This window comes from Carassius auratus, chromosome 40 (genome assembly GCF_003368295.1).
Source record: "Carassius auratus strain Wakin chromosome 40, ASM336829v1, whole genome shotgun sequence".
In the NCBI taxonomy this organism is placed as follows: Eukaryota; Metazoa; Chordata; class Actinopteri; order Cypriniformes; family Cyprinidae; genus Carassius; species Carassius auratus.
Genome location: NC_039282.1, coordinates 5,910,794 through 6,029,034, shown reverse-complemented (window position 1 = coordinate 6,029,034; position 118,241 = coordinate 5,910,794). Strand labels below are relative to the sequence as shown.

General features: G+C 37.4%; 6 protein-coding genes and 1 long non-coding RNA gene across 19 annotated transcripts; 4 read left to right on the top strand and 3 right to left on the bottom strand.

Moving 5' to 3' along the window:
- Positions 1-2,939: 2,939 nt before the first annotated feature.
- On the top strand, positions 2,940-22,120 carry LOC113058382 (phosphatidylinositol-binding clathrin assembly protein-like). 8 transcript variants are annotated; one of them, XM_026226224.1, is made up of 24 exons: positions 2,940-3,505; positions 6,586-6,728; positions 6,840-6,915; positions 7,213-7,315; positions 8,093-8,186; positions 8,324-8,435; positions 9,588-9,694; positions 9,780-9,821; positions 11,212-11,223; positions 11,364-11,449; positions 11,627-11,750; positions 13,057-13,190; positions 13,329-13,420; positions 13,543-13,692; positions 14,911-14,994; positions 15,235-15,324; positions 15,900-16,010; positions 16,905-17,012; positions 17,180-17,210; positions 17,310-17,409; positions 18,110-18,169; positions 18,443-18,547; positions 18,768-18,879; positions 20,780-22,120. In XM_026226224.1, exons 1-23 carry the CDS (start codon positions 3,376-3,378, stop codon positions 18,858-18,860), a joined length of 2,187 nt encoding a protein of 728 aa, XP_026082009.1. In that variant the 5' UTR covers positions 2,940-3,375; the 3' UTR covers positions 18,861-18,879; positions 20,780-22,120. The 8 variants fall into 8 exon arrangements, with proteins under 8 accessions (XP_026082009.1, XP_026082013.1, XP_026082011.1 ...); XM_026226228.1 differs by lacking the exon at positions 15,235-15,324; XM_026226226.1 differs by lacking the exon at positions 18,768-18,879.
- Positions 22,121-25,747: 3,627 nt separating this feature from the next.
- LOC113058381 (uncharacterized) lies at positions 25,748-39,944 on the top strand. 2 transcript variants are annotated; one of them, XM_026226223.1, is made up of 19 exons: positions 25,754-26,002; positions 27,751-27,967; positions 29,467-29,618; positions 29,724-29,844; positions 30,282-30,348; positions 31,039-31,135; positions 31,236-32,027; positions 32,684-35,233; positions 35,847-35,939; positions 36,183-36,230; positions 36,365-36,459; positions 36,543-36,641; positions 36,862-37,031; positions 37,118-37,220; positions 37,584-37,745; positions 38,369-38,462; positions 38,803-38,902; positions 39,005-39,210; positions 39,322-39,944. In XM_026226223.1, the coding sequence occupies exons 2-19, from the start codon at positions 27,867-27,869 to the stop codon at positions 39,468-39,470; spliced, it is 5,199 nt and encodes a 1,732-aa protein (XP_026082008.1). In that variant the 5' UTR covers positions 25,754-26,002; positions 27,751-27,866; the 3' UTR covers positions 39,471-39,944. The 2 variants fall into 2 exon arrangements, 1 of the variants encoding a protein (XP_026082008.1); XR_003277964.1 differs by lacking the exons at positions 39,005-39,210; positions 39,322-39,944 and having other exon boundaries at positions 25,748-26,002; positions 37,584-37,671; positions 38,803-38,894.
- A 2,211-nt stretch (positions 39,945-42,155) lies between these two features.
- On the bottom strand, positions 42,156-50,158 carry LOC113058380 (zona pellucida-like domain-containing protein 1). 2 transcript variants are annotated; one of them, XM_026226222.1, is made up of 12 exons: positions 49,453-50,158; positions 45,208-45,428; positions 44,951-45,063; positions 44,238-44,464; positions 43,962-44,146; positions 43,810-43,882; positions 43,622-43,719; positions 43,257-43,337; positions 42,999-43,170; positions 42,756-42,855; positions 42,649-42,669; positions 42,156-42,542 (listed from the first exon to the last, which is right to left on the bottom strand). In XM_026226222.1, the coding sequence occupies exons 3-12, from the start codon at positions 45,051-45,053 to the stop codon at positions 42,436-42,438; spliced, it is 1,167 nt and encodes a 388-aa protein (XP_026082007.1). In that variant the 5' UTR covers positions 45,054-45,063; positions 45,208-45,428; positions 49,453-50,158; the 3' UTR covers positions 42,156-42,435. The 2 variants fall into 2 exon arrangements, with proteins under 2 accessions (XP_026082007.1, XP_026082006.1); XM_026226221.1 differs by lacking the exon at positions 49,453-50,158 and having other exon boundaries at positions 45,208-45,601.
- On the top strand, positions 48,970-54,329 carry hspa8b (heat shock protein family A (Hsp70) member 8b). Its single transcript, XM_026226219.1, has 9 exons — positions 48,970-49,074; positions 50,186-50,398; positions 50,633-50,838; positions 52,121-52,273; positions 52,353-52,908; positions 52,986-53,188; positions 53,263-53,461; positions 53,540-53,772; positions 53,858-54,329. Exons 2-9 carry the CDS (start codon positions 50,194-50,196, stop codon positions 54,041-54,043), a joined length of 1,941 nt encoding a protein of 646 aa, XP_026082004.1. The 5' UTR covers positions 48,970-49,074; positions 50,186-50,193; the 3' UTR covers positions 54,044-54,329.
- A 327-nt stretch (positions 54,330-54,656) lies between these two features.
- Positions 54,657-57,956, bottom strand: lim2.3 (lens intrinsic membrane protein 2.3). Of its 2 annotated transcripts, XM_026226217.1 has the most exons (6): positions 57,613-57,956; positions 56,478-56,588; positions 55,777-55,914; positions 55,533-55,682; positions 55,282-55,416; positions 54,657-54,933 (listed from the first exon to the last, which is right to left on the bottom strand). In XM_026226217.1, exons 1-6 carry the CDS (start codon positions 57,689-57,691, stop codon positions 54,875-54,877), a joined length of 672 nt encoding a protein of 223 aa, XP_026082002.1. In that variant the 5' UTR covers positions 57,692-57,956; the 3' UTR covers positions 54,657-54,874. The 2 variants fall into 2 exon arrangements, with proteins under 2 accessions (XP_026082002.1, XP_026082003.1); XM_026226218.1 differs by lacking the exon at positions 57,613-57,956 and having other exon boundaries at positions 54,658-54,933; positions 55,777-55,969; positions 56,478-56,566.
- Positions 57,476-68,118, top strand: LOC113058378 (uncharacterized). Its single transcript, XR_003277963.1, has 3 exons — positions 57,476-57,573; positions 62,462-62,541; positions 67,990-68,118. It is a non-coding gene; the product is annotated as an uncharacterized LOC113058378 (long non-coding RNA).
- LOC113058375 (roundabout homolog 2-like) lies at positions 61,929-117,617 on the bottom strand. Of its 3 annotated transcripts, none has more exons than XM_026226214.1 (27): positions 117,212-117,617; positions 108,643-108,969; positions 95,073-95,230; positions 93,949-94,069; positions 93,723-93,861; positions 92,483-92,610; positions 86,011-86,135; positions 81,624-81,795; positions 78,569-78,774; positions 76,906-76,987; positions 76,572-76,740; positions 72,099-72,265; positions 71,891-72,009; positions 71,283-71,499; positions 71,039-71,157; positions 70,777-70,948; positions 67,925-68,140; positions 67,778-67,820; positions 67,080-67,219; positions 66,719-66,988; positions 66,454-66,547; positions 64,684-64,890; positions 64,091-64,227; positions 63,871-63,984; positions 63,624-63,773; positions 62,434-62,573; positions 61,929-62,045 (listed from the first exon to the last, which is right to left on the bottom strand). In XM_026226214.1, exons 1-27 carry the CDS (start codon positions 117,270-117,272, stop codon positions 62,034-62,036), a joined length of 4,005 nt encoding a protein of 1,334 aa, XP_026081999.1. In that variant the 5' UTR covers positions 117,273-117,617; the 3' UTR covers positions 61,929-62,033. The 3 variants fall into 3 exon arrangements, with proteins under 3 accessions (XP_026081999.1, XP_026082000.1, XP_026082001.1); XM_026226215.1 differs by having other exon boundaries at positions 63,871-63,981; XM_026226216.1 differs by lacking the exon at positions 63,871-63,984.
- Positions 117,618-118,241: the final 624 nt, after the last annotated feature.

The window sequence follows — 118,241 nt, the reverse complement described above, 5'->3', positions numbered from 1 at the left end:
GTTGGGATGCTAATCAAATGGTTTATTAGGGGAGACACTATAGCTGCTTTTGAAGAATCTTTCACTTATTAGGCTGTTGAAATCAAATAGGTTGAACTTTTGACAGGGCTGCTATTCAGACTGCAGTTAATGGGATCAAATGGCCTCCTTCTCCTGAAATGAATACACAATAAATCCTGAAACAACAACCATCTACTGTACTTTACAACACCCACCCATGAAATGACCCAGATGTACTGTCCTGAAGGATTACATGACATTCATTTGTTTTTAGTGATCACTGTGCTGAGATCAGAGCTGTGAGGACAGTACATTCTCACACAAATCCTTCTTGGTTTATCTCGAGGAACAGTTTATCATACAATCACCATTTTCAGGGTTAAACCCTTAATTCTAGAGTTAAATTTAGACAGCTGTAAAATATAAGCATACACCATACTCCCATATAGTTTGCATTTCCTCAAATGTGTTTATATTAGAGTCCAATCAACATGAAAGTCAATACTTATTATAACGTCATTAATTTTCCACACAGAGGCCTTAATAAGAGTGACAGACTTAAAAATCTAGATGTTATGACCTATATGTTAAAACATATGTAAGCACCTTTTTCATAGTCTTGCACATATTATTTTAATTTAATTTGTTTACTTTCCCAGTAGAGCTTACAGTACTCTTTAAACTACTGTACTTTATAGAAATTTCACTTTAATGCAAAAATACAGCAACTGCTAGATTAAGTTACTGTTAATTTGACAATAAACATTTTACAGTTTACGCCACTAGCAAATCAAGAAAATACTCCAATTACGACTGATTCGTTTATTTTGTTTTAATATAACTTGTTTTATTGCTGACAAATATGTAGTGAATATCCCACATGGTACAGGGCAGGCTATATCTATTTTTAAGTAAGTTATGTACTCTTACTTTGCCCACCCAACCAGTGTGAAAACTATCCGAAACAACTGATAGTAAGGGACTTTCAGAATACATGCTTTGTTTGTTTGAATAATAAAACCTTGGAAATGTGACTACAGTTTCAAAGGAGGACAAGAGATGTCAGCTAACATTTCAGGGTGCACCATCCAAATACAAGCACCCCCCACCCTCCCCCCCCGTTATTAGTTTTTATTTTCTAAAGCAAAAGATCATTTTATTTTGTTGCGCTCCATATTAAAATAAATCACATCATATTTCTCAGTAAGAGGGGAAAATCGTGTGGGTGTGAATTTAAGCTGTTTTCATAATTTTTTTTATTTTTTTTTTTTGAGAAATCAGAAAGTGATTTTGTTTAAATGAAATGTAAATGTATTGAATTACTTTAATTATTAGATGCTCTCACCAGCTGATGCTCAGATGGAGAGAAAACAAGAACTGTTTTGTTGCTCCTCGGGCTAGCCTATATGATTAAATCGCATTAGTTTAGTCATTTAAATAAAATAAACGTTCATTAGATCTGGATGTTTTAAACTGATTATTAATTAAACATAAGTATGTTTTATCTCCCACATGAAAGGGAGAGAAAACGATGTTTATCTGCAGCATCATAGGCGCATCTCGGTGCCATCGGCATAATAACTCGACCGCGCCCTCTAGTGTTCATATCAGGTGGAGCACAGTCTTGTGTCACTGCCATTAACTTCAAAAGTCATAGAGCTGCTTATACATGCAAGTCATCATAACATTTCTTTACAAATGATTTCTAAACTAATGTTCAGAAGTCACTCCTCTTTAAACATGTAGTCTTTAAAAATGATCATTGTTCATTTTTCAACATTCTTTGTATTTCCATAATTCTTTCAATTTAATTTTATCTATAGCCTCAATATTATCTCTTTTTTTTTTGATTTTTGAAAAAGAATCTTATGATCACCAAGGATGCATGTAGGCCAGTTGCTTAAATACTCAGTAAAAACAGTAATATTGTGTATATATACATATAGATACATGCTTTTTTCAGGTTTCGTTGATGAACAAAGTTCAGAAGAAAAACATTTATTGGAAACAGACATTTGTGTATCATTATAAATGTCTTTAACTGTAATTCCATTTTTTTTTAATCAGTTTAATGCATCCTTGCTGAGCTGAATGAAACTAATATTCTTTTTAGAATAATAACCCTTAAAATAAGGACCCTTCTTCAAAATAACTTTTCCACAGAAGAAAAGGTAATATTGTGAAAATAGATAGTGTTTTTACTGTATTTTAAACAAATAAATGCTTTGATAAGCAAAATAAATTTTGTTCCCAACGTTTGACCCATAGTGTAATGAGTGACAATGGACATTAGTTCGTACTATATATGAAATATAAAAACAAGACAGACACACACACACACAAACACACACACACACACACACACACACACACACACACACACACACACACACACACTCATATTGGTTCAAATATAATAATAAATAAATAAATAAATACCATTTAGTACGTTTAAAAAGCCATTTGGTTTAGGAGGACACAGGAAGCTTCCTCATAAACCATGTTCATGTTGTAATACCAATGTCATACACACTTGTGTCCTCTTAAACCATATAAACCTGTAAGAAGTTCGAACTACATTATATATATATATATGCCAATAGAACATCCTAAAAACACCTCTTTAAAAAAATTGACAACGTGCTGATAAATAATTGTATAGAAGACCTGTATTATCACTTGAAATCCGAAACGTGTAAACTGTTGCATTTAATTGCTATTTATTCTGAGATTTCTAATAATAATAATAATAATAATAATAAAAAATAAAAACAAACAAACAAACAAAAAAATCATTCTTCATGATATATGATATTAAGATAATACAATATCAATCTATCTAATCAAAAATTCAACCATGTCAAAATATATCTGAACCTATTCTTGATTATCCCTTTATTCCAGGCGCATTTGTAATGAAGGCGTGTGGCTGATCCAGGATCAGCGGCCAGTGTCCCATATTCCTCCAGCTCTCATGGAACAGCACAGGCCCGCCATTACACTGAATGCCTTCGCTGCTCTTCAATCCTGCGGGCTCACAGAAATAAGACAGACGGCGGCTGAACGGCGGGATTAGTGTCGGGACACGAGAGATGAGTCACGAGCCTTTACAGCGCGCGAGTAAAACCTGTAACAATGTAACAATTCGGCACGGAATATTCTCTAACATCATTTGTGGATTCATCATCGTCTCTCGCAGCGGATAACTGCAAGGCTTCCCATCTGCCTCCTCTTGTCCGACCAATCTTTGTCTCCCCGTTTTCTTGTATCGTACGACAGGAGGTCGTCAGGGAACTGTGAACTCTATTTAGTAGCAGCCTGAATTTCAACATTCAAACGTATTATTTGATTGTCGGTCGCTGGAAAGCTTTGAAGATGTCTGGGCAGAGCATTACAGACAGGATAACCGCTGCTCAGCACAGCGTTACTGGATCAGCCGTGTCCAAAACAGTGTGCAAGGCAACAACGCACGAAATAATGGGCCCTAAAAAGAAGCATTTGGACTGTAAGTATTATCAGCTGCGTGTTTAATATGAATTTGCGAAGATGAACGTGTGTAGAGCTGGTGCTTTGATTGTTATGGCTACGGTTTCAGGCTGTTGTACAATGGGCAGGCCCTGGTTGTGCTAAGCTAATGTGCTTAGACAGGCTCCTATGTAATAATATTAGTTCGATTTTTTTTAACTATATTTATGACAAAATGACATGCATCGCTTTCAACTATATTGAAGCAGGACGGTGCATGTGCAAAACTGCTATTTTTTTATAAGCAAGAATGAGTGGATTGTCATTAAGTTTGATCCCATAATGCTTTTTAATATAGTTTATGACCTCATATAAACCTCCATACTAGAAAATTCTGGTTAAATGTTAATTCCTTATAATGCTCATTGGGCAGAAGTAGATTAACGCTATTATTTTTCTTAGGCTGTTGTGCATGGGTTATTGTTGGGAAGGTGTTTCGGGTGTGTTTGTATAGTTTTGATTTGATTCTCATGTTCGTCAGGCGGGTGATGTCAGTGTCACCTTGTGCTGGTCTAGTGCCAGTCTAGTAAGTCTGTACTTGAGAATAAATCTCTATTTACATCTGATCCAGCCAGGCCTGACTACTCTTTCATTAAGTTCTTACAGCGTTATAAGACAAGTTATGGCATGCTTGAAGGACTATTGTAAGGATTTTTGAAAAGGAAAATAGAATGAAAAAATTGTTTTCTGGATCCCTAGAATTATATGCACCTTACATGCCCCTAGCTTCGTCCTCTTAGTTCAGGGAGCAACTTGTGTATTTATTTATTTTTTATTTTTTTTGTCAGTATGTCTTCATCTGAAACTTTGTGAACATTTGGTAATTTTAATCAGCCGTTTATTTGAATGTAAGTAAACTTTACAATTTTAAGTCTTAAAGGGATAGTTTAGTAAAAAAAAAAAAAAACTAAATACCATTCTGCTATCATTTACGCACCCTCATGCCATTTCAATTCTCTCTGACTGTCTTTCCTCTGTGGAACATGAAATTATATATTCTGAAGAAAGGTTAACAGAAACTGAGACCATGAAGACAAACTTGATATACTTAACTAAAACTGAAATAAAAATAAATACATAGGCTATAGACATATAAAAAAATAAAATAAAGTGACAAACACACAAACACAACAAAAATTTAAAATTAAAATGAAAACAGAAAATTCAAAAAATTCAAAACAAATTCAAAATATTAATACAACTATAATAGCATTTAAAAAAAATGACATTTCATTTAATCTTCTTTTATGTTCTGCATAAAAAAGTCATACAGCTCTTACAGTTTTTGGGTTGAACCAACCCTTCAAGTTATAGTAAATCACATAAATTGTGGATACTTGTGGTTCTTTTTGGCACCATCCAAATGTTTAACTTTAAAAAAAGTTTTATATATGATATATCTGTAGCTGTAGAACAAACAAGATCTGATTATGAACATTTCCATTGACATCTTTTGTGGTGAGGGCTTTGTTTCTCAGGAGTAGGAGTGACATAACTGGATGAATCAAAGTTGGCAGTGTTCTGGAGGCAGTTGCCTTACACCAAACCAACCAACCACACGACCGAAGTCAACCTCAATCATTCAGAAAGTAGCAGCTCATCAGAAACTGCACTACACCACTGTCTATATGAAGACTACACCACAACTGTTTCACTATCATAAAGCATATTTGCAGAAGTGCAGTGAACATTTTATCTAGAATTTCCGCTAGAAGAGTTAAGGCTGGAATACACTACATGATTTTTGCCTGTTTTCTGCCGATTTACAGTCTAGATAAATCAATGCTATTTGCCGAAAGTCAGAGCCAGTCTGCAGATTTGAGTTGACAGATTTAGTAGAAAATCACATAGTGTATGATTCTCACAGACTCAGACGATTTCAGAACACACATTGTTTTTGTTTGTCACGTGTCTCCTAGCAACAAGGTCCACGTGTCTACGTGAGTTTGTTGTAATCAGAATAATTATGTCTGGTAGTGTTGATACTCAGTAGGGCTGCACGATAAACCGCATGCGATTGTCATGTGCATCTCATCAGTAAAGCCGGTTCTGTGATTAGTAGTAAATCTCCATCACATGCTTTCAGACAGAGCAGCATTTAGTTCACTGACACAGAGCCGTAGTTCACTGACAAGCAATATCGGATTCATAGCCGAAGGTGATTCAACTGCGATTATGAATGCAATATTGTGTAGCTTTACTGATAAGATGTGCGTGATAGTGGCAGGGGTTTTCAACCTGAGAGGTAAGGTAAGGTAAATCCGCGAGCGAGTGGAGAGATTTGTGCTCGCGCATTGTATTAATGTGCTTTCGCACTACAGTAATGTGCTCTCAACATTTGTCAGTGAAATAGCACCATAATTTCTATCCACACCGCGCCCGCACACATGTGAGGCGCACAAACAGATAGCCTTAGCCTTCCCAGACAGCAGGTGAATACCAGTGGTTGTCTTGACAAGTATCCTTGTAAGCACAGTCGGTTATTTTAGCTGAATGTAAACAGTAAAGAAAATATGAAATTTGCATGTAACGGTTCCGTGCATTTCTTATGTAAATAATGTTAATGAAAAAGAGAAAAAAAAAAAAAAACAATAAATTTTTTAGCTGCTTTAATAGCTTTAATGGATATTTGCATTTATGCTAATTTTAATAATGTAATTAGGTGTGAATAAGGGGAGGGGTTGTTTGGTGTTTGGCGCATGTCTTAAAAGGTTGAAAATCACTGGTTTAGGGTATGATGTGTTTCCTGTGTTACTATTACAAAGACGGTAAGTGTATGATGCCCAGTGTTTTAAAATCTGTTCAGATTTTCGTGTAGTATATTCCAGCCTTTAGTAGTGGGCTGTTACATAATCCAGAATAAAGTGCATTTTATATGAAGCAAAGCTTAGCTTATAAGTGTGCAAGTATTATTTTTCTGTGTTATGCTATAAATGCATGATAATCCTTTAATTTATTACATTTTAAGCTCTATACCAGCGCAGTCTCTAGACTTAGTTCTTGCCTGTTCATCCAGTTATTAATGTCAGTAGTTAAATGAAATTTCTGTTTCTGTTGTAGACCTGATACACTGTACCAATGAGATGAATGTGAACATTCCTCAGCTGGCTGACTCTCTGTTCGAGAGGACCACCAACACCAGCTGGGTGGTGATCTTTAAGTCTCTAATCACAACACATCACCTCATGGTATACGGGAACGAGGTGCGTGACTGTGGGAGACCTGTCCACTTTTTAATCATTTTTTTTTTCCATGCATGTGCTAATGAATATCTGCAAATAAGTCTATGCATTAAACTATGATTTTGGTTACAGCGATTTATTCAGTACTTGGCCTCCAGGAACACATTATTCAACCTCAGTAATTTCCTGGACAAAAGTGGCCTACAAGGTACAGTACTGAACTCCACACAATTATCTCAGGCTCTACTGCGGATTATTTATTTTTTTCTGTTCTCATCTTTGGATGTAGTATTTAAATAGTTGTAAAAACATAGTAATAGATATATAATATGTTAAAATAACATTCTTTTCTTTTTCAATTCATGTAATTTGTTTTGTAATATTTACAACATTTACTTTTAAAGATTTAATTTAACATTTCAAATTTCTATTTTCTGATTGTAGCAACTACTCCTTAATCTTTTTATGAATAAAATCTTTTATTTCTTAACTGTGATTTCCCTAGGTTACGATATGTCAACATTCATTCGGAGGTATAGTCGATATCTGAATGAGAAAGCGGTTTCATATCGACAGGTGGCATTTGACTTCACAAAAGTAAAGCGTGGGTAGGATATTTTTTATACATTTAAAAAAATAAAGTTTTTTTCTCCTATTTACTTTGGTGTGCTGAATTTTATATTAGGTACATTATGTAACTCAAACAGTGATTCATTTGACCAGCAAAGATTTTTACCTGTAGTTTTTGTTCTAAATCATTTGAGGGGGGTTTGAGGTGAAGTGCTTGCATTAAGTGCTTGAAGTCATTGCTTAGGGCTGTCACTTTTAGTTCGAAAATCGATTGCACAATCGATCGGACCAACCAAAAAAAGTTTCGAAAATTATAATAGGGAATTGATTTTAACCAAATATGTACACTATTAATTGTAACAAAACTCACAAACAAGCAGAAAAAGACAATAAAGAATTCCGAAAGTGCAGTATGCCTTGCGCAAGCTAGACAGAAAATACCAGCAATTTTACGCAACTATAAGACCCAGTGACGTCGAAAGCGACCTCTTATGTTATGCTGCATTCACACCAAACGCGAATAGAGCGTCTGAAACATTATGAAACTTTATGCCAATAAATAAGAAATATTGCTGACTTGTGCGTTTCCAGTGCTCTCTTAACGTTCGTCCGTTTGACGTTGAAAAAGGAAACTTCTTAAAAAAAGCTAGCTGCTTTTTTACAATCGATTCAATGAATACTTATGTCTTAAAAATCGAAAATGATTTTGTTCACAAAAGTGACAGCCCTATCATTGCGCTCGATCATCCACTAAACCTCCATGCACCGATGCCCCTATTGTCATTTGACCTGTATTTTAAAATCTTTTCCTTAAGGGTGGATGGAGTGATGAGAACCATGAACACAGAGAAGCTGCTTAAGACCATCCCCATTATACAGAACCAAATGGATGCTCTTCTAGACTTCAATGTAAGTTAGGAAGCTGATGGTTGATCTATATTCATGCGTGTTCACTGCTAAAAGATGACTTATGAATATAGGCAATGAATAAAAGCATATGTGTTGCATATATTTCAAAATATGTGTTTTGTTTTGTGTTTGTCCAGGTCAATGCCAATGAACTCACCAATGGGGTTATCAATGCAGCCTTCATGCTTCTCTTCAAAGACTCCATCCGTCTTTTTGCTGCTTACAATGAAGGGATAATAAACTTACTGGGTAGGTCTTTCAGGGTCTCAGTTCTAAATAAATAAACAACATATTGTAGAAATACACTCTCTTCACTCTTATATGAAAGATGCACTTTAGAGATAAGAGGTAAATATTAGTTTAAAGGGGGGGTGAAATGCTCGTTTTCACTCAATATCCTGTTAAAGGGATACTCCACCGTGTTTTCATATTAAACTATGTTTTTCCCTTACCTAAGACGAGTTGATACTTACCTCTCTCGTCTCAGTGCGTGCACTCAATCGCTTTGGCGCGCAGTGACACTTTGAAAGCACTTAGCTTAGCCCATTCATTCAATATGGGCCAACCAGAGAAGCTACCAAACACCTCCACGTTTTCCCTATTTAAATACAGTTACTTGCGTAGTGTAACTCGACCTAGGACGGTAACACAAAACAAAACGTTGCGCTTTTCTAAGCGTGTAAAATGGATAACTATATTGGGTGGCGGAATACCATGGCAAGTACTTGTAAGCACTTCGTCTTGGCGCAGTAATATCTTCACTAGAGGGAGCGGAGGCCGGTGAGAGGATTTTTCACGAGTGAAGATATTACTGCGCTAAGACGATGCGCGCACTCTTCCGGCAGAAGTGCCCTTAGGACCCATATAAGGAAATTCCGCTCCATCTAACGTCACACAGACCCATACTCGAAAAAAACTTTCCGAAACTTGTGACAAACCGGAAGAGGTATTTTTGGAACAAAAATACTCCTTCAAACGTACAACTTAATTTTTGAAACTTGGTCCATGTTTAGCATGGGAATCCAACTCTTTAACAGTGTAAAAAACTCAGTATAAAATTTAAAATCTTTAAAATCTGAACAAATTTTGCAACAGTGGTGCACATGCTCGCAACAAGTTGTACTCACAGTTATGCAGGTTCGAATCCTTTATGCATTATGTCCTAATTGCATTTCTTCTCTTTTCCCATACTTTCCCCAGTCTAAAAATTTCAGAAAAAATATATATATTATTTGAAAATGTCAAATTCAGTAGCTATTAGTTGCAGATTAAATTTTCATGAAAAAAGGGATCATTTAATCTATTTAATGAACTCCTAAAGTTCATAACAGTATTTTGAAATGCATGAAGATAACATTATAGTGCTGATTAGTAATTGGTACTTATTCATACCTCTTACAGAAAAGTATTTTGATATGAAAAAAGTCCAGTGCAAAGAGGGTTTGGACATTTACAAGAAATTCCTTACTCGAATGACCCGGATCTCGGAGTTCCTCAAAGTGGCAGAGGTGAGATTCTCATGAGTTTTTCTGGGTAGCAAGGGACTTCATTAAAAGAGCGCAATGTAACATATTTGTTTTACTTGCCTCACAGCAGGTGGGAATAGACCGCGGGGATATACCTGACCTGTCTCAGGTATGACTTTTTATTCTTACTATAACACTTGTACTGGTTCTGCATTATTAACTATCCCGAGTATTTTCTGAAACTGCTATGCTTTCTCTCTTAATTTACTTTGCACAAAAGCATTTCTAACTGAAAGATGCATGCAGGTTATTAGGATGCGCATGTCACTAAAGATTTCTCAGCTTTTCTGTCTTAACCTTTCCCTGTCTACAGCAAATAAAGGTGTAAGGGGCTCAGTGGACATTTCTGAATAATACTTATAATAATAGAGATAATAGAATCATGACTTCCACAGCTATGGCAAGTATATTTATTCAGACTACGCAATAGATTCTCACTCAAGAACAGCAGTTTGAGCCATTTTGTGCCATGTGTAAATTCTAAAGAAAACTATATGCCAATATACACTACTGTTTGGGGTCATTTGGGTTCAAATTTGGGGTGAGTAAACTTTTTTTATGTTTTAAAATAAATCTCTTGTTAACAAGGCTGCACTTACTTGACCAAAAATACAGCAAAACAATAGTATTGGGAATTGTTTTTCCAATTTAAAATATCTGTTTTCTATTTAATCAAATGTAATTTATTCCTGTGATGGCAAAGCTGAATCTTCAGCATCATTACTCCAGTGTCACATGATCCTTCAGAAATCATTCTAATGTACTGATTTTTTCCCAGAAACGATTATTATTATTAGCATACATTTTTGCTGCTCAGTATTTTTGTTGAACGCGTGATGCATTTTTTCAGGATTCTTTAATCTATAGAAAGTTCAAAAGAACAGCATGAATTTGAAGTAGAAACCTTTTGTAACATCATAAATGCCTTCACTGTAATTTTTGCTAAATTGAATGCATCGTTGCTAAATAAAAGTATTATTAAAAAAATTTAAACCTTGTGATTTTATAGTGAATGTATATTTTCTTCTTATGCTCAGCTCTAAAATATTTCAGAGGTTAGAAATTTCTCTAAATGTAATCTCCATTAAATCATTTTTATTGGTATTCTTATTGGTAAAGTCAGTGTAAATTATTGATTTAAAGGAACAATAAACCTGAATATAAAGTACAATTACAGTATTAATTAATTATAGTATTAATTACAATTGAGTATATTCTTGAGAGTTTAGTTTCATGATTATAGTCATAATGTTAATGCACCATTGACATCTATAGTGACATGCAGAGCTCTAAACCAAGCAGCAGTATTTTACATCTTGGGAGTGAGAATGGTTTAGTGTATATGGTAACATGAAAGTCTTGACAGATTATTATCCAAATCAAATGCCATCATAGCCATATATAAGAGCAGATTTGAAACTCATGCATTATATGTCTGACCAAGACCACCTTTATATTCTGTATTTCCCTTTATCTTTCCACCTTTTGTCCACCTTCAGTTTACAGTGTGTGTAAGTACTTTTCTGACTCTTTTCTGCACTCCTTTGCACTGTTTAATCCTTATTGCCAATAAGATATTTACTTTCTTTTCACTGTTGACTTGATGCAGTCAGTGTTGTATTGCTGACTAAATGTTTGTGCATTCCCTCAGGCCCCCAGCAGTCTTTTGGAAGCCCTGGAGCAACACTTGGCTTCATTAGAAGGGAAGAAGGTGAAGGACTCCACCGCCGCCAGCAGGTGGGCCATTCATGTCACATTCAAAGCTGAACACAAATTAATAAGTTCGAACAGATGCATTATGTTGACAGGACTTCATGGATTCTTTCTTATATGAGTTTGTAATGCAGGAGTTCTATATACTCTAAGGTATCAATTTCTCTGTCATACTCACGGAAGCCCAATATATTTTTGTAGGGCAAGCACACTCTCCAATGCTGTCTCATCGCTGGCCAACACCGGCATGTCTTTCACCAAAGTGGATGAAAGGGAAAAGCAGGCAGCTCTGGAGGAGGAGCAGGCGCGATTGAAAGCTCTAAAGGTACATAACATAATTTAGCCCGGCAGAGGAAAATTATTTCCAGTATTTTCTGTACAATATTGCTCATTTTCTTTGGTTTATTCCTGTTTTCTAGGTAAATGTGTACATATTTAGACTAGAGCCTGACCGATATATCGGTTTGCCGATATTATCGAATAGTTAAATAGATCTTGATTCTCATATGATGTCTGATACAAAACCAACCCTGAAGTTTTTTTTTTATACCCCCTAATATCGGTATCAGTAATATATATATATATATATATATATATATATATATATATATATATATATATATATATATATATATATATATATATATATATATATATATTGGGATGTAATTTGAACAGTACTGTAAACACTTTAGCATTTTACATGCTTACATTGATTTTAACAGCAAAGCTAAATATAGCATTTTTATTGCAAGGCAGTTTAAATTTTGAAATATGAATAATTTGGTTAAAAAATATATGTAGAATTTAGAATAACGGTCCTGGTAGTTTTTTACGTATAGTGTCGTCCGAAGCAACCACATTCTACAACCAAATTGACTTCACCATTCAGGTAGTGACAACCTTGTTTACAGATATTCTACACAATGTGTGTGGAAACAAACCAAACAACTAGCTGCTAATGGCGTATTTAAGCGTGTATCAGAGATGTGTATGCGCGATGCAAGAAATCCCAGTGATCTAGGTGTGAATTGACTCATTAGCGTTAACAGATCTTGCTATGAAAAAAAAACAGTAATTAAGAAGTGTGTGATGTGTGGCCAAGTATGGTGTTCCATACTCAGAATTTATGCTCTTATCTGATTGGCTGGCTTTGTCTGAACAGATTAAAAAACCGGTAGCACTTTATTTTACAGTCCTGTTCCTCATGTACATACTATGTACTTATTATAGTAATTACAATAACTATGTAATAACTAGGTACTAACCCTGAACCTACCCCTAAACCTAACCCTACCCCATTGTAGTTACCTTGTGTTACCAAAACTTTCTTAGATAAATACACTGTAAGCACACTATAAGTACATGTTAGTACACGTACTGTAAAATAAAGTGCAACCAAAAAACCTGTCCCGAGTGCACAGGTTTTTTAATCAAAAAGCTTTGTGTACAAATTACCGTGCTGCTACAATTCAATTTGTAAAACAGTTATCTTAATGATCTTGGTATCACATTTCAAATGTATCCTTTAAACATCACACTAATGAATGAAAAGTGGTTGGAAGGTTATTCTCCATGCCAATCAGATGGCTCCTTCCTGCCTAAAAGGTTTCTTGGCTTCTTGTGAACAGGAACAGAGGCTGAAGGAGCTCTCCAAGAGGCCTTCGTTTGGCACAACTGACACTTCTCCAGTCTCCACCACAGCGGCATGCATCAGCACAGCTCCTGCCATCGACCTGTTCTCCACTCCCAGCTGCTCCAATGGGTCAGCCAATCAAATCACTTCACAGTGTGACGTCTATGGACATGCAAAACCCTGCATCTTATATTACATCCACATGAAACTCTGTTGGTTAAATCAGTTGGGGATTAGGACATTTTTGTTTCGTTTTCTAATCTTCAGTGCCCTGAAGATGGAGAGCGACCTCTTCGACTTGCCGACTAACTTTCAGTCAAGCATGCAGCCCGGAGCCTCTGTGGCCACGGCTTGGGGAGGTGAGACCCTTTGCATGTGATCGTCTCAGATTCCGCATGCTGTAGCCTTCTCTGTGTTAACTTGAGTCTCGTTCTAATGTCCTCCTGTTCGACTCTTTCTCTTTCTCCTTATGCCTGCTCAGATCCTTTCTCTTCTTCTGAAGCTGTAGATGACTCCATTTCAAACCTAAACCCTTTCCTAACCAAACTTGTTGATGGTGCTCATCTACCCGTTATGTCATCAGATGGTGTTAGTTTCTCCTCTAGGACGTCAGGTCAAGAGATTTTTGGTGGTAAACACGCTTTAGTTTCTTTCTTCCAACCCACCCATCCACTCATCCAAAGTTTTTATTAGTTTCAGCTTTTCAGGTCGCTGAAAGTCCCTTGTTGTTTCAGAAATCCTCTGATTAAGTTCAGTAACATCGTTCTTACAGTTCAGCTCGCCGTCTGAGTAAGAATGCAGTCTGTAATTGGAGAATAAATGTAGGGTAGGTGGCAGTACTAAAGATAAGCCTCAAATAATGTTTGTACACATAGAGCTTTGTTTTGGCTTAGTTACAGTGACGCTGTTTCATTAATTACAGTTTTTATCTCGATTCAAAGCTGAAATTAAAGCTGTTGTAGGTAGTGTGAGACAAAAACAACTGAAAAAATGCTTGTATAGAAAGACAAATAAACAAGAGGATGTGACTTCATTCTGCTTAGCCCAACTTCCAACATATATATGGTAAATAAATAATATACGCCATCATATAAAAGTTTGGGTTTTGGTAAGAATATTTCATTTTGAAAGTCTCATCAAGGCTGCATTTATGAAGAATACAGTAATATTGTGAAATATTATTGCTACAATTTAAGATAAGCATTTTGAGATGTTTTAAAATGTTAATAATCTCTGAGATGCGAAACTAAATTTTCATCCACCATTAATCCAGTCTTCAGTGTCACATGATCCTTCAAAAATCATTCTAATACACCAATTTGATGATTAGGAAATATTTCTATTTGAATTACAAAAAAAAATGCATTTTTTTTTAAATAGATTTTTTTTGCATTTTTAATATATTTGCGGACACATTTGATCAATTAAATTTATCCTAGCCGAATAAAAATATTAATGTATTTCGGAAAAATACAAATTACAGAACCCAGACTTTTTAAGGGTAATATACTGTACATAAATTTATGGATTTCAAATGTAGGGGGTCAACACACACGCGATTACAGAAATATTTAAAATGAAAAATATCTAATGCTCTCTTTTTGTATTTTGTGAAATATGAGCCATGATTTGAATTTTTCATACAAGTACAATAAAAAATTAATATTTTAATCATTTGAAAGCAACTAATCATAATATATTTAATATTTTCTGAAACATTCTGAGAACGTTTGTCAGAAATCACGCATTTCATTCCAGTTTTCACCTCAGTCCTTCTTTGCTTTGTAAAGGTTTAGTAGTTAAACTGTAAAGTTATAAGTGAATGATTGTTTTTCCTTCTCCACTGTAGATCAGTACAATCCCTTTATTGATTCAAGTTCATCTGTATCAAGCAATTACAAACGCACTGTGCGGATAGAGCACTTAATCTCAGGTACCATGATGCAAACCATCCCGCCTATGTTTCCCCTCTGTCTGGAAACATAGGAGCACTGAAGCAGTGTACAGGGACTAACCTGTGATGATCCCTGCTGGATGCTGTTTGCCTTCTGCACATGGCTGTCTTAATATTGCTGTTTAAATACGCTCTTTACTAATCCATTCTGAATCTTTAATGTTTTTATGTCTGTAATGCTTGGCGTGTTGTTTCTCCTTCTCCCCGCCTGCCTGTCAGACTCGTTTGGTCAACCGTCTGTGGTCCAGCATCTCCCAAACCCCTCTCCCTTCCAGTCTGAGCCCTCCACTGTAGCAGGCCTATTCAGAGGTAGGGAGCCTGTTGTTGGAGGTTGCCTTGTGTGGTGCTGTGCCCCTTTGTGATATATGTTTCCCTTTGTCTCTAATGTTGTCTGATCTAACATTGTTAAACACCATTCAAAATCAGATCCTTAAAAGGACAGAACCCCCAAAAATGACAATTCTGTTATCATTTATTCACATTTAGTTTTTATGGTGCATTTTGGAGCTTAACAGCCTTAATACTCATTAGTTTTCTTTAAAAAAAATCACGTTTTATGTATATAAGATATGTAGATATTAAGATATTTAGAATGACAAGAGGGTGAGTAAATGATGAGTTTTTCATTTTTGGTGGACTATCACTTTAATGAAGGTCTTGTAAACATGATGGTTCTCTTGCCGTTTTTCAGGATGTCTTGTGCCTGACTGTAGTTTACCCTCCACTAACTTTGACGTGACTAAACTAGTCCACTTATTGACAGCACTTGAACTTAGTATGTTTGATACTGGCTTTGTTTTAACTTGTTTATTCTTCAGACAGTGCCCTAGTCTATATTGTGAGTGTTGTGATAGGGTTTAAATGGCTTTTTGTGCCTTTTGAAGGATACGGAGCTCCACAAATCCCTCCTGCACAGAGCTCAGGGGAGCTGTGTGTTGACTTTGAGTCTGTTTTCGGTACTAAAGCTGCCTCATCCAACAACCAAGATACTGATGGTAAGGCATTTTAATCTAAATCAAATAGGGATGCACAATTAATCTAAATTAAATCGCAAAGGTAATGAATTGTGAATAGGCAGAAGCTGTGATTGTCATGCGTATCTTTCAGTGAAGCATGGTTCTGTGATCAGCAGTAAATCTCTATCCGAAGGCCAGAGGGCATGTCTATCGCTGCAGCTGACTACAGCAGTATATGTTTTATCTAATTTCTTATTATAATTGACATCATTAAGTATATCTATAATCAAATGCTAATCGACATAGCCTTGGTCACTGCTCAGAAAACAATGAAATATTTTGTGCCTTAATTATTCGGTTTAAGAAGCCAAATAATCTCACAGAAGGATTTATTTTAAACACTTGACTGATGTTATGAAGTGAATTTGGTGTTAAAACATGTTATTAAATGTGGTAGTGCTCTCAGATGGAGCAACATTTACTACACAGAGCAGTAGTTCACTGAGAAGATACGCAAACCGTTGTCATTATTGCGAACGATTTTGTCAATGTCTGCGATTATGAATGCGATTTTGCATAGCTTGTCAGAGAACTATGGCTCTGTGTAGTAAATGTGGCTCCACCTGAAAGCAGGTGATGGAGATTTACTTCTAATCACAGAACCGGCTTTACTGACTAATTGCGCATGACAATTGCGATTAATCGCGTTCGATTAATCGTGCAGCCCTAAAATCAAATGAAAACGTGTAAAAGTAGATCAACATGTAATCAGAAGTTTCTTAACTGACAGTATTAAATGATTTTAAACTTGGCTTTTATGTCTGTTTGTTTTTTATTTGCTTTATTATGCTAAATGAAAGTACTCTGAATCACCACTTTGTGTTAGTTATGCTATATAGATATTCTCACCTGTCTTATTTGTGAATGTAACAGCAGGGATTTTGAAACCTACTGTGGCCGGTTCAAATCAGTCCTCCAATCAGCTCCCAGAAAAACTGGTGTCAGACGACCTGGATTCTTCCTTGGCCAACCTTGTTGGAAGTAAGTGTATGCATGTGTTTGTCAGAACATCTTTAGGGGCCATTTCACACAAAATGCCTTTTTGCATATAAAAATGTAACGTGCATGCCAGTTCAGTGAAGAAATCGTAATGCAATCGTAATGTGGAATGCAACAATGTGTTCTCTTTTATATTTTCTCTCTTACAGATCTGGGCATTGGAAACGGTACTGCAAAAAAGTAAGAATGTTGCCTTTTATGATGCTCAGTAGTATATCCTTGATGCTCAGTAAATACATATTCTGGTTTGGTGTTAATATTAGCCAACTGTTTTCACAGTGATATCCACTGGAGCCAACCAGGAGAGAAAAAATTAACTGGTGGAATGAACTGGCAACCCAAAACTGCTCCATCTACTACATGGAATCCTGTCTCTATGGTACAACTGTACTTTAATATTGATAAAATGGCTCCAAATGTCCAATGAGCTGCCTAGATAGACAGCTACCTTCTAAAGAAGCATCCTAACCCCTTAAGGCTGGAAAACACTACAGGACCACATGAATCTGAACAGATTTTAAAATACTAGGCATCACACTCTTGCCAAGAAAACTGGGCATTATTCACAAAATGAGCACCTCATTGCTAGGAATCTAGGGACAAATGCAAATGTCGCTCTGAACCAATAAAATCTTATAATTCTGTGCCCAATATACACTATGTGATTTTCTACGAAATTGTCAACTTTGAACAAAATCTGCAGACTGGTTCTTACTTTTGGTAATCATCATTAACTCTGGGCAAAATCATGGACAAAATCATGTAGTTTATTTTAGTCTTTAAGTAATCTAAATAAGCATGTTACAAAGCTATCAGCTCGATACTTAAAAAATCATAAATATGCAACACACAAACATTGGTTAAAATAATTCATTTGTATTATATTAAACTGTTTTAATCAGTCCTTCTCAGTATTGGAAATAAATGTTTTTTCCTTGCCCGCCATTTAGTAAGAGAACTCACAGAAATGCATTCTGGGATACTGCTAAGACAAGGTGTCTCAAGTTTTTTTTTTAAAGGTTTCAATGAAAGTAATCCCATATGAATTTGTGTCTCATTAGTCTTTCTTTGTTTTATAGCCACCATCTATCATGACATTCCCTGCTACAACACCTACAGGAATGATGGGATATGGCATGGTTAGTACTTCTGGGAAACTGTTTTATTAAAGTATCCCTGAGATACCATTCCAGGTTTTTTAGTTTTTTAATTTGTTTTTAGGTTTGTAAGTTCCTTTTTAGTTATTAATGTATTTTTATATTTTATTTTAGTTAACATTTATTTCAAGTAAAAAGGTTTTTTTTTTTTTATGGTGTTAGTTTACTTTGATAACCCTGTTGTGAAATCAGCTCCTAGTATTGAGGTTATTGAAATTGTGACGAGAATGATTCTTCATGGCTGTGTTTTTGTAGGCTCCACAGATGCCCTCTGTGAGCATGATGACACAGCCCACAATGATGTACACACAGCCGGTCATGAGGCCATCCAATCCGTTCGGATCAGTGTCCAGCGCACAGGTACAGTCCCTAAAACTTTAATGTACATTATGTTGTTCTTGTGATTAATGTAGCTTTCTATTAACACTCTTCGTAATCATGGTCCATTGAGTTCTGATGGGCCATGAGACGGAGAACTCTCTCCCAAACTGCAGCTCATTCGTCTCCTCCTCCACATGTGCTTCTCCCTGTCACTCCAAGCTCTTTCCTTTCTCTCTCTGTGTTGTTCTCTCTGCATTAGCCCTCCGCTGCCTCTAGCCCTTCCAGTCAGAGTCCTCTCAGAGCCCCAGGACAAGACCCCTTTGCACAGCTCTCTCTCAAGGATTTCTTGTAGAGCTTCGTCTTTTGTCTAGGTACCACATGTGTTTGTGCTCACCGATGGTCTTGCATGCACTCATGTTCAGTTTCATCTCGTTTTATTAACATAAAATGAATACATTTTTACATATTCCTTATTTTACATTATTTTAAACATATTTCATGTTACTATTAATTAAATTAATAATAATAACAACTGTGGGGAAAATTAGCAATTTTTTCCCATTGTTAAACAGATATTTCATCACTTTTTATCAAGTATTTTAAATGTTAAAATATTTTATAAAAATAAAACTGATACTATTCTTTCTGAATATGTTTAATTTTAAGTATATATTAAACATTTAACATTTATTTTTCAACAATTGTGATTTAATTATATGTACAATAACAGTAGGAATAAAAGACTGAATTCACCTTTAAAACTGATATTCAAGATTGATAATATATTTCTATATGGATTATATCTTTATTTTTTCTAGTTATTAGGGCTGGGACAACGCGTCGAGGTCATCGATGACATCGACGCAAAAAATACGTAGACGCAAAATATTCACATCGATTCGTCGACCTGTTTTTATTTCTCTAAACAACGTTTTCAAAACGTTTACCTTATGTGCGCTGAATATACGCGATGACCGGATCAACATTCTGTCCAAGGTTATATAACCAATCCAGGGGTTTTTCTGCATTGATCTTTTTTTTTGGCGGCTGTCAAAGACTTATTTGATCGGTGAGTGATTTAGAATAGAATGACTGCTACGAGAGAGAGCCCCGGCTGTGCTCGCGCACTCACAGTCATCAAACAACACGAGCACTTCTTGCTCTCTCTCTTCCTTGTGCATATTAATCAAAATCATTAAACACGATAGAAAAAGGGCGAAACACCAAAGTTTCACTCACAGTCTTCAAACTACACGAGCGCTGTCTTGCTCTCTCTCTCCCTCCCTCCCTCGTGCATATTAACCAAAATTATTAGACACAATAGAAAAAGGGTGGAACGCCAAAGTTTCACATGGAGCATTTATTTATTTATTTTTTTGGGAAAAGCACTCTCTGTATTAGCTTAAAGCCCTCAAGTTTACATTGGTTACTGTTTTCTTTAAATTGCTCTAAACAAGTATTTTGGGTGACCTTTTTTATTGAATGCTAGACATCAAGTTGTTGTTATTTTCATCTGAAAGAAGAACTTTTTTTTCAGTAAGCTAGGCCCTATGTGTTCAGTAAGCTTGTTTCAGTAAGCTATGTGTTTTCAAGGCTTCAAGGTTTTATTGAATGCTATCTCTATACAAGTGCAAAGTAATGCATTCTAAGTCAGTCTTTTATTTTGTCATTTTAAGAGCAATAAACATATATTGCAATGTTAAGGAATTCATGTTTTTTTCATTCAGATATGTAAATCAACATGTATAAATTGTTAGCAGTCAATTAATGGGGAGATAATCGAAATCGAATCGGTCTGGAAAAATTAATCGTTAGATTAATCGATGCATCAAAAAATAATCACTAGATTAATCGTTTAAAAAAATAATCGCTAGATTAATCGTTTAAAAAAATAATCGTTTATCCCAGCCCTACTAGTTATGCACAGGTATTTCAAAATATTTAATCACTTTTTCATTTTTTGTGAGTACAGTCTGTATAAAATGATTTTTAAATACCTATCCAGTAACCTCAAACTGGAAAAGTCATGAAGTAGAAACCCTGCAACTTTCTGTAACACCTCCAGAATGTCTTTCCTTTTTGGTTAACATCGAACCTCCTCTCTTCCTACCTGTCATAAAGAGACTATTCACAATCCAGTCAGTTCCCAGTCCCCGTCTACACTGGTTTCATTCATACTGTAACATGGGTCGCGAACGCTTTCTTGTACACTTAACACACTGTTGTTTAAAGTACCTTTTTAATTGTACATTTATTTGTTGCTTTCTCCAGATGCAGTTTATGTAACACAAAATGAAGTTGCTCCCTGATGTCAAACCATTAAGCTCCGTCCTCTGTGCCGGGATGCTCTTCAGAGGATCGATCCCACAACATACTCGACGTCAAAACGACGTGTTGAAAGACTGGGAGCATACTGCAATCATTTCGTAATTTGTTTAAGATGTCAAGTGATGCTGCTGTTCAACCCATAAAGGGATTCCTCATACATTTAATAATCTGTTAAGGTAGGAAAGGGCATTGAGAGACTTGGATATCTTGTGTTCTGAGAAGCTATAGTACTTTCCTTCCACCGGGAGCTTCTGACGAGAGGTTTTGTGGCGGACGTCGAGCTAAATCGCAGTATGACTCAGCATCTGATATAGTATGTGGTATGAAATAGTAACAGTAACTTTGTTTTACATTTTATCTTTTAGTTTGGACTTTAATTGTATTCACCAGTAGACCTTTCTTGCGTGTCGTTTGTATTTATTTATGATTTATGCCTAAAAATAAAACAGGAGAGTTTACGAAGTACATCTGGGGCGCGGGGGGAGGGGATATAAATAATAATTCAACATTATTCATGGAAGTTGGATTGTATAATGAAGGTTTAGACTTTTAAAATAGATATTATGTGAAAAATACACCTGTAAGTTAAATGATAGAGCACTAACTATTCTCTAAGTCTTATGTCTAGAACAACTTCCCGTAGATGAAATGTTTGCAGCCGAAGGCTATTGGGAGGGTGATCATTAGTGAATGGTTTGTTATACTGTTTAGGGGTTTTGCAATGAGATATTTGTTGGAGCAGAAAAGCACTTCCTCCGTGACTGTGAAGTGTTGCACTTGGGAAGGGAGGTGTTCTGCATTGTGCATGGCATGCCATCATTTTCACACGGACCGTTAGATCTGGCTGCCCCTGATCTGAATGTTAAGAGCTGCCCTCATGTTTCAGACTTCTTGTCTAGTTAAGCACCCTGCTCTCTAAAAGTTCAGGAATACTGAACGGGAGCTGGACGCTCCTCTAGCTATTGGTCACAGACGGGTTTATTGACATCACTGTAAATTTGTAATGTAAAATATAAGAAATGCTGACTGGGGAGACGGATCTAGCACTGTTGATCGGTGCTTTTGTGTATATATACATATACCATGTCAGCAGTTTGTCCAGGGGTTGGCTAAGGATTGTTTGAAATATGAAAGCAATTCAATCAAATCGGACTTGACCTGAGTTTTACTGAATAATTTCTGCTGTCCTCACAGATCATTTTTTTGTTTATGTATTTAAAAGACGTAAGAACAATTAGTGAACTCTTTCTTTTTCAAATAAAGTGCAGCTTCCACAAATCTTGAGCATGTTTGTTTTATTGTCAGTATTAGTTTTTCAGCACAGCATTGTGGTTAATCATGTACTAGTCTTTATAAACCCAATTCCAAATAAGTTGGGACACCGTTCAAATTGGGAGCAAAAAAGGAATGGAATAATTTATAAATCCCATAAACTTATATTTTGTTCACAATAGAATATAGATAACATATCGAATGTTGAAAGTGAGACATTTTGAAATGTCATGCCAAATATTGGCTCATTTTGGATTTCATGAGAGCTACACATTCCATCCAAAGATTCAGAGAATCAAGAAAAATCTCTGTGCATAGGGGTCAAGGCCGGAAAACCATCCTGGATGCCGTGATCTTTGGGTCCTTAGACATCACTGCATCACATACAGGAATGCTTTTGTAATGGAAATCACAACATGGGCTCAGGAATACTTCCAGAAAAAATTGTCGATGAACACAATCCACCGTGCCATTCGCCTTTGCCAGATAAAACTCTTTTTAGAAAACTGGGATGCCATGTCATCCGGACTAAAGAGGACAAGGACAACCCAAGTTGTTATCAGCGCTCAGTTCAGAAGCCTACATCTCTGATGGTATGGGGTTGCATGAGTGCATGTGGCATGGGCAGCTTACACATCTGGAAAGGCACCATCAATGCTGAAAGGTATATCCAAGTTCTAGAACAACATATTCTCCCTTCCAGACGCCGTCTCTTTCAGGGAAGACCTTGCATTTTCCAACACGATAATGACAGACCAGTACTGCATCAATTACAACATCATGGCTGCGTAGAAGATCTTTCACCCATAGAAAACATTTGGCGCGTCATAAAGAGGAAGATGTGACAAAGAAGACCTAAGACAGTTGAGCAACTAGAAGTCTGTGTTAGACAAGAATGGGAGAACATTCCTTTTCCTAAACTTGAGCAACTTGTCTCCTCAGTTCCCAGACGTTTGCAGACTGTTATAAAAAGAAGAGGGGATGCCACACAGTGGTAAACATGGCCTTGTCCCAACTTTTTTGAGATGTGTTGATGGCATCAAGTTTAAAATCAACTTATTTTTCCCTTAATATAATAAATTTTCTCAGTTGAAAAAATGTATATGTCATCTATGTTGTATTCTGAATAAAATATTTACATTTGAATCTTCCACATCATTGCCTTCTGTTTTTATTCCCAATTTGTAGTGTCCCAACTTTTTTTGAATCGGGTTTGTAAATACATTCAAGATATAGCTTATCTACCAATAGGAACCTGCAAATTATCATTTTTATTAAATTAATCTAAATAGTACAGTTCACTCAAAACTCATAGCTTCAAAACTTTGAAGCTTAACGGATGTATAAAAATGTTTTATAGACTGGAGAGTTTGTACTCACTTGCCTCTTTACAGTGTGTGAAATCTACCCATTTCGAAACTGTACTCCTACTTGTTAAACATAATCCTGGTTAAACTTGTTCTAATATTAACTTGTTAAAGGAATATACAAGACTAAATGTGTATATTTACTTTACTTGAAATTACCAGGAAATAAAGTAATGTATATACCCACGGACATGTTGTGTTCCTGAATCCTGAATCTGTTTTGAACAAACTGATTTGGTAAATGATTCAATGATTCACTCATAAATACACTAATTTGTCGCTGTCTATTTGTGTACTGAATGTTACCTGCAAGAAACACTGAAAGTCCCAACCATTAATTCACAGACTGTCTGGAACAAAACAGACACGCCAAGAGATAGCATCAAAAGTCCCAGTGCTGTTGTACATCAGCATTCACTGAACAAATAGGGACTGAAACGAACCATTGTATAACAGCAGTACACGTGCTGGTCATATAATTAGAATATCATCAAAAAGTTGATTTATTTCAATAATTCAATTCAAAAAGTGAAACTTGTATATTATATTCATTCATTACACACAGACTGATATATTTATAATATTTATATTTATATAAATGTTTATTTCTTTTAATTTTGATGATTATAACTGACAACTAAGGAAAATCCCAAATTTAGTATCTCAGAAAATTAGAATATTGTGAAAACGTTCAATATTGAAGACACCTTGTGCCACACTCTGATCAGCTAATTAACACCTGAAAAGCCTTTAAATGGTCTCTCAGTCTAGTTCTGTAGGCTACACAATCATGGGGAAGACTGCTGACTTGACAGTTGTCCAAAAGACGACCATTGACACCTTGCACAAGGAGGGTAAGACACAAAAGGTCATTGCAAAAGAGACTGGCTATTCACAAAGCTCTGTGTCCTAGCACATTAATAGAGAGGCGAAGGGAAGGAAAAGATTTGGTAGAAAAAAAGAGTACAAGCAATAGGGATAACTGCACCCTGGAGAGTATTGTGAAACAAAACTCGTTCAAAAATGTGGGGGAGATTCACGAAGAGTGGACTGCAGCTGGAGTCAGTGCTTCAAGAACCACTACACACAGACGTATGTATGCAAGACATGAGTTTCAGCTGTCGCATTCCTTGTGTCAAGCCACTCTTGAACAACAGACAGCATCAGAGGCGTCTAAAGACAAAAAGGACTGGACTGCTGCTGAGTTGTCCACAGATATGTTCTCTGATGAAAGTAAACTTAGCATTTCCTTTGTAAATCAGGGTCCCAGAGCCTGGAGGAAGAGAGAAGAGGCACACAATCCACGTTGCTTGAGGTCCAGTGTAGTTTCCACAGTCAGTGATGGTTTGGGGTGCCATGTGATCTGCTGGTGTTGGTCCACTGTGTTTTCTGACATCCAAGGTCAACACAGCCATATATCAGGAAGTTTTAGAGCACTTCATGCTTCCTGCTGCTGACCAACTTCATGGAGATGCAGATTTCATTTTCCAACAAGACTTGGCACCTGCACACAGTGCCAAAGCTACCAGTACCTGGTTTAAGGACCATGGTATCCATGTTCTTAATTGGCCAGCAAACTCGCCTGACCTTAATCCCATAGAAAATCTATGGGGTATTGGGAAGAGGAAGATGCGATATGCCAAACCCAATAAGGCAGAAGAGCTGAAGGCCACTATCAGAGCAACCTGGGCTCTCATAACACCTGAGCAGTGCCACAGACTGATCGACTCCAAGCCACGCCGCATTGCTGCAGTAATTCAGGCAAAAGGAGCCCCAACTAAGTATTGACTGCTGTACATGCTCATACTTTCCATTTTCATACTTTTTAGTTGGCCAAGATTTCTAAAAATACTTTATTTGTATTGGTCTTAAGTAATATTCTAATTTTCTGAGATACTGAATTTGGTATTTTCGTTAGTTGACTTTTTGAATGGAATTAGTGAAATAAATCAACTTTTTGATGATATTCTAATTATATGACCAGCACCTGTATGTTACCGGAAGACTTGTGAGTTAATGGAAATAATATTGTTTGCACAGACACTGACTGCCTCTGAATTACTAACCACACACAAATTAAATAACGTATTAATATTATTATGCAGATACGTTTTAAATAAGATGGCCACATATGTATCTATAATTTAATATGTTTGTAAATAAATGATGTAGCTAAAAACAAACATAACTAAAAATAAACAAATAAATGTATGTAAAAAGACAGAAAATTGATAAGTGGAATATAAACTATTTAAATGTTTTCGTGTAGTGCCAACATTATACCGTACATATTATTTTGGAAACGCGTTTAATGCGTTAACGTCACGCGTGAAATACGCCTGCCGTATACTTCTGATTGGAGTGTTCTGTCTTGGCGCGTCGCGTCGACCGCTCAAACTCAGTCTTTGATTGGTCCAATGGAAGCCGACGTCAAGACTCCGTCCACGCGTCGCTCATTCAGTGAGGATGGGTTCTGTACCCACTGCGCGTCAGTGAGGCGCTTCAGAAGTTCTGCTACGGAAACAAGGTGAGCTGAAAAGAAATACATATCGACAAATACCTGGCATTTTGTAGGCCTATGTGAAGATTGTTTTTGAACTGTGGAATATATTATATACTTGAATATATTGTCACTGTTTTCGGTCTCGAGTAAACTTCATGAAAAGTAAAGTGTTGATCGATGGACTGACATAAATCATATATAGCTGTATTAACACTGTATTCATATTACAGGGTTACTAATATCCGGTTAATTTTGATTATTTATCGAAATGATTCTGATATGAAGATAGTGACAGGTTCTTATCTGCTCTCGAGTTCACCACTGTATAAATGTTGCACTGATGAATGAATGCAATGCATTTATGACGATTAAATATAAATGCAATACAGAGGATTAATGCATTTATTAGAAAACAGCCTAATAGAAAAGAGCACATGAATCCCGAGACAGCTGTGATTGTATCACTGAAGACAAGAATAGATCACATTATCCTGTTTTTAAAATTCAATTACATGTCTATACGTTCAACTAATAAACTCCTAAATCTCCAAAGTGCTTCTTTAGGTTAAACTATTTTACATATCCAGAAAAAATACAAGTATATATTTATACTAAAAATAAATTAAAGATAAGTGGTTGAAATCAATTTATTTTGAATAAACAAAATTAGTTGACTAACTTTCATCAAAATTTGTTTATTTAAATATATCTAAAATACATTTATTGCAACCACTCAGCTTACAGACATATGTATGTTCACTGAATCGTTTTTTTTTTTCAGTGTATCTTGTTTATTAAAAGTGCAATTTATCTTACATTTCATAAAATGCTGTATGTTTACTAAGAACTTGTCCAATCCAACCTAATGCAATTTGCAATGAAGAGCCTCATTTGATGAGTCAGAAACCCTTTGGACAGAAACAGGATTCAGGATGCGATATTACAGCATCAAATCCTGTAGATCAACCAGCATGTTAAATCCATTACTCATATGCTCTTGATGGTTTGTTTAATAAAACAATAAATACATTCATAATTTCAGACTTGAGTCAGACTCTCATTAGAGAATATATATTTTTGTTAAACTTCGTTATTAAGCTCCTCACCCATGTAAAGTATTTACATTTTCATGTTAGCTGGTTGTTTGTATAATGTTATGTATTAGGCTGCCTATGTCATTTCTTTGATGCTTGTTTTGTTTCAGGTATAACCCAGAGTAAATAGTGTTTCAGTGAGCTGGTGTCAAATATTTGCACTGTTAACTCGACATGCTGGTGTCTTATGCATTAAATATGGTCATATGTCCATGTAAGCAAACATTTTTCTTAACAAATGGATTCAGGTGTGTTTTTATTTTTTTGTGCATAGAAATAAACCAATAATACTAATAGAACATACCGAAGCCATTTTCTGACATTTTAAAATGTGATCAACATTACGCAATTTATGTTCAATGGAAAAGGTCATCATTTGCTTTAAATGTGCTCGATCTAAAGGTCTGCCCCTGCTCATGGTCAACTGACAGAGCCATCACATGTTTTGTTCAATCTCAGCGTTCTCTAAACAGACTCTCACTCAACTTCATTGTGCATTTATTTAGAATCAAATTTAATTCCAAAATTATATCAAATTCAGCATACAAACTGGGTTACATCTGTCCTTTCCATTAAATAAATGGCTAAATAATAATCAGATTATATTTTCATAGAAAAGCCACTTTATGAGAAAGAGACTAATTGAGAAACTAAGATGTCTTTGCATTCTCATTGCAGGTGTCGTGATAGAGCATAATGAAATGAAGGTGATTCAGAAAGAACAAGAGAAAGCAGTGTGGACTCTGTGAGTCTCAGTACTAGAGTCCCCAACTGTGAGAAGAACAGTGGTCATCATGATAGACCTGAGCCACCTGACCGAGGAGGAACAGGAGATGATCGTGACGGTTTTAAAGAGGGACGCTGAGTTGAAGAAAGCAGAGGAGGAACGAATCAAGTAAGACCTTTATATGTAGGCTAAATGACCTAGCCTGGTAATACCAAACTCTGCTACTTCGCTTTGCTTTGTAGATAGAAGCGAACTGAAATTGAGCGGAAATACGAAGTCTGACATAGTCAGGCTATAAATGAAAGTTTTTGTAATGATGGAGTAATGATGCTGAAATTTCCGCTTTGGCATCACATGATTAAATTACATTTTAAAATATATTACAGTAGAAAAGTTTGCAATAATATTTCACAGTATTACGATATTAGTTTATTTTTGACCAAATAAATGCAGCCTATGTGAGCATAAGAGACTAGAACTTTTGCACATCTGGTAATTTTTACACATATCTAATGAAATACATCAAAATACAATGTGACAAACAGGACATTAATCCACAGACTAACAGTAAGAGGTTCGCCCACATGAACGCCATTGCACTAGTAAATTATTTGTTCTCAAGTTTAATGCTTTGAATGGAGACTGGAAGTACATGAAAGGAAGAATCCAGAATCTGGTCATGTCTGGGTGATTTCCCTGTGGTTAGCCTCAACTGTACTGAACCTTATATAAAAAGATTAAGTCCACCCTTGTGGAATAATTGTCTTGGCCTTTTCACATGACCAACATACTTTGCCCTCCTTCAAAAGTGAAGATGTGTTCCAAACACATGATTTTAATCAAACCATTTTGAATTACTGCAAACAGTCACAATGTCTTTATTAAGCTTGTTTTTAAATTGTAGCTCTTTGTAGCATTTCAAATGTCAAACAAGTCATAGAATTAGGGGTGCTCCGATCAAGATCGGCCGATCGTTATGCGCATCTCGTCAGTAAAGCCGGTTCTCTAATCAGCGGTTAATTCCATCAGGTGCGTGATTTCACATAGAGCAGCTGTTACTACACAGAGCCGTTGTTAACTGAGAAGATGCGGCAAAAAACACTGAAAAATTAACGTGATTTGCGCATCTTTTCCGATCGTGATCGGAGCACCCCTACATAGAATAATTATTATTTTCGACCTTTTGAGCTGTTATTCTTAAGGAATCATTTGATAAATCTCTTAATCATTAGTGTCTGAATTATAGCTACTAGGAATATGGATAGTACCTAAGCAACCATTATGAGAGATTTTGTATTTGTAAAGCAAACAGTCAGTTCTTGAAGACAGTCTAGTGTATGAAGAATGTAATTGATTTAGGAGGGTGAGCTGTGTAACGTAAAAAAGAAATAAAGTGCAATGAGGTAACAACATTTGGAAAGCTCGGGCTGGAGCGTCCTTTTTTTAAAAAAATGCATTTAAAACAAACAGAAAATTTTATTAGCAAACAACCGAAGATGTGATAAGTGCAGTGCATTCTGTCCTTGATTGCTGATGTCGTAAACGAATTTGCGGCCTATAGAATGCATGCTGACGTAAGACTATATTAGGTTAGATGCATGTTACTGGGAACTGTTGATGACTTTGATTTTTCTCACCCAAAGTTGAACCTCTCATTTGATTACCAGACAGCTGCAGAGAGCCGTCCCAGAGGAAGACAAACGCAAATTTATGTCAGGGGAATGGTTCGACAAAATGAAGTCACAGAGACACCAGGACAGAATTCATGGCTCTGAAATCATCATGGCATCGATGAGGCAAAGGAAACCCTCAGTTGTCGGTGAGATCAAAAAGCCATTAGGCAACTCTTATCGAAATCTCGATTAAATGCTTTGTTAGCAAACATATCAAACAGCAGTAAATATCTCACTATCCTCATATGCAGAGTATTTTACCAAGTCTTGGGGTGGTAGATCTGGAAGCATCAGCCGAAAGGACAGTGATGGCATCATGACGTCACCTAAAGTAACACAAACTACTGAGTCTTCAGAGGAGCTAAAGAAGAGGTAATGCTAGATGTTTATGAACAAAAGCACAGATACATCATCAATGGTTCAAGCGCGGTGGGCATAATCCTACACTGTATATTTAGACACAGTCATCTCATTGAGTAGCTCTGTATTCATCAACTTATCCAGAACAACCGGAGTAATAACTGTTAACGTTTGCTTTTGGTTTGCACTGTGTATGCAACCTCCACCCCTCCCTGGGGCATTGTGTGCTTTGCAGGTGTGGATATCTTATGATTTCAAGATCTGTATGACTCGACAAGGATCAACAGAGGAGTGTGCACGCTGTCCTTTTAAAGTGCTCTAAGGTTGAATTGATCCTGGTCACTGCAGGATGTCTTGTAGAATTCAGTCCAAATCAGTGGGATTTGTTTTCTTTTGTTTCTTATGAATGCAAGCATAAAAATGCAATTGCTATTTGTTTTTTAATTTAGGGAAAATGGAGAGATGTTAGAGGTCCAGCAAGAAAAACGAAACATAGGCATGAGATCGCCCTCAGAGGTATGTAAGTGGTCATACAACTTGCCTTATCAGTGTCAACTGCCTTCACCATTAGTGTATATCCTTGCGAAAAACACTTAAAGGGGTCGCATCATAAGGAAACAAAATTTCTGAAAATCCTGTGTGAAAAGGGTTCCTACTGAACTCAAAATAAATTAATAAATACATTAACATATGGCTGCCCACATTTAAACACTGATAACACCTTAGGGAGGATACTTCCAAAATATAACACAGGCTTTGCAAAGAGGCTGTTACTGAATGACGGGGCAGAGCAAACAGTTAAGTACATTGGACTCATCAGCAGACCTGCAGCTTGTGTGTAAACAGATCTGTTTCTCATGTCACATGATACCAGGATGTTATGTGTAGAGGGATAACAATTTGGTAATTTCTATGTATCCGAAAGAGGGTGGAAAATGGTCATGAATTTAATGTAAAATTTTATCATTAAACTTCAGTAACACTACAGGATAAGGAAATAAATAAAATTGCTTTATAAAAATGTATGATATGATCCCTTTTAAGTTCAGGTCTCTAGTGCATGAAACTGAAGTGAAAGTCAATATTAGATGACAAATAAATGAATATGGCCTCAATAATCAGTGTATTTCTGCATAGCTGACCTGTTAGCATTCCACTGTGCTGCTCGCAGCAAGTAGTTATCTTTGTCTCTTTACCTGGTTCCAGCCAAGGCACAACCCATTCAACGGTGATCCAACAGAGCTTGATTTTACATCAGGACATGAACGCAGGAATTCATTAGACGGAGGCTCTGGATCACAAGGTTTATGTAGCAACTTCTTGTATAATGTTCATTTGTGCTCATAACTTGAAGAAATTTGTAGTTCTGTGTTCTCCCATGCTTACAAGTCTCACATTTGCAGTTAAACTTCAGGAAACAAGTCATGGTGAAGTTAAAAGTGAGGTCCCACACAACCAACCTCCTGGTCAAAAGCCTGTGCCAAAGAAAAGGACCAAAATCAACAAACCACAGAGCTCTGTCTCAGACAGCACCAGCTCTGTGTCCATCCAGAGTGTGTCCACCACAGAAGGCTCAGGTATCAGGTCTCCGCCACCAAGAAGTATCCTCAAACAAAGCTCCGATGAGCCCACTCTCAAGAGTCAACTGCGACAACCAGTAGTATCCCTAAGTTATGTTCGCCAAAACAGAAGTCAAGAGAAGGATCTAGAAGAAGCTAAACTTTCTCTGGGTGGTACAGAAGAATCAAGTAGCAAAACTGAAAACATAGAGCAATTTAGCTCTCCTTCACCACTGAAGTTGCAAAAGTCACGTTTACCAGTTAGAGCTTCATCGCAGCTGATAAACCCTTCACAAGTCTTACAAGAAAAACCAAAGATAAAACCACGTCTAAGTCTGAACTCTATCACAAGAGCAGATGATGGCAAAAAAGTGGAAGAACTTCTAAAACGAAGAGGAGACACAAATAGTTGCCTTCCTCAGACATCAAGTATGGAATTAGAGGGCCAAAACATTCATGATGAAATTGACCTTCCTCGTGAGAATGCAAAGTTCTCATTGGCAGACAACTCTGAAAAGCCACTGGATGAGATCACTGCCCCGCAACCTACATCTGGGAATGTGGACAATTATATGAGTCCATATCAAAAATTGGAAAAGAAAAGAACTGAAGAAAATATGAAGAAAACTGCTGTTGGTATGAACCACATTTTTTAGGAATGTTTAAGATTTGTTACATTTAAATTCACCCCAAAATTTGAATAATGTTATTTACCCATCCTTGTGTCATTTCAAACCTTTACGACTGACTGACTTCTGCCGAACACAAAGTAGATCATTTAACAAGCATCTGGTTATGCTTTGGGTGAACGGAAAAATAATGGCAGTACACTGGGTCTCACTTTAGTGCTTAAAGCACCCAAGTGTGTCAGCAAAACACACATTTAGCTTGCGGTTCATTTCCCAAATGCACCAATCAGTTTTGGTGAAAAACATCCTGATATTCAAGCAACTATTCACTCATCCAGCTCTTCACGCTGCAGTCCAGCAGGTGATGGAAATGTTCACCCTTCTTCTGCTTCAACAAACCAAATGACATGGTACTGCCACCTTTATTGAAAATTCACACAATTGGATATTAATTTTCTCCTTTGTGCATCCACTGCTGTGTTCTGCAGAAGAAAGAAAGTCATATGGGTTTGGAATGACATCAAGGTAAGTAAATGATGACATGATTTTCATATTTTGGTTAAATAATCTTAAATTTAAATTTTGTATAATAAAATTATTGCTTACAATAGTGTTGTCTAGATTCCGCTCTGGCCATTAAGTGCTACACTGTTTGTCTTACAGATCAACAATTTCCCAAATCCCTCAACATAACCGATACATTCAACAAGACAGATGCCTCTACTGACTTTGAGACTGACCATATCCTCCATGTCTTCAATGTAAACCAAGAGACTAATAACTCAAAACAAGAAGATGCCAAACTGGAAGTCATGACAGATGAACATATTCCCACACCTACTGACGGACAAGGAGATTCCGTTGCCAAAGTTCTTGAGTGGTTTAGCAGAAGCTCAGACAGCAGTGATTGGCTTGATATAGAGAGTGATGTCCAGGACATGGAGGACGAAACCAAGATTGATGACATAGACTTTGAAGATGATGTTGATCAGAGAGCAAAACCAAGAGATAATGTGTACTTGATCATACCACGCCAAAGTGAAGAGGTTCCATCAGAAGTCAATACAATATTTCTACAACAGACAGATTGGGGAAAGGAACAGAGTGTTGATGAGCCTCCCCAGAATTCTCCAAAAGAACGGAGAAGATCTGAATCTGCTTCTTATAAAGAGCCTCTCATCAAGAAGCCCTCTATTGACGCTGCTCTTACTGCAAACAATGTGGCTCCAAAGATCCCAGAGGTGAACATTTCTGTAGGTGGGAAAGTTAGTCAAAATGAGAACAGAACAGAGGCTTTTCTCAAAAGAGAGTTAGAGACCAAAGTCGAACTGGAAAACACTGACATCAAGCAGACCCAATATCAGCCACAAGAAAGACCAGTTTCTGAAGAGAACCAGCAGCCTAAGATTTCAAATTTAAGATCATTCTGGGAGAACGAAAAGACTGGTCCAAAGATTTTGATTGGCAAATCTAGTGCACCTGCTAAAAATGAACACTTCATCCCTAGTGATATTAGCAGAAAGCCAACTGAAGGTGTAGAGGACCAACAGAGAAGTGAACAAAGCTTGAATGTAACGTATCCAGGACATCACAAAAGAGATCAAGATGGGGAAGATTTAGACCTTGATCATGTTGGAAATGCCAACACCACTTATAAACCTCAAGTATCCATTTTTACAGATGGCTCGAAACCATTGATATATGCTAATCAGAAGACTGACCAAATTTGTGCAAGCTCTCCCTTGGAGAAAGATGTTACTCTTTCACATATAAAATTATCTTCACCATGCCTTGACCGTGGATCCTTGCTAGCGGGTCAAAATGGTGATAGCAAGGGAGGCACCATTAGCATCAACTGTGCAGATCACACCACTCCAAAGGAATTAGAGGCAAAATCAAAAACCGCACCAAGGACAAATCAAGTCCCTTTTGTTAAGCAGAATTCCCAGCAAGAGAATATGGCAGAGAGGATCAAGCAACTCAGGTCCTTCTGGGAGAAAGAATCTAAAACATCAGCAGCAGCAGCAGCTCAAAACAGATCGACTACTACTGCTCGACTGAACCAAAGATTTACTAAATCTGAGTTTGATCTGAGAAAAATAGGTACGGAGTATGATGATTATCATGAAGATGTTGAGGACAGTACTTCAGCCAGAGGTAGACTGTCTCCCAATTTCTCTGTGAGTCCGCTATGGAAGGATAAAGCAGTTGTGACAGATGTGACAGATGGTATGAGAACTTTACAGTTTAAGAACCTGCGTGACTTCTGGGGAGGATCACCTACAAAATCTGGGCAAGGGTCACCGGTTCTTGAAAGTGGAAATCAGAGATCATTAAGTCCACAAAGTCAAAATGAGAGAGCCAATGTCAAAGACTTTGTAAATGAAAGCCAGAATAACAAAACTTCCTCACCAGCCAAAACTAGAGTATTCCACTCTCCCTCGAAGAAGAGGATTATGTCAAGACAAGAATCTGGATCAAAAACCGGGCCATCACATGTGGTCTCAGGCGAAGCCATCTCCAATGGACTTTCTCATTCTCTTCAGCAACAGAAAGGCTCTCAGACCTCTTCAGAAGCCACAATGGTACCTAAACCTCAGGTTGGTCAAGAGTTACAACCAAAACACAGTAGAAGAAACAGCAAAGGCAGTCTAAATGGAAGACCACATGCCATGCAACGAGCCACCAGCATGTTTTCTGTGAACACTGAGGTTGAGGAGCAAAGCCAGGACTTAAATCTTCAGTCCAGGAAGTCCCAGGGCACCAATCTGCAACAGGTTAAAAAGGCACCAGAAGCCATCATCACACAGTCCAGGGAAACACAGGAAGCTTGTTATACCCTGCCAAAAACTTCCCCAGAAATCTCTTGGAGAGAGAGAGACAAAAACACTCAGAGAAGACCGTCACGTACTTCAGAGGATTTTGAGTCTCAACCTCTTGCTAGATCCTTTATTTCACGGGACTATCAGCATTACCTCGGCATCACAGAGGACAGAAGTATGTACACTCCACCTCCAGATACAGAGCAGGTTGAAGATTTTATCTGCACTTCATTTACATCATCTCCAGAGACCCACTACAGCTGTAAGTGTTCCCCTGTGAAAACCAGTACTCCAGTACAGGGCTCCCCCGACCTACAAGCCAGGAGAGGGAGCCTGGGACGCCACTCAACCACACAAACTGATAGAAATGCCACTAAGGGGAATGTAAACCGTGAGTTCAGAGCTTTTTCTTTTACTATACTCTACAGGTTTCACAAACTTTTTTTAACCAAGGACCCCCTTCATGTTTACTTGGAATCCAATATTAGATGAAAGTATCTGTCGAATGCATACATATAAATCTATAAGATATTTTTCAAGCATTTTAGAGGAATGCTGTAGCTTAAACAGTTTTATCAACTGCCACGTGTGAATCGTAAATCTGTTTACTTAGAATAGTAATAATACACCTCTCCTCATCAGATCACTCAGTCTGAGGGACAAACTACATGCCAGAGTTAAATAATTAGGTTTAGTGATTTAGAAAAAGTTTTAACCATAAGTATGAGCATGAAATGTGTGTGCAGTCATTAGAGAATTATTAACCGGATTTAAAAGGACTAAATGACCCCAATCTTAATCTATTGGCAAATAAGGGATATATAATTAAATCAGCGTTGTATTACAATTTCTCACGGCTTCCCTTTCAAGTGTCAAATAGTAAGTGCTCACATTACACACTAGCACAAGAAAAGGGAACAAAAGACCAGTAAACATTCTTCTCGCTTCTTGAATTCATTTTTTATACCTCTATAGGATCAAACTTACATTGTCAAATCTTACAGGTGAAAATGAGAGTCCCATTCAGAAAGCCTTGAAACGAGCTTCATCTAGACCTGTGAACCATAAAAGCATGGAAGACATCAGCACTCTTCCTAGTAAGCATCAATCCTCTCTGTCATGTCAAACACTTGTGTCAGACTATCATTTATGTTTATCATTAGTTTTTCAGCTAAAAGTACTACATCCATATTTAGCTCAGAGTATCCTTTCAGAGTTTACTTATCACACACAGTAGCAGCACAATGCTTCCTCCAGAGTACACCTTATTGTTTGGCTCTAAATGGAGACTATCTGTTCTACTTTTTCCTGTGTTTTGTCATTGTGATCTCTTCCCTAAGGACAAGACCAGCAGCAAACACATGACTACATGCAGGGCAACCATGATGGCAAGTTTTAAGCTTATCTTCTTGATATGTTTTATATGCACTCATTTTGTTGACATCGTATTTACACATTCATTTGCTTTCTATGATATTGGCAATTGCTCTGAATCTCACTCACTCCTGACGTCTTGTTGAAGACTCCAGCACACTTGTCCAGACTTCCTTTGCCACATCAGACCCTGTGCACCTGAAGCAACTCAGCAAATCAGTGCCCTCGTTCCTGCATAAAGAAGTTGGTTCATTGGTCTTTTTAACAGTCCAAGTAACAAAAAATGTGTGGTGCTCAAAATGTCTGCTACTGTCCTGTCTTTTAAGAGTGATGGAGGCGAGAGTGACTCTGAGAGCAACAGTGTACTACAGTGGAATAACAGACAATTCACTGACCTCAGCTCTGGATCCACCCTCCTGTCATCCGTATGTTCATATTCTATATATATTATATACAATACTATTTACCAAGTTCATGCATAATATATACTCCATACTCAGAACATGTTTTGCTTATGTATGCTAATTAATTGTTCACAATAAGAGCCAAAAATTAGCTTAGAATGAAAATAGGGTCCAATTTAATTTTAAGTTAAGCACGCTGGTGAACTGGGATTTTTCAGTACTGTATTTCCATCATCCTCAGGTTAGCGGCAGTGTTGTGAGCGTGTACAATAGTGTCTACAGCAGTGTTGACATTCAAGGAAGCATCCAGTTTTCACTAAACTATGTGCACAAATTGCGGGAGTTCCACATCTTTGTTGTTCAGTGCCAAAATCTGGCAGCAGTGGACATGAAGAGGAATCGATCTGACCCGTAAGACTGCGATCTCAGTACCACCCACCCTTTCTCCTCTAAATAGAGCTCCCCCCTCCCCCATGGATAACTTGTTCTTTTTCTAGGTATGTTAAAAGTTGCCTCATACCTGATCCTGCCAATCTGGGAAAAAGAAAAACTGCTGTGAAGAAGAAAACACTGAATCCTACATACAATGAGATTCTTAGGGTAAGAGCATCACTGATAGAATAAATCAGGGCTAGTTATCGCATTTTTCATGCATTTAAATGTTATGCATTTTTTTAATATGATTTAATATATTTGCACATCACATTTCATTTTGTTGCATGAATTGCTTAATGTTTCATAATTATTTTACTGTTCATACCGAGCTGAAATGTCTTCAATAGGCTGTTTAATGGCAGATTCCATTGTGATAACATGCCCCGCTATTAGGTGTGTTCAGTTTAGTGTAAAGTAATTTACTTCCAGGCTATAATGGCTGAAATGCAGGCCACAGTGCCCCCTAAATGCATTAAATCAAATGCCTAATAATCTTAAACTGTTCATTTTATTATTTGATGCCTACAGTACAGAGTACGAATGGAGTGCCTGATGTCCCAGGTGCTCAACCTTTCAGCATGGCACAATGACACATTTGGTCGTAACAGCTTTCTGGGTGAGATAGAGCTTGACCTCTCCTCTTGGGATTTTAATGACAAAGAGTGGAAGCTTTTACCTCTTAAACCAAGGGTATGAATGTGTTGATCATTTCTCTTATTGTGGCACTTGTGATATACAGCATTTCAAATACTTCAAATACTTCATACACCAACACATGATCTCTTACTCTAATGTTACCTGGACTTTATTATTATTTTTGGTTTACTAGTGTAGACTTTCATATTGTTCCGAACACAGAAAACAAAAAACAGATCATCCTGAAGCAAAAAAAAAAAAAAACCTGTGCCAATCAGGCACTATGTGATTTATTTATTTATTTTGGAGAAATCTGACAGTACTAACTGAACAAAAATCTGCAGATGGGTTCTTACTTTCAGCATCTAGAAATAACTTCAAATTGGGACAAAAATACAAGAGTATGCCATTTCTGTGCTACTAGTGTCATCTAGTGGAACTAAAAAAGTAAAGCATGTTTTCAAATAACCTTTGCAGACAACCTTCTCAATCCCCAAATTCGGACCATTGAAAATCTTTTCACACCCTGAATAATAACTGAATAATTAAAATGGTCTGAGTACATAAATCTGTGTAGAGAAAGAGATTTTCAACAAGTAGAACAAGAAAAGTGTTTGAAATTTTTTTAAATTTTTAATTGAATAATGCCAGTATTTTTATTTTTGGTTCAATTCCAGAATCTCTTCTCTCAGACCACGAACAGCCTCCAGCCGTCTGACTTCAGAGGACGGATGACACTGGCCATTCGTTTCCTGCCACAGACGTCCCACTGTAAGGCTCCACCCATTACAATCATTTACTATTCACAATAATTCACATTAACACACTGTAAAGATTATTTTTCAAAGTTGTAAATAAATATCACTGGAGTACGTTTTACAAGAAATAAAAGTTTTCCTTCTTTAATTTCACCTTTAATTCAATGATTTACTTGTTATTTCTACTTTTACTAGCGATTTCTGAGTGGAAAATGTTTCCTAGACTTGTCAGCTGAACTGATATACTGAAAGACAGCACATTATGTCTCAGAAAAGTCAAAAGTCACATGTCAAATGGTCGTTGCTAATGTTTCTTTCTTAAAAAAAAAAAAAATAAATAAAAAAAACCCTAGCAAAGAACATTCCTGACTCTGGTGAAGTGCATATCTGGGTCAAAGACTGCAAGAATCTCCCTCCCATCAGAAGTCCAACTATTGACCCATATGTAAAATGGTAATAATAATAATAAAATCATCATTGGTCATATTACAATTGCATGGCATTATAGTTAATTTTCTTGAAAACATCTGAATACTTGTTTAATTGTTTGCACAGCTTTGTACTCCCTGACACCAGCAAAAAGAGCCGCCAGAAGACTCGGGTGATGAAGAGAACCGCCAACCCTATATTTAACCACACTATGGTATATGATGGCTTCGGGGCAGAGGACCTGAAAGAGGCTTGTGTGGAGCTTACTGTTTGGGACCGTGACCGACTAGCCAATCACCTTCTCGGAGGCCTGAGGCTCGGCATGGGCACAGGTGCGGTCCAGTTTCTGATGTTTACGCGATCTACAGCATAAACATGGACACATATAAAAGACATATTAACACAAATAATTATGTGCATTTAAAAGTCCGTTTTGTGTACAGGCAAGAGTTACGGAGTACAGGTGAACTGGATGGACTCTACAGCAGAGGAAGAGGCTTTATGGAGGAGAATGATGGAGTCTCCCAGTGAATGGGTGGAGGCCATGTTACCACTGAGGAGGATAACAGCAGCCAAAAACACATGGAAATGAGATTTCATCTCTCTACATCTTTCAAATAATATATGTCCACATAAAATACCTTGCATCTGTTACGACATATAGTATAATAGATTATAGTTTCTGCCGCCATGTTAACATGAGTTTCGTTACCATAGAGTATATAGATATACTCTATCTGGATGTATTTATTACCTTCACTTCTATGCTTTTTGCAGTATGACAGAACAGAGATCAGATCGAACCTTCCCACGCAAAATGGAAAATGCCATTTCGAAAATGATTTCAAAATGTTTTCAAAATGTGTCTAAAGGTGAATGCTGATGTGATTTTTTACCTAATCTATTTTACTATCTATTTTTAAAAGGTTGCAGATTTATGTAGCTAAGAAACATCCCAAATCACATATCTTTTGAGTAAAAAGACCTTACTGTATGTATTGTTGTACTGTATATGTTCAAGGCTTCAAAATAAAGTTTTGTAGAAGGTTGTTAAATCAGTGCATTTGTACGGTGGCAAAGTTTACCACACTTTCTCACTTTTGCATGCACAGAATACCCAAATTAACAAACCCAAGAAAGCAGCACAGGACTTCCCAGAAGAATGCAATTTAAGAACCTGCTACCTTGTTAGTGAAAAAATTCTGGATACAACTGTTTTTAAGCCAATCGCCTAAAGATATAAATGACTGTGATTAACCACACTGAATCAACAGTCATAACAGAGGAAACATTTTTTAGTCAGAATAAATGGTTGTTTTATAGTGGCTACCCTGTCCCATTGAGATGAGCACCTTTGTCTGGAACTGTATGAAACTCCTGGTCATTAGCACCACTTAGAGGAAAGAGTGCTGTTTACCATCTGCTTCTACAGTTCAGAAACACAACATAATCTTCATCCATTTAAATAAAAGGTTAAATTAAGACATTTTGAAACAAATAAACTCATTGAAGCAGTGCTGTGTTGGACTTTGTATTGCATGACAATGCAATTCTGACAATGCATTTAAATACAATGCACCACTATTGAAATCTGGTGAATGGAGGAAGTGAGACCAGGTCACGCTCACAGAACAAAAGCTCTGGTGAGACCGAAGAGAGAAGCAGAGCTGTCTGAACATGTGTACATTGTGGCACATAGGGCTACCCTCTCCTATCTCAAAGGATTAGATGAATAGCTTCTAGTTCCTCACACTCTTTTAGAAAAAACAAAGAAAATGTGCTCCTTTGGGAGAAAAAAGATTTTGTACTGAGATTGACAGATTGCATAAATGAATACACAAAAGTGTGACATTAAATGTTTGCCCTCTTGACCCATATTCTGCATCAAGACATATAAAGTCAAAATTAATTATTCAAATTATAAACAAAGTAATTTGGAAACAGACATTTGAAATATAGAAATGTAAGCTCATAAACAAGTTTGATGTAATATTTGGATGCCCTTGATAAACATCGACTGTCTGAGATCATAACAGAAGTGTCAATGAGTGAGTGGGGTCAGGGGGCACATAGTGGGCGGGTCATGCTTGTCATGTGACACTGCAGCCACGATAGCACTGTATAACTGATAGACTTATGTTTTATTTATTTATTTTTCCTTTTTTATTCAAAACAATTCCAGACGTGCTAACTATATCTAGATTCTCAAATACATGTGTAAGTAAACGTGTTTTGCACTTTTATAGATTGTTATTTGATCATCAATAAATATGGTCGGGCAAAGCAGACTAAAAGTGTAATCGATTAACTAGGCTACACATAAAAACACGTCTTTTTACTTACCAGATATGGGTGTCATGCCACAAAATATTTTTGATATGACTGACTTTGTATTTAATGTGAATTATAAAACAATATTGTAAGTTATAATTAGAAGACTTTCATTTTACAGAGAGCAAAGAACATGATCAAATGTATGTACATTATCAGTCAGTATAGTCAGAGAGAGTTCAGACACTCTCAAAAACTCTCATTAAAATAACTTAACATTGTGAAATGAACATCTTTGTGATTGTCAAATATAAAAATAGATTATTCGGCTATTTTTGAGCTTTGGAAGCTGCAATTAAAATCCATGTGGCTCAGAAATCTGAAGGGGTGTAACGATGCTACCCCGGGCCGGTTGAAAATCGACAAAAATAGCACATGTGACGATTTAAATCGGTTAGTATGTTAAGCACAGGAAAAGCCTTATTTTGTTTATATGAAGAGGTTTCTTTTATTTGTAATATTTATTCATTTTATTTATGATTTGTTTTAAAAATGTAATTTAGATTTGTTATTTGACATATTTCAATTTCACAAAGAAATGTGCAGCGTTTTGTCTGGGGGGGACAGAAAAACAATGCATACATTTTTTTGTGCTTCCGTAGACGGTGACGTGTTTCGGGAACATTCTATTTTCTCCATTGTAGATTATTGATTTAGTAAATCCAATATATAGTTTGTACATACTTTCATTGTGTTATTTAATGAATTCATACATTACAAAAATACAAAAAGTGGAAAACAAACGTATAGAGTACACTGTCAGTCAAATGCATGTTTATATTATGATAAATACTAAAATACTTAATACTTATTTGAGTACTGTTGTGCAAAATTTTTAAGCTGCTAACCTAAATCCTAACATTCAGTGATGACCTGGTTGAGTGAAAAACCCAGAGGACAAAGACAGTTTTTCTAATATTTTTATTCAACTTTAAACGTTAAATTGTTACATTCATAGGCCCCAAAGCAGTTTTACATGCATTATAGACTTTTTCAAAAAAATATGTAAACTACATAGTGAATATGTTTCTTTTTTTTTCTTGTTCTCATGGAAAATCTTAGAACAAAAAGAAAATAAAAATTACAAGACAACAGTCTATTTGCCTCATTAAATTGGAAAATAGAAGTGCTAATAACTGACACATGATAAATGTTCTCACATTTATGTAACAGGTGAGATATCTTCTAAGAAACGTTGTGTTCAGTCAAGTGAATCCTGATGTAGATCACTGTGCAGGTCCTGATGTAGACAACCAGTTAAATAGAAAGAAGCTCAGCAAGCCAGTGGTTATCCCAACATACGTCAGCTGAGGGATGGATGCTGATGAGGTTACTAGATAAAACAAATCAATATTAAAATCGCATCATAATAGAAGAACATCAATAGAACTATTTAGATAAGGTTCTACACGAGTTCATTAAAATGAGTGCATTCTTACGTCTACTGCTGACAGGGACACCTGAGGGAGACGCGATGAGAATTTGAAATCAGTACAAATCAGTAACTTCAGTTATTTTTATACAACTACTATATGATTCTTCATACCACTGTCAACTTGGGTTCTGATCGGTCCTGAGGAGACAGTGGCAACCACAGATGTAGAGTTGAACTCTGGAGATGGTGCTTCTCTTTTCCTAACGCATTTCTACAAAAACAGACACAGAAAAGGTCTGATGAAATCGGCAGATAACCAAAACCACGTGAGTTGAGCCGAACTAAAAAACATCTCAAATGAAGTAAACATATTGATTATTTAAATTCTGTCATCAGATGAGCACGATTAGTTACCGGAAGCAAGGAGGAGCAAGTGGAGTTCTCACAGAGTCGGGTAGCACAATGCAGGTAGAAAGTGGAGATGGACAGGTTTTTGTGTTCCAGAAAGCGGAAGGCCTCGAAGGAGAACTGAGCTACCTGAGACATCCCATTCCAATCAATCTTTGTCTGGGCGTCACGCATACACCTATAAACAACAAAAAGATGGGATTCTCACAAGAGAATTTAAGTGTCTTCTCAACTACTCTCTTTTAGTTCGCTTTAATGACTCACCCAACAAAAAGATCGTAAGAGGTGCTGGGGGCCGGATATGGGCTTGTCGTGGCATAACAACGGTCCAGCAACACATTGAACCTTGCAATACACAAAAAGACAGACAATTAGATTTGATGATTTGTGTAATCGTTATATTGAAATAAACCTTGCTCGAAATAATCCTGAATGAAAAATCGAATATAAATATTGGATGAAACCTTTACGTTTGACTAAATGGCTAACTAAAGCTTATATAAAAATAAATCGAGTTCAATTGAAGTTCTATAAAACAAAAACGGACACAAGCACATAACTGAACTTAAATTGCAAACTGAAAAACTGTAAATAAACAATACTAAAATAACACTAGAGAGAATTCTTACTTGTTTGTCAGATTTGTTGCCTTGACCTGCACATATATGCGAGTCTTTAGCTGCAGCCCAGTAACTGGGATCTGGAGTTTGGTAGAATAGTCGGGCGTCTAAAAAACGTTCAAAATAAAGACAGGATGTCATGAAAGTTGTATTCACTGATTTATTGAGCAAGTGTGATTTCATGAAAAGATCCTTACACTGAAAAGACCCATGCTTAGAGTACTGACGAATGTGCCATTGTTGTCTTTTATCGCTAGGCTCACTCCTGACCTTTTGGCACAAAGAGACACTTTATCACAAAAGTACAGAAAGCTCAACCGAGAAACTGATTCTTGGGATTTCTACTCACACGCTGAGCTCAGTGTTGTTGACTAAATACTGCAGTGGATACAGACATGAAAACTGGTACATAAGCTGTTGCCTGTACGTGATGGTGCTGGTGCTGGGATCCCAGGAATTGATTAATCCGGACACATTTACGGACTGGATTTGGGAGAAGTCTGAGAAGACTCCTGATCCCACTTGACTTGTAATCTAACCAACAAACATGCCAAACAAACCCATTATTGAGATCTGTAGGATTAAATGTTTCAAAGTTGATTGCTTTAAAGTGAAAAGCTCTTACGTTCATATTGTTGCCACAGAGGGTGAGCGCCTCCTGAGAGATTGAGAAGTTAAACAGCAAGACGGGAGGATTGACAGTCCAGTCCGCTACTCCATAGCAGGATGGGACGTTAAACTTAGCATTGAGTGCCATTAGTGATTCGTTGTATCCCCCGAAATACATTGGACAGATGAGAACTTTTAAAAACATGGAATTGGTTCCACACACCACTGTTATATCAGCGTTATCTGAAAGATATATAAATATTCGTTTACTCAAGGTGCTCCTGATATTTTTGTATTTGTTTTCGGCAAAAACATTTGAATCTTTTTCTAGTAAAAATGTCAAAATATCATTTAATCAAGATGCATGTATTTGAGAAGCTAAATTTTCAATGATAATTTTGTAAGAAAATTTAGGAAAATTTAAGAACAATGAGAATTTGTCCCAATCTAACTTTATTTTTTATTTACTTCACTAGCTGACTTTTTTTTATTTCTTTTCTCTCTCTCTCTCTCTCTCTCTCTCTCTCTCTCTCTCTCCCTCTCTCTCTTTGCCATGTAAACATAACTACAAGTTACAAATAACAAAATATATGCTCTGAAACACTTGCTTCTCAAGTAAATGTATCATTTTCTCACAACGTTTAGATCAATTTTACTGGGAAATAAGACAAATGTGATTAAGAGACTGATCTTCGCAGTGAATCGTGAATGTAGCGTGTGAGCACTAACCTGCCGGTCTGTACGTGGGGTGAGTGAGGCATGTTTGGAGACCCTGACCTTCACACTGTAGAAGAAGGCCAGCAAGACACAACAGCTGGACTAGTCTGATCATCCTGAAACAACTAAAGAAGACAAACCAACAGAATAGATTAATATCTTATTAATTTACTTATTAATATGAGTACACTTAAATCAAAAAAGTATTATAAAGAAGCAATCATTTGTAATGTCATCTAAATCATTTTAGAGAACAAAAGAAGCATTACCTTTTGAATCAGCAAACTCTTGATGAGTAACTTCTCCTTCCTTTCTTGCAGATTCAGTATTTATACAGATGAGATGGGTGTGAGAGAAAACATGACAAAAGACAGGGCAACACGAGCCTCTCCAGCGATCTGTCCACTGATATCTATTCAGGGTAATTAAGTTTACAAAACTGTTCTGTCATCAATATTGTTGATTGAACAGATAGGTCACAGAACCACACCTGAAACCGGCACATGGAAATAAAAGTGTGTCAGGACTATGTCCTGATTAAGGGCTTAAGATTTCAATTCATCCTATTCAGTCAGGTCAAACAAATCAACGGTTCAATAATACAAGTTTACAATACCATTGTACGATTTTATATTTAGACAATGATCTCCTTAAACATGTAGAATGTATCCTTTTTACAAATGTATTTGTGTTTTGAGGTTCTAAATTAGAATACTTATTCATAATAAAATAATTAATCATAATTTAGTTTCATTTGAATAGACATTTATTTACAGAATTATTTTTTCTATTATTACAAATTGGTTTTATTACCAACATTATATAAATATATCTTTTGTGCTCCCACAGAATAAATAAAGTCATACAGGTTTGGAATGACAGGAAGAGTAATTAATGAAATTTTCATTTTTGGGCGAACGATTCCTTAAAAAAATGTGATAAGGGTATAAGATAGATTTGATATAAGAAGAGATTTTGATACAAAAGAAACATAACAGATTTGATATAAAAGATTTTCAGATGTATAGTATAACAAATATATATCTATATTCATGCAGAGCTGGGTAAATTACATTAAAATGGTATTCCAATACTGATTCCAGATTACATGACAGAAATTGTAGTTAGTAACGTAATCCATGACATTACATTTTAGGTATTATGATCAACACTACTTTTTAATTACTTTTAGATTAAAAGAACGATTGATTTAAAATGAATAATCGTGTACCATATTGAATCGTGTACCATATAAAAAATATAGATTTATATAGATTTATTGTTATTAACAACATTAAGTGCATTAAACATTACGTTAGGCCAAGGTATCCCAAACTGGGGTTCATGAGGAAACTGTAAAAAAAAAAAATGTATGATTAAAATATAAAAAAAATTAAAAAAATTAAAAAAATACATTTAGCATGCAAATGTGTACTTAATAATTACAATATTTATTTTAAAATATCTGGGGTACTTATTAGGTGAAAGAGGTTCGGTTGACACACACACACACAAATAACATTTTGGGAATCCCTGTGTTATATAGTTACATCATTTAGCAGGGTTTGTGCATTTTAATGTTTCAAAAGACAAAGCTTTCCAAAGACATAGTAATAGACGTTTAAATAACCTACTGAGAGATAATTGAGTGTTCATCAGTAGCTGATGCAATGTTGACATGTTGAGAAAACACTTCTTAAAACTGAAATGATTTTTGTAAACCCAGTGGCCAAATGCTGTGGCCTTTCCATTTTCTGTTCACCTGACTAGTGACTGACCTTTGTGTGAATGTCTCAAAAAATTGAAGATTTTCTGAATGTATATAATTAGGCTATATTAGAAAGGAAAACTTAAAAGACTGAAAATAAGAATTAGGGAGAATCAATAAGTTATGAATAATTTATTTCTGTGAATAAAATGCAATTATGTAATCCATAAAAAAGTAACAGTGGTCAAATTAAGAGTATTTTAAAATGTAATTTAATCTAATTACAAGTACTTATTTTTTGGAATTTCATTACATAATCAGATCAATACATATAATCAGTTACTTACTATACCAAACTTTTGGTTTTGGTCACTTAATAAGGGATTTTAGAGATAGAATATCTTTTTATGAATATTAGCACTAACTCTACTACTTAATTCAGAGTTAAACACTTATTTCGACACAAAGGTACCCACTGTTGCCTTGTGAGAACTGCAACCACAGGGCATTCCCTCGATGAAACCAAGCACCATTCCAATACAGGTCAAATCAAATACACTGTACATACACAAAAGGCTTGGTGTGCTGGAAGGGGATCCCTCTTGTAAGACAGAGCCATCATGATTCTCAAAGAGTTTCTTTAAAATTGTCACATGTATGCCGCTTTTGGTATTCAACAATTAGCATTACATTTCTTTATAAATTCTTATTTTTAGTTCATATTTCTTAATAAACATTAGCCTAAATATTGAGTTTTTCAGCTATAGTGGAAAACGAATTATTAATTAACCTGTGAGAATTCGGTGAATGTAGTTTATGGTCATTTCAAACTTTACTTTGTTATTATGACAGGTTCATGATTATATGCCTGCCCTTTAGCTTTATCCAGGTCAGGTACAAAAAGCTATTGTGAATGAAAATCTACAATTACATTCCTCTGTTTTCTGAATGATCTCACTTTTGTTGAAAATATCACATAACAGAGGATTTGAAATTATCAACCACTTTGCTTTGTCTGGTGCTCAAGGGTGTGATCAGCTTCTGCTGTGCTTTCTGTTAAGGCTCAACACATCACACCCTCCATACAATACCTGTCAACTTTTACACATTTAGTTTCTACTGTCGCTGTACTGTTGTACTGGGCTGATTGTCTTACTGAAATCTTGTACACTATTGACAATTGTGACAGTTCTCTGATGAATGGGTTTTTTCATGACTATGCCACCTTGCGGCTATTTGTTGATGTGGCAGATTTATAGTGCAGCAATAATGCAGTGTAATGCAGAGATAGATAGACAGACAGGCAGACAGACAGACACACAGACAGACAGAGATAGATAGATAGATAGATAGATAGATAGACAGACAGACAGACAGACAGACAGACAGGCAGGCATACAAACAGACAGACAGACAGACAGAGATAGACAGACAGACAGGCAGGCAGGCAGGCAGAGATAGATGGATGGATGGATGGATAGATGGATAGAGATAAAGACAGAGGCAGACAGAGATATATAGATAGACAGACAGACATAGATAGATAGATAGATAGATAGATAGATAGATAGATAGATAGATAGATAGATAGATAGATAGATAGATAGATAGATAGATAGACAGACGGACGGACGGACGGACGGACGGACGGACGGACGGACGGACAGACAGATAGAGATAGAGATAGAGACCGACAGACAGACAGAGAGAGATGGATGGATGGATGGATGGATGGGCGATAGATAGATAGAGGCAGACAAACAGAGGCAGACAGAGATAGATAGATAGATAGATAGATAGATAGATAGATAGATAGATAGATAGGTTTAAGGTTGGGTAGGTGTAGACTTAAAAAACAATCTAATACGTAGAATTATTTTTGTTGTTGTTGTTGGTTTCCTGTAGCTGTATCCCTTCTAGCTACAATCGCGAATCACACATAATTAACTTACTGTATTACTGTAAAAGAGGGTTGTGGTTGGTTTGGACGTTAATAAACCATAACTATAACGTTATAAATCGCGTTTTTCGTTGTCGAATTGTAGGTTAACGTTACTAGGCTTCTACCACTGTGTTACTGGAGGTAGCAAAATCTGACAGGGTTGCCCAAATCGACAGGACACCGGGAAAAAAGATGATCTATGGTCACCCTAACGGTGTAAATTACCAGGGAGTGTTCAAGAACTGTATAGATCGATATTTTTCTCCTTTTAGGAACATTCTGCTGTGTAACAGACTGAATCCTGCAGGCGCTCTCCATCTGTGGGCGCTTTAGCGGCCGCGCGATGTGATTGGCTGCTGCGCCATTTCTTGTTCTGGACTGTTCTCAGGAAGAGTCTTAAAGCACTACAGCACGGTTCTGCTGCAGACATCGCGCGCGTCTCGAGCTGCGACACCACAGGTGACTGACAGACTTACAGCGTTTCTGGTGAGAGTTATGATGACTTTTGTTATTATGCATCGAAAGTTCAAGAGTTTAGGTTTTTTTTCTATAGTTATAAAAAGACTGATTGCACAGTTGGTAATATTGCAATACTGAGACATATACCACTATGCGTTGAGTGTGATGCTGTTCAGGCTTGCTTGATAGTTTAGCAACTTAACGTTGCAGTTTACTCAGAATTCTGTCATCATTTATTCAGCCTCACGTTGTTCCAAAATTATGGGCTTTCGTTATTCCGTAGATCATAAAGAGATGGCTATGGTGACTGAAGCTGCGTACCGCTAACAACCAACGCGAGCGAGGAAATAACCATAACAACAAAAATGTCATTTTACTAGCAATGGCTAAATATTATTTGAATACCTTTTTCTGCATTCGAGCTGCATTCTAAACCAGAAATGATATGGAATTCTCTAGAACGTTCACGCCACGTTTCTCGGAGTGTTGTGCGCGCGTTTGATTAAGGTTTATAGAACGTTCTAGCGGCAGATGATTCCAGAATAAGACACTCCTATTCTTTCCAATTCAGGAATGCTTACGGAAATGACAAATGTTGCATAATAGTTTGGAGCAAACGATGGGAAACCGAACCTAACTTTCCCATCAGAGACAGTCAATTATCTTAAAGGGATAGTTCACCCAAAATGTATAATATGTCGTTTTACGTTACTCAAAAGGAAATTAAAGTGACAGTTGAGTCTGTCTATCTTTGGTTTTTCCACAGTAGAAAATTAGTCATATAGGATTGAAATTGCATGAGTAAATGATGACTTTTTTTTTAAGAATGGTTAAATAGTGATTTATAAACATATTATCCCTAATGAAAGTGAAGTAATGATACAAGCTGCTTTCCTAAGCTCTGTTTGAAGTAGCATCTTTTAACACAGTGGCAGCTGATCCGCCCTGTGGTCCATGTAGACCACAGGATCATCTGATGTCTAGTCTGCCAAAAAAGCTTTTGAGTAAATAAAGAATTGAGCTCTGGAGAGGATATACAACAAATATATAATTCCTTATTTTGAAGGCCTGGGTTGAATGTAAAAATATGTTCCATCATGAATCTTAACCATCTTAAATGATGTATTTTTGTTGCCAGCAGAAACCATGTCCAAGGGACCAGCAGTTGGCATTGATCTGGGGACCACCTACTCCTGTGTGGGGGTCTTTCAGCATGGCAAAGTTGAAATCATTGCCAATGACCAGGGTAACAGGACCACTCCAAGTTATGTAGCATTCACAGACACCGAGAGGCTGATTGGAGATGCTGCCAAAAATCAAGTAGCAATGAACCCCACTAATACAGTCTTTGGTAAGCATCTTTATGCATTTTTTTAATGTCAAGATTGTTAAAAAAATTATAAAACAGTACAAATTTGGGACATTTACAAACAGTTGTCAGTTTATTTATTGGAAAATAATTATCGGCTTTTTGGTATTATCAAGAATTATATCTGCGTCCCAGTGCTAACATTACTGTTTTTACAAGTGTTGTTAAACTTAAGTTGCACGTGTTCTGAATTTGTTGCAATATTTGTTTCTCTAGACGCAAAAAGGCTCATCGGACGGAGGTTTGACGACTCTGTTGTGCAGTCAGACATGAAGCATTGGCCGTTCACTGTTATAAATGATAGCTCACGCCCCAAAGTTCAAGTAGAATACAAAGGGGAGACTAAGACATTTTACCCAGAGGAGATTTCTTCCATGGTGCTTACAAAGATGAAGGAAATTGCTGAGGCATACCTTGGAAAAGTAGGTTTCTGTCAAAAACAATGCCTGTATTTGTTTTAATGATGTTGAAAACCTACCCATTGTTGCTGTAGGTCTGAAGATGTTGACACATTCAACCTGTCAACACTGACAGTGACAGATAAGAGCATGAAAAAGGCCTGTTTGAATAACACATCTTAAAAGGGGACACAATGTGTGTGTTTCAGTAGCTATATTGCATCCTTCATATCTCCGAAGAATCTTTACTTTTATCAGATTTGTAAAAGAAAGATACAGCTTTATGATTCTCTCCAAAAACAGCCAAGCTCCAGGAGGCATGCCTTGGGTGGAGCTGAAGACTTGTGACCATGTTTGTGATGTTTACAATATATACACTTGCGCCGATTGCCAACGAAACACAACAAAAATGTAATGCGGTTCACCAATATCAGTGTTGTAGTTGTATACTTGTAAGTGTACTATTTCAATACTTCTTGGGACTAATTTGGCCCACATTCTACTAAACAGAAGTGTACTTTTAAATATACTTTTAGTATAATGGTAGTAAACTCTAAGCATACAGCTAATTTACATCTATGTTTTTAGTTTGTACTGTAACCATACTAAAAGTGAACTTATAGGTATACTGATAGTTTACGCATAAAATACTTATAGCATTTTTAGTAAACAGTGAAATATAGTCTCTGCAAACTTCTAGTTTATTAGTTTTATACTGCAAGTATACTCATAAGTTTTCTTTACTAAAAGTATAATTTTCTATTTTGTTTTCATTGAAAAGTAGAACACTAATAGCACACTTGAATAAACGTCTTTTTCTAAAGGGTGGGACAACTTTGTCTCTCAGTATCAAACAATCTGAATATCCAGCATCGAAAAGGGCCTTGTTTATAAAATGATGGGTGTGCTCTCTCGCTCTATTTGCTGTGTGCACACTCTCTTCCGGGAGAAGTGCCTATACATGGAGTTCTGCCCTTCAAGGCGTCATAAAGGGCCATACTAGAAAATAAATTTTCCGAAACTTATATGAACCTGGAAAGGAGTGAATTTGCCACAAAAATACTCTGTCATAAGTCTAACTCATTTTTTTTTTTAAACTTTGGCCATGTTAAGCATGAGAATCCAGCTCTTTAACAGTAAAAATAACTCGGGATGCTTGAAATAGCATTGGATCCATGGACCTGCCCCTCCCCCACCCTAAACATTTGTTTGGAAAGTGTCTTCTGATTCAGAGGATGATTTCAGTAAAAAAAAGAAAATCAACTTCATGTTACACTTCATGAAAGATATGAATCTGTGTTCACAGACCATCACGAATGCAGTTGTTACGGTTCCTGCTTACTTCAATGACTCTCAGCGCCAGGCCACGAAGGATGCTGGGACTATCTCTGGCCTCAATGTTCTACGAATTATCAATGAGCCAACTGCTGCTGCCATTGCCTATGGCCTGGACAAGAAAGTAAGATTTTTACTTTTACTATACAACAATATTAAAGCAATAATAGTTGAACACAACTGATTTATTTGTCTGGTACCAGGTTGGTTCTGAGAGAAACGTCCTGATCTTCGATCTTGGTGGTGGCACTTTTGATGTGTCCATCCTTACCATTGAGGATGGCATTTTTGAGGTCAAGTCTACAGCTGGAGACACTCACCTTGGTGGAGAAGACTTTGACAATCGCATGGTCAACCATTTCATATCAGAGTTCAAGCGCAAGTACAAAAAGGACATCAGTGACAACAAGAGGGCCGTCCGTCGGCTGCGCACAGCGTGCGAGAGGGCGAAACGCACTTTGTCCTCCAGCACTCAGGCCAGCATTGAAATCGACTCCCTTTATGAGGGAATCGATTTCTACACTTCAATCACAAGGGCTCGTTTTGAAGAGCTCAATGCCGATCTCTTCCGTGGCACGTTGGATCCGGTTGAGAAATCCCTTCGTGATGCTAAACTCGACAAGACTCAGGTTCATGACATTGTCCTTGTTGGAGGATCCACCCGTATCCCAAAGATCCAAAAGCTCCTTCAGGATTTCTTCAATGGGAAGGAACTGAACAAGAGCATCAATCCCGATGAGGCTGTCGCATATGGAGCAGGTAATCAAAATGGACATCATTTTGATTGTCCTTTTCTTCCCTGAATGTCCTATTAGAGACATTTTTCCTTTATATAGCTGTCCAGGCAGCCATTTTATCTGGAGACAAGTCTGAGAATGTCCAAGACCTGTTGCTTCTGGATGTTACTCCTTTGTCCTTGGGAATTGAGACTGCTGGTGGCGTTATGACCATCCTGATCAAACGTAACACTACCATCCCAACCAAACAAACACAGACCTTCACCACCTACTCCGACAACCAGCCTGGTGTCCTCATTCAGGTGAGAAGATGACCTGTGTGCCGTTTTTTGGTCTTTGTCCATGGCAAAGTTTCACAGTTATTGCATTCTTCTAGGTGTATGAGGGCGAAAGAGCCATGACTAAGGACAATAACTTGCTGGGAAAGTTCGAGCTGACAGGTATCCCTCCTGCTCCGCGTGGCGTCCCCCAGATTGAAGTAACCTTTGACATCGATGCCAATGGCATCATGAATGTGTCCGCCGTAGACAAGAGCACTGGCAAGGAGAACAAGATCACCATCACCAATGACAAAGGTAACATAACTCTTGAGCTCCTGATTGTCTTTTACCATTTAAACCCAAATCCTAATCAATGCTTTACAAATTTTCCAGGACGTCTAAGCAAAGAGGACATTGAGCGCATGGTCCAGGAAGCTGAGAAGTACAAGGCTGAGGATGATGTCCAAAGAGAAAAGGTTTCTGCTAAGAACGGCCTTGAGTCGTATGCCTTCAACATGAAGTCCACAGTTGAAGATGAGAAACTCAAGGGCAAGATTAGTGATGAGGACAAGCAGAAGATCCTTGACAAGTGCAATGAGGTGATAAGCTGGCTGGACAAAAACCAGGTATGGTTCTCAACTTTTGTGTCTGAGATGTCCAGTCATATTCATGCATCTGTTGCACTCAGTTCTACTTGTCATTTCGGTACAGACAGCTGAGAAGGATGAGTTTGAGCATCAGCAGAAGGAACTAGAGAAGGTGTGCAACCCTATCATCACCAAACTGTACCAGAGCACTGGTGGGATGCCAGAAGGAATGCCTGGAGGCTTCCCAGGAGCTGGAGGTGCCCCTGGTGGAGGTGGATCCTCAGGACCAACCATTGAAGAAGTTGATTAAATCATTCTGAGAAAGTTTCTCACTGTTTAAAGCACCTTGCTGTGTTGTTTTGGAGCACCTTAGTATGTATAAGTATGCTTTCTCTTTTGCATGTTTCTCAAAGTTCAATTTCGGACCAATTGTGGGTTGACATGTAACTCATTTGAGCATTAACTACCAGTTCGCTTTGAAGCTGTTTTGAGCAGCATGTTTTTGTTTTCGTGTTAAACTTCACATTCACATATAAAGCATCACATTCTGCTGTGTTGAACACTGACAATAAAGTATTTGCTGTTCACAAAGTGAATGCTTCGTGTTCTTGGTTCTTCCATAAAAGTAAAGTTGACCTTGTACTGTTGTTGCGGTGTAAACTGATTAAATACTCAACTGTTCAAAAGTTTGGCTCAGTAAGAACTTGAAATTAAAACTATTTTATTCAGCAAGATTAAATTGATCAATAGTGACAGTAAAGACAAAATACTGCATATAGTTACAAAATATCTATTTAAAAATCTTTTCAACTTTCTATTTATCAAAGAATCGTGAAAAAATGTCATAGTTATCTATATATTCTAATGACATTAAAAATAGCAAGCTTTTCTAAAAGTTTTCTTTTTCTTTTATAAACCTATATATAATATTTTGGAACCAACCTGATCTGCCCATCATGTGTAAATTAGTTTGTTTAAGAAATGCACAAACTAAATTAGTGTACGGAATTAGTTTAGTCATTTATTAGTTTGTGTTGTGTGATTTTAAAATAAACGATAACTGAAATAAAGGGATCAGGGATGACATGATGGTTCACATTCAGACTGAATGGATCAAATAGCAGATCGAAGATGAGAAGAATCAGCGTGACATGGGGCCTCTTGGTTCATACATCCGGTAAGCACACATATAGAAGATCCCTGCAAGAGAAAGGCAAGGGATGTTAACCACTACGTTAGCAACAACTTTATTCATTGCTGAAAGATGCTGAGCATGTTGGCATGATCTAACATTTACATTTTGTTGGATTATTATTTTTTTTTTTTATATCTCAGGTTAAATGCTGTGGGGTGTTGCGGAGTATCCCAAAAATACGATTGACACCTAACTTAGTTTGTAAAAAAGAAGACTTACAATTAATATCTTTGGGCAACTGTTATAGGCTACACTTGCACTTCTATACACATTTTTTTTTTCCATAGTAAGCAACTACATTTGGTTTCATTGACCTTATGTTTGCCGAATATTTATGTTAACATCAAATGTACCTGAAAAGAAAGTGAGCACCACAGAAACCCAACCCATTATGTACGACCACGAGAACCGCCAGTTCCCATAACGTTTTCCATAGTAGTTGACCGTCATCCCAGTGTAGACAGCCATAGCCAGCAGCACAAAGAAGCCTGGAAGGTACAAGCACAAAATCCACCTCAGGTAAGCAACAGTGACTTCACATACTGTCAGTTTAGATATAATGAAACTTAGTAATTTTTAGCATTTGAAGTATATACACTCTTACATGAAATGAAATAGAGAATTCCTGCAGCAAAGGTTTTGTCAAAACCGCTAAAGGAGGAGTAATTGATGAAAGCCATGACGCCGATGATGATGCCAAAGAAACAAGCTAAGATGGCCAGGATCATGAAGGCACGGGTGGCATCCCAATATGCTGTTCAAATGGAACCAGAGATTAGTTGTGATTTTTTTTTACTTGGTACAATATTCCAGTGAATATATTTAATGTCCATGATGTGATGTCTCACCAATGCTGTCTGTGTATGTCATGCATTTTCCAGGTACACAGTAGCGCCACAGGCCCTGATGCATGTAACTGCTGGACTGGCGGTACTGCATCCAGTAATCGGTGGCAGTGGAGATCACCAGGAGTATATTTCCCACTCCTGCACAAAACAATCCACCTCCCATAAAGCTGTACATCTTGCACCTACAGACACACTGACAAAATTGAGTCAATACTAAAATTAATTCAAGGTATTTTTCAAACACATTTAAACAGTTTAAAAACATACTTTAATTTTAGATTTACAAATGGAAGCAAGTATGCATTTATTAACTTGAATTATAATGAATTTAATTATAGTTAATCATTATTTATTTATTTTGATCTTTTATTTTAAAATGTTCAGATCTCATTTTAATCATAGTTTAAGTTTTTAATTTTTCATTTATTATTACTTATTAAATCTGTACAATTGTTTGTTATAGCTAAATAATTTTTTAATGAATGATTTTAAATGTCTTATTTTCTTCTTGTATAAACAAAGTGAGTTTGTGAAACACTACTTACACACAAATGGACAGCATTTAAACCCCATCACATCAGCTGCGCTGCTACTAGACTAATGTGATTGATGGCCTAAAATAATCTTTTGTAAAGTGTGAAGGGATTTAAAAACTCAAGTCACAACAAGAAATCGACATACAATATTGATAAAAAACCTACCTCTTTTTTCCCCCAAATTTTGATCAGACTGATTAGTGTGAAGCTCAATTATGCCAAAGCAGGCAGATTTCCATGAGCTATTGGCTGTTATTTTTTGTGGGTGCACAGGAGCTGGATGGAGAGCGGAGATGAACAATAGAGCTGTCAAACAAGCAGCCAATCAGAGAGGTCACATGAGTGCAAGAGAATCTGCTGAAAATACAAAACTATTTAGCAGTAGTTTCACTAATACTGATGACAAAGTACTTTTAGTTGACAATATAGAAACATCATATAGAAAAGTTGGCAGGCAGCAAAATGACAAGCTTTTTTTTTCAGGAAATTGTAAAAAACATTTATAATGTAAGCTTTTCATATATATATATATATATATTCTTTTTGTTAATTAAAGGACATATTACCACAATTGATATACTTTTTTATTTATTTTACAGCAAGAATATATAAAATATATGATTTAAAAAATACAAAACAGTTATAATTTATCCATTCACTCTACTACATTTCTACTGCTTGGCCTTTCTTTTAAGAGCTTCTTGTTAGTGGATTATGAAACTGTCTCCCAAAAGGTTAAGGATCCATGAAGTGAGCTTTGTGTCTCCCCTGAAAGCTCCATGTCCACTTAGACATTAGATGCCACCTAGAGCCTTCACATTAAATGTGATGAACAGATAAAAATAGAGCTCATCTGCCCACACAGGAACTAATAAAACATCAATCCTCTGCAGGACATCGAACATAATAGCAGTTGGAACTTAGTAAATGTGCCGTTTACACTCGAATGATTAAGACATTTTCCAGGAGAGAAGGTGAAGGTTTGGTTGTGTTTATCTTTGTGTTTGTCACAGGATTAGAGAGCCATATGACAAAGTGGTGCTATTACATCCAAAAGTAGCTTTTGGGGTTAAAAGGTTTCTAGTTTCTATTGGATGTGTACATTTTACAACCAGCAGAGGGTGACGTTTTACCGAAAATGGGTTAAATAGGGAGACCACAGTACTTTTAATTCTTGCTATGTACGTCCACGGCCAAGTGGCAGAGGGAATAAGAGGATATCCGAGCTGTGTTGATATGTGTGAGGTTTCTGTCTGCTCTGGTAAGTGATAGTAGTGCTTGTTATTCTCTAAATACTCACCCACCATACCGACATTCTCCTCATAGTGTCTCTGTAAGGGACACTTCTGTATTATCTTCTGTTCTGCAATATCAGACATGTCTAGGCTCAGTCAGGTATGCAAATGTTATGGGCTAAGTTCCACTGCCGCCCACACCGTATTTATAAAGCATACTGGTTAAATTGTTAGTAGTTCTACAGACGACATAGCCTATATTTGTTGGTCAAAGCCTGGCAACTTGTTCACATTTTAGAACTTCCGGTTCCACCGTCCCAGTCAATGTTTTTTATTTTTTATTTTTATTTAAATGCACGCAGTAAGGTCTGTGGCTACACCAGCTCAGTTAAGTATTCTACGACATAAAATACATCAGTAATAAAAAAATAAAAAAAAATGTTTCAAGCTTCTTGTCTTGAAAAAGGGCATTTTCACAAAATCTATTTTGCCATTAAGTTTTTTTATTTTGTTATTATTTTTTTTTATTTTTTTTATATGCGCTTGATAAGCAGATGCACATGAGCACCCCAGAGTTGCTGTTCTGCATTCTGCTCTGTTTCATGAAGAATTACCATGATGTAATTTTGTCCCATGAAAGCAGATATTGCCTTTCCTTTCCTTTGTTGCATCTGGTGTTTTTAAATGCAATGCTTTGTATGTCAGCAAGATATCATTATAATATCTCAACAAATGATTCAAAAATAATTGAAATTTAATTAATATAATAATTAATTCATACTTATTATAATAAATTAATAGGGGGAAATGACTTTGGGTATATGAGGTATTTTTTGTATATCTTGAACTGGAATGGATGGTTATTAGGTCTCTTCCAAATCTTAATTTGTATTTCTTAAAAGAATATGATAGCTTAAAAGAAAAGGCTTTTTAATGAACGATTTGTGGACACAAAAACCAGATTGATGGGGTACAAGAGAGAAAACTGAGCTTGTATAATTGAAGAGTTTGTGATGCAGTATTAACTCACTCCTCAATTATACAAGCTTCATTTTCACTGATCCCGGGGTGAAACTGTACAAGACAGATGTCCTCAGCGCTGCAAGTAATGCATCGTGACATCATCCTTTGAGTCTCAGGCGTTGATTTTGGAATGACGCAACGATGCCTAAATGATCACAGTCTCTGTAATCCTCCTGTGTCTGTCTGAATGGCTTCTGAGGTACTGAAAGCTCATTTTGGGACACGGTTTATTTCAGAGTGCTGAGGCGGGGAACCGTGGCAAACAACGTAGTGTGGCAGATTCATTAAGCTAAACATCACTGTGGATCTGTGCTGCTGGCTAGCTAATTGGCTAATTAAATTTGTGCTTGTCTAAATCCACTTTACAACTGAAACAATGGCTTCAAGCAGTTGAGCTTCCAATCTTCTCCCAGAGCTTTATCTAGAGTGCAAACATGAGCTCAAACACTAAATACGCAAGTAGTGCTAATAAGGAATAAAGCCTCAATTTTACAAGACTTCTGAAATATACCTGTTGAAAAATGACTTCAACCAGCCTGGATTGTTTAACTGCTCTCCCAGCCTGATCAAGATGGGATGTTTCTCCTCAACCTCTCTATTTCATGATCATGGCTATCACGGCTATTCATAATAACAGACATTGAGGTCTGGAGTGTGAGACTTGTTGCTGTGTCCTGACCATCTGGTTTGATCTCGGTCACCTCTGATCTTGACTAGTCGTGTGTGTGCCAAAGGTAGGCTACAAAACCATCAATCTACCACTAGCTGAAGACATATTCTCATGGTTTCTTATTTTTAATCGCTCCTCCACATTGTTAAGAGTTTTTGGAGCTATTTTCAAAGTTATTTATTCTGGTTAAAAAAATAATAATTACTGTGAAAAGCACTCCCGGTATATATTTGAATTCACTGAAACCATTTCTCCTCCGGTTAACACAGTACAATAGATAATAGAAATTATAACATTGTTAAATAAAATTATTATATTTTTTTTATTACAACATTGTGTGTGCGTGTATATATATATATATATATATATATATATATATATATATATATATATATATATATATATATATATACAGCTTTCAGTGTTGGCATAATCAGAAACAGATTTTACTTGTCTATCAATACAGACCTTTTTGTGATTAGAACTGTATTTTCAGATGCAAATCAAAAGCAACAGTTATTTGCATCTCATAAAGTGATGCAAGTTCATTACACATTCTAGAGCACATTTTCCCATACTTACAAATGAGTGAAATAATGTGTTCTGTCAGTCATTTCTCCTCATTAGACAAAGATCCAGCACAGGCCTTGCTGTGGCTCAGTTAATCCACATTAATTGAAACGGGAAGTCAGGACAGTTAGAGCCAACCAGCCTCTCTCTGGTTCAGTTTGTCAGTGTAGATTGAAAATTACAATATATATCCTTAATCCACTGCACTCATAAACAGTGCGGATGAAGTAAAGTACAGAGACCCTCCAGTGAAAATGTAAGTACTCTTTTTTTATATATATATTACATTTGATTAAAAGTAGAAAAGTGCTTGCTTTATCACAAATTTAATTGGAAGCAAGAGCTGAAAAAAGCAGTCTAACATTACTGTATTATGAATTATCTTCATAAAGTGATGCAAGAACCCTGCCTTAAATTAGTTTGTCCATTTAACTTGGATGCATGTCAATTTAAAATAAAAGATTTGTTGCTACTTCCAACTTTAAGAGCTGAAACTAGTTTAACAGTCACATGTTTCTTTAATGGACAATGAAAAAAAAAATTAATCTATATTAAACCAATTTTACAACAACGGCCTCCATTTAAAGCCTCCTCCTATAATAGTTATATATATAGCTATTACAGCTATATAGTATTCCATGGACTGCCTTCATCAATCCTGAGTGCTGCATTAATGCCATCCCAAATGGGATGCGCTTTGAGAAATCATCAAAAAATCTGTTTTAACACACATGACTCTATATGAAATGGGTGTGAGGACAGGACGATGCACTCACTGACCCATACTTAACTGAAGCACCCCACACTACCCACACGTATCCCAGCAAAGGCCCGTCCACACTAGCAGACATTTTCAAATGTTCCTTTCTCATTTAAACCCAGAGGGGCCCACAGTGAGTTAATTAAGCCTGTGCTTGTTTGCCTACTTCGTGTGATTTCAAATGTGTCTAGAAGGCACGAGGTGAGTGGGGTCAGATTCAGAAGCGTTGAGAAATGTTTAGAGGTCAGAATGTGTTTATTCAAATTTCTAAATGATCTCGAGAGAAGGTCTCATGTGGGACACGCTCGCATTCACCTTTGGTTCACATGGCTTGACTTGAACCTCCGTACTTTAACTAGGCCGTAGTTAATATGCTAAAACAGACTGGTGTATTCATTAAACATTTCTATTTCATTGCTTGTTTCTAAGCGACTGAAAATTCACATTTCTGCTTTGGACAGCTGTGTTGATGCTTTTTGCGTGGATGATGTTTACACGCAAATATGTTTCATCCTTAAAGCTATACTTTGCACCACCAAAATAACAGTCTCTCAGTGTTTAAATTAAGTAAAACCATTTCAGGGAGTAAATAAAATGTATGTAGAAAGGAATTCAGTCAGTGGCTTGTAAAAATTAGCATCTAAATAAAAGATGTAGGCGTTTGTAATGGTAACTTGTAATAGATGGTCAGCTGAGGCTCTCTGCATTGGGTAGATTCGGTGATTCAGTGAATTCTTTGTCGTGAAACCTTTCATGAAAACTCAAACATGGACACTAATGAGAATTATGTGTTACATTTTGATGAATTCTGAACCCAAGTGCACAGTTATTGACAAAATAATATACAAAGAAATCCATATCAGTAACAATACTGTAATACAAGTCTTAGAACATGAGTTTTATTGTGTTTTTTTTATTCAACCTGAACATGTAAAACTGCAAATGATTGATGCATTATTGGAAAACAGTCTGAAATGGTGTGAATCACTCTCCAGGAGAAAAGAAAACGCTTTGGATGAGTACAGAATAGTCCTAGTTTTTACAACAACAAACATTTGGTATTCTATAGGCTTACTAATGTATCATTGGATGGTTTGTTCACATAGACTGTGCCTGATAATATCGGTTATATTTTTCACAAAAATGTTAAAACACCTTTTTATTACATGTAGACATTGAGGCATACAAGTACTGTATGCGCCATATACATTCATTTTTTTTTTACATTTGATCTTCTTTTAAAACGAATAAATAATAATAAAATAGCACGGCTTTTTCCAGACACAAAAATATTGTAAAAAAAATATATACATACAGAGGTAAGACAAAAATGGATCATAAAAAAAAACATTAAAAAAAAATGATGAACAAAAAAACAGGTGAAGGACCAGAGCGCAAAGGCATATACACTGCATGGCGTATGTTGCATGTAGAGTGGTGAACAACAGGACGACTTTCTCTCCTCATATCATGTTCTGCAAATAAACAAGACCAAAATGACATAAATCATCATTTTGTTGCCAAGCAATCTAGTTCTGGCACATTAAAGCTGTAACATGCAGTAATATTCTACCTAGCTCTAACCAACAAACATAATTAGTTGTATTTTTTAAATTCTGTGGAATATCAATACCATGGAGACCACATAAGACAACACAGTTCTTTAAAAAAGTGTAAATGCAATCATTTGCCTGATTCATTTAGTGAGCTTCCAGCTCTGCACGCGGAGTGTCCTGGAGCTCATCGATTGCTAATTTACTGCAGTGCTCCAAGGCCCCACACGTGTCGAGCGAGCGACTAATGAACTTATTCAGACCATGTGTGACCAGACAAGATACACAGTCCCACACAAACTCATCTAACCTCATTTCTCCTCCTTCCTGTCCTCAAGGAACGCGAGGTTGTGGAGGAATGAGAGGCAGAGCTTCTGGAGAGGGAACAGTGGCTGGACATCTGACCGCTGCACAGGAGGTTTGCTTTCAAATACTGGATTAAATCTTCATCTGTGCAGTGAAACAGTCAAAACGGTTAAATATAGAGTGAGAACCAAACATGCAACACAGAACTATATACTTTTACATTTTATAAAGAATATGAGATGCTGTCTGCCCATGCGTGGGTGGTTGCCAGGGAGTTTCTGCACCGTTCTTCTAAGCGATTCTTACTAGGAAGTTTAGGTGAAGATTTTTTTGTTGATATCAATCATAACAACATTTTATGAAGAAGATGAGAATGGTGTTTGCCTGTGCAAAACTTACATTTATGATACTAGTGTGTTAGAATGGGTGATGCTGTAGATGGTTAAAGTATTCAATATCACCAACGTCAAGACAGCCCAAAGATGTTCATTCGCAGCATTCTCTAAATGTTTAGATTTGTATTTATATAAATGTCAAGATCCATATTTATATTTAACATTTATTTAAAACATTAACAATTGATTTGTATATTTAAAACATAAAAAATGCATAAAACCGACCATATTTTTTGCAACTTGTTTAATTAAAAAAATTGCCCCTCATATTTCACCACACTGATATGTAGTTATATTTATGTATTTTATTTATATTTTATATTTACTATTAGATTTAACATCTGTTTAAATGTTATGTACAACATTTATATTTAAGCTTTATAATGTAATATTTTTATAATAAGATATTTTAGGTATTGTCTTTACACACAAAAAATTACATGCATAAAAATGTACTACTTTTTTCATAGAAAAATACGGTACATGTAAACTTTATATTTATTTTTTATATTTAAGATGTAATATTTGCATTTTGATTTAACATTTAGGTTTAAATAGTTCATTTAGATCACACATTTAGATTTAGATTTCATAATCTATATACAACCACTGTTTTATACAAATACATTTTTACATTTAATATTTACATAATGCTGGCCATTTTTAGGAGTTTTACCATTTTTTATTTTAAAAATGACATGCCATATTTTATTGCATTGCTAAGTTATTGCTGATGTGTTTTGCGGCTGATTTTAGTAGCAATAGTGATCCTTGCAATCACTTCTAGCTGAAGTCTGACCTTCCGTGCTCCACTGTGCGGCTGCTCTGCGGTCTGATCTTCTCTCTCTGTGCTGTGGGGGCGTCCTGGTCCCTCCGTTGTCCAGTGTGTCTGTCAGTTGCTTGAGTGGGTCCTCTGATACAAGAGGGGGCTCAGGTGAAGGAGGCAGGTCTGCAGAAACACACAAATCAAAAGTGTGAATGATCATCTATACACTCCATTTTTACAGAAGAGCTGCTTTAATTACTCCAATCAATAATTTATTAACCATGTGGGTTCTTCCTCCCTGGGTTCAACACTTCACGTCTCGCAAGGACATCCTTTTGAGATTTCTTCTTAGGCCTGGGCTTCTGAATTGAAGATGTGAATGATGCATATTCTTCTGATAGCAGTGCAGATTAAAGTAAACAAAGATTATGTACTCCATACATAATCATCAGCAATGTAATTAAAACAGTAGGTTCTTTTTGCAGCGGTGAAGGGCTTACTTGTGCCTGTGGTGTTGGAGAATAGTTCCTCCATTTCAGCAATGTCTCTCCAAGGACCGCTGTGGTTGGGAACGCTGCCATTAAGAGACTCTGTCTTGGTGGAAAGCTTCGGGTTGGAAAGAGCAAACTGTGTATTCCTGTTGAATAAACACATGAACGATCAGGTTGTTTCATAGTTTTTTCTTTAATGCCATGTCAGATTCTAAAGCTACTGTCATGGCGAGAACCAAGTAAAATCAATAAGATATTATATACACAGACACACACACACACACACAACATTAACTTTATGTATGGATTTATTTATTTAAGCTGAGCTGTTAAATCAAACATGGTTGGGTGACTTGAATATCAACAAAAAAATTACAGTTTGTTCTGCATAAGATGCTGACATATCACTTCAGAAGATATGTATATATAGTCCATAAGTCATCTGGGCAACATTTATGATCCTTTTGGCGTGCGTTTTTTCTGGGATGCAGTCAGGAAACTCTTCAGTTCTTCAATTCACATGATGTGTTCCACAGAAACGACATGAAGGTGACCTATTCCTTTAACACCAAGTCTTGATGTGTGTGTGTAAGTGTTTTTACCGTGGCAGCAGGTCTGGATGGTGCAGGTTCGGAGGGTATTGCTCCTCACTGGGGGACGGTGTGAGAGTTGCTGTGGACTGCAGGCTGTAGGTCGTGGCTCTGTTGGTTCCCCCTCCTCTCAAAGGCAGAGTGGCTGCATCCTCCAGACCCTCAATCAGATACGATCGCTCGGGCAGAGGAGGACACCACTCTTCATCCTCCTCAGGGCTATAGAAACATGAACAGATTAGATTCCAGTTAAACCTATAATCTCAATACACTGCTAAAACGCAAACCAGGTTTAAAAAAAAAAAGCAGGAACAACAACCAAAAAAAAATAAATAATAACCTTTATACAAAGCACATAAATTTACACACATCAGAAGTTTTTTGGACCGCTGACGCATCTAGCAGCGTTTATATTATACGATAAAAGACTGCGGTAAATAGAACCAGACTGTGGTCCTTTGAAAAAAAAAAAAGTATAAAAAGAAAAAAAAAATCCAATGTGGGTTCAATAGAAAGAATTGTAAAAAAGCCTATAAAAAACTTGTCAAAGCAGTTTCATCCATGGAGGGTGATGATAAAAATATGATGTGAGAGAATGAAAGCATTGAGGACAAAGGTTGATATGTGTGGTTCCGCTTCATTCCAACCCGTGGCTATTCTTACAGGTTCATGCTGAGAAGCCACGTCTGGTAACCTGCCTCTCGGCCCTGTCTCAAACAGCCAGGACGACTCGGCTCTAAGCACTAACATCATTAGCCCCTGTCACTTTGAGCTGAAACATCAAACACGTTTAGATAAGACCTCAATTTATCGCCCAGACTACATTTTAGCATGTTGCACAGGTTTCATATTGAGTCGCTATTCTGTGAAGGAGAATTATATCTGGAAGTGTCAGATCTTAAAAGAAAAAAAGACCGATGACAGCTTCTGAAAAGCATGTTTATAAGTTTATGAAATCTTCTTGAAATAGGCTGACAGACTCAAACAAAAAGTATCAAAAAGTAACATGGCATTACCACAGTTTCTGGACTTATACCATGGTCATGTCATTGATTTCGGACATGTCCCATGATATTAACATGGGTGTTTGAACAAACACCATAGTCTTCTGACATGGTACCATGGTTATTTGACATTTACCATAGTATTAACATGATATTTTAACATGGTCCATGGACATTTACATTACATTAACAACATTAGGATGTTTTTTTTTTAATTCTATCACAATTTATGGACATTCCTGTAGTATTACAATATTTTTTAAATAAGTACTATGTTACTTTTGACATGGTACCATGTTAATACCATGCATTTTTTAATTATACCACAGTTTTTAGGCATGCAGCATGGTATTACAATAGTTTTATGATCCAGCACAATGGTTTTGGACATGCACCATGGTAATACCATGATTTTTAAATACAGTATATTGTTTCTGACATTTTGACATGGTACCAAGAGCTTGAAATGTGGTATTATAATGGCTTTTTGAACAAGTACCATGGTCATTTGACATGGTACCACGGTTTGTGGACATTTACCATAGTATTATCACATTTTTTACTCTACCACTTTTTTGGGACATGCACAATGGTTTTACAAAGATTTTCTGATATGGTACCGTGGTTTTGGACATGCAACATTGTAATTTTTCGGATATTAACCATTTCAGTGTATGTCAGTGACATGCTACCATGGCTTTTTGTACATTTACCATAAACTACCTTGCTTATCTGGACATATAACAATGTCCTGCTGTAGTATGGCGATGGTTATTACCTGTGTCTTTTTTGCTCCTTGTTTTGTGCTGAATGAAGGGACAGCACGTCAGGCCAAGTGGGTGAAGAAATTTGTCCTAGAGGCTTCTGTTTGGCTGTAAACAAGCAAAGAAACAGTCAAAAGGCCGAACTCAAGTCCCTCTGCATAACACCGATATTAGCACTTTTTGCAGCACTTGGTGATCCAAACTGTTTGCATAATTCCTGCCTAATTCCAAAAGGACAAATCCCTTAACCCCCATGATTGAAATCAATGTAACTACTACCATTTTCGCCTCTTGGATACTGAAGTTTTGCATATTCTGCTCCACTGTGGCTGGACTGAAGGCTCCACTGGTCCAGGTCCTGCTCTGTGTTGTAGAGGTCAGTTTTGGAGAGGACTGGCATGCTGGTGTATGGGTCTGGACCCTGAGAGTACAGGCTGCACACATCATGCCCATCTGCATCAGCTGGGTTGATGGTACAGTATATGGCGCCTTCGTTAGAGGCCGGGCTGTACTTCCCAGTCTGGTTCAGATAATTCGATAATCCTGAAGCTGTGAAAACATATTAATGAGTTATAGGAGATATGATTTGTAAGTGTGATAGTACCATAATGTATGGGAACGCCCATGACAGAGATCTTACTGTTGTTGTATTGATCTGTGGAATCAAGTCTGGCTGCACAGCAGTTGACCGAATCTTTTCCATTTCGAGAGAAGTTGCTAGTAGGCCACGAGTCAGCCAGCCAAGGGTAGTTACCCAAGTGTGACTCCAACAAACATGGTCTGTTAAGGAAATTAAATAATTTAATTTAAAATGAATAATTTTACATTAAAAAAACATTTTACATTTATAAAAAAAACATATTTTTTGATAATAAAAATTATGAATATTAAATATTAATTTTTAATAGTTACAATTTTATTATATATATATATATATATATATGTATATATATATATATATACACACACACATTATATTTATAATATAGTACACTATTATTTTTATTTATTTTTTTATAATCATTTTAATATTAGTTGTATTAACTTATCCCTGACAGCTTTCCATGTTCTCTCTATATAAATCCCATATTTGTATGTGAAAATTAAATACAATTCATAATAAAACATTGGAGTTGGCAAGATTTTTAATGCTTTTGAAATGTCTCACCAAGGTTGAATGTATACGATCAAAAACACAGTAAAAACAGTAATTCTTACAATTTAAAATAGCTGTTTTTAAAATATAATTTATTCTTCAGCGTTACAAGATTCTTGGGAAATGACACTTTTGAACAGTTTTGTATGCTGTGCAAATTTAAAGTCTCTCTTGATACAGACCTTCCATTTATTAGATCCGAGCCATCACCATGAGAGAGTGCAACTACAGAAAAAATATGAGAAAGAAATCATCCCAAAAGTTCCTTTGAGAACATGATTTGGAAGCACACACTGTTAGTTTCGTGCTAGTATGGTACAGAAGGTTACCTGCGGGCGTATATGCAAAGGAAGTAGTATAGTGTCCAAGTTCTTTCCTTCTTCTGTGTCTGCAGTAGATCCAGGTGCTGAAACCCATAAGAACCATCCAGGATGAGACACCAATCCCGGCGATGAAAGCTGGCTGACGGACCACCCCTGTGATCTGCTCGGATAGGCTGACAGTGTCATCCTTCACCGCTGACAAGGACTGATCTATTGCCATTTCTGATAAAAGATATAAGGAGGAAATGGAAAAAGTGAATAAAAGCGTTCATGTGAAAACCAAAAAGAGACAGAAGAGTAAATGCTTCTTGTCTTATACAGGAAACATTTATCAAAATGTATTTCCCCCATCATCTATCTTTAACTGACAAAACAGCATGAAAATCCCTAACATTTTTGATTCCTTAACATAAAATATAAGTAAAAGCTGAGATAAGAATCCTTCAGGAGAGATAAATGTCACCATCAGAGGTATGTGGTAAATATATATTTTTTTTATAAACCTGCTGGAAAAGATCCAGCTTAAACTGGCAGCTGTATAAAATATGGTAGCAGGATTAATAGTTGGCCTAGCTGGAACTTTAGCTGGACAAGCTGGTCGCTTGTTCAGTCTGGCCATTAGCTGGTCAACACTAGTTAATAGCTGGATCAATCATTGGGCTTTAGATTGTTCAAGCAGGTTATTAGCTAGGCAAAATGGTTATTAGCAGATATTAACTGGTTATTAGTTGGCTCAAGCCAGTCAATAGCTGGCCAAGATGGTTATTAGTCTAAGCTGGTTATTACAGTAGCTGGTCACTGATGGTTTTCAGCTTGTTCAATTTAGCCATTAGCTGGCCAAGATGGTTATTAGCTGGACAGGCTAGTCCAAGAAGACTAGTTTTTTGTTCAATCTGGCTATTATCTTGCCAAGATAGTTATAACAGTAGTTGGTCCAAACTACTTATTAGCTGGATCAAGTGGAAATGGTTAGTGGCTTGTCCAAGCAGGTAATAAACTAGCCAAAATGGTTATTAGGAAGTCTAAACTGGTTAATAGTTGGATTAGACCAGTCATTAGCTGGCCAAGCTGGTCAAATGGGTAATTAAATGATCCAAGCAAGTTTCTAGCTGGTCAAAGCTGTTTTAAGCTAGCTTCATATGGTCATTATCTAGCCAAGATGGTTATTAGCTGCTGGTCCCACCTGGTTATAAGCTGGGTCAAGCTTACAAATAGCTGGTGAAGAAGGCCATTAGCTTGTCCAAGCAGGTTATCAGCAGTCTAAACTGGTTATAACTGGGATCCAGCTAGTCATTAGCTGGCCAAAACTGGTTACTAACTGGTCATTGCTGGTTTTTAACTGGTTCTATCTGGCTGTTAGATGGCCAAGATTGTTATTAACCAGTTTAAGATGGTTATAAATTGGATCAAGGATGTCAATAGCTGGTGAAGATGGTTATTAGCAGGTCTAAAGTGGTTATTAGTTGGATCATGGCAGTCATTAGCTGGCCAACAGTTATTGGCCACAGCTGGGTTTCAACTGGCTCAATCTGACCATGGTGGTTATTAGCTGTTCGAAGCTGGATATTAGTTAAACCAAGCCACTCGTTAGCTGGCCAAGCTGGTCATTAGATAGACAGCTATCTTAAAATAGTATGACCACCTGGTAACTGGTTTGTTGACCAGCTTAGACCAGTGTTAAGTAAACGAAGACAAAGACAAAAAATATTTGTTAAAAAAAAAAATCTGTGACGAAGACAAGACATTGATGAGCTAAAACTAATATCTGATGAAACTATGACGAAATATGAGACGGGACATTCAAAATACATCCTTTATGCTACTGTCTTGTTCTTTAAAATGTGTCTCCCTGTTATTGGATTACAATCAGATAAGGGGCGTTCACATATCTAGTCTCAGTATGCCAGCCACAGTGGATGGATAGACTACCAAAACACGAGCTAGTGATCTGAAACAATGGCCTCTGCACCTGAAGGTGAAAGCGAGATAGGTGGAATCGCACTGATAGAAGTCCACTCTCTCTCTCACGCACGCTCCACTTCTTCACATATAGAGCATGTGATCAGTTCTCAGCGCTCAAACACACACACAGCAGACCACATGTCTTTTGTATAGAATATCTCACGTAAATACAGTTTATGGATAAAGTGAAAGTGAACAGGAGGTTGAAAACTGAACGTGCGTCAGTATTTCATGTCTTCTGTCTTAAATGAGAGGATTCCTACCTATCCCTGTCATTATAATGTTAACCAACAAAAGATGTTAAATAAATATTTTAAGTAAACCTAATCTATGCAAAAAATTATTTAATTTGTATCTCTTTCGTATTTGCTTTATTCTGCTTTTTCAAAAAAAAAAAAAAAAAATTAAATATATTATACAAGAACTACTATAATGTTTATAAGTTGCTTCCTTTTCACTACTGTTAAGGGGATAGTTCACCCCAAAATGAAAATTGTCATTGTTTATTTAAGTTTTTCCAAATTCAGTCCTCAATTAAATTTTATCATAAGCTTAATTAATTAGGTCTAAAGTGAGAAGAATTAATGAATATTTGTGCTTGAATACAGATAAAATAACTATCAAAATAAATGTTGGTAACTTCAGCATGACTAAAAGTAATGACTAAAAGTTGAAAAAAACTTTTCTTTTCGTCAACTAAAACTATATAAGACTCATATGACTAAAATCTGATTAAGACTATAATGCATTTTCGTCTCAAGATAAAGACTAAGACTAAATCAAAAATCCCTTTTAAAATTAACACTGGCTTAGTCCAGCTAGAAACCAGCTACCATATTAGAAAAAACAGCTACTAGTTTAAGATGTTCCTGGGTGGAAATGATGGCAGTACTCACTCAGGGAGATGAACACAGGTTGGCTATGAGTGCCCACTCCTGCACTTGTGACCGCTGCAACCTGCACGCTATACACTGACTCAGGCAACAGCCCGCCCAACATCACCCACAGCATATCCCCATCCACGCTCCTGTTGATCATCTGCTGAGACCCGTTTCCTAAACACCACACCTGAACGACACACACACAGACTTCAGCCATTACCATTTTACCTAGCGGTCACTGAGAGGCTCTCTACATTAATAAATTCCTCGGCCTCACCCTGTATTCTAGTATGAGCTCCTCTGGCACATCAGGGGGAGGAGGCTGCCAGGACACTCGCACGATTGAACTGTTACTTAACTGCACCACGCTGACTCCCTGAGGAGGGCCGCTCAGCACTAAAAGCAGAAATATGATGGGCAAATGTCAAAACATTAACATTCCAGCAAAAGTTTGAGGGTAAAATGAAAGTCATGTGAACAAAAAGCTAAAGACTCGAGTTGAATACCAAAACAAGTCTTGCCTTCATCAGGAATGCGAACCACGGCTATTTCACTGTCAATCCCCTGAAACTCATTGTGATACGGTCTCATTTTGAACTCGTATTCTTTTCCTCTGTGTAGCTCTGTTAGAACAGCAGTGTGTAGGGGACCTGCTTTTACGTCCTGGATCATCCACGTGCCCCCCACAGGCCTGTAGTACAGCCTGTAGCCTTCAATAAACCGAGGGTGCTGGTCAAGCTGTATTAATATCAACACATACATACGCTATTATGAGTTTCAGATTTTGTGAATGGCCATTCTTATGTAATTTTGTTACTGATGGTTGAAATCATACATTTGACTTTTAATATGATGTAATTTATTTCTGTGATGGCAAAGCTTTTCAGCCGTCCAGTCTTCAGTGTCACATAGTCCTTCAGAAATCCTTCTAATATGCTGATTTGATAATTATATGTGACCCTGGACCACAAAACCAGTCTTAAGTCGCTGGGGTGAATTTGTAGCAATAGCCAAAAATACATTGTATGTGTCAAAATAATTGATTAGTCTTTTATGCCAAAAATCATTTGGACCGTTTCATTCAAAATGCATGTCTACACATATACAGTACATCAAATCATATACTCACAGTCCATGTGATTTGAACGCTTGTAGGGTTCAAGACTTTGGGTGTCTGCAGACGAACCTTGACCCCTCCTAATTCCATATGCACATGTGCTTGGTCTTTTCCCTGACCTTCTGGACCATCTGAAAATGTACACACACATTATGCAGATGTGTACAAACCATAAAAACAGCCATCACACATGCTACACCAGAAACTACAGTACACTCACCTTGTGTTCGGACTGGCTCTGAGATGGGGCTGGGGTCACTCAGGCCAAAGGAGTTGACTGCTCGGATGATGAACAGGTAAACGGTGTTTGGGTAAAGTCCAGACACTGTATGCTTCTCCAGCCTCACGAGATCAGCTACAGTCTGCCATGTGCTTCCCACTGATTGACTGGAATAAGACACAGGAAATTAACTCTAAACTCATTTACAAAACACCAAATAAATGATGTTTAAAGCCAATGACTGTGCATCAATTGAATTCTATATTAATGTCAGGTTGCTGCTTAGGCTGTTGAGCTATACAACTGTATTACATTATTAATAAATGTAAATATTTAACATTTATCTTCGCTACTGATGGCTTTTTATTAAAGAACTAAATCACCAGAAGCTGTGAATTGCAGTACTTTGCGCCTTGCCTAATTACATCCCTTAACCATCAGAAAAAATCAGTGTGATGCTCATCCATACACATGAAAAGACATAATTTGAATTAAAACACGGTTCAATTATACAACCGAGGATACGCATTATTGGAAGTTCTGTGATTTTTTTTCTTTTTTTAATCAAAGAATTGTGAAAAAAAGTTTCCATAAAAAAACTTGATGCTGAAAATTCAGCTTTGCTCTCACTGTAATACATTACATTAAAAAATATACTGAAATACATTATTTTAAATTGTACAACTATTTTACAGTCTAACTGTTTAAACTGCATTTTTGATTAAATAAATGCAGCTTTACTGAGCATAAGAGGCTTATTTCATACACAATAAAACCTCATACAGACCCCTAATTTTATATATGATACACAAATCTGTTTTCAATATTTTAACATTAACACATAGATACATACATTTATACTAAACACTAAATATTAAAACTAAACACCCATATAGCATACTGAATTAGAGTGATAAACAGCAGTAGTTAACCAATAAATAATTAATCTATTCAAATAAATCATCTGACTCTTTAAATGAATCTGACTTCCCAACTCTATTTGAGCCTGTTTGTTTATTCGCTTTGCTTGCTCAGTTGTAAGGCTGTGCACAGAATATAAACACCTGTTATTTTGCCATACTGTTACCTGAGAAAAATAACACCATGTTACTAGAAACCTGCAGTTTTTCAAAAACAGCTGCACTGTTGTCATGCAAATTGAAAATGTAGTTAACTTTGTAACAAGTTTGTTACTCCCCAACATACTCTAATCTCTTATGTGAAGCTTCACTAGCCTGCTGAATTGGACACATTGACCTTTGTTAATGAGAAAAATAAGGAAGGAGCAGTGTGTGAAGGACAACAGAGAGGATCTGGCCTCATCTTCATGCACCGTGAGCACATAAGGTCTGCCCAGTTGACTTCTCGGACTGTGCACACGACCGTGACCTCTCAACAGAGCGAGATGCACTATAAATCCAAGCGTCTTCTTAACAAGGTGTCAGAGCAGAGCTAAATAACGACTTGGCCTCTACTCTCGGCCTCCCTGCATCACCCTCCCTGCTGCTCTGCTGGCGGGACAATAATAGAGCCTTCTGTTCATCTGACCTCCACAGAGCCCAGAGGGACAAGTTCTGCTCAATTCCAACTCCAGCCCCAGGGAACATCCAGCCTGCAAGAGAGCAATGCTTCACTCTCACTTTACCATAAACTTCAATCCACTCTGACACTTTAAATGACGTCTCCAACAAAACTGGCACTATGAGAACTTCTGCCACTCGCTCTACCCATCAGGCCACTGGAGAGAGTGTAGAACCCCTTCCTTATATATTTCTTTTTAATATGGAGCACTGCAGCAGACTTTAAATCCATGCAGAACTGACTGAATGCATTTTCCAATATGAGATAAAGTGTAAACTTTGCAGTAGAGGAACATTCCAGGCTCAATACAAGTTAAGCTGTATCGACAGCATCTGTGACAAGCTTTTGATTACCATAAAACTCGGCCTTCGGTTTGTAAACACAAGCACAAATCATATGTAATGCATACAGGGTTAGAAATTAAAAGTGGCTCAGGGAAAAATCCAACTGAATCTTAAAAGGGAGATTTATTCTATAACACGTTCCTCTGTTTTTCTTGTTTGTGACATCTAATATAGTTCTTAATATTTTATTCAAGACCTAGTTATACACAATATGACAGAAAATATGAGTAAATATTGATTTTGTTTTATTGGTGACACCTTAACATCCAATTATAAAAGGTATAAAAAGATGACAGAGTGTGATTTTATATGGTTAGAAATAAACACAACCCCATAAAGGTAAAAAAAAAAGCCCCTGAAAATCAAATCCAGAAGGACAATATTGCCTCTTAATGGAAAATTGGATTTCTGACACTGAAAGTGTGTATAGTAATACATTACAAAAGAAGTATACAGGGCAATGCCCTGCACTGGAGTAAACCTTATAACTTTCTCATGATGTGCATAAAGATTCCAGAAAAGGTTGTCTACACTGTGCCTTCGTATTTAAAGATAAAGAGAAGTGTGTAGAAAAAACTAAAATGCAACATAATACAACAAACTAAGGTGTATGGTACCACAAGGTGTATGGGTGAAATATAAAAATTCCAATAAAAATACACATTTTGGGCTAAATTTATGCTGTCTGCATTAACAGCCAAAATTATATAAAAATGTTCCTAAGGAGGCACAAGGGTTAATGATGTATACACTTTAAACATTTTGGTTACACTTTACAATAAGGTCCCATTAATTAATGTTAGTTAATGCATTAAAAGAAAGACATTTGTTACAGTATCTCTTAATCTTTTATACAATTAGTGAAAATACAACTGGTCATTGTTAGTTCATTTTACCTTAGGTCCATTAAATAATATTAACAAATATAACTTTTACAAATATAAGCGATTACATTTTTTTAATATAACGATTAATCACATTATTGTCTGCGATTAATCACAATTAATTGCATTGTTATACACAAAACTAATAATGCATTCAAAAGTAGTGTATTGTGCACTTTTTTCATTTAAAAGTAAGCCTACTGTTATATGAACAAAAGTTTAATAACATTTGGTTTGCAAACACTTTCAACAAATAAAGTGATTTTTTACAGCAGTGTTCCTTTTACATAGTACCAGTTCAAATTTATTGTAGCCTAAATCTCAACTTATAACAATAATGAAATTAAATTAAATATAAAACAAGCCATTTGTCACTGCCAGGACATTAACCTTTTTTATAGAAAAGATTATATAGTTTTTTATAGAAAAAACAAGTTATAACAGGCAGCTTCCTATCAGAGACCTGCATGATCACGGGACCCATCACAGCAGAATGCGGCACGGGACAACGCTTGATAGGCGGGTAGAGACTCATTTGTGCAGGATGCGGGAGAATAATTAGTGTGTGCTCACACTAGGCGATCTTAACCCCAACAGCCTGGTTCGTTTGACTAATGTGATCGCTCCGTTTATCAGTCCTTGGCTCGGTAGGAAGAGGTGATCAAGAGCACAGTTCAGTTATATATAGATCAGTGAGTGATAACTGCGCCGGTGTGCAGATCTTCTGATACATGCTGCATGATTACATTAATATTTCTGAGCTGCAAAAGCAATAGATCTGTAAAGCAATATATTGTGAGAGGGCTGTGTGTTACTGCATCCCATATGACTCAAAATAGTAAACCACAAAATTAACGAAACGGTTCACTCCACTGTGCTGATCGAGATAGCTTCTCTGCTGTCTTCACATGCTATCGGAAACGTCCTATTTCCAACTTATAAAATCATGATTAAGAGCTTTTTGCATTCTTTTCTGTTAAAAACAACAGTGGAGAGTGGTTTGTGAATGCTGATGCTTAACCTAAATAACTTGATCGGGAGCATCCCCTCCTGTGACCCATGATTTGTCTGTATGTGTATTTGACTTTCACAATAATAAAAAAACTGCGTTAACGTGCGATAAAATAATTCTCAAAATTAATCAATTAATGCGTTAATGCGATAATAACGCGTTAACTTGCCCAGCCTTAATTTTAATAATACATTAGTACCGTATTTTTCGAACTATAAGCCGCATTGGCCTATAAGTCGCATTCATTTAGAACGTTTAGAGTAAACATTACCGTCTACAGCCGCGAGAGGGCGCTGTATGTCTTCAGTGTAGACTACAGGAGCACTGAGCAGCATAGAGCGCCCTCTCACGGCTGGAGACGGTAATGTTTTCTCTTGGTTCATTTCTCTCGGTTCGTGTCAAATTAATTTTGATAAATAAGTCGCACCTGACTATAAGTTGCAGGACCAGCCAAACTATGAAAAAAAGTGCGACTTATAGTCCAGAAAATACGGTAAATGTTGAAAGTTAAAGTATTTTTCATTGTTAGTTCAAGTTAACTAAAGTAGTTAACTAATGTTAACAGATGGAAACTTGTTGTAAAGTGTTCCGAAGCATTTAATTGAAAGTTATTCAAACAATAGTAATTTGGAGTTAATGGAGTCATACAAACCTGAAAGCCTCGATGATGTAGGAAGTGACAGCAGCTCCGCCCTCATGTGGGTTGGGCTGCCAAGTGAGAGTGACACTGTTTGAGGTCACGTCTGTCACCACAGGCTTCTGAGGAGGACCAGGCAGCTGCAGGGACTGCGAGACCCGCGGGACGGAGGACGTTCCAGTCGCTAAACACAAGAAACAGAGTCAAATGTGACTGCGTCGGGGTGCATTCTTGTTCAAGGACATCTGACTGCACATTGAAATCATCAGTACAATGTGTTTCTTGAAGTGTCAGCCTTTTCAAAGTCTTATACAGAGCTGTGTTACAGAGAAGAATGCTTGTATGTTACCTTTCACTGTCAGGGTCCCACTCCAACTCATCTCACCAGTGGAACTGGAGGCGACACAGGTGTATGTCCCTGAGTCGGTCTCCTAGCAACAGAGAAGACAAAATCATTTCCGAAAGATGACAAAGATAATTGCTTGCATGCAATGTTTCTGAAGTAGCTGTGTGCTTTTCTCTTTCTCTCCAAATGATGCGGATCAAATGTATTGTTTCAGCCAATCAGTCATTTCAATTTGTTTTCAGTTAGTTAGAGGTCGTGACTGTTAGAACTCCTCTAAGATCACTTTTGACATTCTCAACGGCTGTTTTATATTCTGCATACCGCAGTGCAATCTGTCAAATGTCTCAATTAAGATATACAGAGCTTGTACCACAGATGGCATTGAAACTGGAATGTTCTGGAAATCTGAAGCAAATAAGCAATACAATATACACAGCTGCTTCTCGCAAGATACTTAAACTAATTCTTTTGAAAGTTATATCAGGGTCAAAATTTTGCATTTTGAAAACTGGTTCCCTTTGGGTATGAATTTAAATGGAAATAAATTTGGATTGTAATGGCAAAAAAAGAAATGTACAGAACTGCAGTTAACACATTCATATAACAGAGTAATTGTAATAGTTCAACACAAGAATGTGTGTGATAAAATATAACTATATTATTAATTCGAAGAAATTATTCTTATATACCATGATATACCATATTTCTGTACACTATACTGTAAGAACACATTCTTCATTTTTATTAATTAATAAAAATACATGGCAATGAATACAAAATAATTAGACATTTTTTAATTATTATTATTATTTTTTTTTAATTTTGACTAAATTTGGACCATATTCTTGGAAATTAGGCACTGCTCCATAACAGTCCATAAAAATGAAAGTTAATTTATCAAATAAAATACAGGTAATATTAAACACAACTAATACTGATAATATCAGAAAATGAGCATGTGTGTAAAAAAATAGTTAAAATATTTAATGTAATATAACGTAATGTAACAATAATTTTGACTACATCTCAGGAATTAATTTCTGGCACATAACCTTGATTTGTATATGTTATGTTATGATATAAGATGTATGATAGGCTGGTTTAAAAGCCCCACAGAGTTATATTAGCAAATTAAGTATTTCCATCCTATATCTTTATTTTGATAGGCTAATATATCTACTATGTCAAACACTATATCATGAAGTGACAGATTTGGCTGGTTGTTTAGATGCATAGCCCCTTTAAGTCCTGAGCTATTTTTCCACTGAACCTTCTTGATGAATGAATGCCAAAATCAATTAAAACAAATCTTTCTCTTTTCTCCCTGGAAGGAAACTTCAGATTAGTGTCACTTCCACTTTATCAGTGTAATTTTGTGTGCGTAATTACATTTGAGCTAAATGTACGCACAGCTTCTCTGAGTGATCAGATCTGTCGGTAATTGATTTATGAACATTACGTGGCTAAATGTGTTTTGCATGCGTTGATGGAAACCCTGCCTTGAGTAAGAAACGCTAAAGTGGACACCATTATTTCAGGTGTGCTTGAACATCTCAATTAGTTCGAAATGTTTTCTCAGAGGCTCTCTATCCAGGGAGCTTTCGCTTTTCACAGCCCTAATCAAAGCAAACAGTTCACATCTTTGTCTGAAGCGTCTGTCAAATACCTTCAAGCCGCTGATGTGTAAAGTGCCGTTTTCCATTAGGCTTATGTGAATGTCATCGCTCAGAATGCTTTCCCCGTCCTTCTCCCACCTGACGCTGGGGATTGGGCTGCCCATCACATGGCACTGGAGTAGGGCGCTGGAGCCTAAAGTGAGCGTCTGGTTGGCTGGGCCCTGTCGGATAATTGGTGGGATGAGATCTGATGGGCCTGGAGGATAAACAGCAGAGTGTGTTTGTGAGGAGTGTGCTTGCATCTGTCTAACAGTTGTCTAACAGTGCTTCTGGCATCCAAAGATCAGCCCGACTTGTTTGTACGACCACAGAAATGCAACTGGCAGTCAGAGTTAATCACACTTTAAGAACACAATGGCACAAATGATGACGATATTCTAGATTTGGGGTGATGGGTCAGGATGGTTGACTAGAAGACTGGTTATTTCTGGGTATCTGCAGAATTGGAAGACTTTTTGAGACTTTTTTAAGACTTTCGGAAATAAAATGATTACTACATTTCCATACCAAACAAAAACCAATCTCAAAATAAAACATGTATGGCACATATTCAGCAAAACAGGGTTTTTGTAATAAAATAACATCAATATGTATGAATTGGAGTTGTTCCATATTGGATATGACGATTAGATTATATTAAAGAAAGGCAATTAAAAGATTATTGTGTTGATACACCCTAGTATATACTGAATCTGTTAAAAATGGCTTTTTTGTACAGTGACAGGGCATGCCAGAGAGAAGTCACAAGAGTTTTACATTTAATTAAATACCAGATACAGTTAATTTCAGAAGATTAAATTTTTTAAATAATGTAGGACTTTCAATTACAAACAAGCCCCCCCACCCCCCAAAAACTCTGGGACTCTTATTTATTTTGAAATGTCTATGCTTTAACTTTTCAAGTGATTGTATCAATTGATTATAAATGGCTCTGAAACTACGAGCCGGTAGAACATGCAATAATGCAGCATCTTGACTTTGAAATGTGCAGCGCTAACAATTTATTTAATTAAATCATTGCCTTCAATTAAATAATTTAACAACTGCTGCATTCACCCCAAATTTGAGACCTCTTAAATTACAATTATTCATTTGTTATCCCAATCATGATATTTAAAAAAAATCTTCATTGCATTAAATTTCAGCATACTAAATTCAAGACTTTTAAGGACCTACAGGGACCCTAAATTAATGAAGTCAACTAGTTTATTAAAAAAGGAGATGCTGCAAAGTTTTAAAATGAAGTGTGTTGAAGTACATTTCACTTATAATAATCCCTCAGCAAGCACCATTAATTAAAATCAGCTTCATGACTTAAGGAACGCACATCAAAATGAGGAGACGTTCAAAACCGATTCCCAAAAAGTTGGGACACTGTACAAATTGTAAAAAAAAAACAGAATGCAATGATGTGGAAGTTTCAAATGTAAATATTTTATTCAGAATACAACATATATTACATATCAAATGTTTAAACTGATAAAATGTATAATTTTAAGGGGAAAATAAGTTTATTTTAAATTTCATGGCGTCAACACATCTCAAAAAAGTTGGGACAAGGCCATGTTTACCACTGTGTGGCATCCCGTCTTTTTTTTTATAACAGTCTGCAAACGTCTGGGGACTGAGGAGACAAGTTGCTCAGGTTTAGGAATAGGAATGTTGTCCCATTCTTGTCTAACACAGGCTTCTAGTTGCTCAACTGTTTTTGGTCTTCTTTGTCTCATCTTCCTCTTTATGATGCGCCAAATGTTTTCTATGGGTGAAAGATCTGTACTGCAGGCTGGCCATTTCAGTACCCAGATCATTCTTCTACACAGCCATGATGTTGTAATTGATGCAGTATGTGGTCTGGCATTGTCATGTTGGAAAATGCAAGGTCTCCCCTGAAAGAGACGACGTCTGGATGGGAGCATATGTTGTTCTAGAACTTGGATATACCTTTCAGCATTGATGGTGCCTTTCCAGATGTGTAAGCTGCCCACGCCACACACACTCATGCAACCCCATACCATCAGAGATGCAGGCTTCTGAACTGAGCGCTGATAACAACTTGGGTTGTCCTTGTCCTCTTTAATGCGGATGACATGGCATCCCAGTTTTCCAAAAAGAACTTCAAATTTTGATTCGTCTGACCACAGAACAGTTTTCCACTTTGCCACAGTCTATTTTAAATGAGCCTTGGCCCGGAGAAAACGCCTGTGCTTCTCGATCATGTTTCTTTTTTGACCTATAGAGTTTTATCTGGCAACGGCGAATGGCACAGTGGATTGTGTTCACCATATATGTTTTCTGGAAGTATTCCTGAGCCAATGTTGTGATTTCCATTACAGTAGCATTCCTGTATGTGATGCAGTGCCGTCTAGATCACGGGCATCCAGTATGGTTTTCCGTCCTTGACCCTTACGCACAGAGATTGTTCCAGATTCTCTGAATCTTTGGATGATATACGCACTGTAGATGATGATAACATCAAACTCTTTGCAATTTTTCTCTGAGAAACTCCTTTCTGATATCGCTGCACTATTTTTCACTGCAGCATAGGGGTAATTGGTGATCCTCTGCCCATCTTGACTTCTGAGAGACACTGCCACTCTGAGAGGCTCTTTTTATACCCAATCATGTTGCCAATTGACCTAAAAAGTTGCAAATTGGTCCTCCAGATGTTCCTTATGTGTACATTTAACTTTTCCGGCTTCTTATTGCTACCTGTCCCAACTTTTTTGGAATATGTAGCTCTCATGAAATCCAAAATGAGCCAATATTTGGCATGACATTTCAAAATGTGTCACTTTCAACATTTGATATGTTATCTATATTCTATTGTGAACAAAATATAAGTTTATGAGATTTGTCAATTATTCCATTAATTTTTTACTCACAATTTGTACAGTGTCCCGACTTTTTTGGAATCGGGTTTGTACACTGTTAGTGCTCTCACTCAGCACTCACTCAGGCGGTTTGTTAATACTAGGGGTTTTCTTCACAATCATCTCCAGAGATGCCATTTGCTGGGTGGGATGAACTGTGATCACAGATACTCACCAGTTTTCACTTCCAGGAGAGCCTTGGCGAGGACACTTCCTGCCACACTGATCGCCTGGCAGATATAGTAGCCGGAGTCCTCAGAGTGAACATCAGAGATGGACAGCTCTCCGCTCATGGACACAGAATAACGGCCTGACTGGGAAGGAGGTTGGCCAGGGAAAAGCAGCATCTATAACAAAGAGACAGACTCTTGAGTTCACACCACACTGTGGGCAAATTATCCAGTGTTCAGAGAGACTGAAAGACTGTTTTACAAGGTCCAAACAAGGAAAATAGGATTGTCCTTGTTGAAGTAAATGGGTTTGATAAACTAAATAGGTGTACGCTAACATTTACAAAGAAATGCTTTCAAATGTCTTTAGGTAAAATAAAAGAAGCAGCGTGTTTAATTGTTCAATCTGAATTTTATTTAGCGGTAATAATATTTTTTGTACATCAAGAAAACAAAAATAATGACTTTTTATTCAAAAATTCATCTCCTCTGTGTCTCTCTGCATTACCGTAGCACCATTTTGGAGAATATCAGCTGAACGGAAACTTCGTATGCTATTCTGTGTCACCCATGACACAAGGAAAAATGTTCTATGTGTATTTACGCTTTTATCTGAATGAAATCAGCACATCTATGTGGCAAGGCTGACACAGAACAGCGTACACAGTTTGCGTTCAGCGGATATTCTCCAAAATGGCGCTACGGATGCTAAATGGTGATGCGGAGAGACACAGAGAAGACGAACTGTGGAATAAAGTCATTATTTTAGATTTTTTCTCATACAAAAAGTATTCTCGTCGTTTAACGTTACAGTTGAACCACTGATGGCAGATGGACTATTCTGACGAGGTCTTTAATACTTTTCTGGACCTTGACACTGTTATTTACTTTGCAGTCAATGGGACAGTCACAAACCTCCCAGTTTTCATCCAAAATATCTTAAATTGTGTTCCGAAGACGAACAAAGCTTTTATGGGTTTGGAACGACATTGGGGTGAGTGATTAAAGGGTTAGTTCGCCCAAAAATGAAAATTATGTCATTAATAACTCACCCTTATGCTGTTCCAAACATGTAAGACCTCCTTTTATCTTCGGAACACAGTTTAAGATATTTTAGATTTAGTCTGAGAGCTCTCAGTCCCTCTATTGAAGCTGTGTGTACGGTATACTGTCCATGTCCAAAGGTAAGAGAAACATCATCAAAGTAGTCCATGTGAAATCAGAGGGTCCGTTGGAATTTTTTAAAGCATCGAAAATACATTTTGGTCCAAAAATAGCAAAAATGACGACTTTATTCAGCATTGTCTTCTCTTCTGTGTCTGTTGTGAGAGAGAGTTCAAATGAAAAACAGGATATCCGGTTCGCGAACGAATCATTCATTCAATCATTCAAAAAATTCCAACGGACCCTCTGATGTCACATGGAATACTTTGATTATGTTTCTCTTACCTTTCTGGACATGGACAGTATACCGTACACACAGCTTCAATGGAGGGACTGAGAGCTCTCGGACTAAATCTAAAATATCTTAAACTGTGTTCCGAAGATAAAAGGAGGTCTTACATGTTTGGAACAGCATAAGGGTGAGTTATTAATGACATAATTTTCATTTTTGGGCGAATGTGGCGAGTGGGGCGGGGCCGAGAGGCGTGGGAACGAGGAGTGAGGCCAGGTGTAGTGATTGGAGATGAGCTACACCTGAGCCCCACCGCTAGTATCGAGTCCCACGTAGGAGATGGAAGGATATAAAACTGGAGTGACGACCGTGAAGGACGAGAGAGGACCAGGCCTGGGACATTATTTTATGTGTTTGGCTTTTATTTGTGCGCGTCAGTCGCCGTGAGGGGCTGACGCGCTGTTTTGTTTATTTTGGATATTAAAGTGCTTTTTGATTGTGCGCCGGTTCCCGCCTCCTTCTTCCCGATGTATAGGAAGTTTGTATTGTTACAGTGGTGCCGAAGCCCGGGAGAAGGAGGGACGCGCTGCTGAAGATCCCTCGCCGCTGTGGTGAATCCGCGGTGCCCTCGAGCTGGCGAGGTACGTGCCGCCATTGACGCTCGAGGCGGTGGGCTGGAGCGAGTTGCCGGGGACGGGCGAGCTCGCTGCCGACCGCCCACGACAAGGAGGGGCGGCTGCCGTCCGTGAGGGAGCGGAGGAGTCGGCGCCGTTCGCCAGGGGGCCGGAGCCTGCCGCCTCCGTGACGGAATCCGGAGGGGCAGGGAACGGGGGACTCCTGCCGCTGCCCAAAATCGGAGGAGCCGTCGCCGTCCACCGGGCGGCGGAGGAGTGTCGTGCCGTCCGCCGAGGGCCGTCCAGTGCCACCGCCGGGCACCGCGGAGGAGATCACCCAGCCGGTGGAGGGCCGAGCAGCAGTGCGTCTGGGAACCGGAATTTTTTTTTTTTTTTTTTTTTTTTTCCTCTCTCCCCTCTCTCGTCCCTGTCGCTCCTCCTTCCATCTCCTTTTCTCTCGCCTCGTCTGTCCTACCCCCAGGTTCCCGCAGGTCCCCGTGAGCGGTCTCCCCCGGAGGGAAGGGGGGGGGGGGAGTAGAGCGCAGTCTCGGGAGTACCCCCCGGCCTGCGAGGGGCGATGGGGGTATGTGGCGAGTGGGGCGGGGCCGAGAGGCGTGGGAACGAGGAGTGAGGCCAGGTGTAGTGATTGGAGATGAGCTACACCTGAGCCCCACCGCTAGTATCGAGTCCCACGTAGGAGATGGAAGGATATAAAACTGGAGTGACGACCGTGAAGGACGAGAGAGGACCAGGCCTGGGACATTATTTTATGTGTTTGGCTTTTATTTGTGCGCGTCAGTCGACGTGAGGGGCTGACGCGCTGTTTTGTTTATTTTGGATATTAAAGTGCTTTTTGATTGTGCGCCGGTTCCCGCCTCCTTCTTCCCGATGTATAGGAAGTTTGTATTGTTACAGCGAACTAACCCTTTAAAGACATAATTTTCATTTTGGGGTGGAGTATCCCTTTAATGTATTCACTGTCACTTTTGATCAATTTAATACATCCTTGTTGAATACAAGTATTTAAGTGTCTAAAAAATAAATTGCTTGAATATGGTGCCTCCAAAATATCACTGAAAAACAGTAAGTTGATTAAAAGATCTAATTTCCATCAAAACTGCACATCAACTGATTTGAGCGCTTGGTTGTGTTTTTTGGCAGTTTAATTCACTGAGTGAAGCTGTTTGCTCCTTTGTGGGACTTTGGTTGGGTTAACTGGGGGTACGTACAGTAAGTGAAGGGGAATCCAGGATTAAAATGGGCAAGTAATGGATGAAGGTAAAAAAAAAGCCACACCATAATCTCGAACACAGCTGCTAATGGCATGAAAAAAGCATGAACAAAGGAGATGTGCTATAAAATTCAGTGGACCACACCCCAAATGACTCCAAAATGATGTGAGCCATCAAGGCTGAGTGGTCTTTAGCTCTCCCCTGCACTGACAGAGGTCTATTTTTAGCCTGAAAACACACTCCTGACTTCCATTACACTGAACGCTGTGCTTTTGCTGGCCTATGGGAGCTGATCTGACACCTGATGTTCCTCTGTGTCAAATTTTCTCATCCCACTTCTTCAGGAGTGTCTTTCTTGCCTCTTAGGAGGCCCAACTCTCATCTGTGGTTTCCCATAATGGCTCTGAAAACATGCTGCTTTGTCAAAGGGCCCGGCTCCAGCAATCCAATGCTCTGAATCATCTCTTCAATGCAATCAGCAATACATGAATAATCAGCATCAACAAGGGTAAATATAATCATCGAGAGGCTCTAGGCTTGTTTTCAAGCTCTGGCTAAGTTACCGAGTCACTGATAAACATGCTCTGAGATGCAAATAAATCATCTTTATATGAAAAGATCTGCCTTTGATCTCCAATCAGGCTCTTTAAACCCACACATGACATACACTGAAGCACTGGATTACTGATGGACAATGCTCAGCCATCTCATAAGCTGCATCTCGAATCATGTACAATGCACTGTTTACTAAGACTATGCAGTATGTACTTGACTATATACTGCATGAATTTCAAAGGGTAATATAGTATATTCATACACTACGGTTCAAATGTTTGGGGCTGGTAAGATTTATTTAATGTAAAGTCACCAAAGCAGCACTTATTAATCAAAAATACAGTAAAAACATAAATATTGTGAAATTGTATTACAATTTAAAATAACTGTTTTCTATTTGAATATAAAATGTAATTTAATCCTGTGATGTCAAAGCTGAATTTTCAGCATCATTACTCCAGTTTTCAGTGTCACATGATCCTTCAGATTTCATACACTGATTATTGTGAATGCTGAAAACAGTTCTACTGTATTTTTATGTTATTTTCTTAAATAATGTTTTTTATTAGATACTGCAGAAAACAGTTGCTCTCACCTGACTCCCTTCTTTCTGCCAGAAAACTGCAGGAAGAGGGTTTCCCTGGGTGCCACACTGAAAAGTGATGGTTCGTCCTTGGGCAGCGACTTGATCCTGGGGAGGTACGTCAATCTGTGGTGGCACTGAGGCCAAAGAGAGCAGAATGTGGCTGATTAGAGAATGATTTTAGGTGTCATGTTTTTACTTTGTCCTTTTTTGCTACCTTTGTTTATTATGATGGAGGGAAGGAGGAAGAAATGCAGAAAGTGTTGGCAAAATGACACAAGCTGGATCAAATAGATATGTCTCTTTGATTTATTAAAAAAACATATCCATTCAAAAGTTAGAGATTAATAATACTTTCATCCAGCAAGGATGCTTTGAAGACATTTAAAGACACTCAAGAACTATTATACTGTCACAAAAGATTGCTATTTCAAATAAATGTTGTTCTTTGAAAAAATGTACAGTATCACAGTTTCTATACAAATATTAAAAAGCACAACTGTTTTTAACAATGATAATAAGATGTTTCTTGAGCACCAAATCATCATATCAGCATAATTTCTGAAGGATCATGTGACACTGAAAACTGGAGTAATGATGCTGAAAATTCAGCTTTGACATCACATGATTAAATTACATTTGAAAATACATGAAAATAGAAAATATTTATTTTAAATTGTAATTATATTTCACAGTATTACTGTTTCAACAGTAGTTTTCATCAAATAAATGCAGTATTGTGAAAATAAGCTATGTCTTTAATAAGCTATTAAATTACTGACCCAAGCTGGAAATTAAAATACATTTCAACAAATGAGCCAACTGCTGACATCAGTTAAAGGTTCAAAGTTATCCACTTTAATCTGGATAGCATAGTCCAGCTCATTTGATACTGGAAGAAATGTTCCGAAATCAAATGATAGACTTTGGCATCTCTGCAAATTCGAGTTTGTGGCATTGAAGAGAAACATTCTGAAAAATCTAGAAGAGTATTCTTCTAATAGAAACAACTGAAAAGAAGCACACTTGAGCAAACATCTCAGTGGGAGTTAGTCTCTTTTGTTTCAGCACCTGATTCACTAAAGAAACTATGCTAATCAGCCAAAAACACCCAACACCCAAAAATCAATTTTCAATCCAAAATTGAAACTTACTTTACTGAGATGACTGTTTGCGGCTGTTTTGTGTGAAAAACCTTTCAATTTGTTCTCTAAAAATCTAGCTTTCTAGTAGAAACAATTGAGATGTTGAAGGGACATCATTTGCGATTCATCTTTGCCATGGTTGGCTCTTAAAACAACTACTAGTACTTGAACTCGATTTAACCCTCACCAAAACACCATCTACGCTCGCCCACTCTATAAAAACATGAAGTGGATTTCTCAGTATTTTAAATCACTTATCAGTTAAGTGCTGTCCTCATCAGCTCTGTGATTTGCACATTAGTGTGAGAGGCGTTGGATTTAAAACACATAGAGTCTCCACTCAGCCCAGATTAAAGCAAGTAATTAATTGTGACCGCAAAGCAGATTCCGATGCTGGAGTCCGTGGCTCATGCTGGGATAGCGGTGGATGCATGGTATCTAAAAAACATGTTTTCAGCAGTGATGTTTAAGGTGGTTACTGCTTATTTTATCACATTGAAATCCAAACGGAACCACCAACGTTATCTAACAGCTATTTCCCACCCTCTTTCTAGTACGGCACTGGACTCAAGGCTGTGTGTCTTTGTTTAGATAACCAGACCGCTACCCTGCTGTTCAGAAACTTCACAGTAGGTTTGTACACCAGACTCATGTGAGAGAAGGCGAATGAGAGCGTGAAAGGCAGACAGAAAGCGCGAGATCTGACTCATCTGTGTTGTTTCTCCATTTTCACATTTTTCTGACGGAGCTACGAGCTCCCACACAAATAACAACTCATGACGAGAAGCTGACAAAGATCACTTAAACCAGAGGAGAATAATAGTGTGGAGAGAAGTGGCTCATGACTGAAGGAGTCAATGCTCACGACTGCAGGTGACAGCTCCCAAGCGATAGATTGACTTTGTGTGTATGTATGTCAGCTTAAGGGATTGAAATAATGAGTTAAACATTTCAGAGTAGAATGAAATTCTGGAGCCTTAAAGGGACAGAATATATTTGTAAAATATGTCACAGGTTTCTTTTTTTTTTTTAACCTGTGACATATTTTACAAATATATTCTGTCAAATATATATTTTATATATATATATATATATATATATATATATATATATATATATTTTTTTTTTTTTTTTTTTTTTTTTTTTTTTGTTTGTTTTTTTTTTTTTTGCCAAATTCGAAGCAACTTTGCTTGTCGAAGCAACTTTAGATTCCACAGAAACTTTCTATTCCACAAAACATTCTTTATTTTGGAAAAAAGTTTGTTTAGATTATTAAAATGTTCTACACAATAAGGTTCTTTTAAGAACTGTTTACTGAATGGTTCTTCTTAATGGCGTCATTGTGAAACCCCCCCCCCCCTTGGAACCTTTATTTTTAAAAGTGTACAATGGAAGTCAATGGGGTCCAATGGGGATGTTGTTTTAGACCTTTACATTTTTGCTTTTTATTTTGATAGGACAGTTGAATAATTACAATAAGCGAAGTGGGAGAGAGTAAAAGGTCCACTAGCCGGGACTCATACTTGGGATGCAAATAGCACAACAGTGCTATACGTATGTTGTGCACTGTCCACAAGGCTATTGGTGCTGAAAACAAACCTAAAAAAAAACGTCTTGTTTTGTGCTGCAAAGAAGAAAGTCAGTCAGGTTTGGAACGTCATAAGGGTATGGAAGCCCATTTACACCACAAAAAAGTCAAAATTCCAAGATATAAATTTGTAAGTCAGAGAAATTAATTCTGACTTGCAAGATATAAACTCAAAATTCTGACTTTGTTTCACACAATTCCAAGTCTACATCATGCAATATTTATCTTTTTTTCTTGCAATCGTGAACTTTTTACCTCACACAGACTTTTCTTCTTAGAATTGAGTTCCTATCTTGCAATCTGTTTATCTCTCACAATTCTGCATTTATATCTTGCAATTATGAATTATGATGATAACAGATTACAATTTTTGCATGGAATGTCTCTTTAATAGCCACAGAATTTGCACCATTTCCCGTGTTTAATACAGGGAACATTTGAGATGTTCCAGTGAACAAGGATGAATTTGACTCATGACTCATCCTGCATTTTGTTGGGATTGGTAAAAGCTCTTGTGCACATGGCCGCTCATTGTGTGTGCTTGTCTGATGAGTGTAAAAACAGCAGATGTGTGTGGTCAGTCATAATCTTCAGCGTGTTAAGTCACTGATGCAGTGGCTTTGCTCGCTGGTTTGTTGAAAAAATGTTAAGCTAGAAGGCAGCAAGCATCTGCTGAGAGGATCAGAGAAGACAGCATTCCCCTGACAGACACAGGCCCTGTCAATTTCACATGAGCACAGGTGTTCTTATTATATCGCAAAGGAAGTAAAAGTTAACAAACTGCATACATAACTATTTTACTTTAACTTTTTTTACTGTGCATTGACATGTATTTTTTTTTTTTTTTTTTGTGAGTAGAAACCACTTTGGAGAGTAAATGAAACTAGTTACTTGCCAGTGGCTGGAAATGTTTGCGTAATACTGCTGCTAATACAGAAGTAAATCTGTAAGAATTACAGTCACATATGTGGAATATTTCCCATGTTAATCCACCAAAACGAAAATGTGAGGAGTGAAATCCTGATTTTTGTGACAGGTACAGTTCCACTGAGAGATGGAAACTGGCTCATGTCATATGTGATGCTGAGTGACATAAAAAGACAACACTTTGAGATTTTGTTTCTCATATTTTACTTTTGGTGGATTAATATGAGAATAATTCCACATATGTGAATATAATTCCTACAGATGTATTACAGCAGTATTATGCAAACATTTTCAGTCACTGGCAAGTAACTAATCTCATTTACTCTCTAAAATATTGCAAATACTGTTTGTCACTAATATCCAAAGAAATTTTTTTTGAATATATGTATATACTACTGTATATATACATGTAATGTAATTTACTCACCATTGGCAGGTTTGACAAAACCACATTTTGTCATTCAAAGGCTTCTATTTAAATTTTCTAATTTTCTATTTTACACATTTTTTTTCATAATCTGAATTCAGCAATTGAATTCAGTCTCAAAATCCTTGTAGCTGGTGTAAAGCGAGGTCATGGCTTCGATCTTTAGGTAATGCTAGCACTGATAAAATGTTTTGATTAAATTCAATGTTTTGTAAGCAGTAGCTTTGGATAAAAATGTCTGTCAAATGTATGTACGGCAAATGTAGCAGTCACCATTTTCTAACTGTTTTAAGAATAATGTTTAAGTATTAGTAATGTTAATAAGCTGCATTAAATGTCTTATTTCACAAGCTCTGAAATCTATATTAGTCTAATGGCAGTATCAGGGTAATGACTTGAAATGTCTTTTTGAGGCATTCACACCATTTTTATTATACCCACAATGCAAAACAGCAGACATAAAACTGACAAAAAAAGTCTGTGCCTGTGCCACCTTCTGAGATGCGGCTGCATGCAGTCAAGGGGAAGGAAAGGTTGGTAAGGATGAAATGATGAAGGGCAACAAAACATCAAGGCAAATGAGACAGAAAATTCACAAATGAAACATCAAGAAAATGGCCCTGAGTCAGAAAATGGGGAGAGAGAGAAAGAGAGAGAGAGGCAGTAAAAGGAGGGAGTAGGAAGGAGATGAAGGCAGAGCTGCTTGGTCTCATCTTAATTCAGACTGGCAAAATAACTGGACGATGAATTGATTCAGGTTTGCTACAGCTGCTTCCCCGGTTTGTGCCAGTTAGATTCCCACCCAGTTCTCTCTCTCTCATTTCTACACACATGCAAACACAGATTTTGCCACGTTCTATTAACACTGCCTCTGCAATCCGGCAGTTTGCTGAAGCACACGTCTCTCTATAACAGCTGTCAAATACAGTAATCCACACGCTTTAACATAAACTCCACATAGTTGCTCTGTTCCAAAACATAGTAAGCTGCCTAATTAGAACATTTTACAAGAATTAACTCACCATCATATCATTCCAAACCTGTATGAGTTTCTATTTTCAGTGGATATACAATGAAACTCAATGGGGTCCAAAACAACATATGGTCCCCACTGACATAATGTATTTAATGTATGTATTATTTATTTAATATTTCTTTTTATGTTCCACATAATAAAAAAAGGGTTTAAACCAGCTGTTTCTAGCTTTTGCTGAGGTGTGTCAGTAGGAAATATCAGTTTACATTTCCAAACAATCTTTTTGCCATTACTTGTAATAATCCAGTTAGATTTTTGTTTGCACAAGGAGTCTGACAGCAGCCACACAGAGATCTGATCTCACCATCATCCAGTCTGTCTGGAATAACATGAAGAAACAGAACAAACTGAGACAAACTAATTCCAGAAGAACTGTGGCAACCTCTCCCAGATGCTTGAAGAAACCTCCCTACAAACCATAGTACTGTAAAAAGTTTTAGGCACTTGTGTAAAAATGCGGTAAAGTGAAAATGCTTTCAAAAAATAATGTCATAAAAAGATTTTATTTATCAGTTAACTTCTATTAACTAAATCAATATTTGGTGCGACCACCCTTTGCGTTTTAAGCAGAGTGTTTTACGCATGTAATTCTAGATGGACTGGATGATGGTGTTAAATTAAGCATTAGGCATTAAATTAAGATCTGCACATGTTGCACTGTATTTCATTTTAGCCGTTTTTGCAGTGTTGCACAATTTTTTAACCAATCACAATGAATTCTGTTGAGCTTAGCAATGCAATGGCCAATCAAAAGCAGACCGTTAAATACAAATTCAGCTCCATTTACCATGTCAGGTTCTTGCCTAAAAAGACGTGTTTATGATGTTTAATACTTTTGGCTGCTTTTAGCCTTACCCTGGAGCTGGTTCATCCACCGCCAATGTTATTTGTGTTGTGCTTTGTGTTGCTGCCTATGTAAATCAGTCACTTCCATGGTAGACAGGATGCATACTTACAGCAAAATTATACTTCGGTTTTATGTGTATGCTGTATGTACAGTGAGCGTTGCATAAATGTCTTAATAAGCATATGTGTTCATCTGAATGCTAAGGTGTCAAAACTAAGTAAACTTTTGTGCTTTAGAAGTCAGCTGGCTATCTTGGCAATGAGGCAGCACACCAGAAAACAGAGCTACCATTTGAGCAGCAACAGAGGAGCTGATCATTTCTTCCTGGTGACTTCACACAGATCAGACTGATTGTGCCTGACAAATGGCTGAGGTGAGGTCTGTTTAATAGAGATGAGTCGCAACATATGCATGAAGCTAAGAATATCAGCTTGCTTTGTTGTGATTCATATTTCAGGTGAAGTGTGATGTTTGTCAACACATGTGTAAAAGGATGCATGGCTGTGCATCTTACCGTGGACCTGCAGCACAGCGGATGCTTCAGTTTTGCCTACGCTGTTTTCTGTGACACACGTGTATGTGCCCTCATCCTCTGCTCTGACTCTTATCAGACGCAAGCTGTTGTCACCACGGATCTCAAATCTACTCGGACGAGATGGTGTAAAGAGACAGTGGTTGCAGTGATGAGAGCAGATTGAACAGTCAACACACATTCCTTTAACAGCCCGTGTACATCTGTTTGAGACTCATCAAATATGCCACTGTACTGCACTGTATTGTGCCCCAAACTCTAGGAAGCACTAATATTTTATTCTTGGGGCTTTTGCCACTTTTTTATTTGACATTAGAAAGGAGACCGAAAACTATGTGGGGGAAGAATGGAAATGGGATCAAGTTTCAAGTCAGTTCACTTGGCGGTGTTTTTTCTAGTCAAACAGCTACAGAAATTCATTTGAATGGGAAAAGACTGAAACCTCTAAAACTGACGGCCAAGAAAGCTTTCTTTTAAATAATACTGCTAATAAAATCGAACAACATTTTGCTTCATTAAATCAAATCACTCTACAATGTGATTTCCTTTTCCATTGCTATATTGAGAATTGCAGTTAATTTAGTAGAAAATTAACTAGCCACATGACTGCTAAGATGTTTGTAATTAAGTGGTCATGATGACTAGTAAACTAGTCTGAAAAGAGGAGTCACTCACAGCTGCTGCCAACAAATTAGTGCCAAAATTTTTTGTTATATATATATATTTTTTTTAAGTTTAAATATAATTTCATTGACACATTTAAAGCATTATCAAGTTATTATCACTATATTTAAGTTATCGCATATGATACTTTTCATCAGTATTGTGCAGCCCTACTTTATATGTGAATAAAAGCATAAATTAAATCAGTTTATCTTATAAACAAGGATCACCATACATAACACACACTAGAGCTGATCGATTACTTTAAATGGAAGCACGTTTCTTCATGAATTTCTTGAATTGTCAAAGATTAGGTGAAACAGACTTTCGGTGGAGGGACAGAAATCTCTCTAGTTTTGTTGTATGGTGCTGTGTTATGCAATAAATATTATTCCTCAGTTTGAGGTTTATTGGTTTTATGAGCTTTCTGCTTCTTTAACTCAACAGAAAGAGGAAACTGATTTTCTAATCTCTCACTACATAAATTTCATTAAACTGCCATTTGAGCTCCATAAAGCTGCTGTAACAGCATCACAAATGTGTGTAAGCAGAGTCTTGCCTCCCCCGCGGTAGTTCTCCTTCGTCTCTGTTCCAGCGGACAGTCGGAGCCGGGTCTCCATGAACCTCGCATAGAAAGTCAACAGTCTCCTCACCCAAAACGATCTGATTCACAGGTCTGCGGATGAACACTGGCCTCTCTGCTCACACAGTCACACACATATCACACAGTGATTATTTTCACTCCTTTGTGAAACCAAAAAACTGAGTCAGGAAATTGGACTTACCAAACACAACGAGTTCAGCTGGATCACTGTCTCTCTCGCCCACCATATTGGTGCCTACGCACACATACATGCCTGCGTCACTTTTCCGGGTGTGAGAAATCATCAGCTTACCACCACGCATCTGAAGAAAACAAAGAATAAAATCACAGACATCATTTTATTATAGTACAACTTGTTTTGATTCTTTAAAAATATTTTTTTTTCAGTCAGTATCTTCTTCAGATCAAGGTTCACTCAGAAATGTGTTCCTCTTAAAAAAAAAAAAGTTTCAAAGCTAACAAAAATGTTCTAAAAATCAAGTTATGAAAATGTTATTTCTGAACATTCAAAAAGTCCATAACAATGGTTATTTTATGTGAATGTAATTTTTTAACCTCCTCTCACATTCTGAAAAGAGTAGTAACATTCAAAAAAAATTCAGAGGAAAATGTTTCAAGAATTAAACGATCCATGAATGTTTTTGTGCAAAAGACCCACTAACTCTGAATGATTGTTTGTTCATGACTTTGAGAGAACCTTGCCAGAACGTTAGACAACATTCTGAGAATGTTCCTCGTTATCTGGGTTAACACAAAGAAATGAATAATATATTTTTTTAAATATGTACTTTGTACTAAATATGTAAATATTAAAAATATACATGGACATACATGACACGAAGACTGTACTTATATCAGAAGCCTAATAAAAGCAGTGTTATTTTAAATGGTCCAGGCTGACTCCATAGGGTGGTCACATGACCAAACTTTTTTTTCAGAATCAGTGTAATTTTAGTTACTTTGTATTTATATATTATTATAGTATCTATAGCCGTTATTTTCATATAAAAGTGTTTGTTTTATCTTTTTTTATATATATATATATATTTCTGTCAACATTTTTTCATCTAGTATTTATATTTTATTATAAATTTTTTTTCCAAAGAACAAAAACTGTTTTAGATTTAGCTGTAACAACACTAGTAACCAGCACAACATAATGTCAATGCTGGAGGAGAACAGGACGTGACCAAGTGCACTTATTTATGTTTCAATCGATGCTGGCTGCGGAGGGGTAGAGTGATGCTGCACTACAACCTAATCATCACTTCTGTGCCAACATTGCACTTTCTGCTATTGACTCACAGAGATCCTGCCGTCCTTGTCATTGACACGAACATTGTTCCTCTTCCAGGAAACGGTGGGCTCAGGGTGACCCCTGGGAGGGACACACTCCAGCACAGCAGGTTCTCCTGCTGCCACCACCACATCATTGGGAGGCTGGCGGAAATCATCCCTGAGAACTATGGGAGATTAAGACAAGTGTTAGCTGTATGCTGTGTTGTTTTTGTTGGGTATGTTTTCATCTTCTCCCATGTGCGAGGTGTTTATTTACAGCTCTTCATTGAGGAACTTGGGAATTGTGAGTCAGAGATGAATGAGGCGTTTTATCTTCTCTTTCTCTCAGCTTGTGTCCTCAAATCTCCTGTGCTCCTTTCTGGATGTTATGCCTTGGCTTTCTCATCTTATCAATTATAAAGTGTTTTTATGACAACACATTCACATTTAAATACAGCTGAATAATTGACAACAGAAAAGAGACATGACATGACTAGGGCTATGTTCCAAAATCTACTAAGCTGATTTCTATTTACACTATTGTTCAAAAGTTTGGGTAAAAAAAATAATAATAATACTTTTATTAGCATGGATGCAGTGAAAGTAAAAACAGTTACAAGGATCTTGTGAGACTGTAGACTGGAGGAGTAATGGCTAATCTGCTTTCACAGGAATAAATTACATTTTAGAATATATAAAAACAGATAGTTATTTTAAATGATCCTAACATTTCACAGTATTCAATTTTTTTTCTGTATTTTGATCAAATAAATGCAGCCTTTGTGAACATGAGAGACTTTTTTCAAAAACAGTGAAAATCTTACAGACCCTAAACTTTGAATGGATTTGTACACAAGCAGGAACATCACAAGTGACACATTTAAAGCACTCTACAACGGCAGCAACACAAATAGTGTAATTAGATCATTTATTAACTATAAACCTATTTTTTGTAAAGAAATAAAGCTACACTAAAATCAACATTTCACTTTCCTTGATTATTGGATTAATTTACAGAGCCTGATCAATAGCATTCTGGGATTGCCATTCCACAAAAAACAGTGATTTGAATGCACCTGCTATCATAATTACAACTTGGAAGACCTGAACACAACATAAATAGGCAGCCCAAAGTTGAGTTTGAAGCACGACAAAAAAACTAAATCCAACAGGGAAGCCAATTCTTTAACTTTGCAAACAGCCAAATTCAACAAATCTGACCTTACTAAGCATACATGTTAATTGTAAACAATGTGAACTCTTTTCTATGCCTACCCTTCACATTGAGAATGAACGGCAGAATGCTACATTCCCCGCTGTCTGACTTGGCAGGGAAAAGTTACCCATAAATCCCCAGTGGTGATTGACAGATTAAAAATGCGACCCCTGCTCTATGGCAGCTGCCTCCGGGGGCCCCTTTGAGTTTCCTACATCAAAGAGTGAGCTCCTACGGGCTGTAGATTCTCACCAGCGGCTGGTACAGACCCTCACACACACAGAAAAGCATAAATGCCACTCATATTCTAATCTCTGTAAAAAATAAATGCATTTCGTTAATAACGTACTGCACACACCGTTGTCCACAAATTAATCATCAATCTGACAGCTGCGATATATTCTCGACTTATCTCTTAAACACTCCGTGGATGAATTTTTTCGATTAACACCTCAATTATAAGGTGTAATCTCACCTGCCGTGGGCTGCACATGAAACCGTAGAATGTAAAGCATGAAGATGATTCCAAATAAATAAATTCAGCCATCAATTCATATTTATGATATGACCTCAGATGTATTACTGAGTCCTGGCTACACCATCCCTTGGCGGACCTTTATAAATGCAGTGACTTGTGATAATTACTTATAAATATTCATTGAAATGTCATGTTATTGGTGAGATCCAGAGTGCAGAGTGCTCCATTTTCTTTGTTAGTTAAACTCATGCTCATCTCCTGCCTATGAATATTCATATCTTTCAGGCTGGAACAAATGGTGTGGGTCTGTCTATGGGCAGTAAGTGATTCACTTCACGATTTTAAGTGCTCATCTGTCAGTCTGGGCATCCAACCTGACCATAACCAACTTCACCACTCCACCATCCAACACAATCTGCCACATTCCTGTCCACTCAAACCTTCTTCACATTTTAGATTTTTAGAGGCAAATCATTGCCGTTGTTGTGCCATGGTGTTCACTAACTACTCGCAATCAAGAGGGCAAATTTATTTAGCTCACTGCCATTCTTTTTTAGCACAAACATGCATCCCTTCTATGCAAATTAATCTCATTGGTTAGCCTTAATCTCAAAACTTAGTGCTAATTGTATACTGGAATTAACTTTACAAAACTATTGGTCTAACGGCTAAATATTGTTTGACCATAATTACTAATAATTGGTGACCATTTCAGTAAAAGAATCTTATCTCTTAGCATGTTGCTAAGCTACCAATCAGACTTCATATTTTTTTGGTACTGGACGAAGTATAAATTTTAAAGTGGCACTTTCAAAGTGAAATATCCAGTGGGGCCAAAAGCACATTTAGTTTTATCTGAAACAGATAAATTTAACTCTACCAATGTATGAAAATAATGTACCACCCTAAACCTTACCTATAATGTTAACAAAAGCAAATGTAAAAATGCATTTGCTGAAGCAAACATGCTTCTACAGGACTTTAAGCTATTTTATTCTGTACCAGGTGAGCTACCGAGCAAGTTTATTATTATTTTTTTTATTATTATTTATTTTGGTGCAGCAACATAGACAGCATAATTTATTTCAATTGAGAAGTAGTTGCATTTTCCTGCTGTTCAATTTTCTCTTTTAACATAATACAACAGTAAACTAAAACATATAAAAAACGAACAAAATTACACATACAAAAACGTAATAAATAATAACAATAATAACAAAAGTAATGGGTGAGGGCAAATGTATACAATATGTTCCAACTACATGTTGAGGGTGTTAATTATGGGTTCTTAGTCCATGGTAGAGAATATGGAAGAAATCACTCTATAGTTTCCAATTTTTAATAGCGAAGAGTTACAGGGAAGATTAGAATTACATTCTTCATTCCCAAGGAAAGAGTCATTTGCTCTATACCTCCACAAAGTCTGGTCGTAACGGCCTTACATATACCACCCACTTGGACCAGAATTTAATGAACGTATTTTTCTGAAGACGGAGGGAAAAAGTGATTATTTCCATAACATATATATCATTTACTATGTCCATCCACTCTTGTAATGTGGGGGTTCAGGAAGCAACCAACACCTTGTTATTGCTTTTTTACGAGCAGATGTTAAAATGCCAAACAGATATTCATCCTGCCATCTTGCCTTTAAATCCACATTTCCTAAAAACATCGTGGAAAAGTGCAAGGGAATTATCACTGGGCACTCCCAGAATATGTGCCAGTGATTGGCTTCCTGAATCCCACACTGTCTCCAACATCCGAGCAAGTTTATAATGCCAGAAAAGTCATACTTATGGACCTGATTATGTGATGTGAATGTAAAAATAAATAAGGTTCACAAATCACACACTATAGTAAAGGTATAAGGATGTCAACTCAACATCGTGATGTCTATCAGGCACTGTCTATCAGCCCAACCCTAGAGTAGGAAGAGGCATGTTTTTTTAAATTATAATTTCATTATAATTCATAAATGGATGTTACTATACAAAATATAGTAACAAAGAAATAAGTGCCTGAAACCAAAAGGCACTTAAACAACAGATTTGACATTTACTTGAAAATGCTATCAAACAAACAGATAAATTCATCCCCCAAAGGCTAATTACATTTTTTTGTTTTTTAAACGGACTATAAAATGATTCACTTGTCCTTTTCTCCCATTGTCCGGTAAAATCTGTTGACTCCATCCACCATTGTCTGTCCCTTACTCCCTTGGGCCACTCTAACAAACAAAGCACAGGCCTTTCCAAGCATATAAAAGTATGTTTTACAAGAGAAAGAGTGAAGATGTTGCAGAAAAGTACCCAACCAATGGCACACCTAACACACACATCTGCCCCCTTCCACCCAAGCCATCTCACCTGGTGGACACCCTACAATCTCCAATCAAAGCTGATGCTGAGGGTGACTGATGGCCCCAAAAAGAAACCTAACAACAGTGGTGTAATGCATATATGCATGCATGAGCTTGCAAATTGGCAGTGTGGCATTCTCCATCCCCTGCAGTCCACTGTGGTGGCCCGTCACCTCCTGAACAGGATTTAACTCGCATGAGGCACATGCACAAGCAAGGACAAGGACAGGCTGTTCCCAAAAAGCCCACAGCATGTTGCATTTTTCAGGAGACGAAGTCATGAGTTATTCATGAGCACTGGTTAAGAAAAAAGAGGGTAAAATAGTGTTAACGTTTACCTAGAGCCGGCCAGCCTGCACAAAAAGCTGGTATGTGCCCTCGGCAATACCACATGCTTAGTTATGGCAAAGAACGATACACGCTTGGCTCTGACAGGGTTCGTCCCTCTTGGCAGTGTATTCAGGAAACCATTCTTTCCCCCTCTCATCCTCCACACTTTATTATAATGCACTAGGTAAAGCAATGTGAATTTTAATAATCTGTGAGGCGAGTAACATAAGCATGGAGACTCATTAGCTACAGCTAAAAGCCTGAGTGGGCCACATGACCGGCACAAAACATTACGGTCATTCTCTTAATTCTGTTTGGCTTCCTTCCACTGAGCAGAACATGCACAGCAAAATCATCATCATCCCTTACATATGCTGTATAAGCCAATTACTTCAGATGCTAAAATGAAATATGGAAATAAATCAACATTAATTAGCAATAACTTATTCCTTATGTGTTGTATGTGTCTCAAAAAAACAGCAAAATGCTTTCTAAGATCACATTCAATGTGCACAATAAAAAAATGCTGTTTAGGTGTGGATTTAAAATAGGATGTTGCAAATTGGTGCTTGGGGCTCTGGAAAAAAATTGCTGAGGACAAAAGTAAATTGTGAAAAGCACTATACAAATCTTAAATTAAATTAAATGTTTATCTTCAGCTTTCTATTTAACACTACAGCAGTATTATTGTCTATTAAAACTATTAAAAACAGTTTTTGTTAATTCAAAAAAATCAGAAAATAAATGAATTAAAATATAAATATTAGATGATTAAAAAAATAAACAAATATACAATTTTAAATATTAAATATGAATAAATAAAAACTATAATAGTATATTAATATTATAAAAACAGCACTGCAGCACATGTAATTTATTGCAATACAGGCTGATGGTCGACCTGCTGAGCATTGCTGCCTGACACACCTACACAGGTGCCTTGTGCTGGTGTACTCCACTTCTTGGCCATAAAGCGGGTCATCAGCCAGGGACCACCATTCATGGATGTTTCGCTTCTTTAACCCCAGTACATCTCCTAGTGGTGGAGCGATGGCAGCTGATGCCCTAGATGTTACTTGGCCCCCAACCCCTATACATCCTCCTCAGCCACAGCCAAAAGCTGCCCCTCTCTGCCTCGTCTGCCAGTTCTTTAATGGCTTTTCGACACCCTGCTCCTCTACATCCCATTTCATGGAAAAGGCAAACCATTGAGGACCCAACGAAGCCCTTGCATCCCACTTTCGACAGGACATATGGCTTTCCAACCAGCCTATCTGCAGTCTTCTACTAGGTCTGCATACTCAACACACTTCCACTCATTGGCAGCCTCCATACCCTCCTCCCATGGGACAGTGAACTCCACTAACAAGATGGTCTTAGTTGGTTTTGACCACATGATCAAATCTGTCCGGAGCAAAGTTTCTACAATCTCTCTTGGGAATTGTAGATGTCTTCCCAGGTCAACTCTCATGTTCCACTTCCTGCCAGATGAGAGGGCTCTAGATGTCACTCTCTGGAGATGGTGGTTAACTTTCTCCCTGGCCCTTGCAAACAGGATGGGACTTCTTGCTGGCGCGGAAGGTCTACTAGTAGCTTTCCTGTCTGCATAACTCTGCAACCTCTGCTAGTTTCCTAAATACCAGATTGTGTCGCCACCTATAGCAGCCTTGAGACAATGCTGTCTTACATCCCGGCAGGCTGTGCTGGAGGCTTGCATTGCTTTTACTGCAAATGGGGTAAGCCGAACCACTGGTGGAGGTTTCTGGGACAAGGTAGGATGTCATAGGTGGATCTAATCAGGAAGCTGAGCCTGGCTTGGGGGATCTTCCACAGATCAGACCATGACATGATCTGTGACACCTTCCCATGACATCCAGCATGCCTGCTGGTTCTGAGACACCACCTTGATGTTGAGACACTCCTGCTCAGTCCTTGTCACTTCTGCCACCATCATGGCTCTCCGCTCTTTCTTGGAGGCCTTTGTCTTGGTCTCGCTCTTCCCAAGGCCTGCTCGTCCCTCCTGGACTCTGCCGACTACTTCACAATGTCTCAGCCTGCTAATTGCCCTGTCTATCTCTTCCTAGGCTTTCCACTTCCTCCCTGCCTGTTTAGTAGGGCCAGCTACCCTCACTAGTTGGTCAGTGGATTCCCTCAGCTCCAGCACCATCCAAGCCTTTATCTGCTTATATCCCATGTCAATGGATCACAGTGGCAGCTGTAGTGTATTCCTGCCAAAGAGGCATACATCTGATAGGTACCTCGGCAGACAGAATCCACTTCCTGATGAAGGAATTTGGTACCCCATCCATCTTGTCTGCCAACGAGGAGGGAACTTCGCTCATCTTCAGAGGCCACATCACTCTCGGGTACAGTATGAACTGGTAACTCCATACTTTACACTTGCCGGGGAGCTGGCTCTGATTGATCTTAGCAAGGCCATCTACGAGCTGCTTCCTCACTGTTTCCCCCATCTGCCTATCAGAGAGGTCTACTGTATAGGCTACGGACAGGCTGATTTGCCAGCAAAGGGATTCCTTCCCCACCTACGACAAAGATGGTATGGTCTCTTCTAACCCCTTTCCTGAGGGACAGGCTGCGTGATCTGCCGGGTTTGATCTTCATCGTCGCCCACCCCACAAGCTCGTCAATCCTCTTGAGCAGTCTTTTTTTGCATGCTGCTGTCTGGAGAATGGTGGTGATGTCATCCATATAGTCTCTCACTGGTGGTAGACTTTGGCCTGAATGTAGCTTGATGCCTTCAACCACCGCCCTTGCTCCACTCAGCATAACCTCGAACATTCAACATTCAGGAGTGTAATGCTACTAAACTGGCTAATGGTGGTAGAGTTTGTTTCCTTCGGGATGAACACTGTGACAGCTTGTTGCCACTCTGAAGGGATGACTTTGTTCTTCCACGCCACTCTCAGGAGGTTCCCCTGGGCAGAACTTGTACAGCTTATAAGATACCCAGTTGGGGCCGGGAGCTGAGGCTGCTTTCGCTTTCCGTACCAGTTCTGCTACCTCACTAAGTTTGGGGAGATCAACTTTTACTGGAGTTACCTCCAGTTTACTGTTTCTCCTCTCCTCCAGTAGCTGTCTCGCATGCTTGAAGAGGTTTTTGAAGAAGTCACTCCTCTCTTTCTGCTTCTGCCTTCTGCGTTTACGGATGCGCTCTACCCTCCGAAGGCTGACTAGGTTCTTCTTCACCTCCTCCCACAGTGGCTTCAGGCCCTCCTTCTCCTCTTTGCTTGTCTTCCTCCATTGCTTTCGGGGATGGCGATGCCTCTTCACCAGTTGCTCAATCTCTCTCTCCCTCCTCCCCTTATGCTTTATGCCCTTTTGCTCTCCAGTCACTAATCCTACTCCGAACCTGCTTCTACACTCCTCGTACAGGATGTTTCTGATGCGATTAAGCTTGGTTTCCACCTGGCCACATAATGACTGCTCAAGAATGATGCTGATGTTTTCATCGAGCTGCCGCCACACTGCCACCTCATTTGCTTTCGGCCATTTGTCTAGCTGCCTCCACCCAGGTTCTTTCCTCTCTGTCCTCTGTTCTTTCCTAATGGTATCTTCTCCTGTGCCACCCTCAGAGGAATACGTTTCAACCAATGACTCTCCTGTGTCCTCTACATGTCTTCCCTCAGCAACGCTGGAACCCTCTGCGCTTTGGTTAGCGACCTGGCTTTGGGCTCCACTTGTCTGACCTGTAGTTGAAGAGCAATGTTACTGCTGGCCCCCCCACTTGACACTTCTTCTTTCGCTGGTGAATCATTAATCCTCTGACGGTAGTAACTTTCTCCCATCAACACCTGCATCTTGTCAAATTCTTTAAATCATTGCCTATGTTCATTCCGGTCATTACCATGAAGTCTTTCTGGTTTTGCCCTTCTTCCACCCTGCCTCTCGGAGAGCCACCAGGTTGGCTTTTTCGACACCCTGCTCATGTACATCCCATTTCGCGGAGCAGGCGAACCATTGAGGACCCAACAAAGCCCCTGCATCCCACTTCGACATGACACATGGTGGATTTCTTACCAGCCTCTCTGCAGTCTTCTACTAGGTCTGCATACTCGGCACGCTTACACTCATTGGCGGCCTCCATACCCTCCTCCCATGGGACAGTGAGCTTGACTAACAAGATGATAAACCCATATATAAAGATTTTTATCACACTAGACCTACACCTACCCCTCACAGAAACTACTGGCATTTTATAATTTCATAAAATACCATTTTGTATGTTTTTTAAGCCTTTTGGTTTATGGGGACACAGGAAGCCATAAACCATGTTTATATTGTAGTACCCATATCATTACACACATTTGTGTCCTCAAAAACCATATATACCAAAACACACACATACACAAAGCATGAAATGGACCAAACTGGCTGCTCTCTTTTACATTATAGCTCAGGATAGTCATTATACATTTTCCCTTATTAGTAACATTAGTTACAACACATGTTACTGGAAACTTGGTACCTGTCAACTAATGATTTTGAATCATGGGAGTAAAAGGACATTTCCCTAGCTGAATCTCACACAGGTCAGGCTCATTTCAAAAGGCCGGAAGTCCTTGTTCTCCGCCCCACTGTAGAGATCATGCAATGATGGTAAATGACAAGCCTGTTGGGATGTACATTATTAATAGCCCACCACCGACTCACCACACACTCTTTCTCCTTCTTTACACACACGGGTGCTCATTTGCATTCCCCACTATAGAGACCGACAAAACATTCGCCCATTTGTGACTCAGACATTGGTCTTAAAAGGACAATTATTCTAACCTGAAGAATCTGTGTCGGGTTTGACAAGCAGCCATCTGTTAGTGTGTCGGTGTGTCTGTGTGTGTGTGGAGTGGGAGGAGAACTGTGAAATGTTTTAGGCTAAATGAAGCACTCCTGCACTTAAAGCCCGACAATTACATGCAAAATTATGCCTACCTCTAACATGTAATTATATGGCGGGTGCATGAACGTGGATGTCACTGTGAAAGGTTATGGCTGGCCAGATTCTAACACACAGCTGGAAGTGTGTGTGAAATAGACAGGATGCTGTTATTGTTCATTTCAGAGCCACATAAATAATTCCATCCCAAAGGTGGGCTAGTCTAATGGTACGTTATTCCCCGTGTCAAGACTCGGTTAATCAACCCACCCAGAGAGACGGTGACTGGGTTAATCCACACGTTTTTGTTTTTAATTCCTTTTGGACTGATAACATCCCATTCAGCATCTCTGGACAATAAATAAATGGATTGAACTTGGTCCAAATCGTCTTCTGTATATTAAATGTAATGTAATTACAAAATGTACATTTAAAAATTTACATGAAACAGACAAAGAGTATGGAAGATATGCGATATAGAAAATGCATTGGTTATGTTCAACAACACTGTGCATGCAAGAAATCCCATAACAGCCCTTCAGAGGGTTTAGATAAGAACGCATGGGGAAAGATGTATTAGGAAAAGCTGCTACAGAGCATCATTACTATATAATCCCACACTGGGTGAAAGAGGGACAGCTGGGTCTAGAGCCTTTTAAGCAAGTTTTATTTTTCATTTGTCCTACTTTATCTTAATCCAGGCTCAGGGAACATGGCAGTTTGCTCCCCCAGACAGACTGCCACATTCAATGCTTTGAAATAGATACAGCTTTTCTCTTGCATAAAAGCTTCAACACAAAGCTGCTATTTTGAAAGAATACGTGAATGGATTTGCATTCAAGCCAAGAGCTAAATATCTACTTCTGCCAAAATAAAAAATAAAAAAATAAATAAAAGACAGAAATAACAGGCTTCACCAGTCGCAGTTGCCATTTTTCATCCTGCCATTATGACAAGCGTCAGATTAAGCATTGGTCCTGTGGCATACATATGTTAGGTAGATAATACTGTATCCCCAATATACTGTCTAGCATTGCATGGATTAATATGTTAGTGTAAGACCCGGATTTAGTCTTCTCTTCCTGGTGAACCCATTGATATTACAGAACACTGACACTTTTCACAAATGCACAAATCTTTTTGTTTGTTAAAAAAACTTGAAAGGCAAGAGCGACAAAAGTGTTGAATTTAAAGAGCGATTTATACTTGTGATGGCTGTTTAAACCTTGATGAATAAAGTGAAACTTAATTTTTTATTGCTAATAAGTTTAATTGAAATAAAGCTGAAATAAAATCTAAATAAAAAAAACTAAAAATAAAATTTAAAACAATTAAAGAAAGATATAAAGAAATAAAAACTACTATACTTGTAAAATTTCTGTGAACATTAAAAATAAAAGTACAATTAAAACATGCTATATATTTACTAAACATATTAAAACACACTATAACATTATATAACTAATACTAAAATAATACTTTCCCAAACTTATGATTTCCCAAACTTGTGAAACTCAAAATAAATTTTTCACATTGTTTTGATCATTATTATCCATTCTTGGTGAAAATTGTTGGAACTGATCAAGACAAAACTATCTCACAGGATGTTCCCAACTTGACTAGAACAATTAATCACATCACACATGGGCCTAATACTAAAAAACATGAGTGATTCACCAATAAACAAGCACAGAGTGAACATTTCATAGCTCAACAACTCTTCGTGTTCATGAGTCCCATAAGCTGAAATATCTAACAGATGGCCATGGCCACATCATACTTGTTGTGGCAAAAACTGCTCACTTATCACAAACACGCTGATCCCATGTATACAGTCAATTTGTTTCCCACCTCAGTCCGCTTGCTGCTATAATCTGAGCTGCAAAACTAGACGACGTCTCAGAGATGTGTGAAGGATTGCTTGCCCTCGCCCCTGCCTTCACCTGTTGTATCCCTCAGGATCCTCCGTCTTCATAAACCACCTGCTCTGCTCCCGTGCCGTGATCACGCTGGCAACTGTCCAGCGCTAATTAGCACATTAATCACTGCTGAGGAGATGATATGGCTGCTGGTGAGCTGGGTCTCCTGGTGTATGACCCGAGTCTCATCTTCAACAAGGACAACCCCTTAATTCAGGAGTATTGTGCAACATGATCTAATATCCAACCTGATTTGAGGCTGGTAGGGGTGCTGAGTCTATATGGACTCTAGAGAGCTAAAAACTATACTCTTTCTGGTTTTAATCATACATAATAAATTATCTTCTATGTCTTGCTTATGACATATTTTTGATGCACTGATCAAGACAAAACTATGACTTGTATTTAAAGGCCACATAACATCATTCAGCAAATCTTGTGCCTGAAAAAAATCCAGATTGTAAAAACTGATTTTTTTAGTGAGATATAATGAGATTTTGGTCTTAAAATACTGTGCCTCAATTGGCTAGTATTCTCCTTCCTGCTGAATATAAATAGTTATTTGGGAGAGTAAGTATGCAGACTTCAGGATAAGATCTACCGCAGAGTGCATGATTGCAAATCATTTTCACCCAGCATGCTCTGTTACTCGGCATCCTCTGGGATAGTAAGCAAAAGTCTGTAATGGCTCTAAGGGCTCAACTCTCCTTCGGCAGTTAAGGATGTCTATTTTTAAGAACTCATTTCGTTTTGAATGGGGAAACACTTTAAAGGGGTCATATGATGCAATTTCAAGTTTTCCTTTCTCATTGGAGTGTTTCAAGCTGTCCGTGAATAAATAAGATCCCAAAAGTCTCAAACCCAAAGATATATTCGTTATAAAAACTTGTCCATGCATTCCTAAAATGCTTTGTTTAAACATCAGGCATAACTTGATCCTCGGTGTAGTATTGTTGCCGCCGCCGCCATGTTTTGGAGACGATTTGTGTTTTGTTGCAAAAGCGAAACCACTTAATTTGGCTTTCCAAAAGGGGACACCACTAGAAATCAATGGTTAAGTTGTATTTACAACACTGTTCAAGAACAGTTCAAACCAAATATTCAGATGTGTGCTGCGCATTTTACGGAGGACTGTTTCCTGAACCTGTTTCAATAAAGTGGGGTAATTCCAACTTTGCAAGGACAGTCTGGTGCTTCTGACTCGCAGCCTGTAAGTATTTTTTCATATTTAAAGGATTTGCCACTGATAATTCATACGCGAGTTTTGAGCAGTGTAGAGTAGTGCTTGTTGTTTGTCGTTTCTCAGATTACAAATGCAGACATGGTTTTATGTTTATGCAGCATGATATGTAACGCAGAGCGTAAAAGGACAGTATAAGTTATTATAATCAGTAATTATGTCCCCACTGGATGCAACAAATGCCTCATTTGTTATGGGTTTTATTGGTTTTGTATCAATGCGCCGGGAGACAGCATCACAGTATGTTAAGAGGCATAACATTTCCGTCACACGCTGTCATTATTTGACCAATCAAAACACACTGGATAACTGGCCAATCAGAGCACACCTCACTTTTCAGAATGATGAGCTTTGTAAAAATAAAGAAATTGTCCATCTTCCCCAGATCCACCTATATAAAACTGCTACAGGTTATTATATATGCTATTTGTGCAGCAGTAGAAAGTTCCTGTATTTTGAAAAAACAGCAGCAGTGTAGCAGATCTGTTCCGTCAAGACATTTCTCACATCCAATAACATGTTAAAATCTTCAGAGAGTTATCGTGATAGAAATAATAACATCAGATAACTTTTTATATCTAATTTTAATATCAAAAGGTAATATTAAATATATTAGTAATGTTGAAATTAACATTAAGATTAATAAATATTCTAGAAGTACGTTTCATTGTTAAAGTTAACTAAACAATCAACAAAACTAAAATAGTTCACTAATGTTAACAAAAGGAACCTCATTATAAATTGTGTATTGCAAAAAATGCAGTTCTATACAAAGAAAAGAGATGGTCGTGTGGAAAACAGGCACCAGCAAATTGCTGCTTTGAGTTTTAATGAGCAAAGTTTGGGGAATCTAATTAGTTGCATTCCAATTCTGATCAACAAATTTGCTAATCCAGTTTCTTCTGGCAGTGGAGCCGGGTATGGTTATGTTCCTGTGCCAGAGAGCTGGATTATGGCTGAGCCAAAAGCCCAGAGTGCAATCACACAGCAGGAGGACACACTGTCACAACAGGCAAAACCTCACCAGCAGACACAACATAGAACTCACTAAAGAAAACCTCAGGCCATGTCTGAGAGGGATAGATTACTTTTATTTCAGCATAGCTACGCTTCATCCAGAATCACTAAACAAGGTGGAATTCATCAGAAAGTACTTACTGGCTACTTCCAGCGAGGCGTTTCGGCTAATGGCCTCTCCAAGGTAATTGCGGGCAACACATGTGTAAACCCCCTCATCAGGTTTGCTGCGGCGTCCGTGAACGATGCGCAGGAAAAAAAGGGAGCCGCTGGGCAGCAGCATGCGGTGGGAGCGAGGGTCGTCCTTATCAGTTTCAACATGCTCGCCATCTTTATACCACTCCACCGTGGGCATGGGCTGACCCTCTGCCTTGCAGTTCAGGGTGGCTGGCTCACCCTTTGACACAATCAGGTCAGAGGGATCCTCAACTATCCTGGGGGGAATGTCATCCAAACGTGGACGGGACCCTGTGAAGAACCAACAGTAAAAGTCAAAAGCAACTGGTTAAAATCATCTGGCAGATGTGATGTAACATAAATACATTTGATAAGGTACAGTAATTCTAAGAATGGCCCTTCCAAATCCCAGGAGACAAATATTACTGCTTCTTGTAAAAGTAAATTTCTGGCACTGATATATATAGTGGCAGAAATTTACTTTTCCAATAAGCAGTAATATTTGTCTCCTGGGATTGTAAGGGACATTCTTAGAATTACTGTACCTTATCAAATGTATTTATGTTGTCTTCCATGACAAATACTTAAATTAATTCAATCAATCGATTAGAATGCTATTATCTTTTACCAATAAAATCAGATCAAAATCAAGTAAACTTTACAATGCAAAAGTGGCACAGAAACTGCAGCTACAACTCTTTTTTCATCACCGGTGACACTTTAATTATGATGGTGGGAACAGATTTAGTTTGTACTGGGGCATTTTTTGCTGAATTTGGGGAGCTATTCTTAATTTTAGTGGCATTTTGCCCCAAATCCATGTTCATTTCTGACCCTGATTTTATATATTAAAAATACTGGATAAAAAACAACAACAATTCTATTAAATGTCTATAATATACTAGGCAAGGCAAGTCAAGTTTATTTATATAGCACATTTTGTACACAATTGTAATTCAAAGTGCTTTACATAAAAGAAAGTAAAATATAATAATTTTAAAATAATTATATTTCAAATAAATAAAATAAACACAAAAATAAGGAATTTAACTTTGAACATTTTACTAAAACTAAGTAAAGTTTGAGAAAAAACTTTGAAGTATAGCCTTAAGGTTGAAATTGCTGTAAAAGTTTGAAGTTTGAAAGTGTAGACAGATGTTGATAGTTTATTGCTAGCATGATTTAGCACATTGCTAACATGATTTTGCTGGGTTGATTAGCATGTTGCTAGCATGATTAGCATGTTGCTTGTATGTTTTTAGCATGATTAACACATTGTTAGCATGATTAGCACCTTGGTAAAATGTTGTTGTTTTTTGCTGGCAAGACAGCATTTTGTCCTATTATAGTCATTAAGGTTTTATAGTGATAGGCAGCTTAAACATTCTATGAGTCTTAATGTGCAAAAGTTTTGACCCCTCAATAAAAGTCTATGGCACTTTTCATAGTTTTGACTGTCCGTTTAACAAAAATCATAAGTCTAATCAATGAAGCTCAATTTATGCTTCTGCGTTGAACCTATACTGTAGCTACGCTGTAGGCTATGTGTAGTATGGCATAACCAGACGTGCACCTCTCCAAAAATCGAACAGCGCATCAATTCTACGTGGATCTGCAAGCTCTACCATGATACAATCCTTGTGGAGATGGAAATAATGCCATCTTCTCATGTTCCGTTGATTTCTCTTTTTGTAGTTTTAAATAATGATTTAACGACTTGATATTTATTTTGCCACCATCACGGCTATAATGCTTCTCTGACGAGCCACTTCTTCTTTGGCTTTTGTTGTGGTCTGCGGGTTACACAAGCAACATGCATGTGGACACTGCGGACTAGCGATTTGCATGTGTGCTGCACATTTAAGCGGACAACGACGCAGAAGTATAAATGAAAACTGACGCATAGCCTATGGCGTAAAGGCTACAGTGTAGGTCCAATGAAGAAGTATAAATCAGCCTTTACAATTGAAATAGCAACCAGAGTCAGACTAGTCTGAAGGTCTGATCCGAGTTTGGTGGTTGAGCTTGGAAGCTCTAGGAGGAGATACATTTTCTAATAATAATTCATGCACATAACCTTCATTACTTAGATCTATTGTCATATTAGCTTTCTTTACTCAAACATAATGAGGTAGCTAAATGCATGTTTGTTTAATATATCTGAAGCAGTTTTAGTTATGTGTTAGTTATCTAAATATTATCACCCGGCACAGGTGTTGCAACCATTGTATGTGTGCCCACCCACTTCTTAAGACCAATGATATTGGACCCACTCGCTTTTATCATCTCTAATTCAGCACATACAATATTTGTTCACTTTTCAGAGCACCGCCACTCAAATCCATTCCACTTGAGGAATGCCCTAATAAATTAAACTCCATTTGGCATTTAAGATACACACTGCTGCTTCCTCAAATCCATTCTGCTTGGCTCATTCATAGTCCATAAAAATAACCCTTCTAAGGTGTCTAAGGTGCTCTGAACTTGATTTAATTGTCTCTGATCACAAACAAAGAAAAGCTAGAAACTGCTTAACACTTGTGTGGAACCATTTTTTTATTACATTTCTAACAACAACTATAACAAAGGTTAAATAAAAACTTTTGTAACGGAGTGGCTGGGGTGCCACATTCAAACACACAACTATAGTCTTCACCAGCATCAAAGGATGGAACAAGGGGCGAGATGATTCTAATGGCCAGTGGGAAAGGGAGCCGGGGATAAACCTCTCACAGGCTGATGACTCAGCACCTATTAAGCTTTCAGCCCAGAGAGCAAGACAAAATCATTGCAAAGTTAAAAGAAGCTGACATTAAGGCTAAGTCTAGCATGACTGTGTCTTCTTTGTACACGGGGCCTTTAAGAGGTGGAATACTCACAGTATAAGGCACTGCAGTGGCCATGTGTTAGGTTTTACTTGATGTTAAAAGGGTGTCAATTTTCAACAGTTGACGTGTGTGTGCTGCAATTAAATAACAGCATCCACAGAATAAAGGAGAAAACTTAATTTGTCTAAAAGCACTCCAGTGGAAGAAAACAGCCCTTAGAAAGCATATAAGGTGTTTTTCTTGGTGAAACCAAATTCAATGAAGTTACTAATGACTTTCATAAAAACTCGGTCATGAACACCTAAATAGTTCATCAGCCTCCTGCTGCACATTACACTCAGCATAAGTATGTTTCCATCCATTTACAGAGATTATAACTCCCCACTACTCAGAAGCATTATCATTTTTAAAGTTATGGCAAGATAATTGGTCCTTGTGAGAGAATGAAAGGAACGAATAAAAGCCTGTGCTTTTCAATCCCATTACACATGAAAAGCTATGCCTGATTTGAAAGGATAATTATCTGTCAGTGATTTCATGGTGTACACATTCGACACTTCCTTTGGAAAATGTGAATGAGACGTATAAAACCACATTAACAGGTTCATGTCTTATGGGAAAGAAGGTTACATATGGGCAAAAGTGAACCAAATTACAGCTTAATCAAGTGATAAAAAAGCACTGAAAGAAGGTACTGACATGAAGTCACACATAGCGCTGTTGAATATTTACACACAAAACTCACATGAGAAATACAGTGGGGCTCAAAAGTTTGGGCATCCTTTGCAGAATCTGTGAAAATGCGAGTAATTTTCAAAAATTAAGAGAGATCATACTAAATGCAATGTTATATTTTATTTAGTACTGTCCTGAGTAAGATATTGTACATAAAAGATATTAACATTTAGTCCACAAGACAAAAACATTGCTGAAATTATTAAAATAACCTTGTTTGTTCTGAACAGTTAAACTGAGCAGTGTTCTTCAGAAAAATCTGCAGATTCCTGCAGATTCCTGCAGATTCTTCTGTTTTCCAGCATTTTTTTTTTCTTTGCATATTTGAACCCTATTAAGCAATGACTTTATGATTTTGAGATACATCTTATCACACTGAGGACTCCCAAAGTGGTGGATATAAATGGGTTTTGCTGGGTTTTCGGATACATATTATGAACATGTTCTTGAATCTAAAAATGTGGCAAGTTTGATATGTCAGAGTAGGACAGAGCTGGGAGAAAAGCAGTATAGTATTATGGTGAAGGAATATTCAGGATGAACTGACTTTAATGGAATCATATAAGCAGGGGTGCACATAAGTGATCCGCAGGTGGGTCCAAAATAAGAAATGTAATGTGTAAATTAGTTCAGAGCACGTGTTTGCGTACCGACATGGGCCCGGTTCCCCGATAACGCTCACTTGCTAACGCGCTAAGAAGACCTCGAAAGATATATCTTACCAAAGTTGTTTATGTTCCTCAGTGTGTTTCCCGAAGTGTCCCTTAGGAAGCTTCTTAGAACGCTCCCTCTTACGTCCGACATTACACAGGCGCTGTCCCGAGTGAAGGTGCTGAATTAGTTGGCATCGATTGCTCAGGAATCGATTTTCCACTTCATGCGAAGGTGCAATACAGCGTTAAGAAAGACAACACGTTCTATGCTAATAAAACATTACTCAAATTATTATAGTAACATTTATTTTAACATAGTTTAAGTTATCAATAGAATATAGACTATAAGTTAAATTATCAAATGGTCAGTAATATGTTCACACGATATGTTGTGACGGTTAGACGAACCAGGTATCCCTCGCTTATCATCGACCCTCCTATCCCTCGCTTCTTGACATGGGTTTAACAACTTATAAAAATTATATAATACACTTTTATATTAATGTTAAGGTACTTTACAATCAGAATTGATTGGCAAGCAGCTGCATTTACTTCTGTTTAATGCGGTATTGATTGCCATTGGTTAATTTTTTCAATAAAAAGCAACCTATCTACAATGAACAGAGAGAGAGAGGGTTAGATACAGAATATGCTGGGGAAGCAACGTGTACGAACGTGTCGGGAATCGTGCCATAAGGTTAAGAGAGAGGTTAAGGAATAGGTTAAGAACTACTTAGCGATAAGAACGTTTTGGGGAACCGGGCCATGGATGACAGCTTTTAATAAACACTTTACCTTTTTGAATCGACAAACTTTACTGTAAAAGATTCCTACTCAAACTGAAAGCATAAATCTATCAGCCTTGTGCCAGCCACTAATGTTTTCAAAGTACAATGCAAAACTGTGACATTTGATTGATGCTCTACAATCAGCAGTGTTAAATTTCTCATGAGCTGAAGTTAAAGATCTAAGACTTTTTTATGTACACAAAAGCCCTGTTGCAAAAAGCATGATTATTGCATAGGCCACAATAAAAGGCCACTCTAAAATGTCCAGTTTTACTGTATTGGGGGGTCCGAAAACCAGTCTGTATCTGGTGTGACCGCCATTTGCCTCATACAGTGCAACACATCTCCTTGGCATAGAGTTGATCAGGTTGTTGATTGTGGCCTGTGGAATGTTGGTCCACTCCTCTTCAATGGATGTGCGAAGTTGCTGGATATTGGCAGGAACTGGAACACACTGTTGTATATGCAGATCCAGTGCAATAATCATGCTGTCTAATCAGCATCTTGATATGACACACCTGTGAGGTGGATGGCTCATCTCAGCAAAGGAGAAGTGCTCACTAACACAGATTTAGACAGATTTGTGAACAATATTTGAGAGAAACAGGCCTTTTGTGTACATAGAAAAAGTCTTAGATCTTTGAGTTCAGCTCATGAAAAATGGGGGCAAAAACAAAAGTGTTGCATTTATAATTATTTTCAGTGTAGAATGATCAATAGAATTTTTTTATGGAACAGCAGATAGAACCATAGACAGAGCAATAGATAAATGATAGAAATATACAGAACAATAGATAAAATGTTAGAAATTGAATGTTTGATAAAAAGATGGATCGACAGATAGAATGTTTGATAGAAAAATGGATAGACCATTAGAACGCTTGAATAGATGACCACGATCAAGTGTCTTCCCACTGAAATACTGTTAACATAAGTTCTATCTAGTTTATGTCCACGAGCTATTACCTTATGTGATTTATTACAGTAATTGATATTTACAAATGTTAGGCATGCATTCTTCACCCTCTCGCTTCACCCTAATGCTAATACGTTCTGAAAACAGTGACCAGGGACCTTGTGCCCAGTCGAATTTTCAAAACTGTTTGCTTCAAACATATTCAAATGACATGAGCTGGCTCTCTGGGATCAGTGATGATCTAATGTTTTTTTTCCCCCTCAACAGACGTTATTAATAAAACAACATTACTAACGGGTGTACAGGTGTATACTGGTGCACACTGACCAAAGAACAAAACAAAACAGTTGTTCATGAAAGAGATCTGCTGGTGTGAATCCTAGACCAATTATTACACAAGGCACAGCACTTTTCACAGCGCCGCAAAAACTGTTCTTATCGTCTAACTGTGACAGCTTACATCTCTGCTGGGTGATCCATCACAGGCCATTTGTCATCGACAAGTGCATTTACTTATAACAAAAATTATCTGGAACACCTATTTGCTAAGTGAAAAGCAATAAGCCAAATAAATCATTGGTCTATAAAGAAATTAAGCAAAGCTGTTGTGACGTTGTTACTGTAAATGGTGTCAACATGACTTTATAGATAAAATTATAGATAAAATAATTACTAGATAGATAGATAGATAGATAGATAGATAGATAGATAGATAGATAGATAGATAGATAGATAGATAGATAGATAGATAATAGAACGGGACTATAAGAGCTGTAGATAATCCATGTATATATTCAAAATAAATGACCAATGTATTGGATTATTTAAGAAAGATATTACTACTATTTCGTATTTGATCTAATTTGGACTAAGAATACTTTCAAAAACAATTTGTGAATACAGATCTGACTGTGGTACATACGTCTCTTAGCAACCGGAGTATGAAGTCTGCTATTATCTGGCATTATCTATCATCTTTCATATTAGACGGTATGTTTTAACTCTGAACTTTCTCAAAGCACACAGCACATAATGCTTTTCACATTCACAGCTGACAGTCAAATCGATAAACCCACTGCATATCAATACACAAATAGGCCTATTTTAAGCATCCTTTCGGCTCGGGCACCCCCACAATGGGAAGACTGATGCATAACTTATACAGGCTCTTTCTGAATCTCGACGTGTACAGCAGCCACTGTCTCCTGTAATGCAGAAGGCCATTAAGCTGGCCTCAGCAGGGGGACACATCATGCTGCCCTGGAGACTAATGATACAGCAGTGGCATCCTGCTTTGCACCTGCCAAATGTATTCGGTCAGTCTCTTGTAGGTCATATCACTGCAATGTAACCATACCGGTAAACTTACGAAGGGTGTAGGAGATCATGGAAATGGATCTTGTAAATAAATATTTACTTATAAACACAGTTGCTGTCATGTCCAGATTTAAGACTTCTGTGAGTACTGTAATAACGCACAAACTGTCAAAACGAATGAAAATAAATGGCATTTCTAATAGCTAGAAATGCCTTTCTAAACTGCTCTGCTCGTTTTGCATCATTAGTAGCCGAATGAAGAAATCAAACACAATAGTCTTTTTTGTAATACGCTTTGAGAAGAGCCTGAACATGAATATTTTATAACACAGCTGTCTTGTGTTGTATCCAGTGTGATTATGATCTTTTTCTTGTTATTGTCTCTCGCTTCACTATAAAAATTATCATTTGTTATAAAAAACATAACTGTTTTCATTTAACTTTTCAAAAAAAGTCTATCTTTTCTATTTGATTTCATGAGTTTCAACTCAATTTCCTTTAACCATAAATGCATTTAAAGTAGTTGAAAAGGTGAATGAACTTATTAAAAAGTATAAAAGACGTCTTGCAAATAAATTTAAGTTCTGAATTCTTTAGAATGTATTGTTACTGTTGTTGTCACTGTAAAATGATCTGTCAAAGTTGTAAATAAAACTGGGCATATGGAGTAAATTTAACTAGAAAATACATTTCATTTCTTTGTAAATATTTGTTAAATTTACCAGCTATTTCTGAAACCGTTTCTATACCATTTTCTCCTCCCAGTGTTAATGTGACCTGATGTAACTCAACATTGATAGTAAATGCAAGATTTTCTGCACTAAAAACATTTTTTTCTTTCATCCAATAAAATTCACATCTGTATTGTTTAACTTAAGTTATTAATAGGTGATTTTTAGGTCAAGTTATTTTGTTTTTCATTGGCTCAAGTTAATATATATATATATATATATATATATATATATATATATATATATATATATATATATATATATATATATATATATATATATATATATACATGTACTGGATGAATAAAAATACATTTTCAGTGTGGTACAAACCAAAAAAATAAATAAAATAATAATGGCGAGGGGGGGTGTTTCTTTGTTTAAAATACTGCATCAAATAATTAACATATGTTAAACATCCAAAAATGTAAAGCCATCTTGATGTATTTACAGTGATACGAACATATAGTCTGAGAGACAAACTTAAAGATTAATCTTGCTTTCAAATCTTAAATTCATTGCAGTATTGAACCAGAAATCCGATCAATAAAGTGTTTGAACTCACCTGAAGCACTATAGACGCAAGAGAGCATCAGTAACAGGGCTCCTATGGCAACAAAAGCCATTTGTCCGCTTTTCTTTAAGGCATAAGTATACAGTTTCTAAACAAAAGACTTTCTCGTTGGAATCTGAAGTCATGAAATAAAAATGAGAGCGGAAAAGCACTTTAGCTGCTCTCTTGGAGAAATCCACAGCGGCGCATTACGATAAAGTGATGTCTGACCCGAAACGCGCGGGTCTTTGTGTTAGGAACTGCATGGCGACTCTGAGGTCCAACTAGTTTGTCCACTCCCTCCGTCACTCATTTGGCTGTAATGTCCGTCCGCTGAGGCGCAGAATGAGGTACACAGAGTTCACAAGCTGCGCATCCGTTCGGCTGACTGCATGGAGATACTCGAGTGTGACAGCGCTCCGCAAAATGAAGCGCGTGGTCCGTGCGCGAGAGCAGAGCGCGCTTCCCAAACACATCTTAAAGCGACAGTTTTGCATCGCTGTCCCAGACCTTAAACCTTTCTAACTAATACTTTTATAATAATTATCATCTACTAATTATATATGATATAATAATTCATTTATAAAAATATAAAAATATATTTAAATATTGGTTAAATAGGTACACACACACACACGTGTTTGTGTGTCTGTGTGTATGTATCTACTTAACCACATTTGGGCAACAAATTTGTACCCAAAAGTGAACTTTACCTGACAAAATCTCCAAAAACCTTCCTTTGGGGGTGTCCTCATTTATAAAACTGGTATAAAAATAGAGTAAAAAGGTTTAGGTATTGGGTTGGTGTAGGCCAATAGAATATACTGTCTGTACAGAATACTGTAAAAACCATTAAATGTCCCCATTTAGACCCTTGTGTGTGTGTGTGTGTGTGTGTGTGTGTATACATATACATATCTCATTGATATCTCTCAGTCAAGGCATTTATATTTGGTTGTCATACACCTAAATTGTAGCCTGTGCACTTTTGTTTCACCTCACATCAGCAGGGACTCACTTTAACAAATGCCAGTGTATATTG

Bases quoted from the DNA above. Each gene is read 5' to 3' on its own strand.
- LOC113058382 (XM_026226224.1), top strand. From the start codon at position 3,376: ATGTCTGGGCAGAGCATTACAGACAGGATAACCGCTGCTCAGCACAGC. The intron at 11,450-11,626 runs GTGGGCCATTCA...ATATTTTTGTAG, and splicing joins GACTCCACCGCCGCCAGCAG to GGCAAGCACACTCTCCAATG. The intron at 17,410-18,109 runs GTACAACTGTAC...TTTGTTTTATAG, and splicing joins CATGGAATCCTGTCTCTATG to CCACCATCTATCATGACATT.
- LOC113058381 (XM_026226223.1), top strand. From the start codon at position 27,867: ATGATAGACCTGAGCCACCTGACCGAGGAGGAACAGGAGATGATCGTG. The intron at 27,968-29,466 runs GTAAGACCTTTA...TTTGATTACCAG, and splicing joins GCAGAGGAGGAACGAATCAA to ACAGCTGCAGAGAGCCGTCC. The intron at 29,619-29,723 runs GTGAGATCAAAA...CCTCATATGCAG, and splicing joins AAGGAAACCCTCAGTTGTCG to AGTATTTTACCAAGTCTTGG.
- LOC113058380 (XM_026226222.1), bottom strand. From the start codon at position 45,053: ATGATCAGACTAGTCCAGCTGTTGTGTCTTGCTGGCCTTCTTCTACAG. The intron at 43,338-43,621 runs GTAAGAATTCTC...GTGTATTGCAAG, and splicing joins GCAACAAATCTGACAAACAA to GTTCAATGTGTTGCTGGACC. The intron at 43,171-43,256 runs GTGAGTCATTAA...TGTTGTTTATAG, and splicing joins TCTTACGATCTTTTTGTTGG to GTGTATGCGTGACGCCCAGA.
- hspa8b (XM_026226219.1), top strand. From the start codon at position 50,194: ATGTCCAAGGGACCAGCAGTTGGCATTGATCTGGGGACCACCTACTCC. The intron at 50,839-52,120 runs GTAGGTTTCTGT...CTGTGTTCACAG, and splicing joins CTGAGGCATACCTTGGAAAA to ACCATCACGAATGCAGTTGT. The intron at 52,909-52,985 runs GTAATCAAAATG...TCCTTTATATAG, and splicing joins GGCTGTCGCATATGGAGCAG to CTGTCCAGGCAGCCATTTTA.
- lim2.3 (XM_026226217.1), bottom strand. From the start codon at position 57,691: ATGTCTGATATTGCAGAACAGAAGATAATACAGAAGTGTCCCTTACAG. The intron at 55,417-55,532 runs GTAAGAGTGTAT...TGTACCTTCCAG, and splicing joins AATTCTCTATTTCATTTCAT to GCTTCTTTGTGCTGCTGGCT. The intron at 54,934-55,281 runs GTACATTTGATG...TTTCTCTTGCAG, and splicing joins GGTGCTCACTTTCTTTTCAG to GGATCTTCTATATGTGTGCT.
- LOC113058375 (XM_026226214.1), bottom strand. From the start codon at position 117,272: ATGGCTTTTGTTGCCATAGGAGCCCTGTTACTGATGCTCTCTTGCGTC. The intron at 86,136-92,482 runs GTAAGATGCACA...CTTTGGCCTCAG, and splicing joins CGCTGTGCTGCAGGTCCACG to TGCCACCACAGATTGACGTA. The intron at 63,985-64,090 runs GTAAGCCCTTCA...CACTGCTATCAG, and splicing joins CTCCAACACCACAGGCACAA to AAGAATATGCATCATTCACA.